This window comes from Gigantopelta aegis, chromosome 3 (assembly GCF_016097555.1).
Source record: "Gigantopelta aegis isolate Gae_Host chromosome 3, Gae_host_genome, whole genome shotgun sequence".
Lineage (NCBI taxonomy): Eukaryota > Metazoa > Mollusca > Gastropoda > Neomphalida > Peltospiridae > Gigantopelta > Gigantopelta aegis.
In genome coordinates this window covers 70,918,242-71,045,765 of record NC_054701.1, presented here as the reverse complement: position 1 = coordinate 71,045,765, position 127,524 = coordinate 70,918,242, and the positions used below count along the sequence as shown (strand labels likewise).

Genomic DNA, 127,524 nt, shown 5'->3' with positions numbered 1-127,524 from the left:
CGTCTAAATAATATTGGTATAATACAGTATTAAAATATTTAAAGTCACATCAATCACATCAAGGTTATACACAGAGCAGAAAATATATATTTACCAAAGTCCCGTCTGAACTAATATAGATCGTTCAGTGGACGGACAGCGATCCCCTGGAGCCTTCCTATCGTTTTCCTCGATATCTCTAAAATCCTAGCTATTTATTCAAAACTCTCAGAGACAGCGAATATCGTCTGGGGGTACAAGGCGGTACCTCACGTATCATGTGGACTTTCCACAACCACCATATTTTTCTCTGATCGTCAGACTGGCTGTCGCCATACCGCGAGCAATCCCCTGGCCATAAACAGCACTACCGGAGATATTACGTAACTACTAGCCACATGGCCTCCACACATGCGCTGGGTGTGTATTAGACGACCGTCGCGCAAAGGTATCACGTAACAAGTTGCCCATCTGGGATTAAGTGCAATTTGGAACTGCACTCTAAAACAATTAATATCGCCACAGGCGAAAAGAAATTAAGAGCATGTACCGTCACACACCCCCACCTCAAAAGGGATATTTCCTCTACTCTAGGAATAGGGAAATATACTACATTAAAACAAAAGGGTGCGTTAACCGACGCATACGGGCATTTATAACACATGTAATAATAAGGTGACTACCAGTAATCACACTGAGTCTCTGAGTCCCTGGTATACAAATATAATATATATAAAAACAAAACAGAAATCAAGAATGTCAACACATTATCATAACGTTCAACTTCGGGACAGAGCATCAGCGATTACATTGGATGTGCCCTTGATATGTTCAATGGTAATTGGGTATTCTTGCAGAAGAAAACTCCACCTCAAAACTCTCTGGTTGGAGGCTTTCATTAGGATGATCCAGTCCGTCTTCGTCTTCTTGGAACAGCACAGCTCCAGCACCCACGTCACTGGCATCCACAACCAGCTTGAAAGGCACTCGGTAGTCTGGTGCTGCCATCACGGGAGACGAGGAGCGCATCTGCTTGAGACGGTTGAATGACTTCTCGCATTCATCTGACCACTGGAACTTCGTTTCCTTCTTTTTCAGTGTCGCACGTTTTCCAGGTTTTCTCCGATAGGCATGCTGTCGAATCGGTGTAGCGTTGGGTTCCAAGCGCACATCCTGGATGAAGGTATTGGTAACCGTTGGAAAGTCCTGACAAATGGAAACATTGTCTTCTATCAACGTGGTCAACTTTGCTCGCTGGGTGCTGTCAAGGTGCTGTAGATAAGAACTCAAGTCTGCTAGAATCTGGCTGTTGGTTAACTTGATCTCTGCAGTCTTGACGTCATCACAGGAAGTTGAGTGACTCTCAATTTGGACAGGCAACACTGGAACTATCGGCAGTCTGTCAAAATAACCTTTTAGCAAATTGATGTGACAATACCTACTTTTCCTAACCCTATCAGGAGTGTTTATCACATACCCTGTCTCATTAACCCGTTTGTGCACAACATAGGGCCCGAAATACCTGTTCTGTAATGAACCCCGTTTAATGGGAAGGTACAGCAGCACTTTATCCCCTGGTTTAAATTCTCGACTCCTAGCCTTCCTATCAAACACTGATTTTATTTTGCTCTGAGCATGGCTCAGTTGCTTCCTAGCTAGTTCAGTCGCCGGCAACCTCCTAGCTCTAACTCTCTTATTCATTAATACTCCCTTGTCCATATCATAACCTGACCTCTGATCCTCCATCTTACCCTCTGTTAACAATGTAGTGCGAGCTGCCAACAATTTTGGATCAGCCCCCTACTCTAAAATTAACTCTAAAATTAACTATTACAAGGTAAATCCCCTCTATTAAACACAACTGGTTCATTTCCCCTCTGCGGGAGATCAACAGGTTCCACCACATTTAATTCCTCAGTTGACTTATCTACCATTTTACTGATAACCTCATCCACTCCAATTTCATGGCTCACACACGTATCAGACAAATCACAAATATCCTCTGGGTCTCGTGTTAACCTACTGGCGATAGCCCTAGTCATTACACACGCAGGATATCTAGTCTCATCAACCTCACACTCTTCTATGGGTAAAGGGCTGTCTTCAATTAACAATTGGTCACATTGCGGCTGACAACATTGACTAGTCAAATCATTACCCAACAAAACTCCTATGTTTTCAAAAGGCAAGTCCTGCACAACACCCATAATGACTGGTCCCGTCACAGACTTCGAACACAAGAAAACGTTATGTAACCGGATAACCATATTTTCTCCAGTAACTGAGGTTAAAGCCAAACTACGTCCTGTATCCGAATTTTCTATACCAGCTAAACACTCTGACGTGATAAGCGACTGACTACATCCGGTATCTCTATAGACTGATATTGCCTTAGGACTCAATTCTTGTTTCACATCACAAACCATACCAGTGGACACATACGGGTTTACTTTCTCTGCCATGGGACTAACCATTAACTCTCTCGCTAACGGAGCTGACCTCACTAAACCGACCACTTGCATATTATCGCGTTTCCTTTTAAAACAGTCCCCGACAAGATGGTTATCCTTTTTACAGTAACTGCAAAGTGGACGAAAAGTTCGTGCATTGGCTGATAATGCAGGCTTATCCTTACTTTGCCCACCAGGTGCATTCCGTGCCTGACTAGCTGACCAACAAGATGACTCTCCCCGATAGTTACTTTCCCGGGAAAAACCTGGCTGAAATTTCTTCTTATCACCCTGTTGTATAGAGCTACCCTGTACTGCCTGAGCCTTGTGTATTAACACGTAGTCATCTGCCACTATGCCTGCCTCCTCTATCTTTTTGACATCACGATCCTCTAAATGAATACGTAACCTAACTGGTAATCCATTTTTAATGTCCTGTAAGATCAACAACTCCCGTAACTCGGTATATGACTCTACCTGATGAGACACCACCCATTTATCAAACATCCCTGTCTTCTTAGCCACAAACTCACTATAAGACTGACCCTGCGTTTTTCTCAACTCGCTATACCGTAAACGATAATCCTCAGGTCGTAATTCATACGCCCTCAACACTGCCGCCTTAACTAGGTCGTACTGACTTGCTCGCTCATCACTCATTGAATTATAAGCTACACTAGCCTTCCCCTTAAACTTAGACACGGCTAACAATGTCCACTTAGACTGCGGCCAATTTAGCTGCTTAGCGGCCCGTTCAAAAAGTTGAAAGAACATATCTACCTCCTGGTCATCAAATACAGGCACTGATCTATAAGCCTTCGACATGTTAAAACCATTTCCTGCCTCTCGTCTAACTTCTTCAGTATTCAACTTTAACTCATGTTCCACTTTTAATTTTTCTAACTGGAATTCTCTATCCCTCTCTTCTTTTTCTCTCTCTCTATCCCTCTCTTCTCTCTCTCTCTCTCTCTCTCTCTCTCTCTCTCTCTCTCTCTCTCTCTCTCTCTCTCTCTCTCTCTCTCTCTCTCTCTCTCTCTCTCTCTCTCAGGACTATCACCAAAAACTTCCTGGATAATAATTGTCCTTATATCTCCTAAGGTTTTAGCTGATGTTAAATCAATTTCTCGCTCACCCGCGATTTCAACTAACTCGGCCTTACGTGCTCGCTTAATCTCCACTACACTGAGCGTAGGCCTATCCAGCAAATTCTAATCCATGTTTAGATATGACGCACTTATTATTAATTAATTTTCTAGTGAACAACGTTGCTACTTATAGTTAATTTGTAAAATTAATTTATAAAGCCCTCATTTACAAACAATACTTTTTTTAAATATGCATGACCCGTTTCAGATCCCGGACGAGCGCCCAATTTTCTACTCCTGTCACGGGGATTCTATAATACCCGTAACTGGATGAAACACGATTATCCAAATATCTCTCCTAACTGTATATCTATTAGATATATCTGTATCGAGCAGTTATACCTGCTGTGGCTCGTCTAGGTGTGATCAGAGATAAGATCTTATATAAAGTATATATTATTATAGCACGTTTAGTTCACTAGAAAACACAACAAAACACAATAAACTTTGGAATCTGTATTAACCTATGCTGACAAATGTACTGCCGCAGTAGTTAATTAATAACAATAATAACAACCCAGAACTGATCACTTAATTAGTTAATCTCTAGGTGTCTAGTTTACACAATATGCTAATCACTTCACCGTGACACAACACCCACACGTGTGATAAATGAGAAACGCTTCCAGGGGAACTTAATTAATAAAGGAATTACAGCTCTATTCCTAACTGGTTAATTTTTAATTAACCCTTAACTACTCATTCAGTAACCTTGTAACACAGAATTAATACTGGTACCTATCACAATAAAGGCAATAACCTACAGTTTACCTAGGTCCTCTAGGATGACTGGTTAAGCTTTTTATAATTATTTAGGACAGTGAGCCTACAGATTACTGCGTCAGATGACCGGCAGCACCGTCTAAATAATATTGGTATAATACAGTATTAAAATATTTAAAGTCACATCAAGGTTATACACAGAGCAGAAAATATATATTTACCAAAGTACCGTCTGAACTAATATAGATCGTTCAGTGGACGGACAGCGATCCCCTGGAGCCTTCCTATCGTTTTCCTCGATATCTCTAAAATCCTAGCTATTTATTCAAAACTCTCAGAGACAGCGAATATCGCCTGGGGGTACAAGGCGGTACCTCACGTATCATGTGGATTTTCCACAACCACCATGCCGGCATATTTTTCTCTGATCGTCAGACTGGCTGTCGCCATACCGCGAGCAATCCCCTGGCCATAAACAGCACTACCGGAGATATTACGTAACTACTAGCCACATGGCCTCCACACATGCGCTGGGTGTGTATTAGACGACCGTCGCGCAAAGGTATCACGTAACAAGTTGCCCATCTGGGATTAAGTGCAATTTGGAACTGCACTCTAAAACAATTAATATCGCCACAGGCGAAAAGAAATTAAGAGCATGTACCGTCACAATCGCACTTTGCTGTTTTTCCCTGAACTCGGAATACTTCGGCCGATTGTTCAAAACACCTAGGCCAATAACATCTGGTTCGGTCTCCAGGCCGGTAGGTACTGGGTTCGGATCCCAGTCGAGGCATGGGATTTTTAATCCAAATACCGACTCCAAACCCTGAGTGAGTGCTCCGCAAGGCTCAATGGGTAGGTGTAAACCATTTCCACCGACCAGTGATCCATAACTGATTCAACAAAGGCCATGGTTTGTGCTATCCTGCCTGTGGGAAGTGCAAATAAAAGATCCCTTGCTGCTAATCGGAAGAGTAGCCCATGTAGTGGCGACAGCGGGTTTCCCCTCAAAATCTGTGTGGTCCTTAACCATATGTCTGACGCCATATAACCGTAAATAAAATGTGTTGAGTGCGTCGTTAAATAAAACATTTCTTTCTTTCTTTCAAATCACTGGCATGATTTTGCAAGTAAGGTTTTGATTGATCGAATGAAAGGTCAACTGGACATGAGCTCCAACGGGCTGCTGTAGATCCACATGTAATAGTGGAGCTAATTTTAATGAGATTGCTATATTGCAATACATATTGCAATACGGTTGCTTATATCGCAATATATCGCAATGCGGTTTTGACCGTATCGTTGCACCCTAATGTACACCGGCCTCGGTGGCGTCGTGGTTAGGCCATCGGTCTACAGGCTGGTAGGTACTGGGTTCGGATCCTAGTCGAGGTATGGGATTTTTAATCCAGATACCGACTCCAAACCCTGAGTGAGTGCTCCGCAAGGCTCAATGGGTAGGTGTAAACCACTTGCACCGACCAGTGATCCATAACTTGAAACATGTCTTTCTTTCCCTAATGTACATGTAGTTGACTGCCAAGCACGCCCCAGTCTGGAGCTCCACGCGGTAAGACGTGTTTGTTTCGCTTGTGCACACTGCACGTGCTTTCGTGTGCTCGACTTGGGGGTCCTTCATTTGTTGTTTTTGTCAGCGAAATGAAGTTTTCTACTGGGATGTATGCGGCCATTGGAACTGATTGAACGCTTGAATGCTTCTCGTTTCGACAGCCTGCACCACCAGGTTGGATTCTTTTTGAGCGAGATTCCTTGCCTCCACGTCATTTCTCCGTCTGACAGTCGACTTGGTTTTTTCGTGACTCGTATGACGGCCATTCTGCAGAACGCCACGGTTGTTCGCGTTTAGTCTCTACATGTCCGAGCCTGTCCTAGCAGCACTGGAAGATTGACCGCCCCACTCTAAGAAGAAATAGGAAGCGGGGTCGGCCCCTTCTACTCTTTTTCTAGACTTTACCTTGCTTTATAGTGATACCATCTCGTATCCTCCGGAGTCGGGCCCGTCCGCACCACTATACCAACCCATGACGACTGGACTATACCCTAGTCTGGTACTCTCTCTCTCTCTCTCTCTCTCTCGTTCAGACGGATCCGGCTTCTCAAGATCTGTATTTCAGCACAGCACTACACCTTCAACGTCTATCGACTGTCAATCTAGGGGTTTTCTTAACGGGATGCAACCTATCTCGTCCCTTTAAGCTGTGCACCCAAACGGCCTTAACGACATATCGATCGGACTTTAAACTTTTAGATCTGCGTTCAAAATTTTATGTCGAAATTACTTCTGGGTTTTTAATATTATTAAATAGTCCGATCCTCTCTTCTTTCTCTTATTTAATTTTGGACTGTCCTAAAATGCTCCAAATTATATAAATATTCGGCCGAGCAGTCAATTCTTTTTTATTTTTGGCTTGTAACCTTTTTATTTATTTTATTTATTCTATTAACTTATTTACTAATTGCTATTTTCAAAATTCTGCCCATTTTGGACTGTCCTAAAATGCTCCAAATTATATAAATATTCGGCCGAGCAGTCAATTCTTTTTTATTTTTGGCTTGTAACCTTTTATTATTTTTTATTTATTCTATTAACTTATTTACTCATTGCTATTTTCAAAATACGGCCCATTTTCAACCCCCCCCCCCCCCCCCCCCCCAACCTCCATCCCGAGTCAGGCCACCGATCTTATCGGAGGTCGGACTCGGGATGGGCGTGTTCGAAACCCTAGTGGTATATAGGCACGTTAAACTAGTTATCATCAGCATCATCATCTGCCAAGCAGTATACGAAGTGTGCATATTCAGTGCACGTACAGATAGTGCCATGTAACAGTTGTGGTTCAGCCCGACATTTAATTCTCGTATTAGTTGGCGATTTTCTATGGTGAAGTAACAAGTGCTGGAAAGGTCGGTGTTAAAACATTCGGAAAGACTTCGACCCGTACCACTCTATATCAAGGCTCTAAAGACTAACCCTAACCCTAAAACTAACCGTAACCATTGAAGGGGGGGGGGGGGGGGGAGTACGGGTCGAACTCATGCCGCATAGACAAAAGCTATGTTGTGATTTAATGGCATTACGTAACTATTGATAATAGGTACATAGTAATGTGTTGTAGTGGCGGTTGTATGCGTATGTATTTAGACGAGTAGGTACCAGAAGGGGGGGGGGGGGGGGGGGGGGTGTTGGGATTTTTTTTTTTTTTTTTGGGGGGGGGTTGTGAAAAACTTTATAAAACCCTGGAGACCATTTTGTTTGCGGGAGTAGCAGCCAACAGCGCATGCGCCTGGATGTTGTAGTTCCTTCACTGGCCGCCAGATGGACCTGATGATAGTTTAACCCGTTACGGTGCTTACGAAAGTTGAATTGCTGCTATCTCAACGCATTTTTAACAGTTTTTAACAAAATAAAAATAAAAAAACATTCAGGGGCGGGCGCATTTTTCAGGTACGGGCGGGGACGGTCACCAACTCTTTTTTATTTTATTTGGCCTAATGGACAACTTTTATACATTACCGTAAAGTATCAAATGGTGATGTTAATTTTATATCACTGAGAAGAGTAAGCTGATATTGTGAATGCCCGTAGGAATATATTTATTCACAATGTTATAGTTTTTAGTAATTTAATAAATTTATATATATATATATTATTTGAGCAGAACGGTTGGACTTTTCTTTGGCACTGTCACGTATAAAGAACATTATAAATACTTACCATAAATAGTTAGGGTTAGGTTTAGTGATAGTGCCAAATGAAAGTCCTTCCCGGGTGAGTTATGGATATGTAATAGGGTCAATATTTATGTAATAGATATGTATGCATTATTTTAATGTGAGATCTAGTAGATGAAGTGTGGATGTTTTATTAATAGTTGCAGATGTCTGATAATGGTGGAAGTATAAATTATAGTAATGTATTAAATGAAATGTAATATAATGTAGTGTATTTCATAATAGTTGCATATCTGTATATAAATTGGAATGGTGCATATCAGGCTGCAAAATAAACGGGTTCGCATCGCAAAAAGCGATGCAAAATCTTGCGATCGCGATGCAATATTGTAACAATGACTAACAGTTTGCGATGCATGTTTTTTGTAACCAAATTGATCTTTGAATTGAGATCGCGGGAGAAGAACGCACTTTGGGGTGTCGATTTTCCGTCATCGCAGCCAAGGTAACTCATTCGCCAATGATAAAGATTTTAAAAATTTATCTCAGTGTACAACCTTCTCGCGTGTGTTAGTATTTCAAATAGAAAATACTGTCGGAATACGCGGAGGATGTTTGACGTTTTAACAAGAACAGTGACGTAACGTACTAGTTGCTACGTCATCGTGGTAACCTAATTTGCAAGCAGCTATGACCTTGTACACTGAACTTGTAGCCTACCGTGCACGCAAAATATATTATGTTCACGAATTAAATATACCGCGAAAATTGCGAACATGCTGATAGCTCCGCAAATTTAATTACGCGTTAACTTATTTCCGATTTAGCTTTGAATAATGCCTATAGGCTATAGATACAAAACACATAGCGCATCGCATGCACTTTATTTTTATCGTCAAATTACCTGCCACGTGGTTTTATACTACAAGTTACACTCGGTGCTATGCATGATCTGCGTTCAGCGATAGCCAGTAGTCAAAATGTCTGATAATTATTTTGACCGGTTGTTGAAGTGGTCGTTCGGTTTAACTTGTTGCGTCAAAAACAGTCTGCCAAACATTAGCGACAAACAGCTGGCTGAACTCACGTCTGGTATCTCGTGACTACGAGATTTCAGTTTGTTGTTTTTACACTGATTATTCTTATATTCGATACATACTTGTGGCTTTCGTTATTTGTAAACCTGAATAAATGAATGAATGAATGAATGAATGTTTAACGACACCCCAGCACGAAAAATAGATCGGCTATTGGGTGTCAAACTATGGTTAATGCAAAACTAAAGTGATGATCAACATCAATATAAAAATTCAACAGGTCAATAAAAACACAGTGTAAAGCAGCCCATACACGATCAATTTTATTGACAATATTATTGATCATTAGTGTGTGATATTGAAGCAAGTTTTTGATTGACACAATATATTGACAGAATCAAACATCAGTAGATATTTATTGAAGGTTTCTCAATACTAGTGTGTCGTTGATGGCACTTTGTCAAATTATTGCACACTATTTCATTTGGGAGCCAGTCATCTAAGGATAAACATGTCCAGTTAGGAAAAAGAAGAGAGAAAATGTCTTCTTCTTTATAAATATAGCATTAATAAAATTATCAATCCACTGTCTGCTTTATTTCTTTTATTTTTATTAAAATATATATTAGCTTTGAATTATGTTTTCTTGCTATATTTACTGGCATTTTTTTTTCAAAAGCATTTTCTCATATTTACCTATTGATGTCATCATTAATGCAAAATTAGACAAATTAGTATTTTATGAATATAATGTTAATTATTTAATAATGATTTGCTATTACATCCATACGAAGAAAATATCCATAATACGCCTGCTAATTTTTTCTAAGTTCCTTAAGCAGTTGAACATGGCCAAACTTTTTTCTATGCACTAACCATTGTTTGGACCATGGTTTTCTTTTTTATATTTTCGCTTATCAAAAGCAAAGACAATAGCTTAGAGCAATGACTTGAGGACAAATGACTTAAAATATTGTGTAAATAACTGCGTCGTTGGTGGCCAATAAATATTCATCAATAATATTGTATCAATATTATTGTCAATTAAATTGATCGTGTATGGGCTGCTTTTAAGGACTGTGTAAAAATACAAATATTTGTAAACCTGAATGCAACCTATGAATACTACTAATAAATAGTATTTGTCTAGTTTGTGATTTTTCAAGTTTTCTGCATCATGTATTATCAGACATACATGCGGACAAGACTAACGGCACGCGGACCGCATGGCGAGAATGTCTCGAGTATAATTATATCGTACGTGAAAGTGTCATTGAAAGGAGTTCAGTTGATATTGGTCGTTTTTATTTTATTATTGGCAAAAACTATCGTGAAAATGTAAAATGAAAGCTTGATCGCGAATTATTTTAGCCGCGAAAATGTGTGCGTATACATACGGTATTACGGCCAAAAAAAAAAAGGTGAGATTCTCTGGGGGTGTGTGTGTGGAGGGGGAGGGGGAGGCAACTGCTCCCCTTGACCTCCGGAGGATACGGCCTTGTAAACAAGTGACAGTGATGAGCCTTCACATGTACTGTTCTGTACTTGTTTTATTTTGGGGTAAGCAGCCCACAATACAGATACATGTATAAGAAATATGCAATTTTATTGAAAAGAATGTGTTTTATTCATGTTTACTCATTTTATTAAAGTGCTAATCAAATTCCAATAGTTGCTAATCAATTCTCCATCCAGTAGGAAAAACTGCTAATCAAAATTTTAAAAACAAATTGCACCCTGCATATTAGGATTTATGTAATGTTAAATTATGTTAACAGGGTTATATTTAATGCTTATGTGTTCAATAAGGCTAAACGTTCTACACCAGAAACAATTACGGAAGTTTCATTTGCTTCGCCGATTAAATTCAGTTCGCATCCAGGTACCGGCGAGAATAATATTAAAAACAGACAAATGTGAACGACAAGTAGCCTAAGCTAGGATTCCATGTGTCCGTAGTGCGCTATGCGTAGTGCGTTATGCGTGATACGCAATGCGTTTTGCCCGTTTCTATGTATCCGTATATATTCATCTGCGTGAAACTACTTTGTCCTTTTGGAGCAAGACTGGAGAAAAGAATAGGTGTGTATTTTGTGAATATGGCTTGCAAAATATGGTTTAAGTGTAGTTATTATCACAAAATTATTGTTACTGTATGAAAATATTATATGACGGATGTCTGGCTTCTAGTGTGTGGGTGCAACTTTTAATAACTTTTAATATTTCGATGTTTACTCAAATCATGATACATACCGTAATCTACCTCCAAAAAATATCAATATTCCATCTCCCCCACTGAAGGAATAAACTGTTTATATTCTTTAGAAAAGGGCACCCACCCCAACACCATCGACTTGGATCCGCTGACATTTAACAAACTGGCTTATCATAATTATGCTGCATATACACGTACATATACATAGAGAACTGATTTACATATACATAGAGAAATCATTTGTTGCCATTATTCAAAATCAATAGAGGAAACCCGCTGCCGCCACTTGGGCGTCTCGTTCTGACTAGCAGCAAAGGATATTTTATATGCACTATCCCATATACAGGGTAGTACATACCACGTTATTGTGAAGCACTGGCTGGAAAAAGAAATAGCTTAATGGGTCCACTAAGAAGGATCCATCTGGCGACCCACCTTGAGCGGACGCTATACCACTGAGCTACGTCCCACTCCCGATGAGATGAAATGTACACAAGTGACGTAATGTACATCACAATGTGTCACTAAAATGCTGACGCAATAACGTGGAAATAAAACGAGACAATTTCATCAATGTAAAATCATTACACATAGTACTACAGTAAATTAAACATGACCACTTAAAAATCAGGTTTGATTATATATAATGTGCATGTGTTTATGTATGTGGGTCTAATCTTCCTACCTGTCTTTCCCTCCCAGTCAAGTATAGTTGCTACGCTATTCCATATATTGACACTCTTCACAGAGTCCTTGTGGTCCTTTCTTGAAGTGTCATATATGGACGGCTTTTGCTTCACCACTTCTATTAATTTTTCTAAAATATCTTCTGGAACAATGTTCCGAGGCATTTTGATATTGCCGCAAAAAAACTAGGAAACACGTGATTTCTCGACTTCCTGTGTCCGTATTGTCTGCGTGATGCGTATTGGAACGATCATCGAGGAGTTCTGAATTAACGCATCACGCATCACGCATTACGCATCACGCATTACGTACACATGGAATCGCTTCAATTGAATTCAATAGAAACCGTTGTTAGCGCATCACGCATAACGCACTACGCATAGCGCACTACGCATAGCGCATTACGTACACATGGAATCGCTTCAATTGAATTCAGTAGAAACCGTTGTTAGCGCATCACGCATAACGCACTACGCATAGCGCACTACGGACACATGGAATCGCTTCAATTGAATTCAATAGAAACCGTTGTTAACGCATCACGCATAACGCACTACGCATAGCGCACTACGCATAGCGCACTACGGACACATGGAATCGCTTCAATTGAATTCAATAGAAACCGTTGTTAGCGCATCACGCATAACGCACTACGCATAGCGCACTACGGACACATGGAATCGCTTCAATTGAATTCAATAGAAACCGTTGTTAGCGCATCACGCATAGCGCACTACGCATATCGCACTACGCATAACGCATTACGTACACATGGAATCGCTTCAATTGAATTCAATAGAAACCGTTGTTAGCGCATCACGCATAGCGCACTACGCATAACGCATTACGTACACATGGAATCGCTTCAATTGAATTCAATAGAAACCGTTGTTAGCGCATCACGCATAGCGCACTACGCATAACGCACTACGGACACATGGAATCGCTTCAATTGAATTCAATAGAAACCGTTGTTAGCGCATCACGCATAGCGCACTACGCATAACGCATTACGTACACATGGAATCGCTTCAATTGAATTCAATAGAAACCGTTGTTAGCGCATCACGCATAGCGCACTACGCATAACGCACTACGGACACATGGAATCCTAGAGTGTGAGCAGGCCTCTGGATTTGAACTGCAGACAAGATATCGATAGTCGTGTTCCGAGAACCAGACCCCTGAACATGCAGGATGTGACAGAGTTGTGAGTGCCATAGTATCGGTCTCCATTGACTCTCAAATCCCGTCAGCATGTTTTTGATGGCGAACACTCGAGATCACTCGGGTCGATTCAGAAGTCTGCCAGTATGACGTCACGTATACTGAATCAACCGTGTGCTCGCCCTCCTGACTACGCTAAGTACTAGTACTCATAATAGGCTAATTTTTGTCATTTATTTGTGTGACAGTCTTGTCAGTTTAATACAAGACGTATTGCCAAACAAGTGATTCTTAATAAGTTATTTGAAAGCAAAGATATTATTTTCGCACTATGTGTCAAAGTAAGAAACAGTTGTATGACTGAAATAGAATAAAAGTATTGATTTTGTTTTAAAGATTAAGATGCCAGAACGTTTGGGGAAAACAAACTGAAGGCCATGTTATGTAGGAGAAGTAGAATGGGGGGGGGGGGGGGGGGGGGAGTTAAATCTGTAGAGCAATGGCATACTTGTTTTATTAAACATTGCTTATTCAAGTTGTTAGCTGAGTAATTGGGCTGACCAATTGATAAAGAGACTATAAAGGCATATACTACCAAATCAAATCCCATAAACAATAGTAGCATACGTAGCTAAAACTCCTACCTAAATCGTGTCAATCGACATAAACACCACAGATATAAATATTACCACCCCTCACTCTTAAAGTGAATCAGAAAAAAAATTGGGGGTGAAGCTGCTCATTTCAGAAATAACGGGTAGCGTCTATGATTACCCTAGTTCCGCACAGAATCTTGAGTACTTTTTTTGACAGGTACCCTTCACGTGTTTCAAGCACAAGGCTAATTGACACAGTGGTACTAGATGAAATAAAATTGCATACATTGTTTGCCCAGATGAAACTATTTTTTTTACACCCAAAACACTGACATTTATCACCAATCACAGGACTTGTGGTGTTAAAGGGACATTCCTGAGTTTGCTGCATTGTAAGATGTTTCCGACTAATAAAATATGTCTACGATTAAACTTGCATATTAAATATATTTTCTTGTTTAGAATATCAGTGTCTGTATACTCAATGTGTTTCTGGTCGTCTTAATATTTGTAAGAAGCCTACACAGGATTTTGTCTTCGAATAATTTCGTACGTACGAAAAAAACAATATTTTAGAAAATAAGATGAAATTTAACCTAGTACAAAACTAGAACGATCAGAAACACGTTTAATATACATCCACTAATATTTTAAGCAAATAAATATATTTGATATGTAATTACAATCGTTACAAAGTCTCTGTTTGTCGATAACATCTTTAAAATTGCAGTAAACTCAGGAATGTCCCTTTAAGTTCTCTATCAAAAGTTCCATGCACCTCGAACTTTGATCCAGCCTTGGCTATGTAACCCGGGGATAAAGCAAACATACAACTAAGACTCCTCGTGGTTGCAAACGTTTATTTCGACATCATATCGAGACTAGAAAAAAACCATATAAAATATAAAAATATAAACATTCATTACTATCACGCACACAGTTTCCACATCCGCGCATACGTATATAATTTTTTTAAAAACCCATCGATTAAGATGAAATATATCACTGATTTCTTTATTACGTCCGAATAATCAATATAAAATACAATTACAAATAAATTATACAAATGTCTTACAATGTCTATTTGTGTAGACACTCTGGTAACGCAGCAGTGTACATTATAATATAAGATAAGATCACTTGTTATTTGTTTGTAGAATATTTTATTATAGAAAATAATCAAGTCTGCTTCTGATGAAAGCGGAACTAATAAGGAAATTAGACAATCCTTTTTATAAAGGGCGTAGTCCAAAAGCATGCAGTGCACGTCTCCGTGTCGAGTCATCAGTCTTGCGTAAACTGTTAGTCGCACGTGGAACAGCAACAAAGTGTTTGTTTTGTTTAACAACACCACTAAAGCATATTGATTTATTAATCATCGGCTATTGGATGTCAAACATATGGACATTTTGACACGGTCATAGAGAGGAAACCCGCTACATTTTTCCATTAGTAGCAAGAGATCTTTTATATGAACCATCCCACAGACAGGATAACACATACCACGGCTTTTGATATACCAGTCGTGGTGCACTGGCTGGAACGAGAAATAACCCGATGAGTCCACTGACGGAGATCGATCCTAGACCGACCGCGCATCAGGCGTGTGCTTTGCCACTGGGTTACGTCCCGCCCCCAACAACTAACAATGCCAACACAATTAACAATGACCACTACTAACACAAAAGATGGAATAGATAATACCTTAACTTATAACTATTTTATATTTAAAGAATGAAATTAAAAAATTAGTTAGAAAGATACTTAATATGTTGCAATTCATATTTAATTGAAATTGAGGTTAATTAATAATTAAATTAACACCTGATTACAGCTATATTGTTTGTCTACAATATGGCTAAATTCTATTAAAAGTTTCAGTGTATACCTTCCTTGGTAATACATAGTAATACTAAATATAAACCTTCAGTTTTATCTACATCCTGGGTCCGGAAATTAAAGACGGGGCCATTTCGGGAATATTAATGATGTTTACGCATTTCTTGTCCCCCAGGTTCGTCCCTTGTCAATATTGTCATCACAATCTCATGGTCATTTCAGCCGCGTTGAATTTTTTTATTTCAGGGCCATTTTTATTTATTTATTTATTATTTTATTATTATTACATATCGTCATTCATTGTGTTGAGACCGGCCTCGGTGGCGTCGTGGCAGGCCATCGGTCTACAGGCTGGTAGGTATTGGGTTCGGATCCCAGTCGAAGCATGGGATTTTTAATCCAGATATCAACTCCAAACCCTGAGTGAGTGCTCCGCAAGACTCAATGGGTAGGTGTAAACCACTTGCACCGACCAGTGATCCATAACTGGTTCAACAAAGACCATGGTTTGTGCTATCCTGCCTGTGGGAAGCGCAAATTAAAGATCCCTTGCTGCTAATCGGAAGAGTAGCCCATGTAGTGGCGACAGCGGGTTTCCTCTCAAAATCTGTGTGGTCCTTAACCATATGTCTGACGCCATATAACCGTAAATAAAATGTGTTGAGTGCGTCGTTAAATAAAACATTTCTTTCTTTCTTTTTTCATTGTGTTGATTGTTTGTCTCTAATATTGTATAGATTATACATATGTTTCATTATTTTTCATTAAAAAAAAACCCACCCAAAAACCCCCCAACAAAAACACAATAGGGTGTGATACTTAGCATATATTCACATACGATATACGAGCGTACATGTAGATTATTTCACCAATTATTGCCAGACACACTATCTGCCAAGAAACCAATCTCGATCGGCCTCTGTATTGTTATCTTCGCAAACCCAGCGTTCTATTCCGTACTGATATTCCATATGAACTCATAAATATTGGTATGAGATATTAGTACGGTATACAACCCTATATGTAAGTAAACACCTATTGCGCTTGGGAAAGAATAGGATTTGTTTTTTTACTTGCGGTTTTTTTTTTAACACTGTAGACAATTTGCATACAGCCCAAAATGCTTGGCTACAATAACTCATGTTTTAAGGAAATACTAGTATTGAGATACATTCGTAAAGAGTTTTATCTTCAGTTACCACCTGGTTACTCATACTATGACATCAACTGCTCTTCAAATAAACGTATACCTCTGTTTTTTTCTGAATTGAAAAATGCCAAATCTCTCTCTCTCTCTCTCTCTCTCTCTCTCTCTCTCTCTCTCTCTCTCTCTCTCTCTCTCTCTCTCTCTCTCTCTCTCACGCACGCACGCACGCACGCACGCACGCATCATTGTAAAACAGTCATAATAATACAATGTCCATACTTATTTTTGTGCATACATCGAATTAAAGTTCAAGCACGCTGTCCTGGGCACACACCTAAGCTATTTGGGCTGTCTGTCCAGGACAGAAGGTTAGTTGTTAGTTGTTCGTGAGAGAGAAGAGGGTGTTGTGGTCTTAAAGCTACCCAATGTACCTACCAGCCTTATGTCCGATGGCCTAAACACGACATCACCGAGGCCGGTATTTCATACTACACTGTATACCAATACTGCACAACACTGTTTACCAATAATGCACCACACTGTCTGCCGATATTCACGATCAGTTCTCTTTTTGATGATATATAATGGGATATTGACCGATATTGTGCTGGCGAGGTTACTTAATTGGTGGTACACTGATTTCCCATTATATCATTTCTTCTCGGGTGGAAATTTTATGTTTAGCTAATAATAGTTTTATAAAAATGTACAGACGGTCTGTTTTCGAGTAATGGTTTTATTTAGCTGAGCTTTGCATCTTGTTCGGAATGCACGATTTGTGTTTTGTCAAGTATACCTTGTAGATAAGCCAACCCCTGCAACTGTATATGACAATGGGTAATGCCGTGAACATATTTAGCCTTGGACTATATTATTAAAAACAAATGTTTTTTTTTTTTTTTTTTTTTTTTTTTTTTTGTTGTTGTTGTTGTTGTTTTAACTGCAGAGGTTGTAACCTAAGACGCACCATTAAGCTTGGACACCACAATAAATTTCTATTCATGAACAATTATAGCTAAAAAGGCAAATTTACAGTTATCATCGTTCTTTGACTTTAGGTAGAGGTGTTGGGACTGGGGTGGGCGTGTGCTGTTGTCTGCCTACACTAAAACGGCTGCATTATTATGTAATATTCCCGATCGCCCACCTACGTGTTCTGTAAATATTAATCGAATCTACTGTCGTCTTTCCCATCAATACCCTTAATTTAAAGTATTCTAATGTAATCCCGAACAGTGGGTTTTATATCCGAAAGTTAATGAGTTGATTTATATACACGTTCCGCCATTTGCGTTACATCGATTTCGGATCAATCAGAAAGCCGCCCTGCGTTCTTCCGTTTTCGCTCCGTTTCTAAGTGACTGGCTCTTTCCTAAGCGTAGTTTGTTAGAGACCCTACGAATACGCTTCAGCCCATTCGGTGAAACGTCACAGCTTACTGATACAACCGGAGGGGACTATAGGTTTCGTCTTCCTCTCTCCTTCTGTCTTTCTACCTATCTGTCCGTCTGTCTGTCTGACTGTCTGACTGTCCGTCTGTTCCACATATAGTTTTCCGGACCTTTTTCCCCCCCGCAATGCTTCATGATATTGAGCTGAAACGTTGTATATGACGTTAACATATGCTGTTACAGATCAAGTTTGACTTTTATGGCGATTTAGCCTCTTTTTTTTTTAGAACTTTATGGCCCTTGAACATTTTAGATACAAAATTTGTTTTCCGTTTTGTTTTGTTTTAATTGCCTCAAGATACTGAGCAGAAATTGTGTGTATAGCTTTAGCATCTACTGTTACAGATCAAGTTTGACATTTATTGCGAGTTACCAATTTATGACAGAGTTATGGCTCTTGAATTTAGGAGATACGATGGGCCCGTTGGAGGACATGTATGTATTGCTTTAGCAGGACTCTCAGAATGTTTGTTATGTAAGTAAATACAATATATAGGGCTGGTATTCACAACTGACTATCACCAGTCATAATTTTTAGAAAACAGTATACAATTTTCAGATAAATCTAAAAAAAAAAAAAAAAATTACACACACACACACACACGCACACGCGCGCTGTGTTGGAAAATGGTGCTATAAATAGATGTTATAAAAAAATTCTGTATTCGACGATTTCTTTGCGCAAAAAAAAAAAAAAAAAAAAAAAAATCATTTTGTCAATATTTCCCCCAAAGAACTCATTTATTGGTTACGATTTAATTTTACTGATTCCATTTATCAAGTGGTAATATGAACACAGACTGATTATCAATCTGTTTACCTGCCTGCCTGTCTGTATCAGGCACGGCGGAAGCAAGTCAACATTGGGGGGAGTGGGGCTGACTGAGATCGAGGGCGCAAAGCAAAGTTTCTAGGGGATTCAGGGGTATGCTTTCCCCCTAAAAGTTTGAAAACTAGATGTTCTGAAATGCATTTTCCTTCATTCTACAAGTAAAATTCATCTTTGCCTTAAGATTTACTAACAAATAATATTTTTGATTAAGAATTATTGCCCTCCAGCCCCCCCCCCCCCCCGCCCCGCTCCGCCGTGCCTGTGTATATCTTTCTATATGTCTGTAGGTCTATCTATCTATCTAAAGCCCCAGACACATATACACGATTTTTGCCCCGAATGGCCACTACTTGAAAAATCGAGGTTATTCTTGGATACGCGTAGTGAGACCCTAGCGGCTTCTTGGTCATTCTTCAGTATTCTTGGAACGTCTGGATAGGCACCCGACAGTTATGATCATGTTCAAAACTGTCGGGAGTATTCTTGGAATTTTTCAATTCGTGACGCATTCTTAAAGCAGTCGTGAATCTATCGTGGATATCCGTAGGTGCACCGTATACATAGTCGTGATAGTCAGACTATTTACAAACAAATAAACAAAGTTTGTGAAATAACGGCCAAAACTGTTTAAGTCTGACAAAAAAGTCCATACTCACAGGAGACAAAGGAGGTTGGTAGGGAGGTTGTCGTCTAAGGTGATCCGATGAAGTTGGTGATGTCCAGCTGAGGCACGCACCGGCTGTAAACGGAGGCCCCATGTGTATCATCCAGCAACCTGAGGTATCAAATTGAAAACTGTATTGCTCTGAGCACTTAATGAAGAAACGTTTGGCCAATTTGTGGAACTCTGCTTACAGTATTGGTTGACTGAGAAACCACTAAACACTAAAAATATGTAAAATAAGGTCATTTTGAACCCCCAACCCAGGTGTATGGCAATGAATAATGCTAAAAAAAATAGTCAGTAACACCCAAACAATTGAACTATAATCAAAATAAATCATCTATGGCTGTCAAATAATTATTTGTTACATGAAACTCCAGTATATTTATTTTAGCCTTTTAGCGGCCGACCGAAAACCATAAATGTGCTCTGCTGAGAAAACGTAGGCCTACTTAACCTGGAAGTGTTACCCAAACGTTTTCTGACAGCCTTGACATATAGAACAAGAAAATTTAAGTTAACTCTCTAAAAGAAAAATCTACGCGAACTACCCTCCAGAGCCAGAACTAATACCTGATGATTAATAAATCAGTGTGTTCTAGTTGTGTCGTTAAACAAAACAAACTTTAACTTTTATTAATTCAATACAGCTTCTTCATTTCAGGTCTTCGTCTAAAGATAGCTTGTTAACAAAATTAATGATGGTTGACTAAAGCACAAACTGGCCTCGGTGGCGCAGTGGTTAAGCCATCGGACTACAGACTGGTAGGTACAATGAAAATCAAATTGGATTTATGTCAAAACGATATATTGGTGACAACATAAGGATTTGTATGACATTTTATACTACACTGAATCCCAAAATATTCCTGATATGTTACTAAGAGTAGATTTTGAAAAAGCTTCGACTCTATTTTATGGTCATTTATACATAGACTCTCACATTTTTGGGGCTTGGGGATGATCATTAAACGTTGGATTTCAGTTTTATACAAAAATATTAAATCATGTGTTATAGTTAATGGCACTATATCTTTATCGTTTGACATACACGTGGGATGCAGACAAGGGGATCCGTTATCGCCATATATATTCCTCCTTTGTGTAGAAATTTTGGCAGGACTTGTACGCAAAAATAAGAAAATTAAAGGCATTTCAGTACAAAATAAAGAGTATCTCATTTCACAGTATGCTGATGATACAGATTTTATACTTAATGGTAGTAGAGAGTCCTTCGAAGAGACAATAAATACTTTGAATATATTTGCGAAATTATCTAGACTAAAAATTAATTATGATAAATCTGAAGTCATATGGATTGGCTCATTTAAGAACAGTGCAGTCGGATATTTTCAAAACCTTCATTTAAAATGGAATCCTTCCACTTTTAAAGCACTTGGCATTACCTTTAGTACTGATTTGGCTGAAATTATTAAACTTAACTATAATTCTAAACTGTTTGAAATTAAACAAGTAATAAATAATTGGATACGAAGAATATCACACCACTTGGTAGAATAGCTATAATAAAATTCTTATTAATATCTAACTCAGCTACTTACTTTTAACACTACCTAATACATCTGAATATTTTATGCGTGAATTAAATAAAATATTATATAAGTTTGTATGGAACCAAAAGCCAAATAGAATTAAAAGAATCACCACGTGTAAATCTGCTAAGGAGGGAGGCCTAAGCATGATAGATATATTTAAATATGTTAAAGCTTTGAAAATTACTTAGTTAGGAAAACTGGAAAGTAATGATTGAAAATGTAAACCTCTTTTATTGGCATGTTTTCTGTGGCTTTTTGTGATTTCTCTGCAGTTATTAAGATAAAAGACTTTAAAGATTTTTTATCAGAACCAATCTTCTATAATTGTCATATAAAAATCGATAGGAAAACGTTTCTTAAACAAAAATGGCTCGAAAAAGGCATTTCTCAAATATGCGATCTAGTTAATGACCGTGGAAAATTCTTTACATTAACTGAAGTTAATTATATTTATGACTTCCTGTGTCTTTTTTAGAATATCAGGGAGTCATTAATTCACTAAAGGTATACCTTAAATCCTTTAAATCCTTTAGACGATTTGCCTGTCCAAAGAAAACTTTGTTCCATTAAAAAAGAGTCAAAATTTTACTATTACACATTAACATATTCAGACGTACCAAATACCTCTATGACAAAATGGCAAAATCGTTTTAGTACTGATCTTATCTGGCCCATTATTTATTTGAAACCATTTCTCACCACACAAAAAGTAGAATTAAGATGGTTCCAATATAGGATATTACACAGAATACTAACGACAAATGGTTTTGCCTTCAAGCTAAAACGTATTGATACTGAAACACGTACCTTTTGTAATCTAAATAAAGAAACAATAGAACATCTTTTTTTTTTTGGGGGGGGGGGGGGGGATGTAACTTTGTTCAAACTTTTTGGAATTCGTTTTTAAACTGGTTATCGACGTACTGTAATCACTTATGTAACTTAAAACTGTCTCTCGAACTAGTCATATTTGGATTTTAAAGACAACATTAAAACAAAATATCTTTGATCTCTTGCTACTTCTAGCTAAGTATTTCATATATATACATATAAAGTGCAAAAATGTTAAGTTAAATATTATTCATTTTCAAAAACAAATTAAACAAAGATACTCTATAGAAAAACATTTATATTTTAGTAAGAACAGTCTTAGCAATTTTTTTTAACCAAGTGGTCACTGTATCATTCATTAGTTGAAAATGTTTAATATAATATTTTTTGTATTATTCTTATTGTTTGGGGTTTTTTAAAATCCTATCGTCTCCAGCACCAGATGTAATATATAGTAATTTAATAGAACATCAACTTCCCGCAGTATCACAGAACATTAATAAACTATAATACAACCGATAGGAAACTAATCACATGTATACAATTGTTATCAAGCTATTTTGCGTGATTGTGTATGAGGGTGTATGCTTTTTTAATGTTAGAACTGTCTTGCTGTCCAATTTTACCCCTCTCTCTCTCTCTCTCTCTCTCTCTCTCTCTCTCTCTCTCTCTCTCTCTCTCTCTCTCTCTCTCTCTCTCTCTCTGTAAAGAATGTACAATCAGTCTGAACATATATATACTCTAACAATACTCTTTATATATATATATATATATATATATATATATATATATATATATATATATATATATATTTAATGTTATTTATGTTCAACATTATCTGTAAGATAGTGATTCAGGGCCCAATTCCTGAGACTATACCACATTTGTGGGCCAATAATAATAATAATAATAATAACTAAACAAAACCAAATTATGCATCAGCTGTTGTTATTATATACATTATAGGACTCAGACATGTTTTTCATTTCCAGTGTTCATAGTTCTATCATTGTTGAATCGTCACTTATACAGGAAGGAAATGCTTCATTTAACGACGCGCTCAACAGATTTTATTTTAGGGTCATATGGCGTCAGACATTTGGTTGAGGACCACGCCGTTACTTGTACAGTCGTTCAAGCAGCCATTCTATACTCTTCAAAAAAAGAAACGCAAAAGGGTACAAATGGGTTATAACTCCGATTTTGTTTCCTACCGGTTCATGCTTTGTGAATATAAGGTCATTGCATGTCCCAAACACATTCCCACGGTTACATTCGATAAAACGCAGCTACTGTAAAATAAAGTTTCAAAATGTGAATATTCGCAAAAACGCAGCCACGTGCAAACCATGTCACCACTGCACGTGCGTTGTCTGCACGTGCAACATGAACACCGACAGTATAAAAGTGCAGGGCGTTCGCTTGCCTGGCCTCTGTATCTGGCCGACAGTTGACAATCCAGGACATGCCACGTCTCAGTGAACCGCAGAGAAACAATGCCATCGGCCGACTAGATGCAGGCGAATCCAGAACGGCCGTTGCCAGGGCATTCCATGTGTCCCCAAGCACCATCTCCAGACTGTGGGACCGTTACCAGCAACACGGATCAACACGTGACCTCCCTAGATCCGGTCGACCACGGGTCACTACCTCCGGGCAGGACCGCTACATCCGGGTACGCCACCTTCGGGAACGATTGACTACTGCCACCTCCACAGCCGCAGCAATACCAGGTTTGCGCAGGATATCCGACCAGACCGTACGGAACCGCCTACGTGAGGTAGGAATTCGTGCCAGACGTCCAGTTCGAGGTGTCATCTTAACACCACAACACCGTCGACTCCGACTGCAGTGGTGCCAGATTCATCGACAATGGACTCAACTGCGATGGAGACAGGTGTGGTTCAGTGACGAGTCCCGATTTCTGCTCCGACGTCATGATGGAAGATGTCGCGTGTATAGGCGTCGTGGTGAACGTTATGCGGCAAACTGCGTGCAGGAAGTGGACAGATTCGGCGGGGGTAGTGTCATGGTGTGGGCAGCCATCTCACACACTGGCAGAACTGACCTGGTCCACGTGCAGAGCAACCTGAATGCACAGGGCTACATTGACCAGATCCTCCGGCCACACATCGTTCCAGTTATGGCCAACGCCAACGCAATGTTCCAACATGACAACGCCAGGCCTCACACAGCACGTCTCACAACGGCTTTCCTACAGAACAACAACATTAATGTCCTTCCTTGGCCATCGATATCACCGGATTTGAACCCAATTGAGCATCTATGAGACGAGTTGGACCGACGCCTCCGACAGCGACAACCACAGCCCCAGACCCTGCCCGAGCTGGCAGCAGCCTTGCAGGCCGAGTGGGCCACCATCCCCCGGGACGTCATCCGTACTCTGGTTGCTTCAATGGGCAGGCGGTGCCAGGCAGTTGTCAACACACGCGGAGGCCACACCCGGTATTGACTCCAGATGACCTTGACCTTGGTGGTGTGTCCTATCACTTACTCACAATGGACTAGAGTGAATTGTGAACAATCCGGCAACATTTGGTAATTATCGGACTCACCATTCAATAATTAAATCAATTCTCCAAATGTTACGACAATGTGGTTTTGCGTTTCTTCTTTTGAAGAGTATATAAGTTACCATATTTGTAAGGGTGTGTGAGTGTGTGTGTGTGTGGGGGGGGGGGGGGGGCTATATAATGTTTCAAACGAATCACTTTGTGTTTTTACATGGATTACGACTAATATTATGAAGAAAGGAAAGGAAATGTTTTATTTAACGACGCACCTTAGACCTTTTTTTAATTTACGGTTATATGGCGTCGGACATCTGGTTAAGAACCACACAGATATTGAGAGAGCAAACCCGCTGTCGCCACTTCATTGCCTCCTCTTTTTGATTAGCAGCAAGGGATCTTTTATATGCACCATCCCACAGACAGGATAACACATACCACGGCCTTTGATAAACCAGTTGTGGTGGACTGGCTGAAACGAGAAATAGCCCAATGGGCCCACTGACAGAGATTAATCCTAGACTGACCGCTCATCAAGCGAGCGCTTTACCACTGGGGTACGTCCCGCCCCATTATTATGAGAACAATGATGGAAATACTTGTACTTAGTGAACAGTTTTCGTGCCAGCTAATTTTCCAAAATGTGTCCATCAGTTTTGCTCCAGCACTGGGGTGGTGGTTGACCCTCTGATACCCCTCGTCTCCTACACTTATTCTTCTCTGGTTGTGCTCCACATAAGCATCAAACAACATGTCACATAAGTCTTGAGTCTTGCACACGAGCATGACTGAAAGCGTTTTCATTTCATGCCTTTACAAAATAGGGTCTAATAGCTGTCTGGTTACACAGATTTAGTGTATGAGAAAATGTGTTCAACCGTGTGTCAATCAGAGGAGATAGTTACCTAGCCACGGTTACTTGGTCACCTTAAAAGCACAGTGCCAGGGATTATACAACTAGTGAGTATAATATTGTGCTAAGCAAAATACCTGTTAGTTTGAGTATCCACCCCACTCATTTTTGCGGTAGGTAGTAGTTGTACACACTTTGTCTTGCTAAAAGATTTTTTGATATCTCAAGTAGTAAACCACTGATGTTGTCACAACCTCAGGATCAGTAGGAAATTTGAATAATATAGTCTCAAACGCTTTGACTGTTGCTTTCGATGCTATTTTAATATTTAAAAAAGTAAAAATTCCAAATCAGGATCACTTCTAAGCTATGTGCGACCAATCTTCATTACATTCTATAAACTATCCAGGCCGTTGGTAGAATGGTGTCTGGTAGTAAAACATGTGGCAATCGACTACCAGAAAGTGAATAGCCAAGTGCTTTACACTAGAGGAGGGTATGACAAAGTGAATGGCAAGTGCTTTACACTAGAGGAGGGTATGACAAAGTGAATAGCCAAGTGCTTTACACTAGAGGAGGGTATGACAAAGTGAATGGCAAGTGCTTTACACTAGAGGAGGGTATGACAAAGTGAATGGCAAGTGCTTTACACTAGAGGAGGGTATGACAAAGTGAATGGCAAGTGCTTTACACTAGAGGAGGGTATGACAAAGTGAATAGCAAGTGCTTTACACTAGAGGAGGGTATGACAAAGTGAATAGCCAAGTGCTTTACACTAGAGGAGGGTATGACAAAGTGAATGGCAAGTGCTTTACACTAGAGGAGGGTATGACAAAGTGAATAGCCAAGTGCTTTACACTAGAGGAGGGTATGACAAAGTGAATAGCCAAGTGCTTTACACTAGAGGAGGGTATGACAAAGTGAATGGCAAGTGCTTTACACTAGAGGAGGGTATGACAAAGTGAATAGCCAAGTGCTTTACACTAGAGGAGGGTATGACAAAGTGAATAGCCAAGTGCTTTACACTAGAGGAGGGTATGACAAAGTGAATAGCCAAGTGCTTTACACTAGAGGAGGGTATGACAAAGTGAATAGCCAAGTGCTTTACACTAGAGGAGGGTATGACAAAGTGAATGGCAAGTGCTTTACACTAGAGGAGGGTATGACAAAGTGAATAGCCAAGTGCTTTACACTAGAGGAGGGTATGACAAAGTGAATAGCCAAGTGCTTTACACTAGAGGAGGGTATGACAAAGTGAATAGCCAAGTGCTTTATACTAGAGGAGGGTATGACAAAGTGAATAGCCAAGTGCTTTACACTAGAGGAGGGTATGACAAAGTGAATGGCAAGTGGAATAACCAATTTCAATACCCATATTAATTTTGTCATCAGTTATGTATAACATGGAATGAGTCGTGGAAACCTAAGTTCTTGTCTTCTTATGCATTAAGTGGCTTAAAAATTAAATACTTTAAATTTGCTGATCAATGGCCACGGCTATTGTGTTTATATACAAGAATACTAAAACAACAATACTTCGGATATTTTAGTTGAATAACTAAATATGAAATAAATTTGGGTTTGGGTCTTGGGGTTTTACCTAAAGAAAACAGATATTAAGGTTAAAATCAACAAAATCATATTCAGTATTGGCGAATATAAAAGTGGTGTCCCCAACTGGAATAAAAAGTTATTGTAAAAATAAAATGTGTGACAATATCTTCATCTTACTATATTTAATAAACATTATTTTTCTTTAATAATTGTATTTATATCATCTATTAAATTTTTTATTGTTATAATTGTTATGCTTATGCACAGACCAATAGAACACAAATTATTAAAATATTACAATTTTAATATTATCACAACCTTGTAATTAAGAAAATAGCCACGGCAAACAAACGCCGTAGAAAAATAGGCTCCACTGTAGTTTTGTGGAAAATTTGTAAGAAAGGAGTTTAATTTATTAGCATTACAAAACAAATTAATTAAGAAATGACATTAAAAATTTTAAAGTTCCACGGCAAAATATATGTAAATTCCGCGGAAATGAAAATACAACGCCATTGCCGATTGCCCTGATTAATTGCCAGATTATCATAGTATTTATTTTTAATCAGAGAAAACCTGTATTAAACAAAGAGGGTTAAAAATAACATTAAAATAGTTTTAATGTAAATTTGCCAATGATAATGCATGCCAAATATAGGAGGGGCGGTGTTGTTATATGACGTCACATGACTTGTTAGAGTGCTGTTGTGTTGGTCCTCTTATTACATTTTATTCTGCATGAGATAACCTTACGCATGCAAATCTGCTATAACATGTTTGGTTTTGGGGGTTTGTTTTTTTCTCATAAATTTCATATTTACAACTAAAAACAAACCAGCATAATATTTAATTTTTATCATATTAATACCGGCCATCTTAAAAAATGGTCGCAAATGCTAGTACACAATATGTTTTAATTACTTTTAATTTAAAAATGTTCCCTATAATATGTGCTATATGTATGCTAAGTTTCATATCAATTTTAAAATACCTAAAACAAAAGTTTAGTTTGAAAATAATCACTATTTTATTAAAAATCTATGGTCTACATGCCTGGAGTTGCTATGGGATAAACAAAACAAAATTCGCAATAGAAACTGATTTGCAGACCAATCAATCCTTCATTCAGAATATCTATGTTATTTAAAAATATCAAAATAACAAGTATAACACCTTAAACCTGATTTTTAGCCCTTTTTCAAGTCTGGCTCCCTACCTATAAGGTTCAATAAACGAGTGAAAACAGCCATCTTAGAAATCGTCTAATAATTCACCATCTCTTTCAGCCTTCTGCTGCTGCCTTGAAGCACGTATATTATTCTACTTTATTACCCCAGCGGTCACTCATAATAGGGAAAATATTTTCCTTATTTTCTCAGTAGGAAATATTCTGCATTGGTCTAACGAACAATACTATTGGACGATTTGACGCTTACAAACCAATCACCTTGTCGGTACTAAATATTACGTCATCACAAGTTGGCAAACATAAAATAACGCCATTTAGTTTAAAGAGTTCGCGTTTACGGCTCTCTGTTTTCAGTGTTAAATTTATAACAAATTGTCATTTTAATGCTATTCATTATAGATTTGTTTTTAGCAGAATAAAGAGAACTTTTGTTTTTGAACATTATCTGTGTACGTTATTAAAGTACGAAGTTATAGCAATACTCAGAACAGTGTGCAAAGTGATTTACGTCGTTTCTACACATGTACGTGCATGTGTGTCGAAAATAAAGGCTTTTACAAAGAAACACAGTTGAGGTAATAAATAGAATAACAAACTCGATACCAGTTATTATCGAATTTATGTCCCTCGTGAAATCATTTTCATTTGTCACTCGCTAAAGCTCGTTACAACTGAAACTTATTTCACTTGGGACATAAATTTGTTAACTGGTAACTCGCTTATTATCCTCTATATAATCCAGTTACATGTACATCCGACGTGGATTAACATGCAGTTATGCATCGGTTGGATAAAATCGAATATGTAGTGGTTCAAACGACACAATTTCATTTCATTTCAACTTATTTTCGTGCTTATATCCAATTAAGGTTCAAGCACGCTGTCCTGGGCAAACCACACACACACACACACACACGCACACACCTTAGCTATCTGGGCTGTCTGCTCAAGACAGTGGAATAGTTGTTAGTTGTTGTTAATGGTTAGTGAGAGAAAAGAGGGTGTAATGGTCTTACACCTACCCGTTAAAACTCGCTCCGGGTGGGAGCTGGTACCGGGCTGCAAACCCTGTACCTACCAGCCTTATGTCCGAAGGCTTAATTACGACACCACCGAGGCCGGTGTAAACGAATGAAAACAGCCATCTTAAAAATCGTCTAATAATTCACCATCTCTTTCAGCCTTCGGCTGCTGCCTTCAGACACGTATATTATTCCATTATAATGCAGTTGCATGTTCATCCGACTTGAATTAACATACAGTTATGCATTGGTTGGATAAAATCGAATATGTAGTGGTTCAACAGACACCAAGTTAGCACATGTCCGCGATGGGGAAAGGGTCGATAATCTATATCACGCTAACGTATTTTAGGATCTGATTGGTTACCATCGCAGCACCACAGTGCAGAAGCAGAGAGAACATCGATATTGAACATTCTTTACCCTACGGTGATCAAGCCAATGACATATGAATAGATTTGACAGCATGTAGTTCTGATCGCTTCTGCCAGAGAGAATCTCAGAGAAAGATTATTATGAGCTTGGAACAACGTCTCCAACTGGTTATCTGCGAAAAGACTGAAAACCCCCTCAGTGTAACACGTTTATTAAATTGTAAGGACAAACACATAATTGTTTGAACTGAAAGACGAACTAAAATGTTTTAAGAAACGGAAAAAAAAAAAAAAAAAGAGAAAAAAAAGAAGACTGGTAGACTTTCAACGTATAACTAAAAATCGGTAAAAAAAAATTGTTATTACTAATCAAAAGTTTACAAAGGACAAATCATGTTCTTACGTTTCTGCTTCAGACTAATCATGAACAACATTGCCGAGATCGTTTTGTTTCTTTACAAGACTGGAGAGTCGATGCTGGATGCGACGATACGACCGTATCTGGTGCAGGCAGTGTGCCGGGACATGTTCCACGACAACATGTCGATGTGCAACTCCACCCACAGATTCTACAGCGTGCAGAACGACGTCCAGAGCAACGCCGCCAGATATCTCATGTATTACAGGATCCTCGTAAGCATCCCGGCAGTCCTGCTGGGTCTTCTCTGCGGCGCGTGGAGCGACAGAAACGGTCGGAAATTCCCCATGATGGTTCCCGGCATCGGAAGTGTTCTAGCCGTGATCGTGTACCTCATCAGCATGCAGTATGAAGAACTAGCCCTTCCTCTCATTCTGATAGGAGCTGCGACTCAAGGCATCTTTGGGAAAAGCGCCGTCATAACCATGGCAGTGAACAGTTATGCTTCGGACATATCGGACTCGGATCAAAGAACGCAGAAGCTTGGTCGGCTTTTGGCAATGAATTTTATGGGTCTGTTCGTGGGTTCTCTTCTGTCCGGTACTATTCAGGACGCTGCCAACATTCAAATCACCCTTTGTGTTGTGTCGGCCTTCCATGCGTTGTCTGTGCTGGCTGTTGTGTTCTGCATGCCGGAAAGCATCCCAGAACAAACGAGGGAAAAAGACACCGATTCTAGCTGTACTCTGTTCAGCTTTTCCGGAATGAAGCAGTCACTGGTGGTTCTGTGCAAGGAAAGGAAAGAGAACTCGAGAATGATTCTCATTATTCTGTTTATTTGTTCAATTATTAATCAAACGTGCAAGGTTGGTGATGCCGACGTAACGGTGCTGTTTGTACAAAGGAGCCCCCTCTTCTGGCCCGAATCATGGTATGGTTATTTACTCTCGATGGATTATGCCGTCATGGGCGTTTGTCTTCTCCTGTTTTTACCCCTGCTGTCAAACGTGTTCACTCTTCCAGATATTACGATCATGACGATAGGAATCTTTTGCAAACTTGTGAGATCAATTTGGGCTGGGTTTTGTTCCGAGTCGTGGATGGTGTACACCAGTGTGGTAATAGGATCAATGGCAGGGATGATATCGTCTGTTATCCGTTCGCTAATGAGCAAGCACGTGCAAGAAGATGAACTGGGCAAAACATTTTCCTTGCTAGCAAGTGGCGAAACCGGTTCCAAACTGCTCGGATCGGTTATCTTCACGAATATATACGGCGCGAGTGTGTACTTCTTCCCAGGTTTCTCGTACATGATCGAAGCGGTGCTTTACTTGGTAATGTTCTGGATGATGGTCTGGCTTTACAGGGAGATTCAGTTTAACAGCAACTACAACTTGTTGCTAGCTTTCGCCGACAAGCGGGATTATGGGACAGACGATCTAGATAAGTCGGGGAAAGAAATCGACGAAATTACAAGCGAGCCGATTTTCCCCCAGCCTCTGCCAGCCACTACACCCTGAACCCACACGGCTCGTAACGGACAATAATAATAAAAAAATATATAGACGTACACTCGAGTACGTGTAGACCTAATTAGTTAAGCCAAGGGATTGTTATTCTTCAAAAGGATATTTAATTTTAAGCAATATAAAGTATTATTCAGCCAAAATATGTGTTATTTCTTTTAAACAAAATTATGTTTACACTTGATATCCGCTCGCTATTTATATTTTAATGAAATTATATTTGGTTTCTATCCATATATAGATGTATCCAAGGCAGTTTGAAATATACAAGTTCTTACGAATTTTATTTGAAACTACGTAGATCATATATGTAAACCTCGGCCCTCACAAAAAAAAACCCCTACATTTTGTCCCTCTGGTTGAAATTGCCTTATCTCTGCCCAGTGTAGGATTTATAAGAGGGCAATTGCCCCGGGTCCCCCTGCCAGAGGGGCCCACCAGACTAAGGACTTCCTTTATAAAAAAAAATGTAATAATTATAAAATTAGTAAAACAAATTATTTGTCATGTAATTTAATTTTTATGTTGTGGGGCCCCCGAACCTGAAGTGCTCCGAGCCCCTGCCCTGGGGCCCCAAGGTCTAAATCCGGCCCTGTCTATATCTCACAACGGTGATAGATTCTATTAATATTTACAATTGCCTTTTTTGGCTAGCAGAAGATCCTATATTATTGTCCACTGATTTTATTTTACTGCAATTTGATTTATTATATGCTAGGCATATACGTCCCTGGCAGACGGGTACGGGCCTAGGACATTTGTTTTAACATTTATGATCATTCGTGCCATATATCTGAAAATCTCATAATCTCATAAGGGACTAAGGAATCACAAGTTGTCAGTGCCGGATTTATAACGGGGCAAAAGGGGCAATTGCCCCGGGCCCCCTTGCCAGAGCCCTCCCCCCCCCCCCTCCCTCCCCGACAAAGGACATCCTTTATTAAAAAATGTAATAATTATAAAATTAGTTCATTTTTTTATTTGTCATGTAATTTAATTTCTATGTTGAGGGCCCCCGAACCTGAGTCCCCCCCCCCCCCCCCTCCAAGGTCTAAATCCGGCCCTGCAAGTTGTCACCCATTCTAGTCTTTTTCAGTAACTCTTGTTGGTCACAAATAAGTCGGATGACAATGTATGTTACGATTTGTTATGAAAAGTGTTATTCGTGAGTTGTTTTGACTTTTTAAAAGGTGCATTGAGGGTCATAAGTAGAAACAAAATGTATACTATAAAGCTGAATGTTTGGAAGAATGGGCGTTATGTAAACAAAGTTACATTTCAACCGTGTAGCTGAAGTTAAAAAAAGATTTTGAAACGTACATCAAACCAATCAGAATTCCAGTTTCATTTCACATTCAATGGTGCACAAAAGTACTCAACATTTCTGAAATCATTCACAAAAAGAATAACAACAAAACATTGAGAAAAAACAAGCATAAATAAAGCCAAGAAATAGTAGCATATTGGTAGCCTCTTAGAAATTCAGCCATTTTCATCCAAAGGGAAGAATAAGGCTAAAGACACTTTTAAAAAGATTAGGGCTACATCTAAAGCTCCAAACGCATGATCAAAATTTAGTCCCATGTGTAAATTTGCTCATGAGTAAGTAAATGCGAAATTAATAAAAGGTGAGTATTTTATTAAAAAAACAAAAAGGGTGATAAAGTTTTAATTTTTGTGTAGACGATAAGATGGAAAAATGGAAATTCCAAAGAAACATAAGTCTCAGAAAGTATGTGCTGCACTTACGATTGGACCAACTGAAGAAGGGAATATGTAGGAATCAGAACAAAACAGAACAGAACTTTATTATGCTTCGGGCCATTGTTTGATTTCATTTGAGGAAATATATATATATATATATATATATATATATATATATATATATATATACACACACACACATATATACACATATATATAATTATATACACATATATTATAATATATAATATAATATAATATAATATAATATAACACAATCAAGATGACAGGGTTTGAAAAACTATTTATAAACTTTAAATAATGGAAGTCTAAAAAGGAACAGAAATGTTTGTTGATAATAGTTAAAAATCTACACAACTCTCTAAGGGTGTCAATATTTTTACAATTAAAAAGCTGCTTAAATATTTTTACATTTGGACATAATATTATAAATAAGTAGTGAAATTCATCACCAACGTCATCAGTAGTGAAATTCATCACCAACGTCATCAGTAGTACAATAGAAAGAAAAAAGAAAGAGATGTTTATCTAACGACGCACTCAACACATTTTATTTACGATTATATGACGTCAGACATATGGTTAAGGACCACAAAGATATTAAGAGAGAAAACCCGCTGTTGCTACTTTATGGGCTACTTTTCGATTAGCAGCAAGCGTTCTTTTATATGCACCATCCCACAGACAGGGTAGTACATACCACGGCCTTTGGTATACCAGTCGTGGTGCACTGGCTGGAACGACAAATAGCCCAATGGGCCCACCGACAGGGATCGATCCCAGACCGACCGCGTACCGAGCGAGCGTTTTACCACTGGGCTACGTCCCGCCCCGGAGTAGTACAATAAATACATCTTTTGTTTTCATATAAAATATTGGTCCATCTTTCTAGCTATACGAAATGTATAACACATAGTTTTATCAAGTATATTGAGATATACAATAACTTCTCTTTACATATTCTGTAAGTTGAACCTTTATTGGGTTTTGAAGTCTCGCTTTGCTAATTCTGTAAAAAACAAAAAAACAAAAAAACAAAACAAAAAAACCCCAATGGTCTGAGTCTTTGTTTGAATAATGTCGTTAACGATGTTACTGAGCTAAGCATTTGTATGTGCCCAAATTTATTTAGCTCAAGCTAAACAAATATACCTTTAACACTGGTAATCCATTTATGGTTTGTTCCACATTGTATTTAGTTATGAAATAATAATTTATAGATCTGTACTGATATCTGGGAACATTTATCTGTCAGAAGACAGACCCAAACACACAATACGCATGGATATTATAAGCAATAATGGCTGCTTCCAAATTCTTCATACCGGGGTGCTTTTTCTTGCATTTTGTAAATATCGTAAAAACTGGATATGAACACTTTGTAAAATATTAATATTTTAAAATACCCAGATTTCACAACCATAGAGTAATATAGAAACAACAATAACATCAAATAATTTTAAACGATATTCACTTTACAAACAATATTCATTTGATTTATTTAAGATATAAAACATGACTTTGCGAGCCTGTTGTGCTAAATTTCTTTTGCATAAATTGAATTTATTGTTTTTTCGAATCATATCCCCAAATATTTGTATTCATTTACATTCTCAATCTCAAAAGTGTCCAAATAGAAAACCAGCATGGTGGATTATCATTAATAATAATTTGAGAATTGACAGGAGGGTTTTTGAGTCAGTTTGTGGTAAGCTGTCCGCTTTTTACATTGTCATCATTGGATCACAAAACTCCTGTGATGATTTACATAGGAAAGGTTCGCACTCTCTAAGAGACAGATGTTATACTAGAAACACGTTCAAATGAAGGACGTCAACATTGGGTCTGCATGTGGTACCAGAGTTTTGAGACATTACAAATTCTTCGTCCAGGGTAAAAAAAACATGTCTTCTTTCCACGCTAGCTGAAGAGAGAATCTCTTCCAGAGTAATTTGTTAATCCACTATTTGATCGTATTGGTGACTCATCCTACCCTCTTAGGCATTCTGAATGATTGGCTCCTGAACTCCCACCGTAACCTTATTTCCTCCCTTGTTGCTGCTAAACACTTTATCTACGATCTCAATACACTATGAAGGCACACACGTACACGCACGCATAATCCATGGTTGTACCTGTTTCTGTTATGAATTGGAAGATTGATCTGCATGTTTCCTTCCCTCCTATGTCTCTCTTTTGTTTCCATCTTTGCCGTTGACGTCAGTGGGTGTAACACCTAGAACACAAGAATGGAGTGAGACCGAAATAACCACAGAGATCCCTGAACAAATATTAAGTTGACGAGATAATATAGTCATGGGCGGATCCAGGAAATATTTTTAGGGGGGGGGGGACCAAAAAAGAAGGGCACATTGACTCGTCAAAAGGGCACCTTACTACAAGTTTTGATATTTACAATTAATATGAATTCCTACAGTTCTACGTCATAATATACTAGCAATAATGAAGTAAATTGGCGTCACTCGCGTTAGAACCTCAATGGGGCCCCATTGAGACTCAATAACACAGACACATATCTGCAAGCTTGCGCATGTACACGAAAATCTTGATTTCATTTATCTACAATATAATTATTGTTTACTTAAAAAAAAAAAAAATTCTACAAACAAAAAGGGCACTTGGACATTTTGAGGGCACTTGAACAATTTTTTTCGGGGGGACGCGTCCCCCTGGTCTCTCCCCCCCCCCCCCTTGGATCCGCCCATGTATAGTCATAATATATGGTGGTCCGATGACCGTTTTCATCTTCTTTTTTTAAAATATACATATAGGCCTAGATGTATATACTGTCCGGAAGAACATGCATGGCCCGAACCTTGTTAAAAATTTCACTACCGCTGTCTAGCCCCTCCGGCATAATTACACACGCGTCTGCGTTTTCCATAAAGGTAGCATCAAATAATACGATATATAGTGCACGTGGCACGTTATGTCAATACTTTTCTGAAAGTGCACGGCGAGTTGCTTCCCTCTATGTAGCATATTTAAAATGGCCGGGGACTTTTGACGGTTGTAGTTGGAAGATTTATTTTGTTAATAATAACACAAGTACTTCAATCGGGATTTAGTGCGTAGGGTAGGTTATACATTTTTGGTTTCCGTGTCCATTTGTTGCACTATTTCGGTTGAGAAACGTTTGAAACATGGTGCCACAAGTTTTGAATGCCAACTACATATAGGCTATGTAAAAACAAGGTTCGGAAACAGAAAAACAACACATTCTACGTCCCTTCGGACTATACGATATATAACTATGGTAAACTATGTGGGTAGTAAGGATAGTTAGCTCCCTTGTTCTACTGTCGTTTACAATATGCCATATACAGGAACAATGGGGTGTCGTGAAAAGAACATTAAACTAGACGATTTATTCCAAATTCGTAACATACACACGACATTGCAATTTTACCCCTGCGCGTGCTGTAACCTCATCGTGGTGCAGGGGTGTAACATTCTCTTTGAGAATGGCCAATACAACACAAATTGAAATTTTGAGTAAAAGTCCGTATCTATCTGTGATATTTGTATTTTTGCACAGTTCTTTACACTGTTTTTATTTAAATCTTGAATTTATATATTGATGTTGATCATCACCTTATTTGTTTACATTACCATAGTGTGACACCCAATAGCCGATGTATTTTTCGTGCTGGGGTGTCGTTAAACATTCATTCATTCCATTGCAATTTTAAGAAATTATAACACACCAGAAACGTTTTTAGTCGTGATGTTTTATGCGAGTCGCTTGGGGAAGGGTAACAGTGAAGGACCCAGTGTCAAAACGAACAGGGTTCACAATGGGGAAGGGTGGGTGATAGTAATATTGAATTTTGTGTATTGTCATAACAGGCAAGGGTAGATTCAGGGTTGTTTTAGGGTGCATTGTTTAAAAGGGGCATCAACTAACATAATTTTAGGAGTACATTAACAATGTTAGTTAACATATAATCTATATGGTAATCTTCCACAGAAATATCAAGCTGACCATTGTAAACGTGTTCCCCACTAAAATAATGAATGCACTTTGTTTATCTGCTAAACACAGAATTTTTCAGGGCTGTTCGAATTTTGGAGCGGGTAGGCTTCTCAATACAAAACTTTTGCTACGCCAAAGTCTACGCACCCCATCTCCGACTTCAACGGTCCTCATAAACAAACACTTACCTCTGTTGATATATTCACTCAACAATTGTAGAAAACATTGCAACTGAAAAGCACAGTAGTTAGCCCGAGTACTCTGACGGTAAGAGAGCTAGACGGACACTTGGACAGTTACCAACACTCTCTTATCGTCAATAAAGTTTGTTTTATTTAACGACGCCTCTAGAGCACATTGATTTTTTTTATCTTATCATTGGCTATTGGATGTCAAACATATGGTCATTCTGACATATTCTTTAGAGGAAACCCGCTGACGCCACAGGTTACTCTTTCCGATAAGCAGCAAGGGGTCTTTTATATGCACTTTCCCCATAGATAGGACAGCACATACCATGGCCTTTGATGAACCAGTTGTGGACCATTGGTTAGAACGGAATCTCTTACCGTCAGAGACCAATCTATATAAATTCTGCGCAATCGCTGTCTATCAAACGGTAGTCAAAGATTCCCGCTCTAATACAACAGCAATCCTAAGTTTGACGTCAAATACCTTTACATCGATCATTTTTTAGTTCCTTGATTAAAAAAACCAGTCACATATTAATCACTAATACACACTGACACATTACGTGAAAACACCCGACAGCACCCCTTTTCAATAATGCTCCGGTTAATTACGTAGTTGCTGACGTGTTTCTTTCCGTAATGTGCGCATTAGTGATAACTATGTGAAACATTTGTTGTCAGGGAACTCGAAAATTGGAGATTAGCAAGGCAGACAAACACTAATAATAATTTTAAAAATCTACTATGCACCATCTCAAAGATACCTGCCTACTATCAATACATCTTGTCCAGAGCCGACGATTGTATTTCGAATTTTGAACCAGAGCATATCAGAATAAAACTACTTTTACAAACCATTGCCGTACTAATGTATCAAACAGTTTGCAAAGATATAACGACGGCTATGTCATTATTATCATAAGAATGGAATCATTCTTAATGATGCAGATGATGACGAAGGTGATTTCAAGGCTGTATGTTTTTGTCCTGTGCACACAAGGGCAGAATCGAAAGACACCACTTGGCCGGGATCGCAGAAGAAGAAGAAGAAGAAGAAGAAGAAAGACACCAAGTGTAACTATGCAGGACTGTTTGATAAAACATACACAGCATGCAACCAACCAGATTGTAATGTAGAATATGACCCGGTGACATCAAGTGCCGTTGATATATAATGCGATCGATGTAGACATCATGAAGGTGATTTCAAGGTTTGTATATAGGAATGGGATTATTGCTGAAGACGTAGTTAGTTGTTTCCTTGAAGTCAAGATGTACAATCATGTACAAGTATATTATGAAGCTCTAAAGGTATTATGGGGCTAGCCAGGTCAATTTGGGCAAAATGCCAACCAAAGAAAAAACCAAGCATGGTTGAAGACTTGTGCCAACAAATATTTGACAGCCTAACATTGTGATAAGTTTTAGTAGTTAAAGAATCTCTGTAAAAAAATATTCAAATGTCTGTTCCACAGAAATGAAGAGTTTTCAGCATTGTTGATGCCTCACAGATACACAGATGCATTGCTTAGCCTTCTACGGGCATCTCATGTGGGAATTACACTTTAAGTGATTCCATGGTGCTGTGCTTTGACAAGAGCTCTGTATTATGACACCTAGGATCGATCCCCGTCGGTGAACCCATTACGCTATTTCTCGTCCCAGCCAGTGCTCCACAACTGGTATAACAAAGGCCGTGGTATGTACTATCTTGTGTGGGATGGTGCATATAAAAGATCCCTTGCTGCTAATCGTAAAGAGTAGCCCATGAAGTGGCGATAGCGGGTTTTCTCTCTCTCTCTCTCTCTCTCTCTCTCTCTCTCTCTCTCTCTCTCTCTCTCTCTCTCTCTCTCTCTCTCTCTCTCTCTCTCTCTCTCTCTCTCTCTCTCTCTCACAATATATGTGTGGTCCTTAACCATATGTCCGACGCCATATAACCGTAAATAAAATGTGTTGAGTGCGTCGCTAAATAAAACAATTCTAATTCTGTATTATGACACATACACACCAGCTTATTAAGCACATTGCCTATCTTCCATATGAGCACCCTGATATATATGAAGCCTTCAGATTGGATGTGTGGCAACAATATTTGTGGATGCATTCCTAAAAACCTGTACGTTAAAGTGAACAATGGTTAAGACTAAATTCTGCTGCTGAAAAGATACAGCAGAACATCAACGTGTCATCACAAAGAGTTTACAAGGCCAAAAGTTTCAAGGAATTGTGAATATATTTCATAGTATTGGTAGTAAGCCTCGTTCACACTTGGTTAAATGCATTTTCATTGTACTGCAATGGCAGTTTTAGTGGATACTGCCTTTGACTTGATGGAAACCAATATCATCTAACCTTCGAGGGTGAACGACTATATATAACAAGACATCCCATGACAAAATCAGATTACAATTTAGAGTATGACCAAGTGACGTCAAGTGGCGTTGATATAGGCTGGAAAATAGAAACAGAAGAAGACTCTATATAGCATCTTGTAGACTGTTGTAATGTTCATATTTGAAGACTGTGACAACCAGGTCGTAATGAAGACTGGTGGAAAGGCAGGACAGAATTTTGATATCCAAAAAATATGCATCCATCTTTATCATGTTTGCTTAAAAAGCAATCAGGGGAATGTATGCATTTTCAACTGATTTATTGTTTTGATAGGATTTTAAACAATAATCGTTATTACCACCTGCAGATAACAATACATATGTGATCATAGTAGATTTTAAGTTGACAGAAACCTTTACTGAGTTTATATTAGAAAATAATAACATTTGTATCAAAATAATTTTTGAAAAACCCTATGAATGCTCATATTAATAACTTCATCACCAAATAGCTTTGCAAATACTTTATATATGGAAGACCTAAATAATGTTCAAACATTCGCGTACAGTAAAGCCCCGAAAAAGTGTACACCCAAACTTCAACAGGAATTACGGCTGTAAAATGACGAAAATTACATTACCTAATGTAAAGAAAAAGGTGTTGTGAGACACTAACCTTCAAATGATGACACTATCGCTTCTGTTTCTCAGATGTATATCCAACCAACTTCATCTACCCTTAGTTTTGCCATGTCCATCTTAATAAATATTTTATAATGTTTTTATTTAGATGTCATGTTAACAGTTCTTTTGAAATATTGATTTTAGGGAAAAGGGGTCGTTACACAGAAACACTTCCAAGAAAAGTTTATACATAGGATGTAAATATTAACTGAATGTCAAAATAACTTTCTGCTGCAATAAGATCCTCCTAAAAGAATATTTGTGGTTGTGAAGCTAAACTTTATCAAGGGGCAAGATTTAGCTCAGTCAGTTGAGCGCTGGCTTGAGGTGCTTCCGTTGCAGGATCGAACCACCTCAGTAGATTCGTTCAACTGATTGGGTTTGTCTCGTTCCAACAGTGCACCACAACTGGTCAAAGGCCGTGGTATGTGTTTTTTGTCTGTGGGAAAGTGCATATAAAAGATCCCTTCCTGCATTAAGAAAATATAGCGAGTTTCCTCTATTGACTACGAGTCAGAATTACCAAATGTTTGACATTCAGTAACCGATGATTAATTTATCAATGTGCTCTAGTGGTGTCGTTAAACAAAACAAACTTTACAAAACATTGTCAAATGTCTGCTTAAAAATGAAATTGTGCGAATTATGTCTTGTAATGTTACGGAAAACTTGTTATGTGAGACATTAACACACATAAGATTTCAATATTGTTAACATATATAATTATATTGTCGAATCTATTAAGTTTTGTCATCCTAATTGTTTTGATACATATTTTACAAAGTTATTTGCATGGTCACCCCTTAAGCACTTAGATAGATCGATAGAACTACCAGTGAAACCCCGCTATTAAGACCACCAATGGGACAATAAATATGTTGTTATTAGCGAGGTGGTCTTATTAGTGGGTTACTATCTTTTAAGTTGATTCCAAATTATATAAGAAATAGATTGCAAATATAATTTATTTGAATTATTTACAGCGAACACTAAAATAGAATTAAGAACTAATGTCAATATGAATTTGTAAATACTGAATATTAGTCGAATTATATGAAAACGTGTCTATTGTTGAATTTGTCATTTCTAACAACGATGTCGCGTATAAAAGTATATCGAAATAGTGATCGTAGGACTACAATATTCTTGTTTGGTTTTAAGCGCTTTGGCGCAACTCGCTCAAAATACACAAACTCACTTTGTTAATGTCGCCTCTCTAAATAACACTTGTTTTGTTACCTATTGAATTAGTCGGCCACCTTGACGGAGCGATATTCCAATTAACAACTGGACCCGCCCTGTCTCGTTGGGATGACGGTGAATGTGTATCTTCAACTAAGTCCGAGTGTGTAAAACAAAATAACTGGGCAACTAGTATTAAACAATTAATTGTCATCTTCTTTAGGGTTGTATGAGGTATGGTTATACCAGGATTCAGTAACAAATATGGATTATTATTTATCGATAAGGCGGAGCGGAGCGGATAATTTTGTCATGCTCATATACCATGAAGGTTTCGAGCATTTCCGTCCCGGGTCCCGTCTCTGGATAGTCAGGTCCTGATCCGGGACAGAAATGATATGGCAGAGAATTTTTTATCAAGGTAAACACGATCTTGCAGTATACTACAGATATCTACTAAATGTTCATATCTCTATAAACAGGGGCGTAGACTTGGGGGGGGGGGGGGGGGGGGGGGGGTTCGGACGAATCCCCCCGCTGAAGCAAATGGTCCGCTTTTAGAACTAAAACATACAGGTTTATACATTTGAGTTTCTGGTGGTGCAAAAAATAATAGAAAAGGATCCTCTTGGTTCATATTCTACCCCCCCCCCCAGGTCCAGATCACGCTACGCCCCTGATAAATACCTAGTAGAAGAGATATAATTACAGAAATATCTCATGAAGCCATTCCCAGTTTTATATGTATATAAAAATATATATATAACACAGCTTAGACTATCTTCACATAGTTTCGCAATTGAGGTTGGACGCTATATAGCATATTTCTCGCTCCAGCCAGTGTACCACGACTGGTACATCAAAGGCCGTGGTATGTGCTATCCTGTCTATGGGATGGTGCATATAAAAGATCCCTTGCTGCTAATCGAAAAAGAGTAATCCATGAAGTGGCGACAGCTGGTTTCCTCTCTCAATATATGTGTGGTCCTTAACCATATGTCTGACGCCATAGGCCTATAACCGTAAATAAAATGTGTTGAGTGCATCGTTAAATAAAACATTTCCTTCCTTCCCATTACAACACCTATAGGTCTCAAATAATATGTATGTTGTGTCAAATGGGTGAAGTAGAAGATGAGTTTCATTTTATTTTATGCTGCCCCTTCTCTAATGATTTAAGAGTTTTGTGTGTTAAAAATATTATATGGTTCACCCAAATATGGTAAAATTACTACAGCTGCCAAACAGCAATAATACTGAAGAATTGTGTAATTTAGGAAAATATCTATGTGAAGTATTTTTAAAACGTGATGCCATTATAAATGACATATAGGGGCGAGTCCTTTAATGTATTTTGTGAATATATTTTTGTATTTATTACATCCTCCGCTGTTGGAATAATGATGTTACACCTTCCACTTGATATGTACATGTATATGTTATATTGTACTTGTGCAACTGGTGAGCTGTAACAGCTCAAAGTTAAATAAAGAATTGAGTTAAATAAAGAATTGAGTTAAATAAAGAATTGAGTGTAAAACTAAACGAGAATATAAACGTAATCAACGTTCTGGACTGGGCATTCATTTCATTTCAACTTATTTTCGTGCTTATATCCAATTAAGGTTCAAATACGCAGTCCTAGGCACACACCTCAGCTATCTGGGCTGTCTTTCCAGGACAGTGGGTTAGTTGTTAGTGGGTTAGTGGTTAGTGAGAGAGAAGAGGATGTAGTGGTCTTACACTTACCAATTGAGTCCTTAAGAGCTCGCTTTGGGTTGGAGCCGGTACCGGGCTGCGAACCTTGTACCTACTAGCCTGTAGTCCGATGGCTTGACCACTGCGCCACCGAGGCCGGTGGAATGTGTGCAGGTTTGTGGCTCACTTGACTGACTACAGTATGAAAAACAACCAATTACATCGCTCATTAATATATTAACTAGGTAACAATGTTTTCCGGAAACTAAAAGTACCGGTATCCTTTTTATGCTCCACAGTTAAAACTAACATGATTAATATTTGACTGTACTACCTATCATTAATTTTTGTTAACAATCAGCAAGATCAAAGAAACCATTAGATGCGTGACTTTTCAACACTTTTGTAAACGAAAAATGCAGAAAATTTTCTATCATAATATGGTCACTTTGACGGGATGGAAATGCACTAAAGAGGACAAAAATCACTATGAGCACTTTGCACTTTGCGTCACAGACACATGATTGCCAGGTTAACTAAACGTCACGGTGTAATCGATTTCCACCGTGCCGGTTTTTTATTTTATTTTATTGGATGTATGGCATTGGGGACCTGGTCATCACCTAGGAGCAGCCAGTCGTATGTCTTGAAATTGTTAACACACACACGTGTGTAAACAACTATGTGTTATAAAAAAAAATAACGCATGGTGTTCTCACCAACGGGTGTGTAAGAAAAAGTCCAGACTCAATCTCTAACGAAGGAAATGTTTTATTTAACGACACACTCAACACATTTTATTTTCGGTTATATGGCGTCTGCAATCTAACGACGTCACACACATACAATTTGTATGGCGTTGTCATGACCTTACTGTCTCAAGTTTTATAATTTTGCCTGAATTTGTTTTGCTTCAGCTAAAGGCTAAGCGCTAAACCCAAAACAAAAATCATTTTGTGAATTTGGCCCCTCATTAAAACAAATCGCATAATTATCCAAATTGTTTTATTTTGCAAAAAAAAAAAAAAGCGGAGGGTTTGGGGTGGGGAATCCAACCAAAAAAAACAACAAAAAACCCCACTCCATATTTAGCAAGGTATATCTAAGGAAAATGTTCTATTAAGATACTTTCTTGTTTAAACATTAATGCCTGGTATGAAAATACATCTAAATTGTAAAGGAAAGCAAGGTTACGAATTAGGCCCAGTCGGGCTGCTGGTGCTCTCTTGCACCTGCCAGGGCAACGGTCCCTTCTACCACCCACCCCAACCTTTCCTGTCCTGGACGTAGGAGCCGACCGAGGAGGGGACGTAGCCCAGTGGTAATTAAAGCTCTCACTTGATGGGCGGTCGGTCTGGGATCGTCGGTGGGCCCATCGGGCTATTTCTCGTTGTGGCCAGTGCACCATGACTGGTATATTAAAGGCCGTGGATATGTGCTATCCTGTATGTGGGATGGTGCATATAAAATATCCCTTGCTGCTAATCGAAAAAGAGTAGCCCATGAAGTGGCGACAGCGGTTTCCTCTCTCAATATCTGTCTGGTCCTTAATCATATGTCTGACGCCATATAACCGTAAATAAAATGTGTTGAGTTCGTCGTTAAATAAAAAAAATTCCTTCCTTCCTGTGTCCATGACAGGCGTGCGCTAAAACAGCTTGCACTGAATGTGCACGTTAATCCCTATACCATATCATACGATGTAGAGTTGACGGGGGGAGGGGGGGGGGGAGAGCACAGTCTGTAAATTGCGAGGGAACACTTCAACAGTATCTTTATGTGGGCGCGAGGGGGTGGGGGCACAAGACATAACAATTTTTTTAAATACAAGCATACCTTTAGTGTAGCCCTCCCCCGCCTCCGGTTCCTATGGGCCTGCATATGAAAGACAAGCAGCTCTTCGACAGCAAAACACAAAACCTCGCGGAGTTTTTAAACATAACGGAGTTGTGGGCATTGATGATACCGTTCTGATTATCTGGCGGATATTCTTCAGGAGGAAATTACCACAAAACAAGAGCAATGGCAGAGTCCGCGGGTTGTGAAATGAGTACAGATTCTCAGGAAGAACACGCCGTCATTACAGAGAAATCTGAAATAGGCGAAGGCGATAGCTTTACTCGAAGTACACTTTCAGGCAGCAAACCGACATGTGTCATTGTATTGGGCATGGCAGGATCAGGAAAGACTACATTTGTGCAGGTTTTGTTTGTTTGTTTGTTTGATGTTGTTTTTTGTTTTTTTTAAAGTCTGCGCACCTAAGCATTTGTGTTGTATTTTAAAGTTAAAATATTTCTTTAAAAATTATTTGTTTCACTGCCACAGTACAATGGAACAATAAACGTGTTACAACTGAAGTTATTTTTATTTTAATGTTTTTTAAACTCGAGTATTTACTGGTCTGCATGACGGCACATAAGTATGTGCAGCAAACATTAAAACAACCACTTCTGTCGCTAATGTTTACATAAAACAAGGTATAATATCCGGGCGGATATTTTTCCCCAAGCGTAATCTAATGCAATATAATTTATTTTCACCTTTGTAAATTTATGACACAGCAAAAAAAATACGGGGTAAAATATATCTAATAATTTATTTAGCCCCCACGTACGTGTAGTATACATTATTTAGTCTGTGGACGAAATGTACTGGGGAAATAAAAACCCAGTGGACGAATCGTCCGGAACTGATTTTTTGTAGTGGATGAATCGTCTCAAGTTCCTCAGTGGACGAATTGTCCAGTGGGCGAATCGACTGCATCCCATCATTACAACGTTGACAGACACGTGTTGACAGGTGACAGAAAAACACGTTGATCGAGGCTGACAAAAGTGTACTTTCAGTGCATTAATTCAGAGGGTTTTTTTTCAATAAAATTGTTATTGACCAGTTTTATACATATATTCACAATCAAGATGTGTTGTTTTAACAACGGTTTTGTGAATTAAATTAATGTTGTTTGTTTGTTTACAAACATACCCCGACACTTGTTTCAAGATGTAATGTAACATCTTTAACATGCGCAGACTTTTGTGCTGCGCAGACTAAGGTGACATATATATATACATGTAACCTTTTGTAAGCAAGCTGCAAAGCAAACACCAACACCTATTTGTTTTAGTTCCATGACTAACCTTTTAACCAATTTTGTTGTTAAATATATGATATTGTGGTGTTAATATATAGTTTTAAATTTTAATATTGAACAGACTAGATCTGTTCCCTTTACTTAATTATCAGTGCAAGCAAACCAAAATACACCCCTCCCACACACATACAGACACACACACATGTGCACACATAACAAAAATAAAACCTCTGCTAATTTACTAAAATCATCTTTATTACCTACATAATTAATATTTGGGGAGGGACGAACCGAAAAATATTTGGGGGCAAACTAACACTTCGTTGGGGGTGAAATGACACTTGGGGCGAACTGGATTGGGGGAAATTCTGAGTCGTTCAGAATTTGTTTCTGATTGGTCCATAATTTGTTGAATTACTTTGAAAGGGAAGTCTCGACTGAAAAGCAAAATGTGTTGTTGACATTCCTACATGGGATGTTTGGTGATTCAGTGACAGTGGAAATTATTAACTAATGGATTAGTAATAACATTTAACAGGTGAGAAAATTGAGTGCATCCATATGGTCCACAGTCTCTCCCAGTAGACTATGTTCTGTCTCTGTAAAAGCCAATGTTGCATATAAGATATAAATATGAAATAGACAAATCATTAAAAACTTAATATAAAACATAAAATAAAGCTTTACGGAGACATAAATATTCGGTCTAATGTACAGGTAATTAAAAGTGATAACTACTCGGATACAGGTAAGTATTACTTAAATTTGTATTTAGTCTTTTGTTCAACATAAAAAAAATGTCATTTCTAAAGCTGTATTTCACACAAATTAAATGTATGCATTTAAGTCCTAGACCAGTTGATGGATATTGGCGTATTGTTGTGCATGCGGGTCTCTTGACATCTCAGTTCATGTTAAAAATCCCTGGAACACAATTTAAGTCTGATTGAAATACTTTAGCATTTACTAGCATTTAGCTCAGTTTTTATGTTAAAACAGTCTTGTGTTTGCATCTTTCTTTCTTTTTTTTTAACAGAGAATTACTGCTCATTTACATGCAAGAAAGTTACCTCCGTATGTCATCAACTTGGATCCAGCTGTGCATGAAGTGCCTTTCCCAACAAATATCGGTAATTATATAAGAACTGACTATAATTATTTTTCATTTCATGAAGTAGGAACAGAAAAATATTGTGCAGACTGTATGACTCCGCCTAGAAGGGTGGGCATAATTTTGTTTTATTTATGAATTGAAATGTGAATGCACAAGTTAACTATAAACACTACTAAGGGCCGCACATAGGGTTTAGTTGCAATAGGCATTTAAATTTATTTTAAAACTTTTTTCTGAAGATAAGTACTTTCGTGTCAGTTAGATACCAGTTATCTTACACTTCGTTGTTTAAAACTCACTTTTGCTTGTTGCATATGTTTTCAGACAAGTCGTAAGATAAACAGTATCTAATGGCTGCTCTTGTAGTATTCTCTATGTATACAATAATGTGACACCACAAGACTACATTAATCAATCATGCTGGGTGGTGTCTATGTTGCATGTACTATTACTATTAAGTTTATAATGTTGTTTTATTATTATGAAAATGGTGAACAACATTTGGTAAACCACTTGCTGTATTTTAGTCATGTCTTCAATGTCAGCTACACTTACATTATTAGTCTAACTTAGTCTAAGTTACAGTGTTGAGTGTGCAGTTTAAGCATGTCTTAACATTTGGTGAATGTACAGTGGAGGATGTCTAAAATGTTGTATTTAGTGTTTAGGTATGTCTTAATGTTAAGTTAAGCAGTCTTAAATGTCAAGTGTAAAATTCAAGCATGTCTTTAAATGTTGAGTTTAACTTTACTACATGTGTGTTTACATACATGTACTAATTATATATATCTTTTTCAGATATCCGGGACACTGTTAACTATAAAGAAGTAATGAAGCAGTATCCTTTTCACTTCAAATAATCTTTGTTTTATGTACCTGTGTATATGTATGCACATTTCATCAAATGTTACAATGTTGACATCTTTGTTTTATGTACCTGTGTACATGTATGCACATTTCATCAAATGTTACAATGTTGACATCTTTGTGACAGATTAGCAGGGCGATTACACTAGCCTGTAATAATTTCCTTCATTATTTTATTATGATGCTTATTTCATTTAGATGTATGGAATTACTGAATTTGATTCACAGAAATGCAAATTAAATCATTAACAGTTGTATCTTATTTTTCTTAATAAATAATTAGTTATTCTTTGGGTCCCAATGGAGGAATTGTAACGTCTCTGAATCTTTTTGCCACAAGATTTGATCAGGTAAGTTAAATAGGTTTTCCAATTTGTAACAATGAATCTCTCTGTTAACATTTTAATTGGTAAAACATGCGTTTTACTTACCACAGATGTTTTAAGTCAAATTACATTTTAACTGGATAATTTCATATTACATACAAAATTTGTTAATACTGAATAATGTTTAAAGTCAGAAATGAACTATATTCTTTAATTAGGCATTATCCATACATGAGAGCTGATCTCAAATTGCACATCTGTTGTATAACAAGTATCAGTTTGGCCACCCAGCTCCTGTTTTTAGAATACCTGATGTCATCAGATGGTGACATTTGAATTGTTATTTTAGGACTTAAAACGTAAGAATTTGTTACAATTTCAAAAGTTTTTACCCCAAGCAAAAGGCTTCCCCTACAGCAGTTTTGAGTCTACACAAGCAATTTGAAACCAGGAACCGTTGCAACAAATAAACACAAAATTGAAATTAAGAAATGATCCCTTCAACCGATGGCAGTAATATTTTGTCCAGCAACAAACCAACCTGGCATCATTAAAGCCCCGGACATGCAGCAATTCATATTGCAGATATAGCATGTATTGTCTGTGCCATCTTTAAGTTCAAGCCATGGAAACTATCAACTTGCCCAGTGGATTAGCATCATCTGAATTGTACTCATGCTCAATGAGGGGGCGGGACGTACCCCCTACTGGTAAAGTGCTCACTTGATGCGTGGTCGGTTTGCGTGATCGATCCCTGTCGGTGGGCCCATTGGGCTATTTCTTGTTCCAGCCAGTGCACCACGACTGGTATATCAAAAGCTGTGGTATGTGCTATTCTGTCTGGTATGTTGCATATAAAAGATCCCTTGCTACTAATGGAAAAAATGTAGCAGGTTTCCTCACTGACTGTCAAAGTGACCATATGTTTGACATCCAATAGCCGATGATTAATAAATCAATGTACTCTAGTGGTGTCGTTAAACAAAACAAACTTCTTCATGCGCAATGATTTCTTCTCATCTGGGTCAAGGGAGCAAGAGTTATTTTCTATCTTTGATTTGTGGAAGCTGGGGTGGAGTATTATTAATAACTTTAAGTCTGTTGATGTATAATATTACAGGCATGTTGCTTCAAAAATGTATTGTTATATTTGTGCAGGTGATTGATTTCATTGAAAAGAGATCTGAAGAAGCAAGGTGAGGGCTAATGCTGTAATAGATTTGGCAGTGCTTGAAAGAAAGTTTGTTTGGTCAACCTTGTAAAATGTTAATAATTTCTTCATATACATTTCTTCTTATTTAAAAAAAAAAGTATGACTATAAGCCTTTTTGTTTTTTATTGGTTGTTTGGGTAGGGTTTGTTTCATGATTTGTACTTAAAACCTGCAGCTATATATCCATGGTGGCCCCAATGTAACAATTAATCCATTTTTGTGTAAAAAGCAAGCATCATAAAAATTTTAAGGGGCGGGACGTAGCTCAGTGGTACAGTGCTTGCTTTATGCATGGTCGGTCTGGGATCGATCCCCGTCGATAGGCCCATTGGGCTATTTCTTGTTTCAGCCAGTGCACCATGACTGGTATATCAAAGGCCATGGTATGTGCTATTCTGTCTGTGGGATGGTGCATATAAAAGATCCCTTGCTACTAATCAAAAAGAGTAGTCCATGAAGTGGCGACAATGGGTTTCCTCTCAATATCTGTGTGGTCCTTAACGACATGTCTGACGTATAACCATAAATAAAATGTGTTGAGTGCATCATTAAATAAAACATTTCCTTCCTTTCATCACTTTAAATTGGATGATCATTTTTAAAACGGACTGCAATTGAATTTGATTGGTCATCTGATCATGTATTTCTAGACAACTCTGGTGTGTATCCTTTTCAGGCCTCTGAACATTGTGTACATTTCTGTGTAACCTAAAAAAATTATTCGCACATTAAATTTAGGATATGATTAACAGGGCCATAATAGGGTATGCAAAATCAGCTTTCTCTCCTTGCAGTTTGTTAATTAATAGTGAGACATTGTATGTAAATGGCAGATGATTTGTGCTGGCTGCAGTCCTTGATGTGTTGTTATCAATATTTTTCAGACATGTGATAATTGACACACCAGGACAGATTGAGGTTTTCACATGGTCAGCATCTGGCAGCATCATCACGGAAACTTTAGTGAGTGTTTTGTCAATTCTAGTCATTTGTTGATCTAGCATTCTATACTAAATAAATTTAAAATTAAAATTGATAATGCACTTTTTTTAATGTAGATCTAGTTGTAGGTTTTTGGGATACAGGTCAGTGATAGGAAATATCTGAGGCGTGGTGATTCAAAGGATAGATTGCCCATGATGAACTTGGGTTATTGCCCATGATGGACTTGGGTTTTTTTTTTCTGCCCCAATCAGTGCCCCACGACTGGTATGTTAATAGATATGGTGTCAACTGGCTTTAGATAGTACTAAATTCAAGGTGATAAAGGTTGTGCCAAAAATACAAATGCCCGAAATAATCATGCCCAAATTAAGAACAAATATGTTGACCTCAAAAGATTTCACATCAAAACCGCTAAAATGTGTAGCATTAATTAGATTAGAATAACGTACATGTATAATTCATTTCTGAATATTCACAACCATTTAACAACTTCAGTAACATTACTGCACTAAAAAGACTACATGCTCAGAACAGACCAAAAATTGTTCCCAAATTAGTAACATCTAGATCCCAGTGTTCAACAAACATTCCTTTCTTGTTTATTATTATTGGGAACATATATTTTACAGAAACTTAATTTCAATATGTCTTAAAGTTTAGTTAGATAAGATTTTTGATTACATATTTTTTTTAATTTCAGGCTTCTATGTTCCCGACAGTGATTGTGTATGTGATGGACACATCAAGAAGTATTAACCCTGTTACGTTCATGTCCAACATGATGTATGCTTGCAGCATCTTGTACAAGACAAAGCTTCCTTTCATCATCGCTATGAACAAGGTAGTTTCATCTTTCTCTCGGACTATGATGCCTTCTCAGGTGGGGGCGGGATGTAGCCCAGTTTTAAAGCATTTGCTTGATGCGCAGTCGGTCTGGGATCGATCCCTGTCTGTGGTCCCATTGGGCTATTTCTCGTTCCAGCCAGTACTCCATGACTGGTATAACAAAGGCTGTGGTATGTGCTATCCTGTCTGTGAGATCGTGCATATAAAAGATCCCTTGCTGCTAATCGAAAAGAGTAGCCCATGAATTGGTGACAGCGGGTTTCCTCTTTTAATATCTGTGTGGTCCTTAACCATATGTCTAACCCCATATAACCATCAATAAAATGTGTTGAGTGCATTGTTAAATAAAACATTTCTTTCTTTTTTCTTTCCTTCTGAGGGTTTATTTCTTGACTGGTCTCTGTGGCATAGTGGTTAACTTATCAAGTCTTATGACTTGTGGGTGTTGAGTTCATATTCCAGTTTGGCTCCATTCAGTTAGAAGTTGTATGGTCATTATACCGTCTCTCACACTAACAAACAGCCCAAATAGCCAAGGTGTGTGCTGAAAGGAAAGTAATTAAACTAAGATAGGTAAGGTCAGAAATATATGAAAAAATTAAGAAACATACATGTAAATGTAATGAGATGTAGGTTTTCCCATCAGTTTTATGTGTATGGGGAGTAACAGCATATTACAGTTTTAATATTTTTTAATTGTAAAACATTTATGTGTGGATATAGATAATTTATAGTTATAGATGATCACAAATGAATGTAAAAATAGCTATGATAATGTACCTTTAATGTTTGATTTTGAGTAAAAGTGTTTATGTTGGAATTTGTTCCTGCTGTTTCAGATTGATATTGTTAGTAACAGTTTTGCAGTGGAATGGATGACCGACTTCGAAGCATTCCAAGATGCCCTGGAACAGGAGACTTCATACATTTCTAACCTCACAAGATCTATGAGTCTAGTCCTAGATGAGTTCTATGAAAATATCAAGGTATGTTTTCTAGATATCTGCTGTTAAAATTAGGGAATAGTTACAATGTATATTGTATTTCACCATTTATTAACATTTATGCTTGTTTTACTGTTGCAAATTGACTAAATGATATAAATAGAATTTAGAAATCAATTTATTCTTAAAGGGACATTCCTGAGTTTGCTGCATTGTAAGATGTTTCCGACTAATACAATATTTCTACGATTAAACTTACATATTAAATATATTTTCTTGTTTAGAATATCAGTGTCTGTATATTCAATGTGTTTCTGGTCGTCTTAATATTTGTAAGAAGCCACAACTGGATTTTGTCGTCAAATAATTTTGTACGTACGAAAAAAATAGTTTTTAGGAAATAAAATGAAATTTAACCTAGTATAAATATTAGAACAATCACAAACACGTTTAATATACAGTCACTAATATTTCATGCAGAAAAATATATTTGATATGTAATTACAGTCGTCAAAAAGTAAGTCTCTGTTAGTCGATAACATCTTAAAAATTGCAGCAAACTCAGGAATGTCCCTTTAAGTAATAAAAATATACTCATGATCATTGTATCTATTAACATTTGCATTGACACAGTTTTCCTTTTAGCTTTAGAATTAAAAAAACAACAACCCCAAAACAGTGTATAATCAACAAGCATTGCTATTTTTAAATTTGTTGTTTTACAGGCAGTAGGTGTATCTGCAGTCACTGGAGAGGGGGTCACGGAATTCTTCCAGAAGGTGGATGAAGCTACTACAGAGTATGAAAAGTAGGTGATCGCTTTATGGGTCTCAAGGCTTTCAAGCAGGCCCTACTTTTTCCTACTTTTTCTTGAAAAATCCCTACTATCCCTACTTTTTTGTGAAAATAGTTCGAGAAATAGTAGAAAGGTTTTAGTGAAATGCATTAATTGAACTAATCTACATCTTGATTTTAACAAGAAGCAGTTTCTAGTATTTTTGTAGGATAAGTTTGTTGTAGTAGGTCTCCAGTACTATAATAGGGGTTCCACAATGAGAATGACTGGTGCATGTTGACAAGTTCTTTAGGTTCATCTCCTCATTCTGTTGCTGAATCCCTCTTGAAGCACTGGTTTCTAAGCAAAGATACACTACATATACATAAGAATTGGTGAAAAGGTCATTAGTCAATTATTTGCATAAAAAAAGGTAAATAAAGAGCCCTACTATCCCTACTTTTGCCCTTAAAATCCCTACTTTAAAAAAAAAATCATCCTACTTTTATCCCTACTTTTTTGTTATTGGTCACTTGAAAGTCTGGGTCTGGTATCTCCACTAGGTAAAATAACTATAATCTCCCTTTGTCAGTTTGTCATTATAAGAAAACATCATCCTTGTAATATTGCCACCAGAGAATGTACAGCAAAATAGCATTAATTAATATAAAACGTAAGTTTTAATGTTTAGAATTATTCCACCTAAGTTGTAAATTTAAAAAATATTTTTTTATATAGTAAACTTGTGCATTACCACTGCCAGTTAGGTTAGTTTGTAATGCTTTGCAACATAGGTAGTGGAATGTCAATATTAAAATGGTGAATGAAATATTTTTATATAACCTTGATTGATTACATTACATCTATAGGCTGTGAAAGAATAGTATAATAATCAGAGACAGAAAATAATGTCGGTGTCAATTGTTAAAGTGGTACAAAATATTCTTTAGTTTGGAGATTTAAATTTATATCATAGGGTTTTATTTTACAATTGAAACTGTAACCCAACATCTCAAGATGTTTAAAAATATGACGTGCTTTCAGTGAATACAAACCCCAGTATGAAAAGTTGAAGCTAGAGAAAGAGAAGGAGTTTGAGCAACAGAAGAAAGATCAGATGGAAAAGGTTAAGAAAGATATTAAGGCAGGAGATGCAGGGACTTTGAAAGGTGAGAACTAATTAAAGATAGATTTTTACAGGGGCATGTATACACAATTTGTTAATCAAGTTGTTGATGGTTATATTTCATGTGGAGTATTTATCCGAGTGATAAAATGTGTACTTTAGGTGCATTATGTTGTGGGGCCAAATCCAGACAGACATGTCAGTGTCCAAAACATAGTATTTCAAAGGCTGTGGTGTTTGCTGTTACTTCAGTTCATACATCCATGGCTGGATAGCAGAGAATCTGTAATTGGTCAGTTTTCCAAAATCGAAATGTCTTAAACCAATTTAGCTATCCATGAGAACCAATCTGTGAATTGTGTTAAGTAATTAACTCTAAAATACTTGCAGGAGATACATGTGAGGCTGTACGTGGGTTATAAATTTCATCTCTGCTTGACCAAATGTCGCAAATACTGTAATGTTAATTGTCCACTTGATAGCTGTAGTTTAAACATGTGCTAGCCTGTTGATAAATATTCCTTTTTTATATCTCATGAGCAAGAGCAAAAGGGTAGCAGTATACCAGATAGCAGCTCACTGAGTTGAAGTGCAATTAACTTTGCATATCGCATTAAATAACACCATGCCTGCTATTGGTGATATGTTACAGAACTTGTCATAATGTCATAAAATTTCATCTGAACAGTAAATTCCTGCAATTTAATTTCAACTAGTATCAGTTTACTAGAATATGGATAGGAGAATTGTGATGCAAAGAAGTTTTTTCATAATCACTTACCAAATCTATTGTTACTATTGAGCTTGAAATATGTGCAGGGTCTAACTGAAATTGGGATGAGGATTTTTCTGTGGAACTAGGGTATGGTATTGATGATATCCATAGTATATATCTTGATTGAAACACTGTGTGTTGCAGTTTAGCCCAATATATTACTATTTTCATCTCTGGTATTTGATATATCAGATAGTTTTCAAAATTACTTACAGTACATGACTATTTAATATGACAATTTATTACACACCAGTGTAAGATATTGCTCATGTCATAACACTCACTCAATATTTAACTAATGTAATATTGGCATGACGTAGATCACTCGCTGACCCAATTTGTAGAAAAATAACATGTATTAGGTCACAACATCTGCTTACTTTTGCGTTGTGGCTTATTTGAAATTGGTTTGTAATTAATAAAATGATAAACTAGCTTGCCTATGATACCATTTTTATGAAACTCGTGAACAGTGTTCTGACGAGCAAATGGTATGACAGGCAAGCTTGTTTAGTATTCTATATGTGGATAAGCATTAAATCAGAAGATGTTCTTTTTCTATGAAATTTTGTTGGCTGTGTTTACTAATAGATCAGTATGTGTGTAATAATTGCTAAGATTTTTGTTTTTAATGTAGATGAACTGCTTCAAATGCAACCCTCGAGAATGGTGATCATGCCAGGTCAAGAGGAGGAGGACTCCGATGATGAGTTTGTTGGAACCACAGGACCAGAAATGGGTTTGTCTTTTTCTACAGCTTATAAGGAGCTTGTAATGTTTAACGACACCACTAGAGCACATTGATTTATTAATCATCGGCTATTGGATGTCAAACATTTCGTAATTTTGACGTATAGTCTTAGAGAGGAAACCTGCTACATTTTTGCATTAGTAGCAAGGGATTATGCACCATCCCACAGACAGGATAGCACATACCACAGCCTTTGATATACCAGTCGTGGTGCACTGGCTAGAATGAGAAATAGCCCAATGGGCCCTGGGATCGATCATAGACTGACTGCGCATCAGGGAAATGCTTTACCACTGGACGGCGTCCTGCCCTTCTACAGTTTATAAAAGTTGGATAAGTTTTGCCATTGATACTTTTATGTAAAGTACTGTAAAACTGGATTATTTTTACAACATGTTTTTTTTTTTAACATGAATTAGATACCTCAGTGCTTGCGTAAGATGTGTAACTTTCACTATCCGAAATGTATTTTTGCAGTGGAAATAGTGAATGTGTATAAAGTTCAGGATTTGAAGTTAGGCGTGAATGATGCAAAATGTATGATGTATCTCTCCCCGTCCCCCAGTTTACAGTAATCAGTTTTATGAGATCATATACATTTACATTCATATCCTGATGCTTAGTAATTTAAAATGATTTGCCATCACCACTACCATTCTATGCGTAAATATGTAAAAATTGTTTTAAAACTATGTAAAATTCCATGACTTGAAGTTGGACGTGAATTATGTAAAAAGGACGCATTTTCCCCTCAGTTTAAAGTAATCAGTTTTATGAGATCGTATGAATTTATATTCATACCCCAATGCTTAGTAATTTAACATTATTTGCCATCACCACTACCATTCTATGCTTAAATTAACCAAAATTGTGAAGAAGACAATTGTGTGGTTTGTAGATAGTCTGGTGTAGTGACAATTTAATAAAAACAAAAAAACTGATGGTTGGATATATATATATTACAGTAGAATCTCATTGGCTCGAACGCCCAATGGTCGAACCTACCGATATTCTCGAACCAAGAACAATGTCCCGATTTTTTCTCTTTATTAAACCCTTTTATTTTGGTGCTGATTGGTCGAATACCCCTGGGGTCGAACACAAGCTTTCTCTCGAACCAGTTTATTGGTCGGAACTGTAAAATTAAACATATTTAGCTCGAACGACTAAATCTATCCGAAGAAATACAAAAAATTATTTATGTACGAATTTTTCTTCGACCCTTTCATGTCAGTCACAAAGTAAGTTATTATAAATTCGGAAGTGGAACGAATTACCAGGTAATCCTAGATCATATGCCGGCTTATCATGTTGTTTATTCAGCACCTATCGGTAATTATCTTTCTAGTACAGACAATTTGTAGTATGATAATTGTTAGCTGAATGAACCTTACATGTAACACCAATCAATTGGTGAGCCTAGGCAGACCTCGCTGGTTTACTTTAATCATTTCAATCGCTACTCTACGCATGAGCGTCAGCATATTTTGTTTTGTTAAAGGGCCTCCGCCTGTGCTTCATGCACTTTCATTTTTTCTCAATGTTGTCAATATGTCGCAAATGATTCTACTACAGCATCATAAAGAATGATTTTTTAAATGAATAAATATTTATAAATACAGACTATTAGTGTGTTTGTTATTTGTTTATTTAATGGTGATAAATAATAGTTACAAATATGTATCTCATCCGACATTTGACGGCGACTTCGTTACTCAAGAGTCATCGGACCATCTCGACCAAGCCAGTTTTACGGAAATATGCAAGGTGTTCCGATTGGTTTTTGTGTTACAGAAGCACCCGACAACAGCCGAATGCATGGTTCGAACTACCCGATGGGTCGAACAGACTTTGATGCACTGAGTGTTTGAGCCAATGAGATTCTACTGTATATGTAATTTTTTCTGTTTTTTCTTTCAGATGAGGATGAATTGAGAGAAGCTGCATCATTCAGACAGTTCTTGGAAAACCAGAAAAAGAAATTGAAAGAAAAAAATTCCCAACAGTCTGATAAAACATCAAAAACGTGACACCGGCCAGTTTCATTGAAAAACAATGTTTGTCATTTGACACTGGGCAGTCCGACTTGAAATGTTCAAAAGCAGGCTCTACATGGAAAAAATGGCCTACAGCTTCTTCGAGGTCCACTGACTTGTGTATCATGTTTGTTTTATAAAGATGGGGACAGGACATACCAAGATAGCAGCCATGAAAAGACATCTCCTGGTCTTGTAGAGTGATTGGAAGGTAGCCATTCAAGGCACATGTGACATTATGTGGTGTACCACATGTGGGGAATGTTAAGTGTTGCAGATTGTTTATACAAAAGTCCATTGTGATGGGATATGTGGTGTTTCACATAACAGAAATGTTTAGACAGACACATGGTGTTTTTATAAACAGTTCGTCCCATTTTCACATGCTATGTGGTATTTTACAGAAATGAACTCACTAAACAACAGTACAGTTTCTTATATGACATTTTTAAATATGAAAAGAATTGTAATATTAACTGATGGTCTGTAAAACAGTGATCTGCAGCTATGAACTCACAGCTGTCAACTTTGAAGGCTTCACTGTAAATATTACAATTTATATATTTTTTTAATATAAAACCTGAATCACCATCATTTTGTTTCGAGTTTTATTTGAAAAAGAATGTTTGTCATGTGATGCACAAGCACTGCAAAAAGTTAAAAAATTTGTTTTGTTTAATGACACAACTAGAGCCAGGCCTCACACAAGGTCAAAATCATAGAGCAAAGTCACTTCTTTCTCAAACTTTAGAGAGGCTGAAGTTTTTAACAGGAGGGAGACTTTAATTTTTAATCTAAAATAATAAAATATGCAAAAAGAAGTTAACTTTCACCATCTTGTATTTTTTTTTTTTTAAACAGTCTACTGCTAAATGATGGATGGGTGCTCTAGAGTTTTCTAAAAGAAAAATCACCTTTCCACATGTCACTGCCTTCAGAAATAATTAAATGTAATTGAAAAGCACCAATTTAACCGTTTGGAATTCATTCTCTCGCAAGTTTGTCAACCGGCCTTGGTGGTGTGATGGTTAAGCCATCAAACATGAGGCTGGTAGGTACAGGGTTCGCAGCCTAGTACCGGTTCCCACCCAGAGTGAGTTTTAACGACTCGGTGGGTAGGTGTAAAACCACTACACCCTCTTCTCTCTCATTAACCACTAACAACTAACACACTGTCCTGGACAGACAGCCAAGATAGTTGAGGTATGTGCCCAGGACAACGTGCTTGAACCTTAATTGGATATAAGCATCAAAACAAGTAAAAAGAGAGAGAGTGTCTTCTCTTTTCATTTTATTACTACTCCATGCAGAGTATGGTCCTAGTCGATTAATCTACCAAGGTCACGCTTAGATTATCCAGAGGCAATTAAATGCATTCAACACTTTGATACACAGTGGAGTTGAACTGAATGGGTACTAGAATCCGTGAAACTGAAAATTGCTTCTTGCTGCATCTTGTTACAGTTGTTTAAAAAATAACATTTAAATTTTTTTTTATAGAATTTACAGTGACCGCTTAACATGGCCATTTAGCGAATTGGAATCCAGTTTAGGTAACGGCTTGGTGTCTAGGACAGGTGGCCGCTTATTACAAGTGCATCTACATTAATAATCCGCTAGGACAGGTTTTTCTGTATTATATATTAAATGTTATCATTTCGACACCTTTTTTGTATGTTGAATTTATTCATTATAACAAACCCTACGTGAAACTAGTTAATTACTGCCTGCATTTTTTTCACGTCGAAGGTCTGCTGCTCCAAACGAATATTCCAGTGGAGCATGACCCAACCTCCCTAAAACAATTTGCTTGCCATATTCTAGATCCCCACCCTTGTACAATTTCCAGCACATTCGCCTGACAAGAGAATTAAAGTTATACGCTTCAACAGTCAGTAGCATGTTTAGGCCTACTTTTAGTGCCAGACACGGGTGTGAGCCTGTCGCATGATTGTGGCAAAATTTCAGACAACACTTAATTAGAATCTATGAATAGGTGTTCGTCAAGTTCTTCCCCATCCATCCGTGATTGTGTACGTTGCAAGTGGTCACTATTTTTTTAAAAAGATGACACAGATTTCACCGGACAGTGACTGGCATGGTGAAGTCAATTTGATCAAAGCGAATTTTTGGCCAACTTGAGCGTACGCCCTGCTAGATCACATTGCATGGGCGTACATAGGATTTTGAAAAGGGGGTTCCAAAATAGATTGCAGAGATATTGAGCATATATTTCTATGTTGAGTTTTGAAAAGGGGGGTTCCAAAATAGATTGCAGAGATATTGGGCATATATTTCTATGTTGAGTAAATATAATAATGTCCGATATCAATGTCCGATATATTAAATTATAAAAAAAGCGATTTCGGGGGGGGGGGGGGGGTGTTCGGTCGAACCCATCGGACACCCCCCCACCCACCCCCCCACCCCCATGCATTGGTTTATTAATCATCAGTTATTGGATGTCAAACATTTGGTAAATTTTTACATAATAGTCTTAGAGGAAACCTGTTACATGTTTACGCATTAGTAGCAAGGGATCTTTCACATGCACTTTCCCATGGACAGGACAGCACATACCACAGCCTTGGACATAGCAGTCGTGGTGCACTGGTTGGGACGAGGGAAGAAAGCCAACCAGAGTACTGGCCTGGTGCTAATAAGCTTTCAGTCTAGACTCGAGACCCATTAAGAGTCCGAGACAGTAATATCAATACAACGCCATACAAACTGTATGGGGGTGATGTCATTAGAGATTGAGTCTGGACTTTAAAAATTTAACAAGCACGGGACCTGGTCGACTGAGGTGGCTCTATCCTGTGAAGCAAGCACCTCAAGTGAGCGCTCTACCGAATGGGCTAGATTCTAAGCACAGTGCAATCCATGATAAGATTTAACAGTTTTTTGCACCACACCCACATCCACACTCGTTGCCCGTTGTCCAACAAATCTGACTGTATTGAAAACCATGCGAACAGAACCGTCCACCTGTGCTCCCACTCATTTACAGTCGAATTTGACGGACATTGGACAGTGCAGATGCAAAAACAAAAACCCAGATAAATTTGATCACAGCCTTGAATCGGCTGCTTGATGTTTTCTAACTTAACATGGTTTAAAGAGCTCTTCTCAACGTATTGCGTCAGTTCATACTGGTGACATGCCAGGATCAGGGCGGGTTAATAACTCCCTATCCAATTTTTCTTTTTAATTTTAAAAAAGTATTTTTCGAATGAGCATGATCATAACCAGTCAAAACCCTCCCTATGGCTTCTAGATTATGGTAGCCCCACTCCCATGGCTAGTGATATTCAGTGTTGAGCTAGTAAGTAACTACAGTTGCCACGCCCGATGGCTAGTGAAAAAAAAGTCAAATGCTGCAGTTAAGTCTATTTTGTAAATATGTATATACTGCCCCCACCACCATCACCAAGTGTTAGTGTTCTTAAGCTCTATATTTCCCTCTTATGGGGAAATATCTGATTAGTACTATTAATTAGTAAAATTATATTAACTTAGAAGTAAAGTAGAGCTTGTGAATGTTTAATCGTGGCTAGTAACATTTTTAAATCAATGATTCCATGGCTAGTGGATTTTATAAAAATTCTAGAAGCCCCGACACTTTCCTGCATGCCTCACTGGATGTTTTATATATCATATCTTAGCTGTTTAACCTCACATATTCCTGTCTGGATATAAAGAAATCGTAATACGATACCATTTTGATAATTGTTATTTTCGTTGATTTAATTAATATGTCAATTATTATTGCAGCAGACTAATCCCTGCGTCGTAGTACAACCAAACAACTTGGGTTCGCCAAATATTTATGTTATTAAATAACACAAAAAATTAAAAAATTATATGATAGATTCATCTGCTATCCATGTTCATCATACTCGAATTGCGATAGTCAAAGCTCTTTGCCTTCGACAGAGGAACATTCTGTCTGTTCCGTTTCCCTAGCTGCTGTCCTTTCAAACGCTGTGGTCTCGAATTGCGAACATTCATCAAAGTGTCATTGCTGTTGTAACGAATCTGCTGCTGCTGCTGCTGCTGCTGCTGCAAATGTTCGTCGATGTTGACCGATTTCTCGCCGTTTACTTCAGGGTGGTCTGGCATCTCGAAACAGCGATCCCAATTCTGGTCCTGCGTCAAAGATGGTTCCTGTGATGTCGCCCCGTTTCGACTCAGGGCCTCCAACTCGGTCGTCAGTTTGGTGATCTCCGAGTCCTTCCAGGCGAGTTTCTTGTTCAGATGTTCCACCTCCACCCGAATCGTGGCCAGCATGTTGGTCACGTACCGGTTGTCCAGACTGATGCCGTCGGTGACGCTCTGGTGCCGCCCCGACGCCGGCTTCCCCTTCAGCGAATCCTGCATCTTTTCCACTTCTTTCACGAAGCGAACCCTCTGCTTCGCTTCCCTCTCAACATGCGTCCTCACCACCTCCAATATGTTATCCGTGTCGTCGTATGGACCGCCCTGCCAGAGCAGGTGCAGTATTTTCTTCCTCTCGTCCACTGCGACGGTGTTTTCACGATCTCTGATATTTCGCAAGACTTCGCTCAGATTGTTTTTCAAGGTGGACACTTTCACGTGGTCCGGATCGCTGTCGTGGCTGCATGGCGTGTCGTCGATGACCTCTCGAATCATCTCGTTCATGCGGACGATATCGCCGTTGAACATGGCGAGTCTCTCGCGCAGCCGCACCACGGTGCTGTTGTTCGCCAGGTTGAAGTTCCTCTGCTTCTCCAGTTCCTGCTTGTGCTCCTGGCGTGTTTGCTGAAGTTGTTTTTCGAGGCTTTTCGCTTCAATGGACAGATACATTATCTTCCCATCTTTACTTTTTATTTCTTGTTCCAGCGCTCGAACCTGAAAGAATACAGAATTGTGTCTATTATTATTGATAAAGTATTAAGTATTGCTGGAACAGCTGTCCTGCAATTATTATTATTGCTAGCTAGCTCGAACGTCCTCTAGCTTTATCGTGTTTTAATCACATATGATACGGTATGAACTGGACAGACAGGCTTTCTGCCAAACAATAATTTGAGGGTGCATAATAAAAGATTTTAAAAACCGGATTATTCCCCTACTAGGTGGTTAGGGTTTGATATCGTTTGAAATTGGACTCTGCATTAATTTGTTGTAACTTTGGTAAATTTTAAACAGCATGTATTCGTTTATTTTTAAGATTTTAGGGTACGTAATTTTACCCTTCGTACCATCTGGCAGAAACCCTGACAAGTCCCAATGAACACTCAGCTATTTCACGCCGTCTACGCCCCCATTTTGTAGGTCTACTCATCAGCTGAGGAAGTCGGGACCGTAGCGGCCACATGGGCAAGGTCCCATTCTGAAACAACGTATACATGTATTAACAAGGCTCGACATTCATTGTGTGGACTGGGAAGCAATCGTTGCTTTTGAAATATTTTAAACTGAAAGCAAATGTTAGAAATTGAGAAGCAGTTTGAAAAATTAGTCTCCTTATGACTCACATTGTAACGTGTTTAACTAGGAAAGCATGAGATAAAAACGGATAAAAGCTTACAGGCCCGTAGCCAGGATTTTGAGGGGGTGGGGGTGGGGGTGGGGGTGGAGTCGTTAAGGCTTATGGTGAGGTACGGGGGCATATTGAAAAAAAAAGTCAGGGGGGGGGGGGGGGGGGGGGGGCGATTGACCCCACATTGGCTACGGGCCTGTTATGACTTATTATCACTTTCGAAACTTAGGAATTCTGAATATATCTGGTATACTCTCAAATATAAGATAGAAAGCAAAAACGTTTTGTTGAACTTATTATCAGGAAGCACACTGTGCAATTTGAGCGGCGTTGGCTGCCTGCTGCTTGTCAATTTTAAGCCTTGTATTAATCGAATTATTTTCATGTGGGCATTCGAAACTGAAACCTTTTTCTGAAGGTCGTCTATGGTGGTCCGGAGTTGTCCTTCTTGTCGGATATCTTCTGACCGCGCATACAACGATTCAATTCTTCGAGAAGAAGAGTTCACCCACGAGAATTGCAGACTCTTTACTCGAACCTGAAATTACAAGGGCGGCACAATATAAAAAAAATAGTGGTACGGCTCGAGGTTGCCAAACTCTCTTTTCAAATTCATCTGTGAAGGCCATTTTCACAAATACAACAAATATACTGAACACCATTGAAAACGCACCAGAGATAATACACTTATATTTTGGTATATTAATGCACTATAATTATTTGGCTATTCGTTTTTTTTTAACGTAAGGGGTTTATCTGTTTAAACTAACAACAGACGCTGACATCAAAGTTCATAGGATTTTATTCAGTAATGAAAACTAGAGTGACTATCAAAAACGAAAAGTCAGTCATTTGTGTGGCCACCTCTAGCATTCACACACGCTAAGCAGCGTCGACGCATGGACAGAATCAGCCTCTGGATGAGGTTCTGGGGTAACCTCTGCCATTCATCTTGGAGTGCCTGCTCAAGATGCCGAACGTTGTGAAACTGACGTTGGTGGAGACGTCGTCCCATCTCATCCCACAAATGCTCGATTGGAGAAAGGTCAGGGGATAGTGCAGGCCATTCCAGGACAGGGATGTTTGCATTAGCTAAAAACTGCATGGTTAATCTCGCAGTGTGCGCTCTTGCGTTGTCCTGTTGAAAGGTGTGCAGTTCTGGGTGAGCAGCACACTGGGGTGCGACAATTCTTCTCAAGACGTTATCGATGTAATACTGGGCTGTCATCCTTCCATGGCAGACATGTAAAGGTGTTCTATGGTGATAACCGATTCCGCCCCAAATAATAACACTTCCGCCTCCCCATCGGTCAGTTTGGACAACGCACTCATCTTGATATCGTTCTCCACGACGACGCCAAACACGTAGTCGTCCATCAGCATGTCTAAGATGAAATCGAGATTCGTCAGAAAACAAGACACCTTCCCACTGCCGTCTATTCAAGTATCGATGACGATTACACCAGTTTAAACGTACATGTCTGTAACGTTGAGTAAGAATTGGCCCAACGTAGGGGCGTCTAGCGTGCAATCCTGCTGCAAGTAAGCGGCGTCGTACAGTGTTTGCGCTAACTGGACCACGTCTCCCTTGAATCGTAGGTGCTGTGCGGGCAGCTGGTTGTGTGCGATCACGTAAATGTGTGCGGATGATGTTTTGATGTTGTAACCCTCTGTTGGCCAGGTCGTGGTCGTTTGTCGAGATCGTCCCAGTTTGTTGTAAACGACTAAACAGTCTCGATATTGTTGAGTGATGACATCTAAGACGTTGTGCTATAGCGCGATGTGATAATCCAGCATCTAGCCCGAGTACTCTGACTGTAAGAGCTAGACGGACATTTGGACATAAATACATTCTCATTACAGTCAGTCAGACCGGCCTCGGTGGCGTCGTGGCAGGCCATCGGTCTACAGGCTGGTAGGTACTGGGTTCGGATCCCAGTCGAGGCATGGAATTTTTAATCCAGATACCGACTCCAAACCCTGAGTGAGTGCTCTGCAAGGCTCAATGGGTAGGTGTAAACCACTTGCACCGACCAGTGATCCATAACTGGTTCAACAAAGGCCATGGTTTGTGCTATCCTGCCTGTGGGAAGCGCAAATAAAAGATCCCTTGCTGCCTGTCGTAAAAGAGTAGCCTATGTGGCGACAGCGGGTTTCCTCTAAAAACATCTGTGTGGTCCTTAACCATATGTCTGACGCTATATAACCGTAAATAAAATGTGTTAAGTGCATCGTTAAATAAAACACTTCTTTCTTTCATTACAGTCAGAGACCAAGCTATGTATTTTTTTGGCAATTGCTGACAACCAAAAAGTTGTCAAAGATTTCCGCTCTATTACCACAACAATCCTATGTTTGACGTGAAATACCTCTACATCGATGATTTTCGAGTTAATTGATTAAAAGAAATTCAGATATTAATCACTAATACACACACTACAGAAAGAAACCCGACAGCACCCACATTCAGCTAAGCTTCGGCAAACTCCGGACAGCAGAATTCTAAGTTCGCCGACCTATATCGTGACGTTGCGTCACATGATCGCCCTCTCAGCCATTCCGTCTTCCAGAGGCCGTCTCAAAATGACAAGTGCCCGACAATCACAAAAACCCCCAGAAGTTTGTTTTGTGTAACGACACCACTAGAGCACATTGATTCATTAATCATCGGCTATTGGATGTCAAATATTTGGTAATTTTATCAGTGTTAGAGAGGAAACCCGCTACATTTTATCATTAGTAGCAAGTGATCTTTTATAGGCCTACCGGCCTCGGTGGCGTCGTGGTAGGCCATCGGTCTACAGGCTGATAGGTACTGGGTTCGGATCCCAGTCGAGGCATGGGATTTTTAATCCAGATACCGACTCCAAACCCTGAGTGAGTGCTCCGCAAGGCTCAATGGGTAGGTGTAAACCACTTGCACCGACCAGTGATCCATAACTGGTTCAACAAAGGCCATGGTTTGTGCTATCCTGCCTGTGGGAAGCGCAAATAAAAGATCCCTTGCTGCTAATCGGAAGAGTAGCCCATGTAGTGGCGACAGCGGGTTTCCTCTCAAAATCTGTGTGGTCCTTAACCATATGTCTGACGCCATATAACTGTAAATAAAATGTGTTGAGTGCGTCGTTAAATAAAACATTTCTTTCGTTTTTCTTTATAGGCCTATGCACTATCCCACAGACAGGATAGCACATACCACGGTCTTTGATATGCCAGAGTGGTACACATGCCAAACAGGCATACGACTCGTAGATCAAATACTTTTTTCACCTTGAGAAAACGTGAATGTAATATTGTTTCTCTCTCTCTCTCTCTCTCTCTCTCTCTCTCTCTCTCTCTCTCTCTCTCTCTCTCTCTCTCTCTCTCTCTCTCTCTCTCTCTCTCTCTCTCTCTCTCTCTCTCTCTCTCTCTCTGTCTGTGTGTGTGTGTGTGTGTGTACTCTGTCGCTTTGGTGATTGTCCCCAGCCCAGTGGTAAAGCGCTCACTTGATGCGTTTTCGGTCTGGGATCGATCCCCGTCGGTGGGTCCATTGCGCTATTTCTCGCTTCACCCAGTGCACCACGACTGGTATATCAAAGGCCGTGGTATGTGCTATCCTGTCTGTGGGATGGTGCATATAAAATATCACTTGCTACTAATGATAAAAAATGTAGAGGGTTTCCTCTCTAACAGTGATTGTCGGGCACTTGTCGTTTTGAGATGGCCCCTGGAAGACGGAATGGCTGAGTGGGCGATCATGTGACGCATCGTCACGATATAGATCTGCGAACTTAGAATTCTGCTGTCCGGAGTTTGCCGAAGCTTAGCTGAATGTGGGTGCTGTCGGGTTTCTTTCTGTAGTGTGAGTATTAGTGATTAATATCTGAATTTGTTTTAATCAATCAACTCGAAAATGATCGATGTAAAGGTATTTCACATCAAACATAGGATTGTTGTGATATTAGAGCGGAAATCTTTGACAACTTTTTGGTTGTCGGCGATTGCCAAAAAAATACATAGCTTGGTCTCTGACTGTAATGAGAGCGTATTTATGTCCAAATGTCCGTCTAGCTCTCTTACAGTCAGAGTACTCGGGTTATCCAGCATCATGCATCCCAACTGCTCTTTCGCGTTCTTGTGGTGTCAATACGGGCATTGTAATAACGTTTTGTCATATAAAGGAACAGTACCAAATTACAGTGGCTTTTATAGGCCGTGATCTAAGCTATCACAATTTGCACGCACAGTCACTTGTTGCACGTTATTTTTCAGAAGTGTTGCGTTTTGGTGACTATCTCCAGATTATACGGTTTTATGATTTATCGATAAAGTGCATTGTTGTAAAAGTTCATTATTTTAATTTCCTAATGGTAAATTAATAAGTGTGCATTTTCATTTAAAACGTATAACACTGAATACAATACCATGGTGCGTTTTCAATGGTGTTCAGTATATAACCCACAAACAAACAAAAAGTGGTACGGCACCGTCTGCGAAGCCCCTGAATTATATTACAGTTGATCGTCAAACCACACGCTTGGGTCCCACTGGCGAATAGGGCCTCCATGAGACCAAAAATATTGTGACTCGAGTACCCGAGGTTCGAACATGACCCGGACCCGGACCCGATTACCCGACACTAGATGATCTAACGTGACTAATGTTTTATTTAACGACGCAGTCGACACATTTTATTTACGGTTATATGGCGTCAGATATATGGTTAAGGACCACACAGATATTGAGAGAGGAAACCCGCTGTCGCCACTTCATGGACTACTCTTTTCGATTAGCAGCAAGGGATCTTTTCTATGCACCATCCCACAGACAGGGTAGTACATATCACAGCCTTTGATATACCAGTCGTGGTTCACTGGCTGGAGCGAGAATTAATATAAGTAAATAAATAAAACTTGGAGTATTCAAAATGAAAGGAAATTTTCTTTTTCGTATGTTACCCAATTATGACACCAACAGTTCTTCCAGCAAATAATTAATATAAGTAAATAAATAAAACTTGAAGTATTTTACAATAAAGAACATTTGATAAATATAAATAGTTATTTATATCTATTTTTCAAAATGAAAATAATGTTTCTTTTTCGTAAGTTACGCAATTATGGTGTAAGAGGAATAACTCTTGTTTTACATAGAACAAAATGATAGAAAAGATTGCATCTCCATTATTTGACTTTTTTCTCTTTGTTATGGTATAAAAGGCGTTTAAAGGGACATTCCTGAGTTTGCTGCATTGTAAGATGTTTCGGACTAATAAAATATTTATACGATTCAACTTACATATTAAATATATTTTCTTGTTTAGAATATCAGTGTCTATATATTCAATGTGTTTCTGGTCGTCTCAATATGTGTAAGAAGCCCAAACTGTAATTTGTCTTCAAATAATTTCGTATGTACGAAAAAATAATATTTTAGGAAATAAAACGAAATTTCACCAGGTACAAATATTAGAACGATCAGAAACACATTTAAAATACAGTCAATAATATTTGATGCAATAAAATATAGTTGATATGTAATTACAATCGTTAAAATGTGCAAGGGGTGTGCAAGGGTGACATGTGCCAACCCCCACACTTTTCTTGATCCAGTAGCAGCAGCAGCAATGATTTATAGATATATATTTATATAAGTGTGTGTGTGTGACCCCCTCCCCTTTTGACACCTACTAATAGCTTGAAAAGATTCAATCATATTTAATATTTCATGAAATGAAAGTTATTCAGGGATTTTTATATTTTTGCTTTCGGTACTTTATAAACACATTAAAGTATTATGTATAAATCCAATTACCACCTGTGTAACCTTCACCTTCAAATAGAAGAAAATTGCAACAAAATACAATTTTGGTTTTTCTCTATTCATAACCAGGTGGACCTAAAAGATTCTTTATCACGTATATATATATATATATATATATATATATATATATATGGAATATATTGTATAGTGGTTGCAGTCGATATCTCTCCCCATATATATAGATTATTATACGATGTACTGATTTTACGAAACGAGTGTCAGGATTATTGTATTGCCCGAACGACAGCGAGGGTAATACATGAATCCTGACACGAGTACGACTTACACGTGAGTGTAATAATTTCTTTATTATCCATATTATTATTATTGTTGTTTTCTTTATGAATAACAAGACCCAACTCAAAATGTTTGAGCCACAACTAGAAGGAGAGGACGAAATGACGTCATATTTTAAATGCACAGTCTGGGCTAGGACTGGAGAAGCAACGTCATGTTATGACGTCGCTTCCCAAAATTACTTGTTATTACACGTGTGCTTCGTATGATTATTATTAACTCGGTTATGTTGAACCATATGGATAATAAATATATATATATCAATCACAACACACACACACACACACACAACACATAGTACAAAACATTTCGATATTTAGATGTCCAGAAATGCATTGTTTATAGAGATATTCATATTCTAAGCATATGAGAGAGAGAGAGAGAGAGAGAGAGAGAGAGAGAGAGAGAGAGAGAGAGAGAGAGAGAGAGAGAGAGAGAGAGAGAGAGAGAGAGAGAGAGAGAGAGAGAGAGAGAGAGAGAGAGAGAGAGAGCGAGAGAAAGAGAGAGCGAGAGAGAGAGAATGCACACGAACGTCCCTAAATCCATTTCTGAACATACGATTATCAACAATTTGATTTTCACCCTAAAACAAAAATGCGATTGTATATAGCGATTGTATATAGCGATTTTGTTTTTGAGGTGAACTCTAATCCACGAACACCTACAATGTATATGATGAAATCCACACTGTTATTTATGCTAAACTGTGTTCGACAGGTAGTACTAAACCAAATAACTTCTGGCTGGGTCAAAGTTCGAGGTGCACCCCAACTTTTGATAGAGAAGTGAACACCACAAGTCCTGTGATTGGTTATAAATGTGAGTGTGTTGGTTGTAAAAAGTAATAGTTTCATCTGGGTAAAAAAACATATGCAATTTTATTTCATCTAGTACCAATGTGTCAAGTAGCCTTGTGCTTGAAACACGTATGGGGTACCTGTAAAAAAAAAGTACTCTAATTTTGTGCGGAACTAGGGTAGTCACAGAGGCTACCCGTTATCTCAGAAACGAGCAGCTTGACCCCCATGTTTTTCTGATTCACTTTAAGTGTGAGGGGTGGTAGTATTTATATCCGTGGCGTTTATGTCGATTGATACGTTGCAGGTAGGAGTTTTAGCCACATATGTTACTATTGTCATCTATGGGATTTGATTTGGTAATATACACCCTATAGCACATATTCAGTGCATAATAAAAAATATTATGATTTTGTCATTTTATTTAATTAAATTATACTGGTTGATTAATTAGCCATCACTCGACCATGCAAGTTCACAATGACCTTGACCTTGACAATAATCTCTGTACATGGCTCTGAATGGAGTTTGAATCAAAGTTAGCACCGAGGAAAATTTGGCTTTGGTCTATAATTCATACTGTAAAGATTTCAATAATTTCTTTTTACATGGTATTTGACTTGCCATATACAACTGCTCTTAAATATGGTATTATATATAGGCAACCTGAACTAAGATTTTAATAGCAATTTATTTTTATATTAAAAATAGCATGTGCCAATAGTGGGTTAATGTCTTTAGTTACCATTAACATAGTTAATTTTTCATGTATGAAATTCTGAAAACTCAAATTTGTAAAGAACTTGATTTTTATTGTCATTTTGAGATATTTATAGGGTGCTAAGGTATATTTTAGACAAATTTGTAGTTTTATGCAAAATTTAAAGTAAATTTGAAGAAAAACTTTACCAAAAACATAATTAAATTTGTTGTCACTATTTTGCCTTCTGTTCTTATTTATACATAACAATAAGGTTGTTAAACATATATTTAGATCTCCAGATCAATTTTTTTTCTTACTAATCACTTAGTTTGCTCTCATGAAGAGCATTTTGAGTTTATACTAAATTCAGAACCAATTATTTTCAGATTTGATTATCTGCCTTGGATTAAGTTGATAATTTATTTTATTGTTAAAGCTGTATTACCTAATGTTACTAGCTAAATGAAATGCTGGATTACAGATTGTAGGAATACATCCAATATACATATTGTATTCATCTGGATTAGAAAATAATGCAAGAAAATAGATGTTCGGATAATTTTGTCATTTAAAAATAGCTTTTTTCAGTAATTAATCAAAAATAAATGTGTGAAAGCTGCATGATAATTCCAGATATCACAACTATTAAAACCTCCAACTACAGTAGGCTAAAAATAAAATATAATCAGGAATATTGGTGGCTGGCAATGGTTTTGATGATTCATTATGAAACTCAGCATGGCCGATGGATTTGAAATTCCCACACCTGGTAACTTGAAGACACCCACACCCAGCATACAGGATTTCCTCCCAACACTAATGTTCAGGACATTAAGACATTACTTCATACAGGTACAGTCATGTTGGTGTTTCCTTCCTCAGACAGTGCATTTTTTTAATACTGATATTTCTTTGATGTGCCTGTTAAGTAGCGCTGATGTACTGATAATAATCCGCCCCTGCCTGGTTTGCTTACAACTGGACATCACATTGTGTCGCAGTTTTAAAATGTATTACCATATAATATACATACACAGTATACACGTAGTTACTTGCTTACTTTACAATCCAAATATTGGAGAAATCTCTTCTTGACGTCTTGCGGAATTCTCTCAAATATTGTAGGAAACTTGGTGAATAATCCTTCAGAGAGATTGCTGTTGTTTGTTTCTGACAGAAAAAAAAGAAGAAGCAAAAACTGTTACAAAACAACCCCAAAAAGCAAAAGTAATAAAAGGCATAACCAATGTTATAAATTGTATATGTTTATATTCCTCCCATGCTAAGACCCGAGTGTTAATAAATTGTATATGTTTATATTCCTCCCATGCTAAGACCCGAGTGTTAATAAATTGTATATGTTTATATTCCTCCCATGCTAAGACCCGAGTGTTAATAAATTGTATATGTTTATATTCCTCCCATGCTAAGACCCGAGTGTTAATAAACTGTATATGTTTATATTCCTCCCATGCTAAGACCCGAGTGTTAATAAATTGTATATGTTTATATTCCTCCCATGCTAAGACCCGAGTGTTACTAAATTGTATATGTTTATATTCCTCCCATGCTAAGACCCGAGTGTTACTAAACTGTATATGTTTATATTCCTCCCATGCTAAGACCCGAGTGTTAATAAACTATATATGTTTATATTCCTCCCATGCTAAGACCTGAGTGTTAATAAATTGTATATGTTTATATTCCTCCCATGCTAAGACCCGAGTGTTATAAATTGTATATGTTTATATTCCTCCCATGCTAAGACCCGAGTGTTATAAATTATTGTCTTCTTGACAGTGTTTTAACATTAATTGGGAATATGCATGTCAATAGAAATCAATTAACATGGATCAGCGAACTGAGAGATGCAAGTTAGCAAGACCAGCGTATGAGAAGTATCCCTGGCTGCGTTAAAATTACGTAGTGGACAAGTGTGATGACAGCAGGTTTCCTCTCTGTCTCTTTCGACCAACTGGTATATCAAAGGCCATGGTATGTGCTATCCTGTCTGTGGGATGGTGCATATAAAAGATCCCTTGCTACTAATGGAAAAATGTAGCGGGTTTCATCTCTATGACTGTCAAAATGACCATATTATGTTTGACATTCAATCGCCGATGATTAATAAATCAATGTGCTCCAGTGGTGTCGTTAAACAAAACAAACTTCTTCTTCTCTCGACCAAGTGTCGATATAATCATAATCATGATAGACATCATTTCATTTTCATTTATCATTATTTCCGTGCTCATATTTAATGGGAGGTTCAAGCACGCTGTCCTGGACTCACACCTTGGCTATCTGGACTCTGTCCAGGACAGTGGATCAGTGGTTAGTTATTATAGTGGTTATTAGTGAGAGAAGTCGCTTTAGTGGCTTTACAGGTTGCCGGTACCGGCAGTTGAACCCAGTAGCTACCAGCCTTAAGACCGATGGCTTAACCACTACACCACGCCGGTGATAGGCACGAAATAGCCATCGTTTAAAAATGCGCTGAAGTGTCGTTATAGAGACTATCCTGAGTTTGTACCCATTTTAAAATGTTTGGGGCAAAAATAAAATAGTTTTACAGGATATGTGTGTGTATGTGGGGGGGGGGGGGGGATGTCTTGCTAGTGGACTGGACTGGACTGATTGTTTAACATGCACATTCAGAGCAAGCTGTTGTAGCGCACGCCTGTCCTGGGCACAGGTACTGACCTCAGCCGGCCCCGCTGTCCAGGACAGGAAAGGTGTAGGGGGGGGGGGGGGTAGGAGGGACCGCCTGCACTGTCAGGTGCAAGGGTGCACCAGCAGTCCGACCGTGGTTGGTAATAGGTGGGGGGTGTCTTGCTAGGAAGGAAGGAAGGATTGTTTAACATGCACATTCAGAGCAAGCTGTTGTAACGCACGCCTGTCTTGGGCACAGACACCGACCTCGGCCGGTTTTTCTGTCCAGGACAGGAAAGGTGGGCGGGGGGGGGGGGTAGGATGGAGGACCGCCTGCGCTATCCGGTGCAAGGGAGGCGGGGGTGGTAAGATGCTATTGAATTTGGATTGAGCCAAAGAGAAAGGGTGCGCATTTTTAATGAAGGAATTTAGGTGCAATTTGGAACGGTCGGTCTAATAGGAAAGGGGGGGGGGGGGGGGGCTACGAATAGGTTTGTCTTGCTAGGCCTGGTACTTCCTTTAAATAAACGTTTCTTTACCGTCATCCCAGAGCAGATCGGCGAGGAAGCAATGCCCCGTGTCGAGGAGGACATTCCTGAACCGCCTGTATGCGTGCGACGCTCTCAACTGGAGCGCATTTAGCAGACGATTGTTCTTGTCTTCCCGCGTCTGGCCTTCCTGAAAAGAACAATAATTTTAATCGTACTCGTATTAACGTGTGTAGTAGGCCTGACCGGTCTCGGTGACGCAGTGGTTAAATCATCGGACTACAGACAGGTAGGTACAGGGTTCGCAGCCCGGCACCGACTCTAACCCACAGCGAGCTCTTAGGGGCTCAATGGGTAGGTGTAAGGCCACTGCACCCTCTTCTCTCTCACTAACCATTAACAGTTAACAACTAACCCACTGTACAGGACAGACAGCCCAGATAGCTGCTCAAGGTGTGTGCCCAGGATAGCGTGTTTGAACCTTAATTGGATATAAGCACGAAAATAAGTTGAAATAAAACCAAGTGGCCAAGCGCTCACAAACTAATTACTAGTAACTGGTACCATCGTGTTTTATTATATCACGTTCATCTAACGTTAGGTGCAAAATCCAGTCTAGCGAGCGACCGAGATTGCTAGTTCCCCATAACATACTGTCTAGTATTATGTGACGTCACGGGTCACAGTGAAATGCAGTTTTAGTGAATATGACAACTTTTAGTACCTAAAAAATTTGTTTTGTTTAACGACACCACTAGAACACATTGCTTTATTAATCATGGTTAAACATTTGGTAGTTTTGACATATAATCTTAGAAAACCCCGTTATTTTGTTTCTGTTAGTAGCTAGGGATCTCATATATGCACCATCCCACTGAAAGAGTAGTACACACCACGGCCTTTGATACACCAGTCATGGTGCAATGGCTGGATAATCATAAAGCAGATGATTTATTTTGGTGCAGGTGCTCATTGAAATCAAGAATTTGGGTCAGGGAATGAATGGACAAAACAAAACTCCCAAAATACATTTGACTGATATCATATGTCTTTGTAACACTAAGTTAAATCCAACACACAGTACTAACCCTGGGTTAGATAGCGCATGCTATAGCGATAGTAGTGGTCAAACAACAGCGGCCCAGAAACGGTAGTTTGACCACTACTACTAGCGATGCTGGGAAACCTTTTTTACACATCCACTGGTGAGAACATCATTCGTTATTTTGGATAACACATACTTATTAACACATGCACGTGTGTTAACAATTTCAAGACACTCGACTGGTTTCTCCTAAGTGATGACTAGGTCACCAATGCCATACATCCAATGAAAAAACCCAGCACGATCGAAATCGATTACACTGTGACGTATATATTTAACCTGACAATCATTTGTCTGTGACGCGTAAGTTCAAGGGCGGCGAATAACGCTTAGTCGAAAAAGATGTTAAAATTTGCTTAAAACCGGTTTTTGAGGATATGTAAGAAATAGGATAATACATTCGTGTCTGTTAGATACCATTTGTCTTACAACTCGTTGTTTAAAAACTTATCAAACTCGCTTTCGCTCGTTAGATTTGAAAACAACTCGTTGTAATATAAATGGTATCTAACGGCCACTCGTGTATTATTATCTATATCTTATCTTATATATTATTTAGAGACTGTTCTGAATTTGCAGCTATTGTCACATTTTCCTAACTAAGCTTACATATTAATTAAGTTTTTTTTTTTTAGACTACCAGTGTATATCTAGATTTCTATTTTTTAAAACCAATTTTTCTTAGACGTAGGCCTTTAAGTATTGTAAATGTATGTAGTTACACGCGTGTAAGACTTAAACAGTTTGTAAATTCGGCACAATATATTTATTCAGAGAAGTAAAACGAAATGTTTTATTTAACAACGCACTCAACACATTTTATTTACGGTTATATGGCGTCAGTCTTATGGTTGAGGACCACACAGATAATGAGAGAGGAAATCCGCTGTCGCTACTTCATGGGCTACTCTTTTCGATTAGCAGCAATGGATCTTTTATATGCACCACCCCAAAGACAGGATAGTACATACCACGGCCTTTGTTACACCAGTTGTGGAGCACTAGCTGGAACGAGAAATATCTCAATGGGTCCACCGACGGGGATCGATCTTAGACCGACCGTGCATCAAACGAACGCTTTACCACTGGGCTACGTCCTGCCCGCAGAAGCAAAACGAGTTTTGAGCTACAACAAGCATTAGGATCACTAAAACGATTACGCAGACACTGATGTTCTAAACAAGAAGAGGGCGGGACGTAGCCCAGTAGTACAGTACACGCCTGATGCGCGACCGTTCTAGGATCGATCCCCATCGGTGGGCCCATTGAGATATTACTCGTTCCAACCGGTGCACCACGACTGGTATATCAAAGGCCGTGGTATGTGCTATCCTGTCTGTGGGATGGTGCATATAAAAGACCTTACTACTAATGGAAAAATGTAGCGGGTTTCCTCTCTATGACTGTCAAATGACCATATGTCTGAGATCCAATAGCCGATGATTAATAAATCAATGTGCTCTAGTGGTGTCGTTAAACAAAACAAACTTCTTCTTTTTTCAAAACAAGAAACTATGTTTATTATTTAATTTTAGTTGTTTAAAGGTATTTATTAGCGGTTAACACGCGGCAGTGGCTACTCTGGACAATCCCTTTAACGAAACCCACGCATGTGGATTATACAATACGGTTAACCTTAGATAACTACGGGTTTCCCAAAATCCAGCTATAATCGGCCCAATGAAATTCCCAGAATTTCGTTTCGTGTGCCTAAGAATACATCAACAGTGTTGTTGAATGGTCGATATGTACTAGGCTTTCCCATACTTCTATTTTTAACCATGACCCTGGGTTTTACCATGGCTGGATTGTGCAATTGTCCGCGTTCCGCGAACGCCGCACAACGTTCAGCTGACGGCGCATGACAGCAAACCACACAAAACCAGAGAACACAGGACTGTTCACGTTAATACACGACAACGTCGACTACGTTTTTCACGCTCAAGTCTTATTTGAACAGAATAAAACTACACAAGATGGACGCACAAGGAAAGATCCAAATGAAGAACCCAAACCGCTGGAGAATGGCCATACCGACAGCAGAGTCGATAATTCTCAGGGATTTAGAAGTGTTTGCCAGTCTCCCAACAGATATTCTGACTCACATAGAAACCCCAGTCTCAGGAATTCCCGTTACTGGAATTCACTGGAGGAATTTTGGCGATGTAAAAATGCGAGCCGGAAATGTCAGCAGCAGATTTGACGATAACTCGAACTTGAAGGTTTGTTTTTTTGACAACCCAGAAGCCAAGGATATGAACACCATGGAAATGTTACCTTCGTTCTATAAAGGTAGACACAATGACAGTGATGCAATGTTCACAAACAATAACGGATCGCATGCACAAGACAATGGATTTTATGCAGACGACATTGGATTGTGTTTAGACTACAGTGGATTGTATGGAGACTATAATGGATTATATGCAGACGACAGAGAATTAAGTGCAGACGACAGTGGATTGTATGCAGACGACAGTGGATTGTATGCAGACGACAGTGGATTGTACGAAGACGATGACAATGTACTGTGTACAGATGACCGTAACAAACTGTGTGATGACAGTAATCTATTTTTATATGATGATCCTGGACTGTGTTCGGATAAAAACGGACTTAAACGTTCACACTCTGCAGAGCTACCCAGCGAACTGGTTACGTTTGATTTGGATTACGACGTCATTGTGAAACACATTGACTAGCAATTGTGAAATATCAAAACGCTTTTGACCACAGCATGCATTTTGTGGGAGATCGCATACATAACTTTAACTCGAGTTTGTATATAGCTATAGTTAGAGTGTGTCTTAGTACTTGCATTGTTTAGTGGAGGGGGAGGGGGGATTCTCGAGAATTTTACCACTTTCATTTTCCTTATGTTTGATATTTATACCAAGAAAACAAAAACCGAAAGCAAAACTAGCTCCACATTCCACCCCATAACACTCCCTACAGACACAAGTGCATACCATACACAGTGACACGTTACAAGTTTGTTTACGTATATATATACACGCCACCCAGACATACACGCACATAGGAACGACAGCAAATAAAGCCCCGATTGTATTGTACAATCGATATGCAATAAACTTGGCTATATCTGCAGATAAAGGTTAAACATAGAAATGTAGATTTGCATAATAAGCCTAAGTATACAGCCAATCATATTATAGTGTGTGTGTATGTATACGCGTGCGTACTAAGTCTTCTATATAGAGGTTATTTCATGGGATTTTGTCTTTTAATGCGATTTTTATATCAACGAGTGATGTGATGAAAATCATAGTATTTACGAAATGCATGGCTTTGTATATAATAAAAAATTATAGACAATAACAGCTACGTAATAATATCGATTTTCAACTTTAAAGGTAATTAAGAAAGGGTAACATACGACTTCAGTCATTCCAGTTAAAATCGTCTGTTAAGCATTGCGAAATAATTTAATGTTTACTTTGTGAACATGTAAATTTATTGTAGTTTTCTCTCAACTTTGTATTTTGACATATCAACCGTTAACTTTACGAATAAGTCTATACATGAAATTAATATGATTGTAGAAAGACATAATACACCCGTTGTAATATATATTTACAAATTGCATGTATTGTTTCATATCTTTAATGTTATTGTTAAAAGTTATCATAAACCGCTTATAATGTATATATATACTAACAACTTTGTAAAATAACATGTATTGTTTCATGTTTAACATTGTGAAAAATTATCATCAACCCTTTGTAATATATATTGATAACTGTAAAATAGCATGTACTGTTTCATATCTTTAATATTATTGTGAAAAGTTATCTTAGAATCTTTGTTATACATATTGATAACTTTGTAAGATAGCTTGTATTTTTAGTAAAATTGACATAATGTTATTGTGAAAAGTTATTATAACCCTTTTGTATGTGATGATTTTGTAAATATTAATAATACCATGAATTGTTTCATGTCTTTGCCTGAATACGACTGTGATATAATCCCTTTGTAATATAAACAGATAACTTTATAAACAATACCATGTATGTTTTCCATGTCATGAATGTAATACGATTATTATTCACTTTGTATTATTAATTAAATTTTATTGTACTGTTATGTGCCCCACGTCTTTATCGTGTGTTGAATATTATCTGCGATATAATTTAATTATATTATATGTCATTTTAATAAATATGTGTATAAAATCATTGTTTTATTCTACTTATATTTTATACATACTTAACACACACCCATCGCGCGCACGCACGCAAATACACATACAACACAAACACACACAAACACGCACATACAAACGCGAGTATGCACGTAATCGTTTGTGAGGTATTCCGATCTGAGTAATCGGAGGTGAGGCGCGATCGATCTAGGATCTAAACACATCAATGGGCCCATTAGGCTGTTCTTCGTTCCAGCCAGTGCACCATGACTGGTATATCAAAGTCTGTGGTATTCTAAGCGCAGATTCCATCTCTGCAAGACACATCTCCCTTTTAGCCCCGTTGCTATATTCAGGGGATGAACATTGTGTCAAAAAGACATGGCATTGTCTGCCACATTACCACTAATTCATCTTTTTCTGTAGACCACATGCTGCTGCAGGCTTCCATTTTGAGTCATGTGATCACTATCTATCAGTTCATTGGCAGTTTAAATTATTGCGTCAACGTTTTGCTGTATTGAAGGCGCACACGTTTGCGATAGCGTGCAATTAGATGCAATTTCATGCAATAAAATCAAACATGTTTGATCGGAGCAATTTCAGTTGCATGCAACAAAGATTGCATTGCAGGCAAGCGCACACGATGCAAGGACGTATGATTTGTACGCGATGTAACAAAAATTGCACCTTGTTGCAAAGGTTTGCGGTGGCCTTTATTGAGCGTATGGATATTCCATTTCGTATCATGTTTATGTCGCGAGTGTAATAATTTTCAGATGTTACGAGCTTTAGCGAGTGACAATGAAAACTATTTCACGAGGGACATAAACATGATACGAAATGGTAGCCAGTTTAATATCCTATTTATTACCCATAATCAATCTTAATTTATATCACTCAACTCATTTTGCTCTCGTGCCTGTAAGGTTGTAGTGCGCCAATCCATGACGTCACAGAGTGTTACGTCCCACTTGGCGTTCTAGTGAGACGTATCACTTTGATATATCCCAACATATTTTTAACAATATGGGTAATAAATAGAGGATGTTTCATGTTTTTTTGGTCAAATATGATTTATATCTCATCGAGTGAAGTTTGCAAACATAGCTTACGAGTCGCACGCGCTTGCGCGACGAGTGTGATATGATTGCAAACGTCACGAGATGAGATATAAATCATATTTGACAAAAAACATGAAATTTTCTATTTATCATATAACTTTTTGCAATTTACCTTTATTTTTAAAATGCCAGCAGCAAAATAGTTCCGGCTTTCTTACCGTGAAGATGACACATTTTAGAGTGAAATAGTGAAATTTTCACTCTAAAATGTGTTATCATCACTGAGTGACTGATAACACTTTTATTTCACTGATATTTTAAAATATTTTACTAAATGTTATATAATAAATAATAATATTTAAAGGGACATTCCTGTGTTTCCTGCACGTTTTATGATGTTATCGACTAACGATTGTAATTACATATCAAATACATTTTTCTGCATAAAATATTAGTGGCTGTATATTAAACATGTTTCTGATCGTTCTAATATTTGTAATAGGTTAAATTTCATCTTATTTCCTAAAATATAGTTTTTGTCGTACGTACGAAATTATTTGAAGACAAAACCCGGTTTGGGCTTCTTACAAATATTAAGACGACCAGAAACATATTGAATATACAGACATTGATATTCTAAACAAGAAAATATATTTAATATGCAAGTTTAATCATAGAAATATTTTATTAGTCGGAAACATCTTACAATGCAGCAAACTCAGGAATGTCCCTTTAAAAGATGAGATAGTCAAACCACAATGAGTATATATAACAGTCTTTGCAATGAAAGATGAGTGATCACTCCCACTTCCCTCCAAACTTGCCTGAAGGTAGTACTAAACCAAATAACTTCCGGCTGGAACAAAGTTCGAGGTGCACCCCAACTTTTGATAGAGAAGTGAACACCACAAGTCCTGTGATTGGTTATAAATGTGAGTGTGTTGGTTGTAAAAAATAATAGTTTCATCTGAGTAAAAAAAAAAATGCAATTTTATTTCATCTAGTACCAATGTGTCAAGTAGCCTTGTGCTTGAAACATGTATTGGATACCTGTAAAAAATAAGTACTAGAATTTATGCGGAACTAGGGTAGCCATAGACGCTACCCGTTATCTCAGAAATGAGCAGCTTGATCCCCATTTTTTCTGATTCTCTTTAAGGGTGATGGGTTGTAGTATTTATATTCGTGGCGTTTATGACGATTGATACGCTGCAAGTAGGGATTTTAGCCACATATGTTACTGTTGTCGCTTATGGGATTTGATTTAGTAGCATACAGCCTGAAACGTTTTAGGGAGGGTGACAAATTGATTGCCTTGCAATAAAATTTTAAATACATTTTATTTGAAATTTCATGCAATTATTCGCCTAGCACTATTTTAGGAGAGTGATCTTCAGCTCAACGTCATTTTACTTATGTCGAAGACTAGTGCTGCAACGATAAACCGGTATACCGGTATACCGTGATAATTGATCAGCTCGATACGAACCGCGGTACAGTTTTGCGTATCGCGATTTTTACACGCTATCTTTTTCCGTGTATTTTATTTGACTTGAAATAGGCAAACAAACAAACAAACGAAAACACCCATCATTTTATTAATTGGTGATGACAGAAAATGTAACAACCACGTCAAGCGTCGTCGGCTTTCTTGTTGGCATACGAAGTTATAGGTCGATTATACTTGGTTCTAACTTCTAAACAAAACGTGTTAAAGGTCCAATAAAAATAACCAGTTAACGATAATTACAAATAAATGTTTTGTTACTTACACATTATTATTCATTGTTGATTCACAATGGAATACGGCTACAGCTATCATATTCAAAGAAATAAACCAATAAGTGAGAATCGCACTTAGCTGTTTTTCCCTGAACTCGGAATACTTCGGCCGATCATTCAAAACACCTCGGCCAATATTACCTCTGGTTCGGTCGATCTGCCGAAATATTGCGATTCATTATGTACATTTCTGTGTCAAGCGAGCAGCAACGGAAAAGCCCGATAGCAAGGATTTCAAAATGTGACAATTTAAAAACAGTTTGACATCGTCACACCGGTGTTCTAGTAGACTAGTATTTTGTTAAAAATAAAAATGACCACGAAGAACATTATGCTACTAATAATTATATGTCGTGGTTTATATAATCATTTACGTTCTATGATGGAATCAATATTACAAATATTTCGATTTATATACTTAGTATTACTTATTTAACTCAAACTAGGTATGTTAAGTTTTATTCACGAAAAACGCGTGCAACATTTATTTAGCAACTGACCATCAAAGAAACGCCGACGTGTTTGATGTTTGTGATGATGGGTTTAGCCTGACAGCTGAAGCTAATAAAGATCATTAATAAGTTTATGCATTCTGCTTTCATTAAAAAAAAACCCCATAAATATTAAATTTAAATAATATCAACTATATTGCAATACATATTGCAATACGGTTTCTTATATCGCAATATATCGCAATACGGTTTTGACCGTATCGTTGCACCCCTATCGAAGACTAATGAATTGTAGCAAAACGATAAAACAGTGAAGTCGGATTAGTGTATTAATTTAAAAGATGAAAAAGTCAAATCAGACTGAGCTACCAGGAATTGTGTAAAAACACTATCTAAAATATTAAAACACAAAACCTGACTATTGCACATAAACAAAAAGTCAAACTACACCAAGATGCCATTACATCGAGTGAAGTTTGCAATCATATCTCACGAGTCGCACTTGCGCGACGAGTGTGATATGATTGCAAACTTCACGAGATGAGATATAAATCATATTTGACAAAAAACATGAAATTTTCTATTTATCATATAACTTTTGGCTATTTACCTTTATTTTTAAAATGCCAGCAGCAAAATAGTTCCGGCATTCTTACAGTGAAGAGATATAAATCATATTTGACAAAAAACATGAAATTTTCTATTTATCATATAACTTTTGGCTATTTACCTTTATTTTTAAAATGCCAGCAGCAAAATAGTTCCGGCATTCTTACAGTGAAGATAACACTTTCTGACGATAATACATTTTGGAGTGAAATAGTGAATTTTTCACTCTAAAATGTGTTATTGTCACTGAGTGACTGTAACACTTTTATTTCACTGATATTTTATAGGGACATTCCTGAGTTTGCTGCAATTTTTAAGATGTTATCAACTAACAGAGCCTTTTTAATGATTGTAATTACATATCAAATATATTTTTCCGCATAAAATATCAGTGGATATATATTAAACGTGTTTCTGATCGTTCTAATATTTGTACTAGGTTAAATTTCGTTTTATTTCTTAAAATATTTTTTTTTCGTACGTACGAAATTATTTGAAGACAAATCCAGTTTAGACTTCTTACAAATATTAAGACGACCAGAAACACATTGAATATACAGACACTGACATTCTAAACAATAAACTATATCTAATATGTAAGTTTAATCGTAGAAATATTTTATAAGTCGGAAACATCTTACAATGCAGCAAACTTAGGAATGTCCCTTTAAGATATTTCACTAAATGTTATATGATAATATTGTTAATGGACCAAAGATAATTCAAAATAAAGTATTAACTTTTAGTGTTATTATTAGCAAGTATGATTCAATTTTAATTATAAGTATTGTCTGTTATTTCTTTTACATTCATCTGTGTACAAACAAAAACAATTAAAAATCATCCACAAACTTATGTGAGAACGGCTTCGCCGATGCCTGAAGGTAGTACTAAACCAAATAACTTCCGGCTGGAACAAAGTTCGAGGTGCACCCCAACTTTTGATAGAGAAGTGAACACCACAAGTCCTGTGATTGGTTATAAATGTGAGTGTGTTGGTTGTAAAAAATAAATGTTGAAACCGGAAGATATTCTGGTCTGGACAGAAATGATCACATAATTATGTTCATTATGTAATATAAGAGAGCTAGAGGATGAATTCCACTTCATACTCGTTTGTCCATTGTTTACTGAATTGCGTGTGAAATACATTAAGAAATATTATTACATTAACCCTTCAGTTTTCAAACTTATCCAATTATTACGCAACCCTAGCCTCAAAGTTATTAACAACATCTGTAAATTTCTTCATGCTGCTACAACTAAGCGTAGAACTTTACTGTAACTATACTCTACTGTGTCCCCCACTAGAATCAATCGTCCTATACATATATCTCTACATGTATGTACAAAACGTATTTACTATTATGTCTTATAATTATAGTACTGTATTGTAGTTACCGTTATTGTTATAATATTTACGATTTTGCCAAAATCTTGTTTGTGTTTTTGATTTAAATGTGTATTAATTTGTTTTTATGTGCCGTAAGGCATACGGAAAATAAATAAATGAATGAATTGAATTGAAAGCAACGTAAGCTTGTTAATTTTCGATGAACGTAAAGATAACGCTGTCAGGGAATGTCCTATCTGATAACGTCACAAAGGATTTATATTCGCTGATTCACACAGTTTGCGGATGATTTTTTGTTTTGTTCATGAACGTAAATAAAAGAAGGAAAAAAGTTGGTTTTGTTTAACGACACCACTTAAGTACAATGATATTGGATATCAAACATTTGGTAATGCTAACACGTAGTCATCAGAGGAAACCCGCTACATTTTCCCTAATGCAGCAAGGTATCTTGTATATGTACTTTCTCACAGACAGGAAAGCACATACCACGGCCTTTAACCTGTTGTGGTGCACTGGTTGGAACGAGAAAAAAAAACAATCATTTGAATGGAACCACTGAGGTGGTTCGATCCTGCGACGCAAACACCTCAAGGGAGCACTCGACCGACTGAGCTAAATCCCGCCCTACCCCACCCACCCCTCTCGATGAACGTCAAAAAAAATAACAGACAGTCCTTAATTACACCCGATAATGCAGCTTTAAACTATAATTTAATGTGTCTTTGACAAGTATTACTCAGCACAATGCTACTCGAATCAAAACGTGCTACTCGAATCAAAACCAATATAATATGTACAGATAGTGACTCCATATCAATTTCACGTTTTTACGAACTGCCTGGTCGTGATTTCCATAAAAAAATATTTTACATATTCATCTAAAGCCCGTCACAAAGGCTCGAGAGGTCTCGATGGTGCAGTACAGGTATGACCAGAACGGTAAATATAGGTGTAATTACAGGCGTAAAGGTCTAATGGAGAACACGTCTATGAAGAGAGACTTCGGTTATGACACCCCGAGTATATATGTGCTCCGGACAACACCCAGGTCTGTTGAATAAACAAAACGTTATGCATAAAAAGTATATTCATTGAAACGTATTCCTCTATTGTACTCGTGTGTGTGTGTTGACATACACGTATGTTACATCAATACAAATATACGATTAGGCGCATGGCAACACGCGCGCGCGCGCGCACACACACACAAACACACACACACACACACACACACACACACACACAGTTACAGGGGGAAGTGGGGGTACAGAGAGAAACTTCGAATCCGTCTCAGAGTTCAGAGGATATGTGATCCATGTTACAGCCTCTTGGCTGAATACACAATCACAAAGGCGCGTGCGCGCACACACAAACATACATACATACATACATACACTACGAGCATGCATGTATGTACGCATGCAACCATACACACAAACACATGTACGTACATGTACACTTCAGTAGTCAAGTATTAGTACATAGTAAACTGGAATGTGAAAGCTAAACCTCAGACACTTAAACAAGTTCAAGTTCTATATTGCTTTAAGTTACACAACTTATATTTGATAATAGTGGGGAGGGGGGTGGGAGTGGGGGTGGGGGCGTTTTAGCACTATCTAAAAACACTTTCAGACATGTAAAAAAAGCAATACATGTCTAAAATAAACGAAATAAACCATACATACATGCATGATAAATAATTACGTGGGTAGTAATAAAGACTATCTTAAATATAAACTTTAGATATATGCGCGACAAGACTTAGCGTTACATAATACTATGACATACCCCATTATGAAGTGAATTGTCTGCATCATGCGAGTATAAACGTTATTCGTTCGGCAGTTTCTATGCACTGAACAAAGTAGGCAGAACAGCACCCAGTGGGGTACCAGAAACATTCGCCCCTGTTACCCAAATATATAAAAAGTGTATTTTTAGTTTAGACATGCCTGTTGTTTAGCTGGAGAAGATTTACTCATTCTTGTTTTACTGCCCGGGGCAGAACCGATGTCTGCCCCGTAGTAATTACTATATGATATTTGAAATATCTTTAAAATGAATACATAAACTACATAGCAAGTACATGGCTTCAGTTTACTCGATTGTCAAAAACATTTCCATTGGTCGGCTGTTGACAAATACAGCCAATAAACAAACGTCTTAGTAATAGCACGAAACAGTCGATAATACCAAGTTCAGGTTGCAATGGAGAATGCAGAATGATAAACTCGGGATTTAAAAATATAGAAAATTTTAAATATATTCAGAAATGGTTGCTTAAAAAAAAAAAATGATAGCGAATTTGGAAAACATTCCGGATATTTGGCATTAATTCCGGAATTCTGGATATGGGTTAAAAAATCCGGATTTTTCGGAAAATTCCAGAAAGTTGGTCGCGCTGTGCCCCCCCCCCCCCCCCCCCCCCCCGTTATTTCAGACTAGGTACGGCCCTGGTGTATCGGTAATGCAGTTACTTTAGATAAATTGTGAGGTAAATGTATAGCACTGTCTCTTTGTTTGTTACTTATTGAATGCTTACGCATTGTTTACGGCAAGTTTTGGATGAACAGCGTGCCACCGAATAAATCGTCGATCGGCAACATGGTTACTTACTCAATGGGCTCGAAGGCCTTTGTAATTTGACACCATTGTTTACCTCAACAGTTACATATACTTCGAGAACGTACCGGCCGAATATGCAGTTTGTCGCTGTGTGGACACATTTTGTGAAAATGATCTACTCATATACATCATTTTATTAGTCTGTACCCGATTCAACCTGACTATTGTTTCCTGGTAGTCACACTGCTTGTTCAATAGTCACGCGTTACCACTTCCTTTGTTCGAGTCACACTGTATTATAAGTGAGAAACAGAATAGGTGTGCCCTAGGTGGCTGAAAAGATTAATGATATGAAGAGAAAATAGGAAGAAGAAGGAAATGTTTTATTTAACGACGCGCTCAGCACATTTTATTTACGGTTATATGGCGTCGAACATATGGTTATGGACCACACAGATATTGAGGGAGGAAACCTGCTGTCGCCACTTCATGGGCTACTATTTTCGATTAGCAGCAAGGGATCTTTTATATGCACCATCCCACAGACAGGATAGCACATACCACGGCCTTTGTTACACCAGTTGTGGAGGACTGGCTGGAACGAGAAATAGCCCAATGGGCCCACTGAGCTACGTCCCGCCCCGGACAGAAAATAGAGACTGAGACAACCAGTGCACCACGACTGGTATATCAAAGGTTGTGGTATGTGTTATCCTGTCTGTGGGATGGTGCATATAAAAGATCCCTTGCTACTAATGGTAAAATGTAGCGGGTTTCCTCTCTAACACTATGATACAATTATCAAGTATTTGACATCCAATAGCCGGTGATTAATTAATCAATGTGCTCTAGTGGTGTCGTTCAATAAAACAAATGTTTTTTTTTTTTGGGGGGGGGGGGGGGATTGTCGGGCACTTGTATTATCGTATGAGACCGCCTCTGGAAGACGGAATGGCTGAGTGGGCGATCATGTAACGCTACGTCACGATATAGGTTGGCTGAATGTGGGTGCTGCCGGGTTTCTTTCTGTAGTGTGTGCATTAGTGATTAATATTTAGCTTTTTAAAATCAAGGATCTCGAAAATGATCGATGTAAATGTATTTGACGTCAAACATAGGATTGTTGTGGTATTAGAGCGGGGATCTTTGACTACTCGTTGGTGGGCAGCGATTGAAAGAAAATTACATAGCTTGGTCTCTGACTGTAATGAGAGCGTATAACCTTCCAAATGTCCGTCTAGCTCTCTTACAGTCAAAGTACTCGGGCTACCCACAGCATAGCATCTGTTCCACCGCATGTGCTGAGCTCGAGGCCATAATATATATATATATATATATACTGATCAACCAAAGAAACACAAATATTAATTTAATTTTCTTTACTTTATTTTAACTTACTCACTTGGGATTTTATTAGTTTTTGTGCTGATTGAAAGTATCAATGTCTTGCGAATATTTTAGTCCCATTTTAACAGTCTGTTTCCCGAATTAATTTTATCATGAAAACAAAATACTTTAAAATATACGCGTTTCTTTTGTTGTTCGGCATATATATATATATATATATATATATATATATATATGTGTGTGTGTGTGTGTGTGTGTGTGTGTGTGTGTGTGTGTGTGTGTGTGTGTGTATGTGTGTGTGTGTGCACATATGCATATATTGTTTTATTTGTTGATTTCTTCTTTCTGTTTATGTAGAGGAAATCCGAGGAAAATAGGGTCTTCCCCATCTAGACCATTACCCCACTCCCCGAACCCCCCCCCCCCCCTTCCCCCCCACACCTTAATTGTTGATCATGAACAGGCCTGGCCTGGTGCTTATAAAACGTTGAGAGTCTAGACTCGAGACTCTAATAGAGTCTGAGACAGTAATGTCATGACAACGCCATACAAATTGTATGTTTTTGACGTCATTAGAGATTGAGTCTAATGGACTCTAAAAGTTTTATAATTATAAGGACGGCCCCTGAACTGTTTCCTCCCTTCCTCAACTCGACACTAGTTACGGCCCCTGTAGTGCCCCACTCCCCACACGCACACTATTGAGCATTCTGAAAGCTACACGCACAGGTTTGATGTAGAGCGGAATACATGACAGCTAATTCATACTAAAACATTCTTCATCCATCGATCTCTTGGCTGCCCGGCTGCAGTATGAATAATTCTTTTCCTTTAGAGGGTCGTATTTATTAATGATCCGAAAGAATTTTCCCAATTATCCTTTCAATGAATTTCCGTATCCTTCCGCACAACCGGATATTGCATAAACCCACTGGGTCAATCTGCATACAGATGAATAGTTTCTGTAGACACTACGTTTGTGTAGTTGATATAATAATATGGCTAAAGGTAAACCATTCCGTCTTTGCATTACAATTATTAAACAAAAATGTGTAATAATTTTGAAGGCTTGATTATTCAAAGGTCAAAAAAAAAAAAAAGAAGAATAAAAATTATTAAACATATAATATTATGACTTTCTTTCACATATGTAGGCGCAGCATTTGTTTTGTTCACTAAATGTAATTAGTAGAAAGAAAGCATCTAAAATATAAATGACAAATGTACGTATCAGAGCCCCATTCCACGAAGCGATCTTGGCGCTAAGATCACCTTAGGTGCAAAACTACCTTGTGCACGTAAGGCGGTTTTGGGGCGGGACGTAGTCCAGTGGTAAAGCGCTCGCTTTATGCGCGGTCTGTCTGGGATCGATCCCCGTCGGTGGGCCCATTGGGTTATTTCTCGTCACAGCCAGTGCTCCACGACTGGTATATCAAAGGCCGTGGTAAGTGCTATCCTGTCTGTGGGATGGTGCATATAAAAGATCCCTAGCTACTAATGGAAAAAACATGTGACGGGTTTCCTCTCTATAACAATATGTTAAAATTACCAAATGTGTCACATCCATTAATAAATAATAAATCAATGTCGTTAAACAAAAACAAACGGGGCCCAGGTCTGTAGTTAGACGTATACCGTCGGTCTACTGTCTTTGGCTACCAGTAGAAAATAACTGTACATATAAATGATGATGAATGTACGAATCACGTCCATGGAGTAGCAGTCGGGGTGCAGCTACTGTGTACTAACGTTCAACAGAAAGCTTGGATACAAAATGCAGACAAGCAGGCAGGCAGACACAAACAAACAAACAAACAAACAGAAAAACAGCCAGACAGACACAGACAGACAGACAGACAGACAAGCAGACACTGGGGTAGACAGGGAGGCTGACAAGAAGATGTAACAGTTACAATACACAGACGACCAGAGACATAAATAACAAATCCATAGGCACATGGAAAAACAAACGGCCAAGCAGATTTGTTATCACAGAGAAGATGCAATTCAAGTAGACAGACATAATCAGAGAGACAGACAGACAGACAGCAGGCATACACGGACGTCATTTGACGCTTAGAAGACTAATTATACAAATAATGAAAACGGTTTTAAACTATAAAATAAACCTCATCCCGGAACAATACAATTTTGGATGTATCGATAAACTAGTCAGTGCGTATCCATTTGCACACATATGTAACAAGTATATCAAAGGTCGTGGTATGTGCTATCCTGTTTATGGGATAACTAGCATATGAAAGATCCCTTCCTACTAATGGAAAAATTAAGCGGGGTTACCAAATATTTGACACCCAATAGCCGAAGATGAATAAATCATTGTAAACTGACGGCGAATGCGTTCTGTATTGTGATTGGTTAATTACATTATTTTTCCAGGATCAAATAGACAATAACACCCGGACGTCATTAGCAATTGGAACAGGCGAAGTTGACGATTCAAGGGTCTACAGTTAGATTGTAGCCAGGTATTTTTTTCAAGAAATACCAAACATACAGTCAGTTCTGTAGAAAAACTATTCAGTTTACAATGGACATAATAACATTTGCGGTATCAAATAGACAATAACACCCGCACATCTAAAAACTCCATATGGTTATCTCCTAATCTAGTGGTGTCTTTAAACAAAAACTTGTTTTTAACATTTAACTGTCAAAATTGACACCCAATAGCCGAAGATTAATAAATCAATGTGATCTAGTGGTGTCTTTAAACAAAAATTTGTTTTTAACATTTAACATTATCATCATCATCATCATCGTCACCATTATCAACAACAATCAAAACAATAACAAGAACAACAACAACAACATCAACAACAAAAAGAACACTAATAACAACAGCAGGAGCAGCATACATACCTTCACATCTCTGATCATTCCCATTGGAAGAACCTTTTCTTTGAGAAGCTGGTCCAGAAACTCGTCTGAAGGAATGATATTGCTCACTAAAATCTGTCTGTTCCTCTCCAGTATCGCTCTGTATTTCTGATCCATCTTCTATCTGAACATTTATCCCTTCACGAGTGCACTGCTAGCCACGTCATCTGAAACGTTAAACATTTCACCTTTCAGAAGTTAGAAACACGAAAAATAACATTACTGGTCCACAGTGAACTCTTTTTTTTTTTCAGAAGAAAATTTATCCGAATCCCTCTTGGTTATGGCAGTTGTAATCAATGAAGCAATTCCTGGATATAGCCAAGGATAAAGCTTTCATTTAAAAAACAAACAAAAACACAAAACAAAAACAAAACCAAAAAAACGTTCCTTAAGAATTTCAAATCCTGGCTGTTACATTTTTTTTTTTAAATTTTGTTAATTTCCTTCCAGAACCTAGCTGGGGAAACCGTGCGAACATAAAATAAAGGTATGACGGCTGTTAAATCCTTTGTGTCCTTTGGCAGCCAGCCGATGAAAGCAGATCATTCACAAAGAAAACCTGATAATTACTTTCTGATAGATTAATGAAAATTCCAGCAGTCTGACATGCATAACGAAATTAATTTTCGTTACCGTGATTTGAACCGTTAGTTACAGTTTCCTTCTCCGGAGAATCCAAAATATTGCACGACGTGTCACGTATAGGCGGTATGTCGTGTTCAGAGGTGATGTTTGTAAATGAGAAAGAAGAAAAAATATATATAATTACTAGATTATCGGTTTTATGCGATCACTTTGCCCGAAGCCTCCAGCAAGACTGTGTTAAGAATCCCCGCTTAAGCACTCGTATTTTCGATAAAGTACTACGTATACGTGCAGCCTAAGTACCGCGTGTTGTAATGTTTGCCTATAAAAACCACTGCCGATCGTCCCCACCTTTTATAGCCGCACAGCCCTAAGCACGTGTTTACCTTTGTCAATTTGGACATCATACGTACATAAACTTCGCTAGTTAACGACCCTTCTCGGAGACCTTCGGTTCAAGTGGGCTACAACATTTAAAGGTCTTCGTTTTGTTCTGTCGTAAAAGAGCATTGCTTGTTTTTACTACTCCCCAGTACATTGTTTAACTAAACGCTGCTAGATTATATGCGAAATGTTGTTTGGACCTCAGATGAGAAAAGAAAACCGCTAGCTCCACTTAAAATAATCATTTCGATTAGCAGCAAGAAACACGGAATTTGATATTCCAGTCGTGAGGCATTGGCTGGAACGGGAAATAATTACAATGAGGGCAATCAACGGTGAAAACCACCGCACCTCTATAACTAGTCGCTAAACGTTCCGTTTTGACTTATGACAGAGCCATTGGAGATGGGAAGGGTAGGGGCAGTAAACGAAAATAGTTTGGCCTTAACCGATGCTTTAAAATATTCCATAAAACTTGTAAGAGAATCTACGATTTAAAAAAAAACGTTCAATATGTATACACATACCTCATCACCAAATATTATATCCGATGAGCTGCGAATGACGCCCCCTCCAATAAATCTTTCTAGACACACGACTAGGAATTTGATCATGTTTAGGAACCAATACTAAATTTGACATTTAAAAATCTTTTATAGTCAATTCCTTCCGATCCCTTGCTACTAATGGACTTTTTTTTTGCGCGTTTTCCTCCGCAATACTATATGTCATAATTACCAAGTGTTTGACATCCAATAGCCGATGATTAATAAATCAATGTGCTATAGATAGTATAGTGGTGTTGTTAAACAAAACAGACTATTTAATTCCATCTGATATATAATACCTCCCACCCTCTCCTGACTCAACATCCTCAGTAAAATGCCAACCCGCACAGCTTTGGTTTGGTAGGTCACAGATGGCCAAATAGTTTAACGTTTGCTTATGGTACGTGGTGCTTTGCCTCCTTTCTGTGATCATTTGTAGCACAGCCCTAACTAAGCCGATTATAACGGGTATCGGTACCGTAAGCCGCCCGTGTTTTCGTCTTGGCTGTTTCTGTCTGCCTGTCCACCCACAACACATGTTTCCAGCTGTGGCAGATTGATCAGCAGCGATTACGTCCGCCTGGCCTCTCGCGTCACATGTTATATATTCAGCCAGCGTGATCCACTCTGATTTCTTTAGTGCTTGTCACATACACGTTACATAGTCATCACTGTGTCGAAACAACTATATGCTGAACTCAATTGAAAACGCACCAATAAGATAATCAGTGATAATTGTAAAAACCCCACACAAAACAAAAACAAACAAACAAAAAACCAACAACTAAACAAACATTCATTAATTGCAACTTATTTTCGTGCTTATATCCAATTAAGGTTCAAGCACGCTGTCCTGGGGACACACCTCAGCTATCTGGGCTGTCTGTCTAGGACAGTGGGTTAGTTGTTAGTTAGTCAGTGGTTAGTGAAAGAGAAGAGTGTGTAGTGGCCTTACACCTACCCATTAAGAACTCGCTCAGGGTTGGAGCCGGTACCCTGTACCTACCAGCCTGTAGTCTGATGGCTTAACCACTGCTCCACCGAGGCCGGTCTAAGCAAAACAAAACAAAAGCACAAACATTAACTGAATTGTTATAACTGGGTGTATTTCGGTCAATCTGATAAAAATAAGCTCGTCCGGTCTAGACGAGTAGAGGCAATAAATACCATCTAACATGTATACAAGGTTCAGGAAGGAAAGCAAGGAAATGTTTTATTTAACGACGCACTCAACACATTTTATTAACGATTATATGGCATCGGACATATGGTTAAGGACCACACAGATACTGATGGAGGAAACCCACTGTCGCCACTTCATGGGCTACCCTTTTCGATTAGCAGCAAGGGATCTTTTATATGCACCATCACATAGACAGGACAGCACATACCACGGCCTTTGATGTGCCAGTCGTGGTGCACTGGCTGGAGCGAGAAATAGCCCAATGGACTCACTGACGGGGATCGATCCCAAACCAACCGCGCATCATGCGAGCACTTTACCACTGGGCTACGTCTCGCGCCCACAAGGTTTAGGATGATTGTGCCTTTTGTGGCATCCTCGCACATGCAATAGCAATGGCAACTGAAAATTGGATGGTGCGTTTCGAATGGAGCTCAGTATCTTATTACAGTGTACGGCGAGACGGGATATAGCTTCTTGGCCAAGACACCCGCCTGAAGTGCGAAAGATCGTAGAATCGAACCCCTGTTTAGTCCAATGAACCGAGTGGGTTATTGAACTCCGATAAACGTCCGTCGCGAACAGCCGGTCATGTAACCCGTTACGGCCTGTTCGGATTAGTGGTGTTTTGGTTGGTCAAAGGTGAGATCAATCTGGACGTGATATAACATTAGATCTACTAACAGAGAGTACAAAGGCCAGTAAAATCCAGTTTCAGTATGACCACGGCTGGGAATCTGATCACGCGTAATCGGTTTCAGATCAGTGATTCACACAGTCTTTCTGTAATAATAATTAAAAGCTAGGTCAAAAGTAATTCCATTATTGCCAGAGTTTTGTTGGTATAAAGGGTATAGATCTGTACAGTCAACCAAATAACAACTGACAACTAACCCAATGTCCTGGACAGACAACCCAGATAGCCGAGGTGTGTGCCCAGGACAGCGTGCTTGACCCATAATTGGATATAAGCACGGAAATTAGTTTAAATGAAAAACAAAAGTCTACTAAATTAAACAATAAAATAAATAATTTTTTTGGTTTAACGACACTAGTAGAGCACATTTATTTGCTATGTAATTTAATTTCTATGTTGAGGGGCCCCCGAACTTGAATCTCCCCCCCCCCACCCCCTCCGCCCAAGGTTTAAATCCGGCCCTGTAAGTAATCAATGTCATCTAGTGGTATCATTAAATAAAACAAAGTTAACTTGTCTCAGCGGTATTTTATAAATAGAGAATAATACACGAGTGGTCGTTAGATACTATTTATCTCACAACGAGTTGTTTTAAAATGTAACTCACGAGTTTGTTTGTTGTTTTTTTTTTTTTTTTACCAGCCTCGGTGGCGTCGTGGTTAGGCCATCGGTAAACAGGCTGGTAGGTACTGGGTTCGGATCCCAGTCGAGGCATGGGATTTTTAATCCAGATACCGACTCCAAACCCTGAGTGAGTGCTCCGCAAGGCTCAATGGGTAGGTGTAAACCACTTGCACCGACCAGTGATCCATAACTGGTTCACCAAAGGCCATGGTTTGTGCTATCCTACTTGTGGGGAGCGCAAATAAAAGATCCCTTGCTGATAATAGGAAAGAGTAGCTCATGAAGTGGCGACAGCGGGTTTCCTCTCAAAATCTGTGTGGTCCGTAACCATATATCTGACGCCATATAACCGTAAATAAAATGTGTTGAGTGCGTCGTTAAATAAAACATTTCTTTCTTTCTCACGAGTTTTTAAACGAGTTGTGAGATAAATGGTATCTAACGGACACGAATGTATTATTCTATTTCTTACATATCCTCAAAAACCAGGTTTCAAGCAAATTGTAACATATTTTTCGACTAAAAGTTTTTTTTACAGCCGTTGCACTTGTAGCTAACTTACGCGTCACAGACACACGACTGTCAGGTTAACTATACGTTACAGTCTAATCGATTTCCACCGTGTTGGTTTTCATTGGATGCATGTCACTGGTGACCTGGGCATCACCTAGGAGCAGCCAGTCGTATGTCTTGAAATTGTTAACACACGTACATGTGTAAACAAACCATGGTAACGCATGATGTTCTCACCAACGGCTGTGTAAGAAGATAGGATTTAATGGGCGGGGGAGGGGGAGTAGCCAAAGCAGCACACGAGGACCATGCGGCTGCCTCCCCCCCCCCCATCTCACTTCTTTTTATCCCCCTTTACGACCTTTTTTATTTTGTTTGTCATCCCATAATACGACTCGTATACAGCATTGTTGGCCCACCCCCAATGCGGGTGTTCGCCCAATATACGCCACTGGGGAGATGGTAAGTAGATAGAGGTTATTTACAAATGTCGTGCTGTGCTGTGCAGAGCTGTGAAGTTTCAGTGCTGTTCTGTGCAGTGCTGTGCAGTTTCAGTGCTGTGCTGGTCAGTTTCAGGGCTGTGCTATGCTGTGATGTGCGGGTCAGTTTAAGTGCTGTGCTGTGATGTGCTGGTCAGTTTCAGTGATGTGCTGTGCTGTGATGTGCGGGTCAGTTTAAGTGCTGTGCTGGTCAGTTTCAGTGATGTGCTGTGCTGTGATGTGCGGGTCAGTTTCAGTGCTGTGCTGTGATGTGCTGGTCAGTTTCAGTGATGTGCTGTGATGTGCTGGTCAGTTTCAGTGATGTGCTGTGCTGTGATGTGCTGGTCAGTTTCAGTGATGTGCTGTGCTGTGATGTGCTGGTCAGTTTCAGGGCTGTGCTGTGATGTGCTGGTCAGTTTCAGGGCTGTGCTGTGATGTGCTGGTCAGTTTCAGTGATGTGCTGTGCTGTAATGTGCGGGTCAGTTTAAGCGCTGTGCTGTGATGTGCTGGTCAGTTTCAGTGCTGTGCTGTGATGTGCTGGTCAGTTTCAGTGATGTGCTGTGATGTGCTGGTCAGTTTCAGGGCTGTGCTGTGATGTGCTGGTCAGTTTCAGTGATGTGCTGTGCTGTGATGTGCGGGTCAGTTTAAGTGCTGTGCTGTGATGTGCTGGTCAGTTTCAGTGCTGTGCTGTGATGTGCTGGTCAGTTTCAGTGATGTGCTGGTCAGTTACAGTGCTGTGCTGGTCAGTTTCAATGCTGTGCTGTGCTGTGCTGGTCAGTTTTAATGCTGTATTGTGCTGGTTAGTTTTAGTGCTGTGCTGTGCTGTTCATGTCAGTTTAAGTGCTGTGTTGTGCTGGTCAGTTTCAGTGCTGTGCTGTGATGTGCTGGTCAGTTTCAGTGATGTGCTGGTCAGTTACAGTGCTGTGTGCTGTGCTGGTCAGTTTCAATGCTGTGCTGTGCTGTGCTGTGCTGGTCAGTTTTAATGCGGTGTTGTGCTGTGCTGGTCAGTTTCAATGCTGTGCTGTGATGTGCTGGTCAGTTTAAGTGCTGTGTGCTGTGCTGGTCAGTTTCAATGCTGTGCTCTGATGTGCTGGTCAGTTTCAGTGATGTGCTGGTCAGTTACAGTGCTGTGTGATGTGCTGGTCAGTTTCAGTGCTGTGCTGTGCTGTGCTGTTCTGGTCAGTTTAAGTTCTGTGTGATGTGCTGGTCAGTTTCAATGCTGTACTGTGATGTGCTGGTCAGTTTCAGTGATGTGCTGATCAGTTAGAGTGCTGTGTGCTGTGTTGGTCAGTTTAAGTTCTGTGTGATGTGCTGGTCAGTTTCAATGCTGTACTGTGATGTGCTGGTCAGTTTCAGTGATGTGCTGATCAGTTACAGTGCTGTGTGCTGTGTTGGTCAGTTTCAATGCTGTGCTGTGCTGTGCTGTGCTGGTCAGTTTAAGTGCTGTGTGCTGTGCTGGTCAGTTTCAATGCTGTTGTGTGATGTGCTGGTCAGTTTCAGTGATGTGCTGGTCAGTTACAGTGCTGTGTGATGTGCTGGTCAGTTTCAATGCTGTGCTGTGTTGTGCTGGTCAGTTTAAGTGCTGTGTGATGTGCTGGTCAGTTTTAATGCTGTACTGTGCTGGTTAGTTTCATTGCTGTGCTGTGCTGTTCTGGTCAGTTTAACTGCTGTGCTGTGCTATGCTGGTCAGTTTAAGTGCTGTGCTGGTCAGTTTTAATGCTGTATTGTGCTGGTTAGTTTCAGTGCTGTGCTGTGTTGTTCTGGTCAGTTTAAGTGCTGTGCTGTGCTGTGCTGGTCAGTTTCAATGCTGTGCTGTGATGTGCTGGTCAGTTTAAGTGCTATGTGCTGTGCTGGTCAGTTTCAGTGCTGTGATGTGCTGGTCAGTTTCAGTGATGTGCAGGTCAGTTACAGTGCTGTGTGCTGTGCTGGTCAGTTTCAATGCTGTGCTGTGCTGTGCTGGTCAGTTTTAATGCTGTACTGTGATGTGCTGGTCAGTTTCAATGCTGTGCTGTGCTGTGCTGGTCAGTTGTAATGCTGTACTGTGATGTGCTGGTCAGTTTAAGTGCTGTGCTGGTCAGTTTCAATGCTGTGTTGTGATGTGCTGGTCAGTTTCAGTGATGTGCTGGTCAGTTACAGTGCTGTGTGCTGTGCTGGTCAGTTTTAATGCTGTACTGTGCTGGTTAGTTTCATTGCTGTGCTGTGCTGTTCTGGTCAGTTTAAGTGCTGTGCTGGTCAGTTTTAATGCTGTATTGTGCTGGTTAGTTTCAGTGCTGTGCTGTGCTGTTCTGGTCAGTTTAAGTGCTGTGCTGTGCTGTGCTGGTCAGTTTCAGTGCTGCGCCGTGCCGTGCCGCGCAGTGCTACGTTATGTCACTAATTCTCATATCATTGAGGCTTCAGAACGTGATGGGTGATTTTGGAGTACAAAACTTTGATGTGTTCTTATGGTATCATTAAAAAAAGAACCTCTCACAAAAAACCCCCATTAAAAACCAAAAAAAAAAAAAAAAAAAAAAAAAAAAATCTTTCAACGTTGTTCCGTGTTGTAAGCACGATTCAATCCCTTCAGATAACCTTTCATCGTTACCATTATAAATTACGTTCACCTGACGTGTAATTAAGTGTAAGCGAGGTGCATTCCTTAAGTCCGCGTGAAACCTAAACCAGACCCACAACCTTATATTGTTGGTGCTGATTGTTCATGACCGCCCCTCCTCCCTCCGAATCCACCTCCCCCCCCCCCCCCCCAGCCCATTCCCTGGCTGGTCACACTGACGTTCCCAATACGACCGGTGCTCTTCCCAATCCCAAATACTAAATAATTTCCCGAGGGCTTGGGACTAACCTTCCTCCCCTTCCAACCTCCTAAGGGCTAATATTCTATTAGAATACATTATAATTTAAATTAAAATTAATTAAATTTATTTTAGGAAGCCTGTTCCAAATTGCACCAAAATTATCAATGAGTACTTTTATATATTATAATTATTTTATTATTATTTTGGGAGTGCATATACATTTTAGTAAGTCTCCTTTCTTTTGGCATTAATAATCTAAATTTCCCCCTTAAATGTTCTGTCCCGGATCATGCCCCTGGCTATCCAGGGACAGGACCCGGGACAGACATGCTCGTTATCTTAGTGGTATATGGGCATGTTAAACTAATTAAAAGTGATAAGAAAACTAATAAGAAAGTGACTTTTTTTACAGGCGCGTACGTAGTATAATAGTGGAGGGTGTGTGTGTGTGTGGGGGGGGGGGGGTCTAGACTATGGCGATCGAAATTTATAGGGGTTCGGGTCATGCTACAGTCAGGGGAAAAAATCGCTTGGAGCAGGGGTGGTGTTGGTGGCTGGGTGAGGGGTTCGAACCCCGAATCCCTCCTCTGTACACGCAGCTGTATTAGTTTAAACAAACAAACAAAATAACATGAAAATAAATAAAATAAAGTAAATAAAATAAATAAGTAAAAAAAAAAAAAAATCAAAAAAAAAAATCCAACAAATGAAATTTTATTCTGCCGACTCCCGATGATAAAATAACAAATGGAAATAAAATGAGTTTTGCAACTGACCAAAAACAGCATTTCTGCTTAGATATAATGCACTACAACCATTTGTCATACTATAAGTGTAGATTCCAAACATGTCAAGAAGCTGATTTAGTGAGTGTAGATAGTTGTGGCTGGGCCGCCGATATGATAATATTCGAGTGACTGGCAATTTGAAGACAAGTGTGTATTGTTTCAACTCCCACACTGTGTAATTGTTTCCCCAGTGTTTACCTTGACGACAGTGTTATGTAAACCTGTAACCAAGTGTTCATGTACATTAATACGCTTCTATACTTAACACATGTGAATCTAGGCAATTGTGTACTTTATAATTCAGAAACTCGGTCCAGTAAAAATCAACAAGAAGATTTGATTGATGTAGAAACTATATGGGCATAGGTTGGGATAATTACGAGAGAGAGAGAGAGAGAGAGAGAGAGAGAGAGAGAGAGAGAGAGAGAGAGAGAGAGAGAGAGAGAGAGAGAGAGAGAGAGAGAGAGAGAGAGAGGGGGGGGGGGAGGACAAGAGAGTTAACGTTTTTGATGCAAATGAAATGGGGGTTTTAAAATAATGTACAGTCCTCTGATGATACTGAAGTTTGTAACTTTTTAATTTAACAATGTAACGGTTCACCACGTAACCGAAGGCAGTTCGTGCGAATGTAAATCTGCGTAACCGACATGCGAACAAAACGACGGTTCGCTTGAAATATTGTGCCTTGCTTTAAGTAGTGAGTATATTATTTCATCTGTAAATGTAACACTTTATAAAATAAATATCTTTTAAAATAACAATTCTTATATTTCTATGCGCGATATCATATTGCTAGGCTTATTATTATTATTATCATCATCGAAAACTCCCGTTACAAGAAGGTTTATAAAAGCAACAAAAAAACCCCAAAACAAACAACAACAACAACAAAAACAAACACAAAAAACCTACATTAACCCACCAAACATCTATTATGTAAATGAACACAGTCTGTTGGAATAGAAGACGGTTCACACCAGTTTATTGGATAAATAAATCGATACAAGTGAATTCATTCTTTAAAGGTCATGGGTAAGTCACCTTTTGTAATGCGTTAAATGGCCAGTTTATGGCCGCTTTACGACTATCTACGCCACCCGGGCATTCGGACCATGTGAGAAATATATAAACAGTGTGAAAATAATAAAGACATAAAATTTGCCATTGAATGAAGACGTGTGCCGATGCAAATGTTATCTTACATAAAAATTAGTGAATACATTTTAAGCCAGTAACACACTATCTGCTTTAGTGTGTGTGTTCAGGGAAAATGTATTTTAAACAAGAACATTTGCTTGAGCGGGGGGTGGGGGTGGGGGTGGGGGTGGGGGTGGATAGGTCGATCCCCGAAACCCACCCTGCACGTGCTTGGTATATATATATATGTGTGTGTGTGTGTGTGTGTGCGTGTGTGTGTGTGTGTGTGTGTTTCAACGTGTGTTTTTTTTGTGTATATATGCGTGTATGCGTGCGTGCGAGTGTTTCAACATGTGTGTGTATGTGTGTGTGATCGCGCGATCACGAGTACATTTGTTGTCTGTAGTACGAGTCCTCGTTATCATTTTAATTCAATTTTTTTGTTATTTGTTTGTGTAAAATCTTAAATCTTAAATGTTGAGAAATTTAGACCAGTACGTTTTTAACTCGATTTCTTTTGTATTGTTCTTCATATCAAGAACCACAGTTTTAAATACTATAATTACGTGTAACTTCAACTGCAGCTGTTTAATTTTAATACAACTTCTCTAGCGATGAGAATTCACCGGCGCTCACATTTAACTTGGTCACCTTTTGGTTATTGTACACGCGATCATTTAAAGTTAATGTTTGTTTTGTTCAATGACACCACTAGAGCACACTGATTTATTAATCATCGGTCTTTGGTTGTCAAACATTTGGTAATTTTGACATATAGGTTTAGAGAGCAAACCATACGCACCATCCCACACACAACATAGCACATACCACAGCATATGACCAGTCGTGTTGCACTGGCTAGAACGAGAAATAGAAATAGCTCAAAGGACCCACCGACAGGGATCGATCCAAGACCGACCGCTCATCAGGCGAGTGCTGTACCACTGGGCTACGTCCCGCCCTACGATAATTGTTCTCAGAACCCCGTCTGTAGGCTCCCCCTACCCCTTATAACACAAGCATACTTTTGCTCTGGAATGGTGAGATTAGCCAACCTGGATTTTCTCCCCTTTTTTTCTGTCCACACGCACTCTCCGCAGCTATGTACAAGTACTTTAAGGTAGGTACGGCCCTGTAAATTATATTAAGTCCTGATAAAGCGTCTGAAAATCGAACAATCTCAGATATTGCCTCAAAACCACCGATCTTGCTGTACAACTGTGTACCGGCCTCGGTGTCGTCGTGGTTAAGCCATCAGACTACAGGCCGGAAGGTACAGGGTTCGCAGCCCGGTACCGGCTCCCATGGGCGTATGTGGACTCTTTGATTTAGGGGGGCTGGAGGGGTTGATTTGCCCGAAATTATACCCAGATAAAAACTGCCCGAATTTTCCCCACTGTTTTGCCCAATTGCCCCCCCCCCCCCCCCCCCCCCCCTCCGGGTCGTACGCCCATGCCGGCTCCCACCCAGAACGAGTTTTAACGACTCAGTGGACTCAGTGGATAGGTGTAAGACCACTACACCCTCTTCTCTCTGAGTAACTACTAACAACTAACTCACTGTCCTGGAGTGACAGCCCAGATAGCTGAAGTGTATGCCCAGGACATCGTGCTTGAACCTTAGTTGGATATAAGCATGAAAATAAGGGATTCACAGACAACTGAGAATTATAACTTTGTCGGCACACAAAGAATCAGCTGGTGTGTTGCGGGCTTTACTGGGGCGGTCAGTGGTGGTTGTAAAAGCCAAGTTCTACGTGTGGATAACAATAGACGTGTGTACCTAATAAGTAATCACACCGTGTAAATCAGCTGAATCGCTCTCGTTGTGTTATTAAACATGCGACGGATATTGTAATTTGTTCTTTGAAGATGTACACAAACACACTGAACAATCTTTCCGTAATTTTGCTTGCATACATATAGTCCTACACATACATATATACGCGCGCAGGACACACATACATGTATACGCGCGCAGGCTCTCTCTCTCTCTCTCTCTCTCTCTCTCTCTCTCTCTCTCTCTCTCTCTCTCTCTCTCTCTCTCTCTCACACACACACACACACACACTTATATGCATGCGCAGGCTCTCTCTCTCTCTCTCTCTCTCTCTCTCTCTCTCTCTCTCTCTCTCTCTCTCTCTCTCTCTCTCTCTCTCATATGCTTAGAATATGAAGATCTCTATAAACAATGCATTTCTGGACATCTAAATATCGAAATGTGTTGTACTATGCGTTGTGTGTGTGTGTGTGTGTGTGTGTGTGTGTGTGTTGTGATTGATGGTATATATATATATATATATATATATATATATATATATATATATATATATATATATATATATATATATATATATATATATATATTTATTTATTATCCATATGGTTCAACATAACCGAGTTAATAATAATCATACGAAGCACACGTGTAATAACGCACACAGACAGACACACACATACATACATATATATCCCATACACGCACGTAAGCACGCACACATAAATACATTCTGATTGGTGATGAAAATTCTTATTCCTTGCATGCATGCAATAATCTTTTGAAATTATGCTCTACTAATTATTGATATTAATGTCTAATGCTGATGAAATATTATCAGGTCACCAATATTCCACATACCAGGCTGTTCATTAAGTTAAGCCATCATCTTGAAAAAAAGAGAAAGCGATCCTGTATCGAACTTCGAAGTCATCAGCTCGAAGTTTGCTCCACAGTCCGACACTGATATTATTCTTTCTGATAGGCTACAGAAGATATTCCTTTAAGACTTTCGTGTTCGCAAAATAAAGCTGATATACAGTCTTTATTTAGGACAACTTACATCTTTGTATATAAAATTGTATGTATATAGATCTATCGTTTAAAAACTCTTAACGTGACATATTAATTTAGAATCTTACAGGAACGACGTCATGCATCTTGTATGACGTCATACAAGAAATAGCTATAGTCTCTCCCATAGGGAACGTTTTTAAAATTTTTATTCATACTATGAAATTTACTACAAATTATTTATTTCTGAGTAAATTGCACACAAAAATAGTATTTGTTTGATATTTCCAAAACACTTTTACGTTTCTTCTTATGTCAAAACAAACTGAAATTATTTACAAAAAATATTTTTATAGAATGATGCCCCATTGATGGGACGGACGGGCTATAGTTTGGTTACATTTCATTTTCAAATCATTAATCTTGCCCCGTGCTTAATTAAAACTTTATAGTCTAAACTCAGTAGTTTGAAACTTTAATGTCATGGCAACGCCATACAAATTGTATGCGTGTGACGTCTTTAAGATTTGAGTCTAGACTGTAAAAAATTATAAGCACGTGCTCTTTTTAGGAGATAACCATATGGAGTTTTTAGATTTGCGGGTGTTACCGTCTATTTTATCCTGCAAATATAATGTCATTTTTGACCGAAGGCATTAGCCTGAGGTCAAAAATTAAACATTTGCGGGCATCAAATAGACAATAACACCCTGTTATCGTTATCGCCTTTAATAAAACCAGCATTGTTTTGGGCATAAAATTCCCTTCTTAATCAGCAGGCACGTGTGCAGGGGAGAGTTTTGGGGGGTCGAACGCCCCTATTTCAGTCGCCAAAATCTAGACCCCCCTCCTCAGCTAAAATTTCTGCACACGCGCCTGGCCTGTGTCATAATTTTCCTCTAATTGTAGTAGGCCTAGTCAAAAACAATATCAATTATATTTCCCCATGAACTTCCTCTGAGAAATTTGTGTTTTAACAGTTAAAGTTTGTTTATTCTAACGACACCACTAGAGCACATTGATTTATTAATATACCAGTCATGGTGCACTGGCTGGAACGAGAAACAGCCCGATGGGCCCACCGACGGGGTCAATCATAGACCGACCGCGCATCAAGCGAGCGCTTTACCACTGGGCTAAGTCTCGCCCCATTTGTGTTTTGTGTTGAAGCGAGTGGAAATTTGTATGGATACATTTCCGTGCACCTGATGTTAGCACTAATAGCATCGTAGTAACGAAGTCGTAGCGCCCATTAAACACAGTACGCACGTGCGTAATGCAATTTAAAAAAATATATTTTTTAAATCCGGGAAAAAGTCGAGGCTGTCTGGCATCAGACTAGAAGAAAGGAAATGTTTTATTTAACGACGCACTCAATACATTTTATTTATAGTTATATGGCGTCAGACATGTGGTTAAGGACCACACAGGAAACCCACTGTCGCCACTTTTACTCTTTTCGATTAGCAGCAAGGAATCTTTTATATGCACTATCCCATAGGCAGGATAACACATACCACGGCCTTTGATTTACCAGTCGCGGTACACTGGCTGGAGCGAGAAATAGTCCAATGGGCTCACCGACGGGAATCGATCCTGTATCGACCGCGCATCAAGCGAACGTTTTACCACTGGGCTACGTGCCACCCCCGGCATTAGACTAGAGTTATCCACCCATTACGGAAATGAATGCGAGAAAATAGTTTTCTTGTTATTTGATTAATGACTAGGGAGCTGCTTTGTATGCTGAATTGATACACTGGTTTTGGTAGGGAAGAGGATGGAGTTAGTGAATATGTGCACTTGGTTTACACTGAATACTGCATACTGCCCTGCCCCCCCCTCCCCCCCCTCCCCCCAGCACCTTGAAGTCATGCGGTATTTGTGTAAAATGCACAGAAATGGGTGTGATTCGGTTCCTTAGCCCACGTGGTGTCGTCCTTTTGAGTGTTCATTGGTCCCAGGCAGGTACTGATTCTTGTGAAATGCCAATGGCCTGGTGAAATTAATAAAAGTGCTACAGCCACTGGGGCTACATAACAAAACATAGTGTAATTAATTGTGTTCTGAGGTCGTCTGTAATTATTCTATCAAATATCCTCTTCCCTTTTTCAGTAATTAAGTTTCCGCAATAAAGCGGCGTGCGTAATTTAACTTAAATTATTAGTAAAACAACATGAAAATAGTAATAAAAATGCATATGTTGTACTCAAAAAGTAAACAAATATAGCATATTTATGTGTACGGGGGTGAGTGTGTTCAGTTTTCCATTGTCTATTGCTTGCCCATGTTGGCTATTACTACACGGCAAGTATACAATATACAGTTAGTTCCCTTGAACAGAGTTACCTTGTTGGAGATGCACTGATCCATATTTGGAATAGTTAGTAAATTCTTTAGCTTGGTGATAGTCAAGGAGTTAATTAAAAAAAATCACAGTTGGTTATTCACCAGTAGTGCAAATCCCCTCAACGCATTGTTTTGGGAGCAGTTTTGACAATGTTCACTCCCATACAAACCACACCCAAGCGGGAGTTGGCGGATATTACACATATATTTATGGAAACGTTACTCATCAAACCTTACAAAAACCCTCCTTTGAATGAAGGTCTAGCTATTCAATTTTTCAGAAAATCAGCTTGTTTGAAAATTACCCAAAATGATCGCGCCACACTTTTGTCACAAGGAAAATCCGGTTTATGAATACCAAGCCTCATTACAGCTAAACAATTTGCACTGCTGGTGACAAACCAATAGTGATTTTTAAAACTAACTCCTTGGCTATCACTAAGCTTAAGGATTTGCTTCCTATTCCAAATTTCTGCATTAAGAAAAATTAACAAAACGTTGATCAATGTGCCTTCAATATATTTGTGTGATGATGTACTGAAATTTGTTGACAACTATCTAGGTCCTATTATATGCAAAAGCATTGGAAGACGATAAAGACATTAAACGGCAGTATAGAACCCTTTGTGTACGTGCAAACATGTTGTTGTGGATATTTGCAAAATGTTGAGAATCTGAGAATTCCTGAGTTTGCTGCAATTTTTAAGATGTTATCGACTAACAGAGACTTTTTAACGACTGTAATTACATATCAAATATATTTTCTGCATAAAATATTCGCGGCTGTATATTAAGCATGTTTCTGATCGTTTTAATATTTGTATTAGGTTAAATTTCATTTTATTTCCTAAAATAATATTTTTTATTTGAAGACAAAATCCAGTTTGGGCTTCTTACAAATATTAAGATGACCAGAAACACATTGAATATACATACACTGATATTCTAAACAAGAACATATATTTAATATGTAAGTTTAATCGTAGAAATATTTTATTAGAAACATTTTACAATGTAGAAAACTCAGGAATGTCCCTTTAAAAAACAATTATTTCTGAGATATTGTAGTAATTTGTACGCGGGTGCATTGTTGGTGAAATGTACACAGGATACCATGAAGGATCTTAACATATGTTAAAATAATGTATACCGATGGATGATCAAACAACGACGACCATACAGTGCCAGCAAGCTATTTGTCAGTCATCGAGTAAAAAACTTTGGCGTTTTACTTCGCTCAACAGCATATTCGTCAAATCTGTATGTGTAAATCGCTGGCACAAGCTGCTGTATATTATCATAATACGTGTAGCGGTCTGGATAATGCGTCACAGCTGCCGATACAATATATACCTTTTTTGTTCATTAATTAACAACGGATTAGATGTCGCCGTTATATTCTTTTGATATCAGTCTGACACGGGATAATGCCCTGTATTTGACCAATTGGCATCACCGTTCCTGGCGACATAAATAGTAGGACCCTAAATGTATAACCTACTACCGAATACACTGAACCATCTATTACCGTGTGTTACACTGATTTACCCTCATTTAAATTTAATTATTTTGATAGTGGTTTTAGATATCAACCATGAGTTTGCTCAATTATTTTTCCCCGGAGGGAGGGCAAAAGCGAAAACGGAACAATGACAATGGATCACACTTGACAAAAAACCAAACGTACAACACGACAAAAAACTGAAAGTTACAACATGATTTAAGTGTTTGTTTTGTTTTGTCTTATTTTACTGTTATACTCGAAAATGTGTTATGCTACAAAAATTATATACAAATCCAACTATAATTGATCAGGAATTTGGGCTAGTGCTTTATCTTGGTGGACTAGTGGTTTTCACAAACCCACTAGCCCTGTGGCTAGTGACTTTTAAAAATATTTGTCATACTCTGTATTATGTAACCAGTTTTGTATGTTCTATGGATCACTGAGCTGAAATAAAAATCTATTATTATTATAATTAGCCTTGAAACATGGATCTGTGCAAAACCACAAGCGAACTCTTTGCGGATACACAAGGAGCTAACTTTATACTACTACCTTGGGTGTGGTTTGTATGGGTGTGAACATTGTCAGAAATGCCCCCAAAATCGCAGTTTGGGCACATTATGATGAAGGTAACTAAACATATTTGAAACAAGTTTTGTTTATAATTACGACTCTTTGTAATTTACTTCCTTATCTTATCATCGGCTATTGGACGTCAAACATATGGTCATTCTGACACTGTTTTTTTTAGAGGAAACCCGCTGTCGCCGCATAGGCTACTCTTTTACGACAGGCAGCAAGGGATCTTTTATTTGCGCTTCCCACAGACTGGATAACACAAACCATGACCTTTGTTGCCTCGACTGGGATCCGAAACCAGTACCTACCAGCCTAACCACGACGCCACCGAGGCCGGTCATTCTGCAAAAGAAATAACAATTTCTATACAGTTAAGTACAAAAATGTATAATGAAAAACATATCAAACACACATAGCAAATAGAAATCACTTTTTCACAAATAACTTTTATTTAGATTTTGAAATAATGAAGCAGACTACATGTTTTGCCTAAATGCAAGAGTAAAACTTTTAAACAAAAAGAAAAATTAGCTAACCTTTTTGAAGTTGTCATGGCTGATTCAAAAACATCACGCGTACTCTCAAAGTGAAAGTTTCAAGTAAGGGAGACAACTCCAAACTACATTCTCAGATCAGCGATGACCTCCCTTTGCCCAGTTATACAATAATATATAAGCAAATAATATTGCCTGATATAATGCATCCAGGAATATAATTGATTCCATTTATGGGATCGTGGTTTAAACTAATTCTGTATAAGGTTGTAAGAAGACCAAGTATATTTTACAAAAGAAGCGATTATAACTTTTGAAATTATACACTGCAGGGATGTTGGTCAAACAGTAGGCCTACCTTAATAATAAAATAGGTGGAGTATCCAAAATTAAGAACAACAAAAATCCACATGGGTATTGTAAGGCGGTAAAGGTCTTTTGTCTGTGGCAAAACTGTCAGGATTCTCCGCAGAAAAGTGGTCATTATTCTACTGGGGTCAAAATACCACGTTACACCGGCGCAAATTACGCTGAAGCGCCTATTGAACTTTTTCGATGGGTGGCGAAATAAAAAAGGTGTAAAATTCGACCTGAGCCCCAGTGATGTTTCGTCTACATACTAAAGGGATTTGCCCCGAGTTTGCTTGTATGGTATGGTATGGTATGGTATGGTATGGTATGGTATGGTATGGTATGGTATGGTATGGTATAAGGATTAACGTGCACTTTCAGAGCAAGCTGTTTTAGCGCACGCCTGTCATGGGCACAAGTGCTGGCATCGACCGGTTCATCCGTATAGTTAACGTATAGTTAACGTATAGTTAACCTGGCAATCATGTGTCTATGACGCGTAAATCAGCTACAAGTGCAAAGGGTTGTAAATATCTTTTAGTCCATAAAGATATTAAAATTTGCTTAAGACCTGTTTTTTGAGGATATGCAAGAAATAGAATAATACATTCGTGTCCGTTAGATACCATTTATCTCACAACTCATTTTTTAAAAACGTACCAAACTCGCTTTCGCTCGTTAGATACATTTTAAAACAACCCATTGTGAGATAAATGGTATCTAACGGCCACTCATGTATTATTCTCTATATAAGTAGGGGCTCTGGACCCAACATTTGGCCAATTGGTACCACCTAGGGGGACGAATGCTCATAGTGATTTTTGTCAAGTCCTACAACCCTAGAGATGGAAAACGTATGATAGCATTGCAGGACTGACAGGTTTCTGTGTGTAAATACCAGTTTTGTTATCCTACTTCCATTTCCACGACAGCTGTATATAGTTCTATCGAAGTGATTAAAGGGACACACCCTAGTTACGTTTATTTGTTAACCATTACGGCGTTGTTTTTCGCTATTAAACCCCATTTTTCACAAATAAAATTGCACTTTACTTACATTTTATTATTTAGAATACACATTTCCATTCACCTGAAGTGCTTTTTAGTAATCCTGATGTTTGTAAAACCACGAAATGCATTTTTAAAATTTTTTCACAAAACGTGTTGTCGAGAAAAAACCGTTAAGCAAGCGAGATCCAATCTATTTTTAATGTTACAGACGTTGGTATATCACGTGACCGTTATCATTTTGGTTCGGTTTGTTTTCTCGTGCACGGTTCGCACAATCAATATCCGATTTGTTGTTGTTCATTTGTGAGATTTTTCTTCACAGTTCGTGAACATTTTCAGTAACAATAAAGTTCAGACATGTAAGTGTGTCAATACAAAACGTTACAAACCCTTAAAACCAATAATTTTGCTAAGTCTTACGATATCTGGAGAGGGGATACAACCAGGACAGAACAGTTGGAACATGTCCAGGAGAGGTGAAACGAACGCACCCCAAGTCTGTGAAATTTGTCGTGACGTAGGCATTGTTGTGCTTCTACCGGTGACATCAGAATACTAACTTTCAAAATTATTTCAAGCAATTGGGACATGGGGATTCCCATGGTATTTATCGATATAAAACCTGCTTTTTCACTCCATTTGATAAAAACGTGATCTAAGTGTGTTACAGGTTTGTAAATTAACCAAATTATAATTTATTTTCGCTGGATGGAACTAGGGTGTGCGGCTTTAAGGGTTGATCATGCAAATAACATTGTAAAGTATTTATCAAAACAATTAGGATGACAAAACGTGGCAGATAGGGAGTTAATAGATTCGACAATTCATATATGTTAACAATATTGAAATCTTATGAGTGTTAATGTCTCACATAAGGAGTTTTCCGTAACGTTACAAGACATAATTAGCACAATTTTATTTTTCAGCAGACATTTGACAATGTTTAGTAAAGTTTGTTTTGTTTAACGACACCACTAGAACACATTGATATATATTAATCATCGGCTATTGGATGTCAAACATTTGGTAATTCTGACTCTTAGTCAATAGAGGAAACTCGCTACATTTTCTTAATGCAGGAAGGGATCTTTTATGTGCACTTTCCCACAGATAAAAAACACATACCACGGCCTTTGACCAGTTGTGGTGCACTGTTGGAACGAGACATACCCCTATCAGTTGAACGGATCCACTGAGGTGGTTCGATCCTGCGACGCAAGCACCTCAAGCCAGCACTCAACCGACTGAGCTAAATCCCGCCCCTTGACAAAGTTTAGCTTCACAACCACAAATATGTTTTTAGAAGGATCTTATTGCAGCAGAAAGATATTTTAACATCCAGTTAATATTTACATCCTATATATAAAGTTTCCTTGTTTCTGTGTAACGACACTTTTGATAAAACCCTTTCCCCAAAATCAATATTTCAAAAGAATTGTTAACAGGATAACTAAATAAAAATATTATAAAATAGTTATTAAGATGGACATGGCAAAACTAAGGGTAGATGAAGTTGATTGGATATACATGTGAGAAATAGAAGCGATAGTGTCATCATTTGAAAGTTAGGGTCTGACATAACTTTCTTTTTCTTTTTTTTACATTAAGTAATGTAATTTTCGTCATTTTACAGCCATAATTCTTGTGGAAGTTTAGGTTTACACTTTTTCGGAGTTTTACTGTACGCGACTGTTTGTTGGACATTGTTTAGGTCTTCCATATATAAAGTATTTGTGAAGCTATTTGCTGATGAATTTATTAATATGAGCATTCATAGGGTTTCTTCAAAAATTATTTTGATACAAATGTTATTATTTTCTAATATAAACTCAGTAAAGGTTTCTGTCAACTTAAAAAATCTACTTTGATCACATATTTATTGTTACCTGCAGGTGATAATACTTTACATTGCTTACAATTAAATATATCTTTGAAGAATAACAATCCCTTGGTTTAACTAATTAGGTCTACACGTACTCGAATGTACCTCTATATTTTTTTAATTAGTGGTTGTTACGAGCCGTGTCGGTTTAGGTTGTAGTGGCTGGCAGAGGCTGGGGGCAAATCGGCTCGCTCGTAATTTCGTCGATTTCTTTGCCCGACTTATCTAGATCGTCTGTCCCATAATCCCGCTTGTCGGCGAAAGCTAGCAACAAGTTGTAGGTGCTGTTAAACTGAATCTCCCTGTAAAGCCAGACCATCATCCAGAACATTACCAAGTAAAGCACCGCTTCGATCATGTGCGAGAAACCCGGCAAGAAGTACACACTCGCGCCGAATATATTCGTGAAGATAACCGATCCGAGCAGTTTGGAACCGGTTTCGCCACTTGCTAGCAAGGAAAATGTTTTGCCCAGTTCATCTTCTTGCACGTGCTTGCTCATCAGCGAACGGATAATAGACTTTATCATCCCTGCCATTCATATCTCATTGGCTTGATCACCGTAGGGTAAAGAATGTTCAATATCGATGTTCTCTCTGCTTCTGCACTGTGGTGCCGCGATGGTAACCAATCAGATCCTAAAATACGTAACGTGATATACATTATCGACCCTTTCCCCATCTCAGCACAGATAGTTGAGGTGTGTGTCCAGGACAGCGTGCTTGAACCTTAATCCAGGATCACACTGAACCAGCCCAGGGACACACCCAGGGACACATATTTACACTAGAGGGACACATTTTAGACTGGAGAGACACATGCAGGGATACACTTACACACTACCCTACTTTAGCTATGGATATTGGGAAAAACTTCTATCAAGTAAAGTAAATGCCTTTATTGTATTCGATGGATGAAATATACTCTTCAAAAGAAGAAACGCAAAACCACATTGTCGTAACATTTGGAGAATTGATTTAATTATTGAATGGTGAGTCCGATAATTACCAAATGTTGCAGGATTGTTCACAATTCACTCTAGTCCATTGTGAGTAAGTGATAGGACACACCACCAAGATCAAGGTCAAGGTCGCTGTCGGAGGCGTCGGTCCAACTCGTCCCATAGATGCTCAATTGGGTTCAAATCCGGTGATATCGATGGCCAAGGAAGGACATTAATGTTGTTGTTCTGTAGGAAAGCCGTTGTGAGACGTGCTGTGTGAGGCCTGGCGTTGTCATGTTGGAACACTGCGTTGGCGTTGGCCATAACTGGAACGATGTGTGGCCGGAGGATCTGGTCAATGTAGCCCTGTGCATTCAGGTTGCCCTGCACGTGGACCAGGTCAGTCCTGCCAGTGTGTGAGATGGCTGCCCACACCATGACACTACCCCCGCCGAATCTGTCCACTTCCTGCACGCAGTTTGCCGCATAACGTTCACCACGACGCCTATACACGCGACATCTTCCATCATGACGTCGGAGCAGAAATCGGGACTCGTCACTGAACCACACCTGTCTCCATCGCAGTTGAGGCCATTGTCGATGAATCTGGCACCACTGCAGTCGGAGTCGACGGTGTTGTGGTGTTAAGATGACACCTCGAACTGGACGTCTGGCACGAATTCCTACCTCACGTAGGCGGTTCCGTACGGTCTGGTCGGATATCCTGCGCAAACCTGGTATTGCTGCGGCTGTGGAGGTGGCAGTAGTCAATCGTTCCTGAAGGTGGCGTACCCGGATGTAGCGGTCCTGCCCGGGAGTAGTGACCCGTGGTCGACCGGATCTAGGGAGGTCACGTGTTGATCCATGTTTGCTGGTAACGGTCCCACAGTCTGGAGATGGTGCTTGGGGACACATGGAATGCCCTGGCAACGGCCGTTCTGGATTCGCCTGCGTCTAGTCGGCCGATGGCATTGTTTCTCTGCGGTTCACTGAGACGTGGCATGTCCTGGATTGTCAACTGTCGGCCAGATACAGAGGCCAGGCAAGCGAACACCCTGCACTTTTATACTGTCGGTGTTCATGTTGCACGTGCAGACAACGCACGTGCAGTGGTGACATGGTTTGCACGTGGCTGCGTTTTTGCGAATATTCACATTTTGGAACTTTATTGTACAGTAGCTGCGTTTTATCGAATGTAACCGTGGGAATGTGTTTGGGACATGGAATGACCTTATATTCACAAAGCATGAACCGGTAGGAAACATAAAATCGGAGTTATAACCCATTTGTACCCTTTTGCGTTTCTTTGTTTGAAGAGTATATATAACTGCAGTCATGCACAACTGTGTGGATGCATGGACCATCCAAACTACATAGTCTCATAGTTGCATAAATTTCAAATGTACACAAATTACTCACCATATTTGGTATACCCCTAGCAAAGGTTCAGTAATATATTATGTCGCAGGTATTCGGGGTAGCATTGAACCATTCATTGGACAACACAATCTGTGTATCATTAATAGGTTACATCTACATACTGACTAAAACAAAATACTATAGGTATACTTAAAATAAATAAGTGTATTCAAATCAAATCTTTATTTTACAAAGAACATGGTACCGGTTAAATAAGGCCATTTCTAATATGCGTGTAAAGACGTTTTAGACAAGTTTCTCTCAAAATATGTTAATAAGAAAACTGCTGTTTAAAACTGTTCAAACCACATGTCTAATTTCAAAATATTTGTCATTATTACATATTACATAGTTTACGGACACAAAGCCTGCAGGGTTATAGAAGGAAGGAAATGTTTTATTTACTCAACACATTTTATATACGGTTATACGGACATATGATTAAGGACAACACAGATATTGAGAGAGGAAACCCGCTGTCGCCACTTCATGGGCTACTCTTTTTGATTAGCAGCAAGGGAATTTTTATATGCACCACCACACAGACAGGATAGTACATACCACGGCCTTTGATACACCAGTCGTGGTGTACCGGCTGGATATAGCCCAATGGGCCCATCGACGGGAATCGACCCTAGATCGATCGCGCATCAGGCAAGCGCTGGGCTACGTCCCGCGAAAAAACGAACGTCGTACCTTCTACGCTTGTCACAGACGCTAACGACGCAGATTATAGCGACCGAGAACGAAAATCAAAACATGCCAGATGAAAGCAGTTAACCATTTAACATTCAGCGCGCTAAAATTAAATACACTATGTGGTGTCTGGCCGAGTCCTTAGAGGTGGAAATTTTTTTTAAATCCCTACCGTCTGCAAACATCTGTAGTGTTTTCTGCTACTTTTTTTTGTTGTTGCGAGAAATGGTTTTATGGCTCGCCCCAGCCAGTATAACACAAATGGTAATCAAAGGCCGTGGTATGTGCTATCCTGTCTGTCTATGGAATGGTGCATATAAAAGATCCCTTGCTGCTAATCGAAAAGAGTAGTCCATGAAGTGGCGACAGCGGGTTTCCTTCATCAATATATGTGTGGTCCTTAACCATATGTCAGACGCACATACCCGTAAACTATTAGTCGGAAAGATATTGAAATAGCAAACTCAGCACAATCTCTGGATAAAAGAGAGCGTTTTAATTATTAAAATGGAATTCTCTGGATAAAAAAGAACGTTTTAATGATTAAAGGGACATTCCTGAGTTTGCTGCATTGTAAGATGTTTCCGACTAATACAATATTTGTGCGATTAAACTTACATATTAAATATATTTTCTTGTTTACAATATCCGTGTCTGTATATTCAATGTGTTCCTGGTCTTAATATTTGTAAGAAGCCCAAACTAGATTTTGTCTTCAAATAATTTATTCAAATAAATAGTTTTTAGGAAATAAAATGAAATTTAACCTAGTACAAATATTAGAACGATCAGAAACACGTTTAATATAATTATAGCCACTAATATTTTATGCAGAAAAATATATTTGATATGTAATTACAATCGTTAAAAAGTCTCTGTTAGTCGATGACATCTTAAAATGTTCAGCAAACTCAGGAATGCCCCTTTAAAATGGAATCCTACTTACATGCTTTTTGTTGTAGGTTTTTTCTTTTCCTAGCAGGGCCGTAAAAAAATACAAAAGAATCAGGGAAGGGTAACCGTATGGTATTCGACAAGGAGGCAATAAGGGTGGTGTCGTGGTTAAGCCATCGGACATAAGGCTGGTAGGTACAGGGTTCGCAGCCCGGTACCGGCTCCCACTCAGAGCGAGTTTTAACGACTTAATGAGTAGGTGTAAGACTACTACACCCTATTCTCTCTCACTAACCACTAACCAACTGTTAGACAGACAGACAGACAGCCCAGGTAGCTGAGGAGTGTGCCCATGACAGCGTGCGTGAACCTTAATTGGATATAAGCACGAAAATAAGTTGAAATGAAATTAAATAAGGGTGTATACTACCAAATCCAATCTCATAGAATGTGGATCAAGCTCCTACCTGAAGCGTATCAATCAACATAAATACCACAGATATAAATACTACCACCTCTCATCTTTAAAATGAATCAGAAAATAATAGGGGTCAAGCTGTTCATTTTAGAGATAACAGGTAGCGTTTATGACCACCCTAGTTCCGAACAAAAGTTTAGTACTTTTTTCACAGGTACATATTTCAAGCACAAGGCTACTGGACACTGGTACTAGATGAAATATAATTGCATACAATGTTTGCCCAGCTGAAACTATTTGGGTTTTTACAACCAACATCACAGGACTTGTGGTGTTAACTGCTCTATCAAAAGTTGGGTGCCCAGCTCAAACTATTTGTTTTTTGTACAACCAACACACATTTATCACAGGACTTGTGGTGTCAACTGCTCTATCAAAAGTCGGGTGCCCAGCTCAAACTATTTGGGTTTGTTTTTACAACCAACACACATTTATCACAGGACTTGTGGTGTTAACTGCTCTATCAAAAGTTGGGTGCCCAGATGAAACTATTTGTTTTATTTTACAACCAACACACTTTTATTATAGGACTTGTGGTGTTAACTGCTCTATCAAAAGTTGGGTGCACCTCAAGTCCAGCCGGAAGTTATTTGGTTTAGTACTACCATAAGAGTCATTTTAAAATATAAAGTGTATTTTTTAATCACATTTTCGGGGAAAGGGGTAGATGAAATACTTCTGTCGGTATATACATCGGGTAATAAAACAATTAATTAAAACCAATTCCCACTTTTAAAAGTTGATTGTGGCAAAAGTATGCAATACAGAACATTAAAACTTCGAACAAAACCAGTTATGTTGTTTATAGTGGCAACATGTTCATTTTTATACAAGCCTTACTTTTAAAATCGCGTGCACTATACTATACCAATGAGAACATACTCCAGGCGCGTGTCCAAGGGAAGTGGGAGAGGGCTCCAGAGTCGAAACCCCCTGCACCAAAAGATTGTTTTCCCCAATATATTTTACGGGTTAGTATGACTTGCTTCACCCACCCTAAATACTCGCTCGCCACAGAACATACCCCAGCCTGCACAATTTCCCGCAGCCGCTCCTGTAGTCAAGAACTGAATCTAATTAAAATTAGCTCCACTGGTTAATAACTACTACCTATGGATCTAACAGCAGCCCGTTGGAGCTCATGTCCAGTTGACCTTTCATTCGACCAATCAAAACCTTACTTGCAGAATCATGCCAGTGACGTGAAAAGAATTTGAAACCTTTCGGAATTATGCGGAGGGTATACGAAATGATTCGGGTGAATTACAAAGTATGCCGGAAACTAATGTCAATATAAAAATTTAATGTTGAACTTTCAGTTCAAGACGGAAAAAACGTGATATTATAGCCATAAAATATATTTATTCTATTACACAGTTCAGAGTTTATTACTGCACTTTTGCCCCCGTTTTTTAAATGTTGAAATAAACCATCAAGTTCTCCTATTGCTTAAGCGGAAATCTAATTGAATTGGAGTTCGGCTATATGAACCACGGCCGTAACAGCCGAGGACTGCGTATGTAAACTTAATGCAAAATGATTATGATTATGATTTAATCCCGTTGCTATGGGAATAAATCAACGTTCGGTCATACAGTATTAAAATAGCTTTCATTATGGTAAACACCAGTAATTTAAAATGTACTAAGGCCTCAAACTTTCTTTTCATACAATCTAAAAGAAACGCCCATAAAATAAATAATATGGTGGTATATTTAGGACATACCGGTACACATTTTCCCTTACTTTCAAAGATACTCAACTTCGACTTATATGTCGAAATCTGGACTTGTTTTGTCGAATGCTTAACTTATTATTTTGAAATGTCGTCATATTATCTCAAGATTTTAACTTATAATGTCAAGCTCTCGACCTGTTATCATGACAATATGCCACTGAAGGTACGTACGCATTGACAAGAGATAAGTATAGCATTCGACAATCTAATTGGAGAGCTCAAGATAATAGGTTCAGCTCTCAACGTCAATATAATAAGTCGAGATCTCAACATAAGATCCACTTTCCATTAAGATAATCTGCGCGCGGAAACATGCATTTCCATATCTACATTTTCAATATTTGTCGTCATCAAAGTACTTTTAAGCCACAAATAAAGATCGATCGACCTTTTTTGTGCGCATGCTGAATTCACACTCGTCTTATTATCTCGAGCTCTCGACTTATTATCTTGAGCGCATTACTGATTATCTCAAGCGCTCGACTTATTATCTCGAGTGCTCGACTTATATTATCTCGACTGCTAAACTTATTATGTTAAACTCATGACTTGTTATTTCTAATGCTCGATTTGTTTTCTCCAGCGCTCGACTTATTATATTTAGCTCTCGACTTCTGTATCAGTACTGTACAGTCAAAACGATAAATGCAAAAGAAAACGACATACATGTTGACAAGAGTTAATATGTTGAGCGCTCGACATAATACATTGATAGCTTGAGATAATCAGTTGAGAGCTCAAGATCATAAGCTACATTTTTCCATTAGTAGCAAGGGACCTTTATATGCACGCTTGCACAGACAGAAAACAAATACCACGGCCTTTGACCAGTTGTGATGCACTGTTTGGAAGGAGGAAACAAAAACAACAATCAATTGAATGGATCCGCCAAGGTGGTTCGATCCTGCGATGCAAACACCTCAGGCGAGCACTCGACCCACTGAGCTAAACCCGTCCACTCCCAGACAAAATAGAGAATTTGCAAAAGATGAAGACATACTTGATGATGAGAGTTAAAATGTTGAGCACTCGACATAATAAATCAATAGCTCGAGATAGTGTTTCCGGTAGCAGTAAGGGATCTTTTATATGCACTTTGGTAGGTTTTTGATATACCAGTCATGGGACACTGGTTGGGACGGGAAAAACATTCACTATCTATCTATCTATATATCTATATATATATATATATATATATATATATACACACACACACACACACATATATACACACACACACACACACACACACATATATATATATATATATATATATATATATATATATATATATATATATATACATTTACATTTACATCCTGAGTGGATCACTTTCTGAATGTTTTACGACTCTTTTTTGTAATTTCCTTGAGACCAAAAATACCTGTATCTTTCCTTATTTTTAAACCATAGGTGAACATTTACAGGGTCCGGCATACATACATCTCAGCTGAAGATAAACCAATAACTGTGGTCGTCTACCCTGCAAGTATACATCTTGTATGCGCATGCCACAGAAATGCACAAAGGGAGTGGGGGGTGGGGGGGGGGGGGGGGGTGGGGGGGGGGGGGGGATTGGGTAGGGATATACAATATTGTTTCACATGGAAGGGAAGGGGACAGATAGAGTTGGATCCCATGTAAACATTATTTATGTAAAGGCATGCACGTCGGAAGACGCCAACAGCAGATCGAGGTGATGGGGAAGCCATATGCTAATAATCGCCTTTCAGCCGATTTATTTTCATTTTTAGTTTTAATCAGGCTTAACATTCTATCACAACATACATGTGCAATAAATAATTTAACAAACACAAATGTATGCAGTGTCATTTTTGACTGTAAAACCTTTGGGATGGAGATGGAGGCATCCGGCATAAGTTTCATCTGTAAAGCTATTTGGTGCATTCTGGAATATTATAAAACAGTTTTTAAAAATGAATTTATGACAAATTGAGTAAACATGAATAACCGCGACCTTCCAGCCTGATTCCAGCAGCTTTGCTGTGAGACTCGCTTTCAATAATTATAAGAGAGATAAATACAGTTAATGGGGCACACAGTATACACGGATTACGACAATAATGAAAATGCTTCTCTTAGCTTTAAAATGTTCCCGTGAATCGGATTTCTGTCATCATTGTTTGACTATCAGGTTAATAGTTCTATGATCTTTTGGTACCGCGGAAATTTTTCCAAAACGTCTTGGCGATTCGCTAATTGAAAATCATCTAATTCATATCCAGGCGAGATGGTGCACCCAACTAGCGTGTGAGACTTCGGGTCCTTGAGGCAGGCCCCAACCCAGGAACATCTTGGAAGGACTGCCTGGAACGTTTCATCCTTGGCTACGTCTGGCCCAAGTGTATGCATCTTGTAGTCCCCATTGGGTACAAATTCGTGAATTATGAGGGGACTGCCTTCGTAGAAGTGCCATATTCCGGGCGATTTTAGCCGATGCAGCTTGGCGACTTGTTCATTAACGAGGAGATAGTAGAAGGATGAGCTAACGGACCGGTCGCCGGAATAACGAAAGGACATGTCCTCCTGCGACACGGTGTCTTGCGATCGGTACAGTTCGCAGCAGTAACCTCCCTGTGGGTGGGGAATCATGTTATGATGCGCTATAAGCTGTTCCGGACGTGAACTCATCCCGCATTCGTGTTTTAGGTTGTGTCGTAGGAAAGCTCCATGTTGTGCTAACACTATTTCGGATGATTCCTATTAATGTAATCTACAAAAATATAAAAATTAAAAATTAATATTTAAATAATTAATTAATTAATTAATGGTGGGGGTGGTGAGTTGGGGGAGTAGGTGGTGATGGACTTGAGGTAAAATGTTTTATTTTTTTATTTGGCAAACAGCTAAAACTATTGGTATCACACTGAATTTCCCTATCCCCTATCTGAAACAATATAGGGCCAAGGACTTGGGAATACCCAAACCGATGTGTACATAATAAATGACACATTATGTTAATACGAATAAACTTGAAATGATGTAAAACCAGTGCACCACGACTGGGACACCAAATACTATGCTATGTGCTGTCCTGTCTGTGAGAAAGGACTTATTTAATATCCCTTACTGCTCATGGAGAAATGTAGCGGGTTCCTCTAAATTGCAAAATGTTCGACATCCAACGTGCCCTAGTGGCGTCATTAACAAAACAAACTAACTTTTAAATATGATATATTCAGAAATATTCGTCCCTTTTTCCAAAGCGTGGTGGGGTTTTGTGTGTGTGTGTGTGTGTGTGTTTGTTTGGTTTTTATATTATTATTATTATGTTTATTATTATGTATGTATGTATGTATGTATGTACACATGTGTATATGTGCATGCGTGTATTCAGAGTATACACATGTATACAAAAATTATAAATAAATGCATGATGAAAAATGCTTTTGAAAAGTGTTGTGTTTACCTATATTTGTAATGATGAATTTTACTTGTAGAATCAAAATTGCTCATGAATCCCACAGAAACTCGAACGCTTCACGCACTCAGACTGTCTGTCATCCCCACCTCTATATTTACTTGCTTCCGCCGTGAACGTAAAAGTTCAATGAGTTGGGATTCGTCACCCACAGTCTAGACCCCCCTCCACACACACACACACACACCCCACCACCCCACCCAGTGCATAATTTCCTGCACACTATTTCACATACTGGGTCGTAATTGCTTTAAACTGTTTACAGGACCATACGTTACATGTACCTACAGGTTGTACTATACCAAATAAAATCCCATAGGCGACCATATTAACGTTTGTGCTTAAAAACACAATATGCAATATATCAACCAAATTATTACCCATAAATATCAGTACTACAACCCCTACCTCAAAGTATTAACTGAAGAAAATGGTACCTTTCCTGGCTCATTTTCGGTATAACCAGATGTTTCTACAACAACCCTAGTTTCGCACAAATTTAAGTACTTGTTTTTACAAGTACCCCATACATGTTCCAAGCAAAAGGCTACTTGACACAGTGGTACTAGATGAAACTATTTTTTTTTACAACCAACACACTCACATTTATAACCAATCACAGGACTTGTGGTGTTAACTTCTCTATCAAAAGTGCCGTGCACCTGGAACTTTGACCCAGCCGGAAATTATTTGGTTTAGTGCTACCTACAAGAATAAGCAGGCGCGTGTGTAGAAAATTGTGCAAAGTGGTTTAGACTGTAGCTAACGTAGTTTTTAAGGGCGCGAGGCGGGGGAGGTTGAATTATGTTCCCTCGACAACTATATTAAAAGAAAACAAATTTGGAATGGGGAGGGGGAGTGGGTCGTACTACCCCCACTCCATCCTGCACCCGTGCCTAATCAGGGAACAGTAATGGAAGGCGGCGAGTCTGTCCAGGTAGACAAAAAGGACACTTTTAAATTGCATGATATCGTGAAAAGGCCTTTATGGTCATTATTGCGACCTTCTTTCAAACACCAATAGAAACATATGTGTTTATGTTAGATTACAAAGTAAAAACAAAAAGTAACAAAATAAGAGTACATAATCCATTTTATATGTGCGAAATAGCAACTAATACATAGTTGTCTTTGCACTAGTTAAACTATTTAAACCTGTGTGTCTGTCAGTCGACGTTTTCAATTACTATAATAATCTGGTATATATACATACATACATACATACACACACACATACATACATACATACACACAAACATACATACATACATACATACATACATACGCACATACATACATACATACATACATACATACATACATACATACATACATACACACACACACACACACACACACACACATATATATATATATATATATATATATATATATATATATATATTTATTTATTTATACTCTTAAAAACGTAGGGGAACTCTAATAAGAATTTACAATTGCCAAAATTGTAAGGTATATTAGCTGTGGCGAATGGTTATATGATAATAGTCAATTAATTGGGCAAACATTACAACCGGTAGTTCAGTATTACAGTAGGTTTTATGACCACCAAAGATCTTGAAGAACGATTGGGGTCAGAAGTGAAATTTGAAAGTTGATGGGGGTTTTTATCAGTAAATCGCAAATTCAAACAATAAAAATTACTAAAAACAAAACAATAACAACTGTATGATCAGCAGAATGAACACGATTCACAGAAATAATGTTCCACCTTCCTGGAAATTGTCAAAATCGAGAATGACACCCCACGCATGTGCAAACTATGGAATGTGTTTCGGTGTGTTGATAAACAGACCTGAACGTTCTTTACTAGGATGTCTGTGGTCTAATAGTTGATATTAATATTTCAGGTTTCCCCTACTTTTTTGAAGAGTATATATTAAACCATGATTATAGTACTTCCATACAACTGAGTTTCACGCCTTATGGCGATCTTCAGATGGCTCATCGTTATAATTAGGTTAAATTATAACGATCAGCCATCTGAAGATCGCCATAAGACGTGAAACTCTAGTGTTATGGAAGTACTATAATCATGGTTTAATATATATATATATATATATATATATATATATATATATATATATATATATATATATATATATATATATATATATATATATGCTCCACCTTTTAGTGTGGAGTACTGTGTACAGCCGTATTAGATATTCATTTATTTTAATATTTCAGTTTTATTAAAATACGTGGATCAACCTATATTACAATATTTAAACATTTAACGATACCCAGTTAATTAATAACGACTTGTTTATATGGAATGAATCAAATAAATAAAACACACACTAGATGGATAGAGTTAATTTATACAGGTACATAAAGACTGGTTCACAATGTCAGATGATGTCACCAATATCGATAATCCGGTTTCGGACTGAAGAGAGTCAGTAGAAATAAATCCACAGGACCACTTGATACTACATGTACATGTAGTACCAATGTCGGTAATGAGGTTTAGATGTAGATAGTTAAATGTATATAATCGATTAACAATATCACTTGTTGCCAATATCGACAACCAGGTTTAGATACTACTACTACTACATATATATATATATATATATATATATATATATATATATATATATATATATATATATATATATATATATATATATATATATACTGTCAAAAAAGAAACGCATAGGTGTGTGTGTGTGTGTGTGTGTGTGTGTGTGTGTGTGTGTGTGTATGTATGTATGTATGTATGTATGTGTTATCGAAAATAACGAATGGTGTTATCACCGAGGGGTGTGTAAGAAAAATATTTGTTATCCCTTGCAGGCACTCATAACGGGGAAAATAAAAATCACTGAGAAATTATCATGCATTGGTCTAACGAACAATACTATTAGATGAGTTGACGCTTACAAACCAATGACCTTGTCGGTACTAAATATGACGTCATCACGATTTGGCAAACGCACACAATGACGTCATGTGTTTAGAGAGTTTGCGTTTACGGTTGTCTGTTTTTGGTTTTTAAATTTATAACAAAATGTCATTTTAATGCAATTCATTATATATTTTGTACGAGAATAAAGAGAACTTTTGTTTTTGAAAATTATCTATGAACATGGTTAACAAACTCGGCTAAAGCTCGTGACAACTTAAAATTATTTCACTCGGGACATAAATGTGATAATAACTGGTAACTCGTTTATTATCCTCAATATATATATATATATATATATACGTCTTGCCACCGATATCGATTTGCCCATCAGGTTAACTGTTCTATGATTCGTTTGTGACTTGGAAACAGCTTCACAAGTTCCTCGCGGTTACCAATTTCAAAATCTTGGAAGTCGAACCCGGGCGTCATGGTGCATCCAACCAGCGCGTGAGTAGTCGTGTCATTGAGGCACGCGCCAAACCACGAACTTCGGGGCACGACCACCTGGAACGACTCGCCGTTCGAAACGTCCGCGCCGAGGACGTGGGTTCGGTATTCTCCGTTAGGGGTAAATTCGTGAATCGTGAGAGAGCTGCCTTCGTAGAAGTGCCACACCTCGTCGGATTTCAACCGGTGAATTTTGGAGACCTGTTTCTTGATGAGAAGGAAATAGATGGACGTCTGAAACGAACGCTCGCCGCTGAACTGTACGGACAGGTGTTCTTGAGGTATGCATTCGTCAGAGCGATACACTGCTTTGTAGTAGCCGCCTTCCAGGGGAAGGTGCGCCATCTTGAAAGTTGAAATAAGACGATCCCAGCGTGGAACTGTGAACATGGCTAATCTTCACAATCTGCAGGTAAAACGGGGAACAAATCTTTGTAGTATAAATCTACTATTTTGGGTGATATAACAGAATATGTAAATAATATTACAATAATTATTATCAAACTGTCCATTTTCAATAAATTACCCAAACATTTAAAACACACACACATACACACACACACACACACACACACACACACACACACACACGCACGCACGCACTCGCTCGCTTAAGGGCGATATTATTTTATGGTATTTAAGAATTGACCGCAATTATTTTTTGGTTCATGCATGTATGAACCGAAAAAAACGATGTGCACACTGTATGACTCCGCATAGTGGCCATAAAAGTGTGCACGTCGTTAGTAGTAGGCGTGGCTTAAATTTGTTTGGTTCATCGAGATATGAAAGAAAAAAATTAAGCACCTCTGGACCAATCAGATTGCCGTAAAGTGTATAGACGGAAAGAAAATTTAATTATTTGAATATAAGCACGAAAATAACCAAAATGAATTATGAAATCGTTAACATAAAGCATTTATTTGTCTCCAAATAAGAGTTCACAATTTTAAGTTGATGGATGCTGGACGACTGTGCAGGTGATTATACAAATAAGAAACAAAAACTGCATGACCAAATGTGAAAAGAATACTATTTAAAGAAGAAACTAAATTTATAACTAATTCTGAATAAGGTTGTAAGAAGACCAAGTACATTTTACAAAAGATGCGATTATAACTTACCGGCCTCGGTGGCGTCGTGGTTAGGCCATCGGTCAACAGGCTGGTAGGTATTGGGTTCGGATCCCAGTCGAGGCATGAGATTTTTAATCCAAATACCAACTCCAAACCCTGAGTGAGCGCTCCGCAAGGCTCAATGGGTAGGTGTAAACCATTTGCACCGACCAGTGATCCATAACTGGTTCAACAAAGGCCATGGTTTGTGCTATCCTGCCTGTGGGAAGCGCAAATAAAAGATCCCTTGCTGCTAATCGGAAAGAGTAGCCCATGTAGTGGCGACAGCGGGTTTCCCCTCAAAATCTGTGTGGTCCTTAACCATATGTCTGACGCCATATAACCGTAAATAAAATGTGTTGAGTGCGTCGTTAAATAAAACATTTCTTTTCTTTCTCTCTCTCTCTCTCTCTGTCTGTCTCTCTGTCACTGTCTGTCTGTCTCTGTCTGTCTCTCTCTCTGTCTCTCTGTCTCTCTCTCTCTATTTAATTAATTGTTTCTGTATGTTGCGCTCATCTTTTTGTTCGCGACGAGTTTTTTTACTAACTTTGAAACGCACCAGTTCAAAGGTATGCAAGCACGTAACCAGTAATAGGTGTCCAGATAAATAGTTTGTTTTTGTCTGAGGAGGATAGTTTGCGAACAGCTCATAAATACATACATTTAAAATGCATTGAGCACAAATTCAATATCCGCATCAATAACGTTTATGGAAATGGTTTGAGTAGATTTCATATTATATGCGTCCTCCGTACGCGTGTGCGTATTCGATCACTTTATGCATTGTGGATTTCATATACGCATATATATATTATATGGATTGCGGAAAAATGTAATTTGCGTCTTAGAGATCACACCACTAGAAGGTGAGTTATAGCAGTTAACGCTACCATTCTTTGGCTATATTCCCCTTAATATTAATATTATGCTGACTGCCACATCGCCAAACGTTTGATAGTGAATATATTTAAAAAAATACCATTTGCTATCTTGTCCGAGGAATAAAAACAACTCCCAAGCTCAACCATAAAAAATCATATGACACTCATATGACGTTCATGTATAACTAATTTATATGTATA

The 127,524-nt window shown here is 38.5% G+C and overlaps 5 protein-coding genes and 1 long non-coding RNA gene across 11 annotated transcripts in view; 2 read left to right on the top strand and 4 right to left on the bottom strand.

The window, feature by feature from the left end:
* The first annotated feature begins 29,516 nt into the window (after positions 1-29,516).
* On the top strand, positions 29,517-31,565 carry LOC121392239 (proton-coupled folate transporter-like). The gene has a single exon (XM_041523556.1). It carries the CDS (start codon positions 29,932-29,934, stop codon positions 31,414-31,416), a length of 1,485 nt encoding a protein of 494 aa, XP_041379490.1. The 5' UTR covers positions 29,517-29,931; the 3' UTR covers positions 31,417-31,565.
* A 3,036-nt stretch (positions 31,566-34,601) lies between these two features.
* On the bottom strand, positions 34,602-36,066 carry LOC121392231. The gene is made up of 2 exons (XR_005960425.1): positions 35,984-36,066; positions 34,602-35,383 (listed from the first exon to the last, which is right to left on the bottom strand). It is a non-coding gene; the product is annotated as an uncharacterized LOC121392231 (long non-coding RNA).
* A 9,170-nt stretch (positions 36,067-45,236) lies between these two features.
* Positions 45,237-58,632, top strand: LOC121369010 (GPN-loop GTPase 1-like). Its single transcript, XM_041493806.1, has 12 exons — positions 45,237-45,434; positions 47,360-47,453; positions 48,236-48,275; positions 48,588-48,654; positions 49,789-49,826; positions 50,728-50,806; positions 51,489-51,629; positions 52,474-52,620; positions 53,304-53,386; positions 54,398-54,522; positions 55,892-55,993; positions 57,926-58,632. The coding sequence occupies exons 1-12, from the start codon at positions 45,255-45,257 to the stop codon at positions 58,033-58,035; spliced, it is 1,206 nt and encodes a 401-aa protein (XP_041349740.1). The 5' UTR covers positions 45,237-45,254; the 3' UTR covers positions 58,036-58,632.
* Positions 58,633-61,855: 3,223 nt separating this feature from the next.
* LOC121369009 (A-kinase anchor protein 9-like) lies at positions 61,856-104,294 on the bottom strand. Of its 3 annotated transcripts, none has more exons than XM_041493802.1 (6): positions 104,010-104,294; positions 91,619-91,803; positions 74,338-74,476; positions 72,207-72,316; positions 63,954-64,085; positions 61,856-62,913 (listed from the first exon to the last, which is right to left on the bottom strand). In XM_041493802.1, exons 2-6 carry the CDS (start codon positions 91,751-91,753, stop codon positions 61,915-61,917), a joined length of 1,515 nt encoding a protein of 504 aa, XP_041349736.1. In that variant the 5' UTR covers positions 91,754-91,803; positions 104,010-104,294; the 3' UTR covers positions 61,856-61,914. The 3 variants fall into 3 exon arrangements, with proteins under 3 accessions (XP_041349736.1, XP_041349737.1, XP_041349739.1); XM_041493803.1 differs by lacking the exon at positions 104,010-104,294 and adding an exon at positions 93,136-93,212; XM_041493805.1 differs by lacking the exon at positions 104,010-104,294 and adding an exon at positions 92,409-92,427.
* A 15,931-nt stretch (positions 104,295-120,225) lies between these two features.
* On the bottom strand, positions 120,226-122,586 carry LOC121369008. The gene is made up of 2 exons (XM_041493801.1): positions 122,550-122,586; positions 120,226-121,237 (listed from the first exon to the last, which is right to left on the bottom strand). The coding sequence occupies exon 2, from the start codon at positions 121,153-121,155 to the stop codon at positions 120,655-120,657; it is 501 nt and encodes a 166-aa protein (XP_041349735.1). The 5' UTR covers positions 121,156-121,237; positions 122,550-122,586; the 3' UTR covers positions 120,226-120,654.
* Positions 122,587-125,067: 2,481 nt separating this feature from the next.
* The window catches only part of LOC121369007 (uncharacterized protein YML079W-like), a 22,068-nt gene continuing 19,611 nt past the window's right edge, over positions 125,068-127,524 (bottom strand). For all 4 annotated transcript variants that reach the window (XM_041493796.1, XM_041493797.1, XM_041493800.1 and 1 more), the window contains one exon: positions 125,068-125,733. In XM_041493796.1, the coding sequence (XP_041349730.1) occupies positions 125,208-125,717 (510 nt within the window). In that variant the 5' untranslated portion in view covers positions 125,718-125,733 and the 3' untranslated portion in view covers positions 125,068-125,207. The remainder of the gene's footprint in view (positions 125,734-127,524) is intronic.

What these genes read in the sequence shown, in the direction of transcription:
- LOC121369010 (XM_041493806.1), top strand. Translation starts at nt 45,255, where the DNA reads ATGGCAGAGTCCGCGGGTTGTGAAATGAGTACAGATTCTCAGGAAGAA. An exon ending in TATAAAGAAGTAATGAAGCA is followed by an intron (nt 48,276 to 48,587) that starts GTATCCTTTTCA and finishes ATAAATAATTAG; the next exon opens with TTATTCTTTGGGTCCCAATG. An exon ending in GCATCATCACGGAAACTTTA is followed by an intron (nt 50,807 to 51,488) that starts GTGAGTGTTTTG and finishes TTTTAATTTCAG; the next exon opens with GCTTCTATGTTCCCGACAGT.
- LOC121369009 (XM_041493802.1), bottom strand. Translation starts at nt 91,753, where the DNA reads ATGGATCAGAAATACAGAGCGATACTGGAGAGGAACAGACAGATTTTA. An exon ending in GAATGATCAGAGATGTGAAG is followed by an intron (nt 74,477 to 91,618) that starts GTATGTATGCTG and finishes TGTTCTTTTCAG; the next exon opens with GAAGGCCAGACGCGGGAAGA. An exon ending in TAGACGACCTTCAGAAAAAG is followed by an intron (nt 62,914 to 63,953) that starts GTTTCAGTTTCG and finishes GTATTCTTTCAG; the next exon opens with GTTCGAGCGCTGGAACAAGA.
- LOC121392239 (XM_041523556.1), top strand. Translation starts at nt 29,932, where the DNA reads ATGTTCTTACGTTTCTGCTTCAGACTAATCATGAACAACATTGCCGAG.
- LOC121369008 (XM_041493801.1), bottom strand. Translation starts at nt 121,155, where the DNA reads ATGAGTTCACGTCCGGAACAGCTTATAGCGCATCATAACATGATTCCC.